At 35.1% G+C, this 140,078-nt stretch overlaps 4 protein-coding genes and 1 pseudogene across 5 annotated transcripts in view; 3 read left to right on the top strand and 2 right to left on the bottom strand.

Moving 5' to 3' along the window:
* Positions 1-51,883: 51,883 nt before the first annotated feature.
* LOC129889303 (nuclear pore complex protein NUP85) lies at positions 51,884-71,310 on the top strand. The gene is made up of 18 exons (XM_055964553.1): positions 51,884-52,400; positions 56,472-56,574; positions 56,667-56,777; positions 56,895-56,978; positions 60,274-60,345; positions 60,468-60,524; positions 61,313-61,432; positions 61,502-61,702; positions 61,882-61,992; positions 62,078-62,115; positions 62,229-62,385; positions 62,878-62,979; positions 63,117-63,173; positions 67,791-67,937; positions 68,762-68,832; positions 68,929-69,016; positions 69,320-69,376; positions 70,390-71,310. The coding sequence occupies exons 1-18, from the start codon at positions 52,012-52,014 to the stop codon at positions 70,582-70,584; spliced, it is 2,160 nt and encodes a 719-aa protein (XP_055820528.1). The 5' UTR covers positions 51,884-52,011; the 3' UTR covers positions 70,585-71,310.
* Positions 71,311-75,865: 4,555 nt separating this feature from the next.
* On the top strand, positions 75,866-79,218 carry LOC129890656 (uncharacterized; annotated as a pseudogene).
* An 8,104-nt stretch (positions 79,219-87,322) lies between these two features.
* Positions 87,323-91,346, bottom strand: LOC129889302 (ultraviolet-B receptor UVR8). Its single transcript, XM_055964552.1, is given in 6 exon segments — positions 87,323-88,626; positions 88,628-88,918; positions 88,988-89,103; positions 89,241-89,276; positions 90,931-91,098; positions 91,187-91,346. Coding segments are annotated over 6 exon segments (1,731 nt in total). The 5' UTR covers positions 91,284-91,346; the 3' UTR covers positions 87,323-87,603.
* A 24,506-nt stretch (positions 91,347-115,852) lies between these two features.
* LOC129888358 (uncharacterized) lies at positions 115,853-117,391 on the bottom strand. The gene is made up of 2 exons (XM_055963347.1): positions 116,901-117,391; positions 115,853-116,293 (listed from the first exon to the last, which is right to left on the bottom strand). Exons 1-2 carry the CDS (start codon positions 117,287-117,289, stop codon positions 115,966-115,968), a joined length of 717 nt encoding a protein of 238 aa, XP_055819322.1. The 5' UTR covers positions 117,290-117,391; the 3' UTR covers positions 115,853-115,965.
* A 21,118-nt stretch (positions 117,392-138,509) lies between these two features.
* Positions 138,510-140,078, top strand: part of LOC129889301 (uncharacterized) — a 5,768-nt gene continuing 4,199 nt past the window's right edge. The window contains exons 1-2 of one of the 2 annotated variants that reach the window (XM_055964551.1): positions 138,510-138,616; positions 138,732-138,941. In XM_055964551.1, coding sequence (XP_055820526.1) covers positions 138,578-138,616; positions 138,732-138,941 — 249 coding nt within the window. In that variant the 5' untranslated portion in view covers positions 138,510-138,577. The remainder of the gene's footprint in view (positions 138,617-138,731; positions 138,942-140,078) is intronic. The other variant, XM_055964550.1, reaches the window with a different exon arrangement.

The raw sequence follows: 140,078 nt of genomic DNA, 5'->3' as shown, positions 1-140,078 counted from the left end.
TCATTTATTTTCTCCTTTAAGCTAAGTTTTTCCATCAATCTAACACTCGTTTGATTCTTTAATCATTAGAATAATATTATATTGATCATGGTGAGGATAAAAAGTTAGCCTAGACAGAAGTTTCTTGCGTAAAGGGAACTAATAGGTTGAAAATCTCTTGAGTTTGAGTTAGTGTTGATAATTATGTACTTGGGATTAGAAATTGATCTAATCATTCCAAAATATAGAGTTTTTGAGTAAATTAGAGGGTTGAACTGGTGGGATTGAATCCAAAAGTATTTGTTGGAAGAGTAGTTTATTAATTAGTCTTATAATAGTTATTATTAGATGATTTAGCCTTTGGAAACGTGAAGAAAAGGGAAGATCATTAGCAGCACAACTTACTTGTTGCAGCAACTTGGTGCCCAGGTAGGCTAGGTTTTCTTAATTGAGTAGTTATGGACCTTTTCTCATTCATAATACATTCTAGATTGATGGAAACTTTTATGCCTATATCTTCGGGCACATAGTTTGAATGGTTAAAGGTTTTTTTATTGATGTTAAGGCGGGTAGGATGATAACTAATGGGTGATTCTCTAGTTCTTGATTATTAACCTTGTATCTTCTTGGGGTTGTTTTAGTGGTAATTGTTAGGCTAAGTATTTTGAAATCTCTAGGTTATAGCCATTTTTGGGACTTGTGGCAATCAAGGGGAACTCATGTGTACTCATAATAGGGACTAGTGCTTGGGCAATTGATATATTTATACGGTTTGTGTTGTCCAATACATGCATATATGTATATTTAATATTATTTGTCTTACTTGTGGTAATCAATGGAAACTCATAGGTACTCATAATGGAGCCTAGAATTTGAGCCATTAATATAATGATATGGTTTGTGTTGTCTAATGCATGCTTGTATTCATGTTTACTATTATTTTTCTCACTTGATGTAATCAAGGGGAACTCATGTATACTTATAATGGGGCTAGTATATAGGCCATTGATATGTAGGTGATGTTTTGTGTATTTTCAAATGGTGTATGTATACATGTCTACTTATTTGTAGTATTGCTTGTGCAATGCATGTGAAAGGAATTAAAAGGTTAATGTGAAATGACACTATGTTGATAATCTTATACAATTAATTAATTATTTATTTGTGGTTTCAAGTATGTTGTTCATTATGATTGTAATTGTGCTTGATGTTTGTGACTCATTGTTGGATCAGGTACCATGCCTAGTACGGATATCTAAAGGATTTTCTTGGTACCCACCGGTACATGATATCTATATAGTTAGCTCAGGTACCATATTGGTATAGGAATTACTAACTCTAGTTGGCTCGGGTACCACGTTGGCATAGTAATAGTTTGTGTGTGGGTTTAATATGAGAATTAGATTTGCATGTTGGTTTCATGAGTGATCCATATTTACTTTTTCATTATGTGATTATCACATGTGGTCTATGAGTGGCTAAAATTTGTAATTAAATGCTGGGATGATTCTTATATAGTTTGAGATTGCATGTTAAACATTGTATATGATGTCTTAGGGACCCTGGAATAGTACGAATTACTTGAAAGGTAAGTTGGACTCAGATATGAATTTATGTTTGATCATGTGAGACATGCTTCATGTGAATGTATGACTGGGTGAGGATTGGGAGTCTGGGCTATTTTATATTTGTGATTACAATTGTATATATCTATTTTGTTAAATTGTGGGTACTTGTTCATGTTTTGTATTACTGAAGAGTTGTTAGGTCAGGCTGATGACAGGGTCTGGTGCATAGCTAAATCCGGGGATTGGTTATTATTGATTGATGCTTAAAAAAATCTAATAGGAATTATTTAAGTCAAGATGGTTTAGTATTAGTAGTGGTCTTGTTTATAGAAAATCTCTATATGATAGAAAGGTTAGGTTATGATCTGATATGAAGATGACATAAAAAATAGGCTAGAGAAGCCTTAGGGTGGCATAAAAGGTAGGATTGAAAGCCTTAGAGTGGAAAGGGGGTTGAATGTTTAATGATAGAGTTGACAATGGAATAATGTAGAAAGCTGGGACCCAAGTGTACTAGTTTATAGGTGTTAAACCTGGGATGGTAAAATGAGGTGGATAAAGACTTAGGATGGTGTAACCTTATCATTGCATGTTTCTTATGAATTTCTATTTTATATTATATGGTAGGTTTGGGTCGACTGATGATGTCTATCAATACGTGTTATTTATATTGATACTACTCTTGCTATGCCATTTGGTCTAGTTTGGTTCTAGGGTCAGTGATATTTCATAGGTGAAGACGCTGAGAATCTCCAACAACTTTCATTTTCCTTTCCTTATTATTGGAGTTGTGTCTTATTTTCATGTATAAGTTGTTCTCTCTTAGTAACTCTTGTACCTGTTTAGACTAGTTCCTTAGGAAGGGTTTTCAGTAATTTGTAAAGGTTTCTTATTAAAGCTCGATGTTTTCATGAATACTTAAGGTATTAAAGAAATTTCATAATATTTTGTTAATTTCCGCATTGCCTATTTTAAATTTGAGTGGTAAGGATTCTCCTTTCTAGGTATTAGAGTAGGTGCCCACATGACCCGATGGATTGGATTGTGACATTCGTTCATACACAAATATCATGTTAAAATTAGCATAAATTTCAAGTGTATGTGTCAAAATAAAATTCCAAGAATATAATTATAACACCCCAAAATTTCTATCTCAGTCAAGCCTAGAAAGCCCAAATAAAAGTTAAGTTTTATCTTCAAATGACTACGAACACCACCAACGGTTTGTAGAAGCTTCCAAGAATTATTGGTGGGCTTGTGGAGTCGAGCTATAGACAGTGTTATAAGAGGTTAAAGTCCACGGACCAAGTATACAGACCGTAGATCTGACCCACATGCCAAATCCTGAGACTTGGTCAAAACCAAGTGTTTAGGATGAGGGACTCTATAATCCGTAGGAGGGTCTAAGACCGTAGAAGGTCCCATACACCAAGGTCTTGAAGACCTAGTGTAAGAACCCGGAAGTTGAAAATCAAAATGGATGTGTTAGGAGAAAATGTTTGAGAAAAGCTGCAGTGATGACCTCCGTGAGGCCCTTCATGGGCCGTTTAGAGCCCCACGATGTGAAAGGAGGCTCAGAAGTTGTGTTTAGGAGTGCCCTCCATGAGCCTCTTAACGGCTCGTGGTGACCTACACAACTCGTGAAGTGTTTCGTGCAAGTCCAGCCTCAAGAATCCATGACCAACCTCCCACCACGGGACCTGTATGGCCATGGTGCCCAATACGGGTCGTATGGGGGATCATGAAGGGGTGTCCAGTAGTTTATTCCTATGGTCATTTTGGGCATTTTCCATTTTTTTAATATTAAAGCTATATCATTTTTAGTAATTGTCTAAGTTTATAACTACCCAAATCCTCCAAATTTCCCTTATTCCCTCTCCAATCACTTAGCACAAAAATCATCTCTCTAGAATTTCTCTCAAAAGTCTATCTTCTTCTCCATGTTAAGGGTTTCAAGGATCTTCAAGTTCAAGTCTCCCAAATTCTAATTGCATTTAGGGCATTGATTAACTAGAGTATATGGGAATTTATCCATGGATCTTCTTCCATCCATGGAATTCCAAAGGTTTTCTCAATTACTTCTTTTATGAAATTCTCCAAAACCTAAGCTTGATGATTTGCATCAGGTCAATTCGATTATGTTGTTACTGAATTTCAATTATCTATTCATGCATGATTTAATCTCAATTGTATGTTTTCAATAAGTTTTACAAGAACCCATACATTATGCTATGAATTTTAAGTATAAGCTATGGATTTATGATCATGGATTTTATGAAGTCTTATGTATGATTATTGAAAGATATGAATTATGATTCAAGTATATTTTCAAGCAAGTAACTATGAATTGTGAAAGATTTTCTCACAATATAAAAGAAATCATGATTTAGATGATTAAAAAGGTAAGTGTTTATATGTTTATGTTATGATCATGGTTTTCAAAAAGTTATTCTTATGATGTATTTTATGATGTGGATTGGTTGATGATTGCCTTTCCTAAAACTTAGCACCGAGAGAATTTTGTGGAGGGGACTTGGTAAGTGAGTCCCTTGTATCAACATTAGTTCCAAACTATGTGCCCCTGTAGGTGCCATAATGGCCTGGCTAGTGGATCCACATATAGCGCATGTTCATATTTATATATAGTCTACCTTAGCAAGTAGCCTCTCTCTTTTCGGTGTGGATGTTACATCAGATTCCATATTATATCTCACATGGTCTTAAATATCGGTTAAGGTTAATATCCCACAAAGTAAGTTATGTTTTACTACAAGCTCTTCCTTATGTCTTTTAAATGATGCTTTGAGCATATCATATGATTTTACGATTCTCTCATGGTTTAAAGAATGTTGGTCATGCATCTTATGTTCATACTTATGATGGTGTCCTATTCTCGTTTATATATGTTTCTCACATACTTAATGCATTTTATGTACTAACGCATACTTTTTGCCTACATTATATTATAATGTAGGATCTGACAATCATCCTATGCATCCCACTTGTGGCTAGATTTTGGAGTTTGCTATCTATTTGTTGGTGAGTCCTCATGCTTCGAGGACACAATATTTAAGATTTTTCTTCATGTTATTTTAAATTTCATTTTTTATATTTTGGAGAGCTAGGGCCTGTCCTATGCCTCGTCTAGACTAGTAGAGGCATGTTAGATTGTTATGTCTATATTGTACCATTTATTTGAAGATTTAGCTTGATTTCTCTTATATCAAGATTTCTATGTTGAGACTTATATTCCACATTCAGGATTATCTCTTGACGTTGTATTACTTGCCGTATGTATGCTTATGTATGATATTCTAAGAGTGTAACATCCTCTGTTATCCTAGCCTAAACTAGGCTCGATGACTAGGAGAAAATTTGAGGAAAAGAACTGAACCTAAGGACCACGAGTGTCCTCCATGATTCGTAGAGAATTCTACGAGTCGTTGGGATGATTGATGTCCTTTCCTACACTTAGAGAAATTATTAGTATTGAGATTCACTCCAATGATAGACATTATAAGTCGTAATGATTTCTACGAATCGTAGAAACAACTCATAGAAGCACCTGAAACTTAAACCAAATTTAAGAGCTCGAATGTCACTCCTACGAGTCACATTGACAATTTGTCAAGGAGTATGTGAGTCATAATAATGACTCATATGAAAAGTTCAGAGACTCATTATTTCCAACTTATGAGAAACTTGCATGGCGAGTTATATCTACGACTCATCGAGTGGCCTATGACTAGTAATCTTGAGTCGTAGACCCTTACCTTTTCCAACCCAATTCCATGATTGAAAATGATGACTCGTGGAAGTGTCTACTAGTCATAGAAATATTTCGTAGAAGTCAATTTTCAAGTTTTAATGAAGGGTATTCGTGTCTTTTCCCACCCTTCCTAAACAAAAACACTGATGTTTTGGGACTAAATTGAGTTCCTTATCAGTAACCTAAACACCAAAAGCTTTTGTTAAAACATAGATTAATTGAAAGCGAGGATTGGAGAAGAGGAGAAATGCTAGGGTTCAAGCTATTCGAGTAAGGTCTTCGAATCTTTGATTGTTCTTTGAGTCCAGGTATGTAAGGTTGAACTACAATATGGATTTTTTTCCTCCATGTACCCATGATTTTTATAGGTTGATTGTGAATAGATTGAGTCCCAATTAATGTGTTTCTTGAGAATTTATTTTCTAAAATTTACACGTTTTACTGATTATTAATAAGTCCATGCCTTTCTACGAATGAATTCCTTAAACATATAACTTGAACTACTTGTTTCACAAACCCTAATAGCATGTTGATTGATATTGAATTGTATATATTTAAAGATTGAGTCTAGAGTCTTGAATTTATGAATGTATGATTGTGACAGTGATATGAGCATGATGATAGTGTTGATGAACTGATAGTCCTTTATACTTTCATAATTGAACCTAAGTGAGTTATGTCAACTGAATATTGTTATAAATGATTGTCTAAAACTTCTCTTAAAATAAATGAATGGGAAGGATTGGGAAATTGATTTGTTGAGAGTGTCGATTTGATGGAATTGATGAATCGAAAAGAGTCCAATAGATACTTATTGATTTGGTTTAATCTGGATTCATTTTCTTATGAGCTTTGAATCTTGAGAGGAGTATCGAGCATCGAATTGGGTAAGAGTAAGTAATAACTTAAATTCAATAATTACGTCACCAAATGTAGAAGAGGATTGAATCGTTAAGTCAGATGTTTCCTAAATTATTATCCTGACCTGATAGGACTTGATTGGTTGATTTATTCTTAACCTGGCAAGATATTAAATGGACATAGCAGCAACGTCGGCTTGTTGTACTATTATTGTCTCATAAGGTGATGGTTGTGGAATAAAAGAAACTCTCATATAGGTCTTGATTGTACTCTGATTGGACTGGATTGGATTGGAACAAATTGGATTAGAATTTATATGATTGGTTTTAGTCTAAACCTTAACCTTGTTTAAACTTAGACCTCTTGATTGAGTTGTTCACATTCTCGATTTGAGATCTCTGAGTTGATTTGATTCTACCTTGATGCATATTTCATTTTGTTATATTACATACTCATACATTCCATGTATTAATATCCATTTGGGCTTGCCTCATTTCATAATGCAGAGACAGGTACTAGGGATCATCAACAGGTGCATCATTGAGGATCTAATCATATTCAACTTAATTGGTGAGTCCTCCTTACTTTACCAGGATACCACATTTACCTTTATAGCTTTGAGTTAGTTTTCTTCTTTTGATTTGAGGTAGACATGAACCTATCATTGGCACCAGCTAGACAGTTGATAAATGCTTCATAGACTATTTGTTGATGTTGTCGATTGGTTTTATTATTGGCTAGTTTTATTCGTACTGGTCATGTTGATTTGATTGATTAGAAATATTGTTGGCCTTTGGCCTTATTTATGAGTAGAATTCTTAATGTGTTGAGTCTTCTACTCATAAAATATGATTGAATGTCGTGTGATTAGACTAAGTGGTTTACTTGAGGACCAACAATAGTTTACGAGTGCCGACCACGTCTAGGGTACCCTCCCGGGTTGTGACAAACTTGGTATCAGAGCATAAATTTGAAGAGTACTAAGGTGTATATAAGGTCGTGTCTAGTAAAGTCTTGCTTATATGTGTATTTTGCATCACATTTATAATTAGGATGCTATATGACATTAGGAATTATTTCACTTCTTCACATTTTGAGTTCGTGCGAAAAAGTTTAACTCTCTAAGTTCCTTCCTAATTATACGTTTGCAAATAATGCCTCATAAATACACCACTATCCAAAGGAATGTCGTCAATATTGGGATTCCATAATCTGAGATGCCCCCACCATATGAAGTGACAACTAGGGGCCGACCTATAAGGTCTATTGAGGCACCCCAAGAGCCTACTATTCAGTCAGCTCCTAAATCAGAAACTGAGTTTAGAGGTGTCATCACTATGCTCACCCAAAAAACTGATAGCTGGCTAGAGGTGTAATTAGAGTTCACCAACTCCCAACTCTAGCTCTCAAGAGCTATCAACATCGGTGAAGATCTGAGACTTTTAGAGGATGTACCCACCTGTTTTTACGGGTTCTAAAATTGAGGAGGACCCCCAGAATTTTATTGATAAGATGTGGAAGATACGGAAGGCAATGCATTCCACTAATATGGAAAGGATTAAATTGGTTTCTTACTAGCTCAAAGATGTGGCGAATGTATGGTATAACCAGTGGAAAGAAGGTAGAGCTAGGGATTTTGAGCCTGCTATTTGGGATGAGTTCGAGTGAGCATTCCTCAATTATTTCTTTCCTGGAGAATTGAGGAAAGCAAAAGTGGAAGAGTTCGTAAATTTAAAGTAAGAGGGTTTGACAGTGAAGGAATATAGTCTGAAGTTCATTAAACTTTCTAGATATGCTCCGAAGATGGTCCCAGTTATATGGTCTAAGATGAGGAAGTTTGTCTCCGAATTGGGGAGATAGGTAAAGAACGAGTTGAAAGCATCACTGTTGATTTCTGACATGTATATTTTTAGGGTAATGGTGTGTGCTTAGAAGGCAGAGGATGATAAGAGGAAAGACAAGAAAGAGCACTTTAGCAAGAAAGCAAACTTGGCTGGGCATGAGAATACGCAAAGGTAGAGTAAGGGCAACAAGTCCTTATTACAGAAGAGGTCTTCCAACTATGCTCCATCAGCGGCTAATACACCTGCACCATATAGCAGGTATGATCAATAGGTTCAGAGTCACCAGAATTCCAAAAAGTAGGATTCCCAGTCCCAGTCTAGTGTGGCTCAAGGTTTGAAGGGAAAACCACTTTGTGGCAAGTGCGGTAAGATTTATTTAGGAGAGTGCAAAAAGAGATAGAATGGTTGTTATAAGTGTGGCCAAGTGGGTCACTTTCAAAGAGAGTGTCCGACCTGGGGCAACAGAAGCCAATTTTCTACCACAGCACCACTCATTAGAGGTATCCAGAGGGGTACTACCTCAGGTATGGGTAGAAGTACAAATTGTCTATATACCATGGGTAGTCACCAAGATCGGGAGAACTTCCCAGATGTTCGAGTCTTTACTCTTGATTGTTATGTTTTGATGGATCCTGGTGCCACGTTAACCTTTGTATCTCCTTGTGTGGCAAATATATTTGATAAAATTCTCGAGTGTCTTCTTGAATCTTTCAGTGTATCTACTTCTATTGGTGAGTCTATCTTAGCTGAGAAGGTCTATAGAGATTGTGATATGTTTATCTATCACAAGGATATCATGGCTGACTTAGTTGAGTTGGACATGTTTGATTTTGATGTGATTCTTGGCGTGGACTGGCTATATGTTTTTTATACCACTATGGATTGTAGAATTCGAATTCTTAAGTTCAGTTTCCCCAATGAGCCTGTCGTAGAGTGGAAATGTAGTCTTGTTATGCCTAAGGGTAAGTTTATCTCCTACCTTAGGGCCAGAAAGTTGATCTTTAAAGGGTGTATTTATCACATCATTAGAGTAAAAGATGATAGTGTTGAGTTTGCTATTATTGAGTCTGTTCCAATTGTAAATGAGTTTCCTTATGTGTTTTCTGAAGATCTACCCGGAGTCCCTCCTGATAGGGAGATTGAATTTGGGATTGACGTCCTTCCTGATATGCAAGCTATCTCTACTCCGCTATATAGAATAGCCCTGTCAAGTTGAAAGAGTTGAAAGAGCAGCTGAAAGATCTCTTAGATAAAGAATTTATTAAGCCGAGTGTCTCACCTTGATAAAGAATCTATTCGTGCGAAAGAAGGATAGGTTATTAAGAATGTGCATTGACTATCGTCAACTAGATAAGGTCATTATAAAGAAAAAGTATCCCCTTCCTAGGATAGATGATTTGTTTGACCAACTTTAGGGTGCCAATTGCTTCTCAAAGATAGACCTTTAGTTAGGCTACCACCAATTGAAAATAAGAGAATGCGACATCTAAAAAACTGCTTTGCGAACCCGGTATGGTCACTTCGAGTTTTTTGTTATGTCCTTATGCCTGACTAATGCTCCTGCAGCATTTATGGACTTGATGAATAGAGTGTTCAAACAATATTTTGACATATTTGTGATTGTTTATAGATGATATACTAATCTATTTGAGGAGTGAGGAGTACCATAATAATGAAATTTATGAAAACATATACATAAACATCATTTAGGAAATACAATAATAGATATCAATCCTCATCATAAGAAAATCATAGGAATAGCTCATTAACATGATTGATTTATAAGAATCTATAAGTTAGTGAGAACTACCTTATCACCTCTTTAACATAATTGTGTGATAACTACCTTATCACACCATAACTTCTTGCTTAAAACATCATTGAAACATTATTCATAGTCTTTTATGAGTCATTCATAACCTTGATAGTCATTCATAGAAATTTTATTGAAATTATTTGAATTTCATGATCATAGTTCATTGAAATCATACTTGAAACTAGCATATATCATGACTCATTTAAATTCACCTTAAAATCATGTAATATGATGTGAAGTATGCATACTTTAATCAATAATCACGAGTAAGAAGACCCAATGCAAATTCATGTAATTAGGGCTTTTAGAAGAAGAATTCATAAGAGATTTTTAGAGAAAACTTGGGATTCAATGCCTGAAAGGGTCCATGGATGAATTCCCACATACCTTAGATTTTAAAAGCCCTAATTATGCTTTTGATTAGAGACTTGACTTGAATTCTCTTGAAATTAGCTTGAATAAGAAGAAGGATCTTGAGAGAATACTTTGGAGAGAAGATTTTGGGTTTTGAGTGTTTGGGTGAGAATGAGATGGTTAGAAGGAATTAGGGTAGTTATTATAATAGAATAAACCCTTAAAATGGTCCATATTCATTAATGAAAATATAGTGAGAGACCAAAATATCTCTAACTTAAAACTAGGTCGGGTACCTAGATGGGGGGCCTACCATGGCCCGTGGTGGTGGTCGTGACGAGGGAACTTAAACTTGATCTAGGGATGTGACTTCCATAGAGGCCACTAAGGGTCGTGTTCCCTCCCGTGGTACTCACCCTAAACTGAAGTTTAAGAAGTTGGTTTCACGGACATCATCACAGCTCGTAGTTCGCATCACGGGCCGTGGAGCCACTCGTGGTCCTTTCACCAACATTTTCCATTTCACCAGTGCACCTTCATGATTTCCCTCCATAGATCATGAAGTGCACCACAGCCTGTGAAGGACCACTTGGTGCTAAAAGCTGAGATTTTTCTGGGAAACTTCTTTTAAACTCCATTTTTCGACTTTCCAACTTCTGGAGTCTTACAAACTGTTAGTTAAGATGAGTTAGAGTACACTCGAACTAGAAAGGAGTTTATGTTGAGGTGTTATTGTGTTAGTAAATATCAATTATAGGTGTTGAACAAAAGGGTTGAGTGGTTATGAGTTAGTAGATCTAAGTTAGGCTTACGATTTTGAAGGTAGAGCCCAGGATAATCTTAGAGTAACGAGCCTAACTAGGAAAAGAAGTATAATGAGTGGATGAATAGTATTTAGGTTGTGAAAGGGAACGTGATGGTAGATTTTAACTAGACCATTTGTGATGTAAAGATCGATTACTTATCATAAGGTCTTAGTAGGCGAGTGTTTCTTAATTTTGCCTAGTAGTTGTAAGATAGTATAGTATGTGAGAAGTATGTGAATATATATATATATATATATATATATATATATATATATATATATATATATATCAGTACTAGACCCTAAGTTTGAATTTAGATGTAGCATTGTGAAGAAAAAATGATAGCATTATGATAGTGATAGTGTTAGTTTTGAGATTTGACCTAATATGTTTGACATAAAGTATGTAACGAATTAAGATGCTAGCTTGCAATAAATATGAGTGTTACAAGTGTGGCATTGTGATGCTTAGATGAGAGTAATATAGTGTGGCTAAGTTATTAGATAAACAAGGGCATTAAGAGGTGTACCCAAGTTCGTATATAGTCAAATGAGGTTCTAAGCAAGTTTATAATTTTCTATATGTGCTTAGATAGTATATTGGAGTTGTCAATATGAAGTAGACGAATATATCATCCTTTATTACCCTTAAATGTTTGGTCGAAAGAACCATACATAGAAAATGATGATCCTCTTAAATATAGTTCAAGTGTCCTCTAGTGAGGTAGCTATGAACTTAAAAGAGTGGTATTTGTCGGTTAAGAAGGAGATGTCAGACTAGTAAGAGTTAAGTGGATTTATAAGACAATGCGAGTAACGATTATAAAAAGATTTCTATAAAAGCAGGATGAAGTTAAGAGAAACATCTCAAAAAAAATCCTTAAAAGGAATCTTAGTACCTGTACTTAGAGAATCCAGTAGACATGAGATTAGAATCTTTACGAGTATTAGAGTCAAGAAAATATAGAAAAGTTTAGAGAATGTGGAATAGCTCCATGCCCTTAGAGTGTTGGCTTCAAACCTATAAGGGAGATGATAAGGTGAGGAACCAAGTTAAGTTATGAGAGTCAGTTAGTGATGGGTTTGAAATTCATTCATACTCTAGCACATTCCTTAAATTTGAATCATTATAACACCCTATTGATGCCTCGCATATCAACATTATGTCCACGACTTATGCTCATACACTTCAGACAGATTCACATCTATGCTCAGTTCCCAAAATAAGAGATGAAACTTTAGCTCTTTTATACCTTACTCTGTAAAGTTTCAAATATCAGCTTTATGCTATGAATCTACTCATATAAGCACTCAGGCCTCATAGTATGCTCAGTATTGTGGGTTCATGATTTACTCTAGGTGGCTTGCAAAGTAATGTTATGACATGCATATTCTTGTATCTAAATTTGTCAAATGAATCATGCTCTGATTCTCTTTTTGTCAAAGCCTTCCACTGATCCTTTTTTCAGTTTTGATGGTGATACATATGGTAGTAGTTAGGTATTGATAGACAGGAGAAGGTTGATATTTCTTGATGTGATAGTGGTGGGGTGAAATTCCATTTAAGGTAAGATTATGAATGCGAAGGAAAAGAAAGATAAGGTTTTGTTATAAGTAATAGTCAGGTGAGGACATTTGGTTTGTCTCCTAGTAGTGATATGTGATATCTTTGCGGAAAAAAAATAAGAAGGCAGGAAATTCCTAAAAGAGTTGGTTACTTAGAGTCCATGGAGTGGTTATAGTACTAGGCTTGAATATGGTGTTGATAGAATATGGAGGAATGCACGGTGCATTAGGTGCCTCCTGATTAGGATTCGAGGTTTGTTTAAAGTGGTGGTAAGGAATAGTACTTTTGGTTTACATTAGCATAATCATATTGTGTGTAGCATCATATGACTTAGAGTCAGGCTTGAACACAGTAAAAGTATGTCGTTAGTCATAGACCTTGATAAGAGTAGTCATATATATCTGCTGGGACTTATGAGTTGCAATTGATGAAGTGTTGTATGAATAAAGAAGAGTGTAGTCGAGAAGTATGTTAGACTTAAAGGTTCTCAGCCATATCATTCAAAGCACCATAGTCCTATCCTTACTCCAAGCCTAAGGCCCACATGTTTCATGTTGAATAGATTTGTATAGAGTATGACTTATGTTCAACCCCATATCGTTCGTTCCTTAAATGACAATTCCAAACTCTTAGTATGAACCGGTCCTATCTATGTTAGTAGATAAGTTCAGAAGTCAAAAGAACAAAAAGAGTAATTATTTTCCCATCTCAAATTTGGTGTTTATTCATGCGCTCGAGTGTTTCAGTCATGCATTGTGTTTGTGCCTTGTGTAATTTTCTAAATTGGTCATCATTCAAGGATAAATAATCCCAAGACGGAGATATTGTAACACCCTAACAATTTCTACCTTAGTCCAGTCCAGAAAGCTCAGAGAAAAGTTAAGTTTTAGCTTTAAATGATTTCTATGGATGTCACTTACGGCCTATAGAAGCTTCCACAGACTGTGTATGGGCTCGTGGAATTGAGATTTAGACACCTTTCCATGAGGTCAAAGTCCACGGACCAAGTATACAGATCGTAAAAGTATCTACGAATCGTAGACCTAAACCATAGACCAACTCCTGAGACTTGGTCTACGTATCATAGAAGGTCTCGTAGACCAAGGTCCTAAAGACTAAGATCCTTTCCACAATCAAGGTTTATGACCCATATAAAAGTCTACGACCCATAAAAAGGTCCGTAGACCCAACCCTTAAAGGCCTAGTCAGTACTCACCTACGAAAAGGATCTATGACCTGTAGAAAGGTTCGTAGACCCAAACCTTAGAGATCTAGTACCTTCAGTTAGTTTCCATGATTGGTCATCTATGGCTCATAGAATTTTTTACAATAGATAGGCAGCCCAGTCAGCTTTTAGTAAAGGGTATTTTCATCTTTTTCCACCCTTTCTTCGTCAAAATCTTGACATTTTGGGACCAAAATAAATTTTTTATCAGTATCATTCAACCCTATCCTCTCATAATTATTTCCAAGATTTAGAGTGAGATTTCAAGAGAAGAAAAACTAAGGATTTAAGAGTATTCATCAAGTTCTTCATATTTCTCCAAGAACATTGTTCTTCCAGGTATGTAAGGCTAATCACAGTGTTGGACTGAGTTTGTCCTTGCTCCCTATATCTTAATTCCATTGTTAAAGAGTTCAAGTTTGAGTTTTAATCCAAATTGTATTGAGTTTTGAATGAGTTATAATTTTCTTTCGTTGAGTTCTATGTATATTTATTGAGATTTTAAATATTTATATGATTCAAATTCTGGAAGTTGTTATTCATTCTTACTTCCACATGAACCCGAATTGAGTTACTACATTGCTTATTATTATGCATTATTATAGAATAAAAAGAGATTATTTTCATGATTTGAGAAAGAGAAGAGTTTTTGAGGGAACATGAGTGTCCCAAGTGCATTACATTACTTGAGTTTATGAAGTTTTATATTATTTATTTTATGCATGATTTTCATAGTTTAAATGAGTTAGAGTATTATGAATGATTGATATTTTGGTAACGAGTTTTAAGGAACACAAATAGTCCTAATTGCATGTTGATTTTAAAAAGAGGAAGCATAAAGAGTTTGAAGAAGAGTTGAGCTAATTAAAGTAAAGTTCAATGAGACTAAATGAGATGTATTTTGAGTATCTTACTCACTTTATTATATGAGCATTATTGCATAATTTTGAGAGTAGTATTGAGAACTGATTTGAGTAATAGTTCAGATAACTCAAACTCATAAACTAAGTAGCCAGCATAGAATAGGATCATATTATTGGTTCGGGCGACTCCTCACTCAGTCCCTGATACATAATTTTATATGGATCTATGAGTTAAGTTTGCGTCCCTTACCCTAGCAAGGTACTGGATAACTCTATCAACGTTAGTAGTATGTTGTATCATCACGAGGCACATAGTGATGGTTGTCGGTTAGAGAAACTCTCCAAGAAAAGAAAAAAACTATTATTTTAAAGAGTTGCATTTATTGCTTTATTTCATTTGTAAAGTTTGATGTTTCATTACACATGAATACCTTATATCAGTTGAGTTATTTTCCAGTGTTCCTTTTAGCCTGAGTACTTTAGTTTAGTTATTTATTTCATTCAGCTTTATTACATAATGTACACATGTACTAACGTTTTTTTGGCATTGCATCATTTTATGATGCAGATTCAGGTGCTCACGACTGCATACACTTCTGTAAAATATATTTTCATCAACAGTTGGTGACACCTTCTCGCTTTCGGAGGGCCTCAATATAGTTAGTTCAGATTATTTTATTTTCAATCATTGTTACTAGAATAGTCAGATAGTCGTGGATCTTTTCTCAACACCCATCTCAGTTTAGTAGAGGCTTCATACATAGTCAAAGTTAGTAAGTCAGTTTAGACTTCGGTATTCAGAAGTTTTAAATTTTTTTACTATTAATAATAATATTTAGATTTAGATTTATTCAATCTTTTGCATGAGATTGACTTTAATGTTTTTAGAGGTTCACTTTACAAAGCTTCCGCACATATGTTTAGTCTTCCATTCAAGTAGCCAGCTAGGCCAAGGGTTCACTTAGGAAAAACAATGATTTTCAAGTGTTGGTCACGTCTAGGATGTAGGCTCGAGGTGTGACACTAATTATTTTATTTTAAAATTTAACACCAAATCTACTCTAAATAAACTTAAATTAGAAATATAAGTTTCATGTATCATGGAGAATGAATTTCAATTATCAATTTGTCAAGTAACAACAAATCTTATAAACTTATTTAGCACTCTTTTAATTTTTATTTATGACTATGCTCAGTCATATATGACTAAAATATATGTTAAAATTAACTAAAATTTTAGGCATGTGCGTCTAAATGCAGAAAAAAAGAAGCAAAAAGAAGTATGTGCTTTTACCTAAGAAATTTCCTAATATTGGATATTCATGCAAAAATAACTATGACAGATATTAGTTAAATTGAAAAGAAAAAATAGGATACCCCATAATTTTTACTAGTGTATTAATACAAATGGGATGGACTACCCATTTGTGGATCGATATTCAAGTATTAATTTTCGTTTAAAATGTAGTTGAAAAATAATAATTTTTAATGAATAATAAATTTGAACAAAACCACCCTTAGCAAAAATACAAAAAAAAACCTCAAATGATCAAGAGATATAGTAGAATCATCAACTGAATAACTTAAATTTTCTCCCGCGAGCCCCTCCTTACTAAAAATGACAAAAGCAAAATTTCAACATTTGTCAATATTTTATTTAAACTTGGAAAAAACTAATCATGTGTTATATGTCATGCATCACTTGCCTACACATAGAACAATATTTCTTGTGCTTTGGGGCATGTGGCACAATGCATGGGCCAAAGTTTTACCTTGTGCTTTGGGTAGTAGAGCTCATTCACAAAAGCACGAGTCTACAATTTTTCTTTTTTCACTTAAGTTTTAAATTTTGATAAAATCCACCCAAGTCCTTTGGGTCCCATTCAAAATTATTCTGACAAGTCCAAAATTGTTATACAAAGTCATACTCATGCTCAAAATTCAATTAAAGCTTAAATACTAAAAATTAACGGCCTTTCCACTTAACTCTCATTCAACCTCGAACAAAGTAAGAAAACATATCCAAGTTCTTGAATATGTATTGATCATCTACTATGCATGTCCTACTCAATCTCTCAAGTTTCCTCTTTGTGTAGATGATTTCTCCACAAGATTTTTACCAAAAATAGCTCTTTTGACCTTAGCTTGCGAATCTTCCTATCCAAAATCAACAACATAACTTCCTCATAGGATAAATCCTTATCCAACTAGGTTGTACTAGCTGGTATAACATGAATGTTATATCATATATAATTTGAAGCATTAATTTATGAAAATTTGAATGCTTGTCATCTCGGGGAAAGAAAGCATGTATACAATTGTGCCAATCCACTTTAAGGTCTCATGTGGCCCAATGGATGTTAGATTGAACTTTCCTTTCTATTCTAATCATATTACACCTCTATAAGTGATACTTTCAATAATTTATAATCTGTAATCATATACCAAATCAATCTCTAGGTGGTTGTATATGTTTGTTGCCTACACTAAGCTGTTTAAAATTGCTCTTTAATTTCTTTAGCCTTTTGCAAGGCATGCGTAACCTAATTTGGACCCAATAGTTATATCCTGATTGGTTCAAACAAATCAACTAGTGAACGACATTGGTGACCACATAATGCCTTGAATGAATTTATCTATATGCTTGAATTGTTATAATTATTGTACGCAAATTTTGTCAAAGACAATAAATCATCTCAATGACCTCTAAAGTCAATGACATAATTTGTCATGCCCCGGGAGGGTATCCTAGGTGTGGCCGGCACTCAGAGACTATTGCTAGTCCCCAAGAGAACCACTTAGCTCATTCACATATTCATTTAATCACATTTTAGCAGCGGACGACTTAACTCATCAAGAAAATAATTCATAAGATAAGTCCAATGGCCAATATTATTTCTAATTAGTCAAATCGAGACAAAAGTAGTATGAATAAAACTAGCAAAAATACAAAACCAATCGACAACATCAACAATTTTAGTCTATGAAGTCTCTATCAACTATCTAAATGGTGCGAATAACAGGTTCATGGCTACCACAAATCAAATGAAGAAAACTAAACTCAGAGACTAAAAAGATAAATGTGATATCATCTGGAAGCAGGGAAGACTCACCATCAGCTGAATACAAAAAGATCCTCAACGATGCACATGTTGATGATCTTTAGTGCCTGCCTCTGCATCATAAAATATTGTAGACCCAAATAAACGTCAGTACATGGAATGTGTGAGTATGTAATATAGCATAATAAAACATATATCAAGGTAGAATCAAATCAGTTAAGAGACCACAAATCGGGAAGGTGAACACCTCAATCAAGATATCCTAAGTCTAAACAAGAATAACATTTAGACAGAGACTAATCATATACAATCTAATTCAATCCAATAATAGTACTATCAAAACCTATATGAGAGTTTCTCTTATCCGAAAACTATCACTTATGAGCCAGTGACAGTACAACAAGCCAATGTTATTGCCATGTCTGTTTAATAGATTGCTAGTTTAAGAACGAATCAACCAATTATGGATCCAAATCCAATCAAGTCCTATCATGTTTGGATAATAAATTAGGAAACATTCGACTAAACGGTTTAATCCTCTCCTACGTTTGGCGACGTAGTTATTGGGTTCGAGTTATTACTTACTCTTACCCAATTTGATGCTTGATACTTTTCCCAAGACACAAAGCTCATAATACAATCAATCCAATCAAACCAAATCAATAAGTTTCATATGGACTCTTATCAGTTCATCAGTTCTATCAAGTCAATCGTTTCAACTAATCAATTTCCCAATCATTCCCAATCATTTATTTAAGAGAAATTTAGATAATCATTTATGATAATATTCAGTTGAGACTATTACTTGGGTTCACTTATGAAAATACAAAGGACTATCAAGTTCATCATCACTATCATCATCCTCACACCCCAATCACAATCATGCATTCATAATTTCAAGGCTCTAGATTCAATACTTAAGCATATATATTCAACACATATCTAATGTTATTAGGGTTTATGAAGCAAGTATTTCAAATCATTTGTTCAAGAAACTAATTCGTAGAAAAGTATGAATTTATCAATAATAAGTAAAAACATGTAAATTTTAAGAAAGAAATTCTCAAGAAAACACAATCATGGGAGCAAGCAACAACCGCATCTAGATCTGATCTATTTACTCGACAATTCATTCAATCCATTTACTATCAATCTATCACAATCATGGATACATGGAGGAATAAATTCCGTATTTTATTTTAGCCTTACATACCTGAACTCAAAGAAAAATTGAGAATTTGAACACCTAACTTGAAGAACTCAAACCCTACCCCTCTTTCTCTTCTCCAATTCTTGCTCTGAAATAATCTAAGTGTTGAGAGATTTTGGCGTATAGGGTACTATTAAGGGACTCAAAATAGTCCCAAAATGTTGAGGTTTTGACTTTAAAAGGGTGGGAAAAGACATGAATACCCTTCATAAAATTGAGTTTGGCCGTCTATGGGTCAGTTCAATGACTCTTAGAAACTACTACGAGTCATAGAAGACTAGTCGTAGACATAGGCAGTAATCTATACACTATTCTACAAGTCGTGTATACGACTCGTAGAAAATTTTACAGGTCGTAGACCCTTCTCATCCTGACAACTTTTCCCTAACCCTACATCTTTGAGTCTCTGAATGTTTTCTACAAGTCATTTATACGACTCTTAGACACTTTGACAAGTCGTCAACTCCACTTGTAGAAGTGACTTCGAGTTCTAAATTTTGGTGAAGTGTCAATGGATTCTATGAGTCCCTTCTACGACTCGTAGAAACCCTTACATATCATAAGGTCAATCTTGGTGTGGCTTCTTAGAATCTAAAATTTTCACTAACGGTCAGAGGGTACGACTCGTAGAACTATCTATAAATCATAGGTGGCGCTCGTGGTCTACCTGTCAGTCCATTTCATTAATTTTTTTCACATGGTTTTCGCACTCCGTCTATGCTAGAATAACACGAGATGTTATAATATCTCTCCCTTGGGATTATTAATCCTTGAATGAATACCAAGCTAAGGTTTTTATCAAGGCACGAACACAATACTAAATCAATCAAACAATCACTACTTGTATTCAAGAATACGAAAATACTTAAACTCAGAAAAAATAACAACTCAAGGATAAGAGAAAGAAACATTACCCTCAATATCATCATTTGGAGGCATAAATAGATGCGGGTATCTAGCTTACATCTCCTTTTCACCTTTCCATGTAGCCTCTTTAACAAACTTATTTCGCCATAAAACTTTAATAGATGCTACTTTCTTGGTTCTCAATTTTTGAACTTGCCGATCAAGAATCTGAATCGGAATCTCTTCATAACTCAAACTCTCATTTACCCAATGCTCTCAATTGGGATAACAAGTGAAGGATCTCTCAAACATTTCTTAAGCATAGAGATGTGAAATACGGGATGAATAACTGCTAATTCTGATGGCAACTCCAATTTATAAGCTAAATTACCAATCATCTTCACAATATGATAGGGACCAATGTAGTGGAGACTAAGCTTCAGTTTCTTCCCAAATCTCATTACACCCTTTATTGGTGAAACCTTCAGGTATACCCAATCCTAAACTTCAAACTTCAAATCTTTTTTCCTAACATCAGTGTAATATTCTGTCGACTATGAGCAGTCCTAAACCTCTCTTGGATGGACTTCACCTTCTCCATGGATTGGTGAACTAAGTCTAGCCCAATCAACTCAGCTTTACCAACTTTGAACCAACCAATTGGTGATCTACATCTCCTTCCATACAGAGCTTCATATGGAGCCATTTAGATACTCAAATGGAAGTTGTTATTATATGCAAACTTAATAAGAGGTAAATGATTATCCCAATTACCTTTGAAGTTGATGACACAAGATCTCAATATATCCTCCAAAGTCTGTATCGTACGCTCTGCTTGGCCGTCTATTTGAGGATGAAAAGTAGTACTAAGGTTCACTCTTGAACCCAAACCTTTTTGGAATGACTTTCAAAATTGAGTGGTGAACCGAGCTCCCTTATCTAAGATAATAGACAAAGGACTCCATGCAGTCTAATATTCTCTTGAAGGTACAATTTGACATAATCCTCTGTGATGTATGTAGTCTTAACTGGCAAGAAATGAGATTGTTTGGACATCCTATCCACAATCACCCAAATAGAGTCATGTTTTCTGTGGAATCGCAGTAAATCTACTATGAAGTCCATATTTATCATCTCTTACTAATATTCTGGAATTTCTATATTCTGAGCCACTCCAAAAGGCCTTTAGTGCTCAACTTTAACTTGTTGGTAGTTCGGGCACTTGGACATAAACTCTATTATATTCATCTTCATTCCACTCCATCAATATACTTTTCTTAAGTTGTGGTACATATTTGAATCTGGATGGATAGAGTACTTGAAGTTATGGGCCACTACCATTATCCTCTCTTGAATAACATTAACACTTAGAACACAAAATCTTCCTTGATACCTTACCACTCCATATCCCCCTTTGGCAAAAGCCATTACCTTCTTCTTGTGAACATCATCTTTCAGTTGGAGGAGGATGGATCTTGATCTTGCTTTTCTTTCACCTCTATAACTAGAGATGATTCAGCCTCATTCTGAACGATAGTACCACCCTCATTCGAGTCAATAAGCTTAACTCCCAAGCTTAAAAGCCTATGCACCTCTTTAGCTAATTCTTTCTTTTCCCTCTTTTATATGGGCAGTGCTCCCCATAGATAACCTGATAAGAGCATCACAACAACATTAGCTTTACTTAGATGGTAGAGAATACTCATATCATAATATTTGAGAAACTCAAGACATCTCCTCTGTCTCAAGTTTAACTCTTTCTGAGTAAACACATATTGTAGGCTCTTGTGATATGTGAACACATCGACATGCACTCCATAAAGATAGTGATGCTAAATTTTGAGAGCGAATACTACTACTTCCAACTCAAGGTCGCCAGTTGGTTAGTTCCTCTCACGAATCTTAAACTGTCTAAAAGCATAAGCAATAACTTGGCCCTTCTGCATTAATACACAACCTAATCCCACTCTGGATGCATCACAATAGATAACAAAACCATCATTTCCCTCGGGTAGGGATAGCATTGGAGCAGTAGTCATTCTTGTTTTTAACTCTTGAAAACTCTTCTCACAGGCATCTGACTATTAAAACTTAGACTTCTTTTGCGTTAGCTTAGACAATGGTGAAGATATGGATGAGAAACCTTTAACAAATCTACGATAGTAGCCGCCCAAACCCAAGAAACTTCTTATGTCAGTAGGGGATGTGGGCCTTGGCTAGTTCTTAAGCGCTTAAATCTTTTGCAAATCAACTTGTATACCCTCTCCAAATACAACATGGAATAGGAATGCCACAGAAGCAAGCCAAAATTCACATTTTGAAAACTTAGCATACAACTCCCTATACTTGAGAATCTGTAGAACAATTCATAGATGATTAGCATGCTCTTCCTCACTACTCGAATAGATTAGTATATCGTCTATAAATAAATTCACAAACATGTCTGCATACTATTCAAACACTCTATTCATCAGGTCTATAAATGATGTAGGATCATTGGTCAAACCAAAAGACATAATAAGAAACTCAAAGTGACCATACTAGGTCCAAAAGACGGTTTTTGAGATATCATATTCTCTAACTCTTAACTGATGATAGCCCGACCGGAGGTCTATCTTGGAGAAATAAGTAGCACCCTAAACCTGGTCAAACAAATCATCTATTTTGGGAAGGGAATACTTTTTATTTATGGTGACATTGTTCAGTTGATGATAGTCAATGCAAATTCTCAATGATCTATATTTCTGTCGCATGAATAGGATTGGAGAGCTCCAAGGTGAGACACTAGGCCTAATGAATCCCTTATCTAGGAGATCTTTCAACTGTTCTTTCAATTCTTTCAAAATAGCAGGAGTCATTCTATATGATGGAATAGAAATGGGTTGCGTATTAGAAATGACATCAATCTCAAAGTCAATCTCCCTATCAAGAGGGACTCTGGTAGATCTTCAAAAAACACATCAAGCAACTCATTTACAATCGGGACTGACTTGAGAGTAGGGGACTCAACACTATCATCTTTGACTCTAATGATATGGTAGACACACCCTTTAGAGATCAACGTTATGGCCCTAAGGTAGGAGATAAACTTGCCTTTAGGCACAAAAGACTACCATTCCATTCCAAGACAGGCTTATTCGGGAAACTGAACTTAATAATCTGAGTCCTATAATACACAGAGGCATAATAAGCATATAGCCAGTCCAGGCCAAGAATCACATCAAAATCAACCATGTCCAACTCAACTAAGTCAGTCATGGTATGCTTGTGATAAATAGACATATTACAATATCTATAGACCTTCTCAGCTAAGATAGATATACTGAAAGGTTCAAGCAGACACTCAGGAGATCTATAAAATCTACTAGCCACATAAGGAGACACAAATGATAATGTGGCACTCGAGTCCATCATAATATTATAATCAAGAGTAAAGACTCAAATCATACCTGTTACAACATCTGGAGAGTTCTCCTGATCTTGGATACTACTCATGGCATAAAGATAGTTTGTACCTCTGCCCATACCTGAAGTGATACCTCTCTGATTACCTCTAGTTGGTGGTATCATGGTAGAAGACTAGACTCTACTTCCTATGTTAGAAACTCTCTTTGAAAATGGCCTACTTGGCCATATTTGTAAAATTCATTCCTTCCCTATCTGCACTCTCCTAGATGGAGCTTACCGTACTTGCCACAAGGTGGCTTTCCCTTCAAACCTTGAGATACACTAGCCTAGGATTGAGAACCCTAGGCTCTAGAATTCTGGTGACTTTGTACCTGTTAATTATACTTGTTATGTGGCACAGGTGAACTTGTAGTTGATGGAGTATAGTTGGAAGACCTCTTCTGAAAAAAGGACCTATTGTCCTTACTCTGCCTCTGTTTATTCTCATGCCCAGCTGATTTCGCCTTCTTGCTCAAGTGATCTTCCTTGTCTTTCCTCTTATCATCCTCTACTTGTTGAGCATACACCATCAACCTAGAAATATCCATGTCAAAAATCAATAGTGATGTTTTGCAATCCTTCTTCACATGTCTTCCCAATCCGGAGACAAACTTCCTTATCTTAGACCACATATTAGGGACCATTTCTAGAGCATATCTAGGCAGTTTGATGAACTTCAAACTGTATTTCTTTACGGCCACCACCACCCCCTCTCTTGTTTAATATTCACGAACTCCTCTACTTTTATTTCCCTCAATTCTCTGAGAAAGAAGTGATCAAGGAAAGCATCCTCGAACTCATCCCAAATAGCAGGCTCGACATCCTCATCTCTACCTTCCTCCCACTGATTGTACCACACGTTCCCCATATCCTTAAGCCGATAAGACACCAACTCAACACCCTTAATCTTTGTGGCATGCATCGCTTTCAGGATCTTCCATATCTCATAGATGAAATTCTGGGGGTCGTCCTCAACCTTAGAACCTGTGAAAATAGGTAGATTCATTCTCAAAAAAATCCCGAATCCTCGTGGAAGTAGATGGATCTTAAGAACTAGAGCTAAGAGCTGGTGAACTCTGGCTATCGTTTCGGGTAGCTACCAACTAAGTGAGCATACCAATCGCTCCTTGAAACTCTACTTCTGAAAATGGTGCAGGCTAAGTAGTAGGCTCTTGTGGTGCCTCATTAGACCTTGCCGATCGGTCCTTAGTTCTCACTCCAGAAGGTCGAGCATCTCAGACTGTGGAACCTCAGTAATGATGCATTTCTCTGACTAGTGGTGCATTTTGGAGGCATTTTCTACAAACGTGTAACGCATGAATTAGGAAAGAACTTTTAGAGTTAAACTCTTTAGCACGAACTCGGAGTGTGAAGAAGTGAAACAATTCCTAATGTCCTATAGCCCCCTGATTATAAGTGTGATGCACAACACGCCCATAAGAAAAACTCTACTAAATACTACTTCATAGACTCGCTAGGACTCTTGAATCTTGTGCTCTAATTCCAAGTTTGTCCCCCTCCCTCAAAAGGGTACCATTGGCGTGGCTGGCACTCAGAGAATATTGCTAGTCCCCAAGAGAACCACTTGTGATCTGATGCCAAGTTTGTCCCCCTCTCCCCAAAAGGGTACCGTAGGTGTGGCCGATACTCAAAGACTATTGCTAGTCCCCAAGAGAACCACTTGGACTATTCACACATTAATTTAATCACATTCTATCAGCAGATGACTTAAATCATCAAGAAAACAACTCATAAGATAAGTTCAAAGTCCAACATTCTTCCTAATCAATCAAATCAACAAAACCAGTGTGAATGAAACTAGCCAAAAGACAAAATCAATCAACAACATCAATAATTCTAATCTATAAAGCCTCTATTAATTGTCTAAATGGTGCCAATAATAGGTTCATGGCTACCTCAAATCAAATGAAGACAATAAATTCAAAGTCTAAAAAGACAAATGTGGTATCCTCGAGAAGTATGAAGGACTTATCAATCAGATGAATATGAATAGATCCTCAATGATATGCCTATTGATAATCTCTAGTACATGTCTCTGTATCATAAAACAATGCATGCCAAATAAACGTCAATACATGGAATGTACGAGTATGAAATAGAGAATAATGAAACATATATCAAGGTAGAATCAAATTAGTTCAGAGACCTCAAATCGGGAAGGTGACAACTCAATCAAGATGTCCTAAGTTTAAATAATAATAAGATTTAGACAAAGACCAATCATGTACAATCCAATCAAATCAAAGTACTATCAAGACTTATAGGGGTGTTTCTCTTATCTAACAATCATCTCTTATAAGCCAGTGACAGTATAACAAGTTGACGTTGTTGCCACATCTGTTCAATACCTTGCCAAGGTAAGAACGAATCAACCAATCATGGATCCAAAACCAATTAAGTCCTATCATGTCAGCACAATAAATTAGGAAATATCCGACTTAATGGTTCAATCTTTTTCTACATTTGGCGACGTAGTTATTGGGTTAGGTGCTCGACACTAATCTCAAGACTCAAAACTCATAAGACAATCAATTCAATCAAAACCAAATCAATAAGTCACATATGGACTCTTATCAGTTAATATGTTCTATCAAATCAATCCTTTCAACTAATCAATTTACCAATCATTTATTTAAGAGAAATTTAGACAATCATTTATGAAAACATTCAGTTGAGACCATTTACTTGGGTTCGTTATGAAAATATAAAGGACTATCAAGTTCATCATCACTATCTCCATGCTCACACCCCAATCACAATAATGCATTCACAATTTCAAGGCTCTGGACTCAATCCTTAAGCATATACATTCAACACCCATTAATATGCTATTAGGATTTATGAAGCAAGTAGTTCAAATCATTTGTTCAAGAAACTAATTCGTAGAAAAGCATGAATTTATTAATAATCAGTAAAAACATGTAAATTTTTAGAAAGGAATTCTCAAGAAACACAATCATGGGAGCTCAATCCGTTCACTATCAATCTATCAGAATCATGGGCACATGGATGAACAATGTCCATATTTTAGTTCAGCCTTACATGCCTGGACTCGAAGAACAATCGAGAATTTGAAGACCTCACTTAAAGGACTCAAACTTTAGTCCTCTTTCTCTTCTCCAATTCTTGCTCTCAAATAATCTAAGTGTTAATGAGAGTTTTTGGCGTATAGGTTACTATTAAGGGACTAAAAATAGTCCCAAAATATTGAGGTTTTGACTTTAAAAAGGTGGGAATAAACACGAATACCCTTCAGAAAAATTGACTCTGGCCGTCTACGGGTTAGTTCTATGACTCGTAGAAACTTTTATCGGTCATAGAAGACTAGTCGTAGATCTGGGTGTAATCTATACACTATTCTCCGGTTCGTCTATACGACTTGTAGAAAATGTTATGGATCGTAGACCCTTCTCGTCCTGGCAACTTTTCCCAAACCCTGCATCTCTGAGTCTCTGAACCGCTTCTGTGAGTTATTTGTATCACTCGTAGACACTTTGATGAGACATCGACTTCACTCATAGAAGTGACTTCGAGTTCTGAATTTCGATTAAGTGTCAAGGGATTCTACAAGTCCCTTCTAAGACTCGTAGAAACCCTTACGAATAGTAGGGTCAATCGTGGTGTGGCTTTCCAGAATCCAAAATTTTCACTAAGGGTTGGAAGGGTCTCCGAGTTGTCCCTACGACTCGTAGAACTATCTACAAATCGTAGGTGGCCCTCGAGGTCTACTAGTCAATCCATTTCATCAAATTTTTTCCTCATGATTTTCGGACTCCGTTTAGGATAGAATAACACGGGGTGTTACGTATGTTATGTCAGAAATAGACGATTTAAAATTAATTTTAATTTTTTAAGAAAAAAATAATTTTAGAAAGAAAGAGTTGTCACTTAATTTTTTAAAGAAATTAAGAAAACTTAATTTAAAAGACTCTAAAAGATTTAAGTATTAAACATTCAGAGAAAAAGGTACGAGGTTTTTATTTCTAGTTTGAAAAGATGTTAAGCATTCAAAGTGGTCGCTAACGCGCATTATCCGGCGAATTGAAAAACTCTGGTTTTGACTAAGTTTGAATTATTATTTTTTTGAAATAAATAAATACATTAAAATCATTTTAAAGAAATTAACTTGAGACAATTGAATTATTAAAATAAAATGAATAAATACCATAGGTTTGAGATCATTCATTTTTTATTGTTTCTTAGAAGAAGAAAAAAAGATCTTACTCAAATGAAATATAAATTTTTAAAGACAAGTAAAATTTGACCAATATTTTTTGATTATGTAAATAAAATAAAATTAAAAAAATGTAAAGAGTTGATAAAATGAAATTTGTTAAAATAAACCAACACAAAGAAAATAGTTCATCATTTAGGGAATTTGACTAAGTTATTTAATATTTAAAGTTAGAGTTAACTATAATTAGTCAAATATTTATAATCAAATAATTAAAAGAACAAAGAGTTAATTAATTTGGGCCCCTTTTTGGGCCAAATTCGTTGTTGCTTTTGGGCTTTATCCCAATTCTCGTCCTGTGTATTAGTTGTATATTACTGTATATCATCCCCTTTTGGGCTTTTGCGATCTATATACTTGCTTCTCTAATCCTGTATCAGCTTCTCAGTAATTCGAACAAGATGGATTGGCTCGAAACTCAATGATATGTAATAGTAGAGTCCAAAAAATGGACTCGGATTGATGTCATATGAAAAAAATAAAAATGATAAGGATTAGAGAAAAGCACACAATGACACATTATTGGCAGTTGATACATATATAAAATACAAATATAAATGTCATGACTTGTTAATTCATCAAACAAATATAAATTGCAGTCCAACCTAATCTAAATTTGCTAGTGCATTTTTATCCTCGACTTATTCAACAAAGATATGTGTCAAAGGTGTAACCAACATTCTAACAATATTTTTGAATAAAGACTGAATTTAAATTGGTATGACAGTCAATCATAAAACATGCATTAAAACTAGAGTTAAGGAAGATACTTGAAACAAAGAGAAACTCATTAGAAAGAGGATCAATACCCCAAAAATTAAATATAACATGCTTCAATAAAAGAAAACAATTTATAAGTTAGTTGGTGAAATGATATTAAATTCTTTCACATATTAGATAATTATGGATAAAGAACTCGGACAAAGCCATTTTAACAAAAAAAAATTGGAGTGACAAACTTTACATACATCAAACATGTGCAATAATTAATATTGAGTCATAAATAAAAATAAATAAAAATAAAAATAAAATAAAGTAGAATAAAATGAACCAAAGAACTAGACTAACAACAGGGATTCCCATAATATACAATTTTATTCAAATGATATGCATTCACTATATATAATATCAAGTCATTGTCTAACACAAAATCTTTGTCCCAAACTTTCCTTTAACAAATAATACATAAAATAAACAAGAACAAAAATAGATAATAAAGTTTAAACAATAATTTTCATTTACCGCATAATTTGAAGGTTTCACTCGAATGCTCATTTTAAGCTCATTTTATATAGTTCTCAAACATATGGTTGTGAGGATATGGGCAAACCAATTCACGATAATGCTTATTAATCTTATCATGATTTAAACAATAAACAGAAATAAAAAAAAATCAATTCAAAGAGACAAAGCTAATAAAATGAAAAATAGAATTTTTTAAAAATGAACCAAGCAAGAACACGCACATAGAAATTACGGAATAAACGTTTAGGATCAAAGCTTCGCATCTTAGACAAGTAATTAATTATGAAATTATTTTTCAAAGAAACATAACAACAAATATTTGAATCTAGGAACCAATTAATGTACAAACAGAGACACCAAATTGCCAAGAGAAATAATAAGACATCTTCCAGCAACCAAAATCATATCCTTACTATGAAATCTTAAACACGAACAACACTACTATATTGAGAGATTCAACTCTACAATCGAAAAATAAAAATATACAGAACTAAAAGGAGGAGATATTACCTGTTCCAGAGCAGTGAACTGAAGACGACGAGCGGATAGTGATTTCACTTGAAACTCACCAAAAAATGATAAAAAGAACTTGAAAGAAAAATATAAAATCTGAGTCTCAAATCTTCGTGAGTTTGATCTCTAAGAATACTATTCTCCGACCTTTAAATTCCAACTCTCTGTCCATTTTTTCTCCCCCCACCCCGTAATGACTACTAAATATCCTTTATTTATAGAAAAAAATAACAATTTGAATCATAATATAGCAATTGAGTGGAAAATCTAAGATTGATTAGAAAGAAGGAAGGAGAAGTCAAGTAAGAGTAAAACATACCCCTAAAAATTCGGATTCGATCTTGAAATTTTCAAATTCGGATTAGATTTGAGGAATATTTTTTTACGCCAAAGTCAATAATTGAGAGCTCAAGAGGAAGAGATTACCGTTTGGACTGCAGATTTAAAATGTCGTCGGGGTTTGGTGTTCCTGTCAAGGAAGAAGATGGAATAATGTGCGAGTACGTGTGGTTTTGTTCATGGGTGTGTATGCTGAAGGAGTATATGTTGAGGTCTTTTCTTGGGAATGAATTAAGTGGGAATTGTGATAATGGGTTAATGCATGGAAAAATTATCAAATTACACTCCTTATATTTTTATATTTTTAATTATTTTCTATAATTTGTAAAAAATTTAAAAATTTCTCTTTTGATACATAGAAATAATTTTGATACATCGCTATTTGATATATAAGTCATTTTCATAATACATCGTTAGTTGATACAAACCAAACACAAAATGTATCAGTAAAACATAAGTTTTACTGTTATTTTTGTTATGTTCATGATATATTAGGTGTTATAAGTTGATTCATAAGTTTTATTGATATTACAATATTTGGTTTGTATCAACTAGCGATGTATCATGAAAAGAACTTATGTATCAAATCACGATGTATCAGCGTCATTCGTATGTATCAAAAATTTGAAAAAAAAAAAAGATTCGAATAATTACCAAAAAAATCGAGATAAATTATAATTGGAATTTTTTATTATAGAATTTAAGTAAAATACCCCTAATGTATTGGTGGGCGTTGGAATTATTGAAATTGGAATTGGGGTATGTGTATTGCATGTTAACACGTGGAATGGTGTGCTGTAGGTTAGAGAATTGGGAATTTGGGTTATAATGGAATTGGGCTTTAGGGACGATGGGCCGCTGGAGAAGTGTAGATATTGGAAATTGTTGTTGTATGAATATTGTAGTGGGTTAGTTGGGTTGTTATTGTGGGTTTTGGGAATTGACACGTTATTGTAAGAAATTATAGGTGTCAATTGTATAGTTGAGTAGGTTGGTATATATGTTGTTGTGGGATTGGGCAGTGGGTTAAAATTTTGGGAGAAATTGTAGGGTAGTAGAAATTGAGTAGGAAAAAATTAGCTAAGATTACAAATTAGAAAAATGACCATATGAATTTTAATTATATCCAATTGAATTAGGGAATTAGTCAAAATGAATTTAAATAGGGATTTCGGGTAAAGCTTAAATAGGACGAATTAACATTAATTAATTAATGAGCTTTTTAATCTTGATAAAGTAAATTAATTACTTAAAATATAAATCTATTAATTAAGTCTAACTAACAAAATATTTAACTAAAAATAAAATCTTTTTGAGACAATTTTCGAATAATAATAAAAGGTAACAGTTATATAAATAATTATATAAAATATATATATTGTTCAAGAATTATAAAATGTCAAAAATACTTTAAAATAGCTTTAAAATAACTTTTAAATATTTTGAATTTTCACAAGTAAATTATTTTAAAATTGTTTAAAATTAAAGAAGCTCGATAACTAATATACGTTTGTGGATGGTCGAAATTGGGTGTCAATAACATGTCCCTTTCTTTGGATAGGGTAGATGAAAGAGATCCGAGACAAAAAAATTGAAAATCCAATTTTGGCCGACTACACTTCATCTTTCTGAAAGTGAATTTGGTACGGATTTGTACAGACTTTGAAAAATGGCTGGACCTCGGTATCCGATTTCCTACATATCTCAGGCTACATTAGAATTCAGGCCACTTTTAGTTCAAAACATTTGATTTGACACACGAATTTTGAAAGAATTCAAAAGCGATCCCGATATCAAAATATGGAGAGATCGGGGTGCTCGGGGATGAGATTAAGAATGATTGTTGGAATACAGTCGAGTTTTCAATGTCAAGTTCGCCTACATATCCCTAAACTTGGGAATCAGACTGCTTGTAGTTCGATTCAATCGGTTGAAAAGGATATCTCTTATGCTAAGACAACCTTCAGTTGGGAGGAGTGACAAATAAATCGACTATAAAAAAACAAGGTTGGCAACCTCTTAGCCATAAATGTTGCGCGCTTCACACCCATAATTAAGAACTTACACGGACATAATTTTCCAAAGCTCTTGGTGTATTATCACTCAGATTGAAAAGTTGCTTCTGGTGACAATTAAAATTTTTCATATGCAAAATTGCAATTGATGAACTTAAAGAAATACCCATATGCCTTTTGATAGGGGTATGGTTTGATTATGGTGGAAGTCACTCTACAACTTGTGTCTTAAGAGTTTGATACTCCTCTTCAGACTATGTCCCAGTTCGCTGCTAAGAAAAGGTTTCACGTTGTGCTGCATCATATTTGATGTCATCCGCACCTTTGGTTTTCTTGAGAATTCATCCTCTTGGATGCTCTCGACAAAGACTGAGACAAAACTTATTAGTATAAAATAGAATTCAAATAAAGAGGTAGTGTTGTTACTATATCGGCACGTATTCATCTTTTGGAATATTTGACGTAATTTTCTTTGATTTTTATATTGTAGATGATGGATAGATATGATGCAATATAATGATGATGATGTTCCATCAATAGGATGATAATGCTCCATCAATATGATGATGTATTCCATTGATAGGAATAATGATGCTCCATTGATAGGATGATAATTCTCCATTGATCAGATGATGATGCTTCATTGAAAGGATGATGATCTATTGATAGGATATATATGTTGGTCCATCGGTAAGACGATATTGTTCCATTGATAGGATGTAAATTAATCCATTGGTAGGATATATGTTATCCATCGGTAGGACATTTGTTGTTCTATCGGTAGGATAATAGTATCCCATCGATAGGATGTATGTTGCTCTATTGATAGGATATAGATTGATGTTCCATTGATTGGATATAAATATGTGTGTCCATCGATAGGACGAATGGAGATCCATTGGTAGGATGATGATATTCCATTAGTAGAATAATGATATTCCATCAATAGGATGTACGTTACTCCATTGATAGGTTATAGATTTGATGTTCCATCGATAGGATATAAATGTGTGTGTCCATCGGCAGGACAATGGAGATTTATAGGTAGGATATAAATATGTGTGTCCATTGGTAGGACGAATGGAGATCCATTTGTAGGATGGTGATATTCCATCGGTAGGATAATGATATTCCATCGGTATGATGTATGTTACTCCATTGGTTGGATATAAATATGTGTGTCCATCGATAGAACGAATGGAAATCCATTGGTAGGATGATGATATTCCATCGATAGAATATATGTTACTCCATTTGTAGGATAATGATGTTCCTTTGATTGGATGACGATAAATATCCTTAAGATACCGATCCTAGATTGATTTTTGGCATGATAGTAGATATTTTGACAAGTTGAACTTCAAATCCACTTCAGTATTTGATGTGTTTTATGTGTGCCTATCATACATTTTGATGCTAGAAAATGCAATTTGACGTCATTATAGACACTTACTTGCATGTCTTGAAAGTGACTTTTTCGCATGTTCTTCGACATTAGGTGTGAATATCATCCGCATTTTCGAACACTTTATATTTGTTGTGGTTCATGATTTACTGGGGATTTGAACGAGACATTATTGCTCGTATTTTTTTTTGTCTAATGAACCTGAGGACTTTCCTCCTTTCAAAGAAAAAATTATCAGTTTTTGGCGCTCTTTGTTCTTTTGATTTCTCCGTATTTGTTGAGCAGAGGAATAGGATGATCTTTGACATCTTTATAAACCTGCATCCACAGAAAATTTATTAGTTTTGACAAAACTAATCTTTGTTGACTTCTTCAGTGGCTTCCTCCTTGACTTGCTATCTTCGACTGATCGCTCCAACTTCTCATTTCTTGATAGAAAAAAGATAAAATTATTCTTTACGCGAAATATTTTGACACATATAGAAAGCCTTTTATAGAAAATAAACATTTGAAAAAAGTTTGAAAAATATCACTGCCAAATGTCATATCACATAAAGCTTGAATGGGCATCTCTGGTTCGAGGCTTTGACGTGTTCGATAGCTTGTTCGGAAAATTCTGAAAATCTTCAAGGTTGGGAATTTTGATATGGTCCTCTCGAAATCTGTTCTAGCTGAGAAGTTTCACAGTTGAATTTAAACTCTGACGGTATTGGATATCGTTGAGGTTGACTTTGAACTTCTCAAAATTCTAGGGATTATTTGAAGTTAACTTTGAACTTTCGAAGTTGACTAAGATCTTTCGATGATGATGGGGATCATTCAAAATTAGTTTTAAAATTTGATCAAGTTGGGGACCATTTGAAGTTAATCTTGAACCATTGATTATACTTGATGTTATTTTTGAGGTCGTCTTCAAAAATTTATGTCCAAGTTAATAGGTCTAAGTGAATCTCGAACTATTGATGGGAGACTTATGGAATTTTTGAGACCCTCTCAAAATTTTTGTCCTAGTTGCTTTTTCTAATGCATCTTCAGTCGTGATTTGTAGGAGAAAGATCCCCCTCTTTAGAATTTTTGAGACCTTCTCAAAAATTCTATCCAGTATCCATTATTAAGAGAAATGAAAATCTTACGAAAAATGTGATTGAGCCATTGTGGTACCTACGTATCCCATTGAGCCAGAAATCAGATCAAACGTAGTTCCCTACTGAGGAGATAAATGAGAAATAGAAGATTTTAATACGATAATGACCAAGACCGACATAGGCCGCCTACGTATCTCATTCTTGAAAATTCAGGTCAGACGTAGTTCAAACACCAAAGGAATATTGAAAATAGATAGAGGGGTGACCGAAGCCGACATAGGCCGCCTACTTATCTCATTCCTGAGAATTCAGTTCAGACGTAGTTCATTACAAAAAGGGTTATTAAAATAAACAAGCATAGAAACGATTACAAGCAAATGATGCAATTATAGGAAAAAATACAAAAAAATTCTAAATCTTCAAACAAAGTATCTCTTGACAAAATTTAAGTTGATAGACAGCTTGTGAGAGAAAGGTCGATGTGTAACCGTTGTATATCATCATATGAATGTATCAATGTATTGTCTAAGCAAATTGATGCATCTTCTGAGCCTTTGTCAAATGGAAATTAATTTTGATTTCTTTGACACATTTATCATCTGCCAGATTAATGATTTCAATCTCATCACATTCTTCGAACCCATCATTCACTTTACTTTGATCATTCAGCTTGTGATATGACATGATATTGACAGGTTTTAAATTATTTTAACTGAAATCATCAATAAAGATCGTTAGATAGCAAAATTAAAGTATTTAAAGCAAATTTTTGCAATAAAAGATCCTTTAATTTTAGATAAAGAAATGAAACTTTGGCAATGTTTATGAACCAATTTGCCTTTTTCAAAACATTACGAAGGGAATTAAAGCATAACAAGGTAAAAATGACATAAAAGGTGGGTATTAAGCCTTTTCGGACTACCACCAGCTTTTTATAAAACTCGTCTTTATCTATCAAGATGAGCGAAGAACCAAGAGCGGATTGGATGTCCAATTAGGCACTTTCTCTTTTGACTCGGCATCTCATATGCGTGATGTCTCAATCATCACAACATCACTTTATTCAAACAGATTTCTGACTCCTTTCCCTAGACCAACATTATTATCACACTTTCGCACTGAAAAAGACAAGAACATGTGAAGAAAACTCTTTGACTGAGCACAATCAACTATCTTCATGTTTTGACCCTTCTTTAGCTCTAAAGCAACATCTTGATAGGGTGCCATGATTACAGATTCAGATCTCTCTTTTTTTCTTAGTAAAGCTATGTCATTTTTATGACTGTCAGGTTTGACTGGGACTATCGCCTTATCTATATACCAACCTTTTCCAACTTCAATCTTGTTTTCACCCCTCCATAATTCGGTGAGGAGTTATTATTGATATTAGGAGCGGTAGTTTGGAAAGTGACAACCTTTTGATCTATCAGGTCTTAAATTTTATGTTTCAAGTTGATATAGTCCTCGATGGTAAGTCCATCACCTCCTAAATGATAAGCACAATAAAGATATGGTCTATAAAGTTTGGAATTGATATTAATGCTCTATGATCGATTGTTTGTATCATGCCAGCCATTTTTAATCTCTCAAAAAATTATGTTCGGCTCTCAATCAAAGGAGTAAAGACTCAATAGGGTTTATTCTCAAAGTTTGGGTGAGGAAAGTTGTAATTATTTTGCAGGGGTGGACATACTTGATGGTAGTTCAGAGGATTTTGACGAGTAGGTGCTGGCATTCAAAATTTGGGTATTGTGGAGTTTGGTAGTCAAGATGAGCATTTTGATAGTCTAGAGGAGGGTAATTAGGAGGCAGTTTGATAACTTGGTTGGACATAGAAAATTGGGTAGGTATTTTGTAGGGATGAGGGATAGGTTTTGGAGGGTGAGGCTTTTCTAGAGCTAAAATTCAACGATCTGTGCACCCTTCTATCTGGAGCATATGAAATAAAGGACATATCTTCTTTTTTCTTTTTGAAAAAAACTGATGACCCAGCTTGGACAGCCACACGGGTAATCCTTCGGGTCTTAAGACCGTCTTCGATAGTCTCACCAATTTTGACCATCTCAGCAAATTTTGCTCTTACGAGCAACTACATCCTAGCATAGTATTTAGTCTCTTGAATGCGTACAAAAACTTCGATAATCTATTTCTCAGTCATGGAAGGTCAAACTCTGGCAGCCTCTTTTCTCCAACAGTAGGCATACTCTCGATAGCTTTAAGTAGACTTTTGTTTGATTTTCTCCAAAGATTAACGATTGGGAATGTTCTCCACATTGTAAGCAAATATTTCGATGAAATCTTTAGCCAAAGCATTCCAACTTGACCACTATTTTATCTATTGAGAAGTAAACCATTCTAAGGCCTCTCCACTTAAGTTTCGGCTAAGGAGCCGCATTAATAAGGCCTCATTCTTTCCAACTCCTACGAGTTGATCACAATATGCTCTCAAATAAGCCAAATGATTTTTGGTTCCTCTGAAAATATCAAATTTCGATACGTTGAACCCTTTTAAAAGGTCCAAATATGGATGGATACACAGATCTTCATAATTCAACCCAACAACATCTGGGGTATAGTGAAACACTTTTATAGCTTCTACAATTTCCTCTTTCATACTCTGCTTAGTCATTTCCTCTTTGGTCCTCCACTCCTTCTTCTTCTCCTCATTATGATCAGGCTCGGGATATATAGTGTAAGGAGGATTGACTCTAGTAGTGTTGGAATATAGAAAGTGGTTTTTAAAGGTATAGGTTGAGTGGTAGGTGGATTTTGAGCATTTTTTGATAAAGAGTCTAGTACATGGGAGGGAATGTTTGAGAATTGTTGGCATTTAGCCTTGAAAGGGAGGCAAAGCCTGGGAGCTATTCACATTCGATCCTTGAAATGGGCGGAATATCTAAGAATTATTGGTATTTAGGTTTTGGGAGAGCGGTGGTGCTTGGTATGATGAGCTAGCGTGCTATGGGTTAGAAGTGGTTAAATCGATGGCTGGTGATCTCTAAGTTGGAACGACATGAGGATTATTTGGCATGTTTTCTAGAGGATTTTCTAGATGAGGATGGAGCAGAGGTCTTCCTTAGCCTGGAACCGACGTGTTGGCGGCGATAGCCAAGTTTGACAAATCTCGATTCTTCTATATCTCAACTCTCATCTCGGTGATCTATTATACCAATTGTGTAATCAACTCATTCTATTCAGCGATGACAAGGTTTGTCACAACAATATCAGTCAAACTAGTGTCCTCATTATTTCCAGTTATTTTCCTTTTTCCTATTATTGAATTTCGATCGGGGAAGGAATCTTTAGGCACTTTAGACCTCGTGAAGTATGGATGCTCTGCCAGATTATCAACACAGATCAATTCTAACTACCTATATAGAAAATAACTCAAAAGGCAAACATGACTGAGAATTGTTGGCATTTAGCCTTGAAAGGGAGGCAAAGCCTAGGAGCTATTCACATTCGATCCTTAAAATGGGCGGAATATCTAAGAATTATTGGTATTTAGGTTTTGGGAGGGCGGTGGTGCTTGGTATGATGAGCTAGCGTGCTATGGGTTAGAAGTGGTTAAATCGATGGCTGGTGATCTCTAAGTTGGAACGACATGAGGATTATTTGGCATGTTTTCTAGAGGATTTTCTGGATGAAGATGGAGCAGAGGTCTTCCTTAGCCTGGAACCGACGTGTTGGCGGCGATAGCCAAGTTTGACAAATCTCGATTCTTCTATATCTCAACTCTCATCTCGGTGATCTATTATGCCAATTGTGTAATCAACTCATTCTATTCAGCGATGACAAGGTTTGTCACAACAATATCAGTCAAACTAGTGTCCTCATTATTTCCAGTCATTTTCCTTTTTCCTATTATTGAATTTCGATTGGGGAAGGAATCTTTAGGCACTTTAGACCTCGTGAAGTATGGATGCTCTGCCAGATTATCAACACAGATCAATTCTAACTACCTATACAGAAATTAACTCAAAAGGCAAACATGCCAGTCTGTATTCATAACAGATAATGCAAATATCACACAAGGAAAAGATAAATACATAAGAGTTGTTTTGTTTGAAGACAAGATAACCCACAAGTATTGAAAAATGACAAAATAAACAGAAATTTGCCTATTGAATTTAGGATTTAGTATATCAAGAAAGATGATTTGCGTTGAATCAAGATCTTCTTGCATCTTTTACAGTTGTATCTCGACATCTATTGATGTGATATTGGTATCCCTTTGTAAAATATGAAGGGGAAAAGCAAGCTTTTAAAAGATAGAGTTCAAACCTTGAAAGGCTGTCTACGTATCTCACGAAGGAGATGCCAGGCCCTACGTAGTTTGAATAGCTTGAAACTTTTCTGACTTCAAATGACAAATCAACCCTTTTTTGAAAAGAGAGAGTAATATTTAGGACTTCAAAGTGAAATTCAAATTTTAAAAGGAAACTAAACACTCTAGGAGCATTTGGTCACACTTTCGATAGGGACTTGATATTTGTGCTTTGGAGGATTTAAAAAAAAATAATTCAAAAAAGTAGGGTTGAATGTCTTCAAGTAAGAGAAACACATTCACTCAAACAATTATGACATAAAGTAGATAAACAGTTATTGTGCGTTCTAAATAAATATGTGATCATTTTTATGCCAAGGGTAGGCCTAACGATTTGAAGGATGTATAACGTCATTTGAAATGTTTCATTACCCCAAAACTTATATTTATAAAAATATTATGAATAAACTCAATGAGGATACATAATAGGGGAAAAGGGATACAAATAACCAGTCCCACATAGGGGTACAATCCTAAACTAAGCCTTCATGAAAAATCCTTCATTCTTGACTTTTTGTCATCTTCGGACATCAACCTCTTTTAGATAGAATAAAAACTTGTGAAGATTCTTTTTTTTATACTAGACTAAACTATTAAAATAAGCTCCCAACCCCAAGGAACAATGGTTGGCCCAACATCGTATACATCCTTCAAATTAAGCACGTAAGTATGAGCGTCCAATTGGGTCGTGGGCCTTTTGGACTCAAGGTGGTCTTTCTAATGGCCCAAACATGTAGAACCTCCTTTGGGAGGATGCCACTTAGTAAGCAAAAGATAGTTTTTTTTTAATAATCTCAAATAGTCAATACATTTAGAAAACTTATTTTAAAATTCTATTTTCAATTCAACACCATTGCTGGTCTATAAAATACACAAAACTCAAACTAGTAATTATCTTTCTTTGTGCGTAATGACAAGTTAAAGTATAAACCCAGTACATAGCATCAATTGAATTAAAAGCACACTCCAAAAATAGCAAAACTAGTCACCCAATTCAAGTTACAAGCATATGGTTTGTATTCACAAGCCTTCAAAATTTTATATATGAGTGCCATATTTATCCTGTACAAATTCCTAAAATATTTATAAAACTAGATGCATATGCAGATGTGATCTTCACAAGGGCTCCAAATGGCCATCTTCACATCTTGTCCCGTACATTACCTAGGATAGAAAATAACTACCGCTAAGCATAAAGCTTAGTGGTGTATAAACTTTGGGCTTGAAGTCATTAAACTCTTTAATTCCCTTGTTCGTCGCAGGTGGCTCAATAAGGTAAAAGTTAGCCTAAGAGAACAATTATATCAAAGTATCGAATACAAACCTTGAAGAGTTTCAAAATATCAATATTAATATTTGAAGGCTCAAGTATCAAGAAAACTTATAATTCAATTCAAAATAATTGTCAAATAATCAATTTCGCCCAATATATACGTCATGCCTTCAAACTAAGCACAATCAATACCAAGACAAACCAAATTTCCAAAATCAAGAAGGACCGAAGCCCATATCAAGAAGGGTCGTCACCCAATATCAAAAGAATCAAAAACCATGTTGAAAGTGGCTTTTCACTCGTACTCGAAAATGGACGAAAATCCATCATCAAGAAGAAATGTAGATTCAAAGTCAAGATGGGCAAGATCCGAATCGAGAGGCATGCCAATATCGAGGACAAGTCACCATAACAAGAAGGACAAAGTCCCAATAAGAATGCAAAATGATCAAGCAATTTGTACAAGTGGCGATTTAGCGAAAGTTTTGCAATATTTGAGATAATAATCATACTACGATATAAGACAAAGAGTAAGAAAACAATCCACCAAGATACTTTAAATTTCAGAAAGTAAAATATTTCAAGTTCATGTTTATACACAAACCTTTGTGTTTTAGCACATAACAAATTCCACCACAACTCAGGGAGTTTAATTTAACTACGTCATAGACCAACCAAAATCCACTTCGTCAAACAATTCCCCTTAGATTGTATAAGAGCATATACACCTTAAATACACAATCAAATACCTACTTAAGTTTAACAGTCTAATCATATCAAAACTAAATATGAAATCAATGAAAATCAACCCAAACTATCAAAACAAGAGTTCTGGATAGCCTACTATCTTGTATTGTTGCTCAGTTTCGAAGGGGTAAATGGGGGAAGTAGGCTTTGTGGCCTCAATAAAAGTTATACACATGTGTCTTAGAGTCGCATATAATTTTGAATCACCCCAACAGAAATTCTGTACAAAAAGATATGTCCAAAATACCAACAGCAGTCCATGTAGGATTTCCAAAATAAAATCAAGGCATCACCTCCCCTATACTTCATCATCCTTTTTCTAGAAGATAAAAGAAAAAATGGATTTTAGAGCCTAAATAAAAGTTATATCCCTATGAAATATCTTTCCAAAATATCTTGAATCACTCGAAATGAAGTTATGCAAAAGGAGTCATACTAATATTACTAACGGTAGTCCCATCCAAAAATAGGTTTGCTAACAAGAAAAAGAACCTTAATCTTACCTTAACAAGTGGGTCTCTCAAGTTGGCTAAAATATGTGGTGTGCACGTTAATCTCCTTTTGTCTTGCTTTCTCTCAAATTTTCTCTAAGTTTCTAAGTGTAAAAGATGAACAAATGAGAACCCTTAGTCATTAGTTGCCTTATATACTTCTCCCTTGAGAGTGACATGTGTCAGCCCCTAAGGGTGACACGTGTCTGGCTCTTAGGCCGCCACATTATTTCATGCATCAACCCCATGGCTTCCACGTGGTGGGGTGGGGTCCACCCAAGCAGGTGCATCACCTACTTGGTCCAAGTAGGTGCATCACTTACTTAGTCCAAGTAGGTGCATCACCTACTCAGTCCAAGTAGGTGCATCACCTACTCAGTCCAAGTAGGTGCATCTCCTACTCATTCCAAGTTGGTACATCATCTCCTTATTCCTCTTTCGTGGGTTCGAAATCTCGTCTTACTTTAAGAACTTATAAAATTCTTGCTACTTAAGCTCGACATGTATTTAAGTATCTTTGTTATGCAAGACATCCAAGTCGATAGCTTACGCAAGTAGGTTGATTAACATGACCCATTATTTGGCCTCCAACTCCTTCCAAATCCCTCTAGGCCTATTTCCAACCATCGCTACTCACATAGAACTTCATAGATAACATGGATCACATGGCAACCCTTTAGAAAAAACATAAAAAGAAAATTGGGGTGTTACAAAATACACCTTGGGTGTTAGGTCTACTTAGTTCAATGCGCTAATTAAAGTGATTTGGCTTCGCTCTATGTTAGATTGACTAAGAGTGGGCTTTATTTTAGTATAGCGGTGACCCAAATGGACAACTTGGGCTGGAGGAAGCTAGCGACTGTTGACCATTCAGTGACCAACTCATTTCACTAGGGTACTCCTAAGAACATTTGGATTCAATGTTTGCAACCCTCATAACTATCATTTAGGGGGGGAAATGCCAAGTGGCGGAAATATATTATGCATGCGATGACTGTTCAATATTCGTAGTTTAAACATATAAGGCACAAATAAAGAAAGTAAATTACTAATTATTACATTTCCGAATAGTTAGTCAAGTAGATTAGTCAAATCTAATGGTTAGAACCTAATTAGTCCCCAGCGGAGTCGTCATTTTTTTTATGTCAGAAATAGACGATTTAAAATTAATTTCAACTTTTAGAGAATAAATCAATTTTAGAAAGGAAGTGTTGCCCCTTTATTTTTTTTTAAAAGTTAAGAAAATTTAATTTAAAAAACTCTAACAGATTTAAGTCTTAAAAATTCAGAGAAAAAGGTATGAGGTTCTTATTTCCACTTTGAGAAGGTGTTAAGCATTCAAAGTGACCGCAAACGCACGGTTATCCGGCAATTTAAAAAACTCTGATTTTGACTAAGTTTGCATATATTTTTTTGAAATAAATAAATACATTAAAATCGTTTTAAAGGAATTAACTTGAGACAATTGAATTATTAAAACAAAATGAATAAATACGATAGGTTTGAGATCATTCATTTTTTTTATTGTTTTTTTTAATTATTTCTTAGAAGAAAAAAAAGATCTTAATCAAACGAGATTTAAATTTTTAAAGACAAGTAAAATTTGACCAATATTTTTTGATTATGTAAATAAAATAAAATTAAAAAAATGTAAAGAGTTGATAAAATGAAATTTGTTAAAATAAACCAACACAACAAAAATAGTTTATCTTTTGGAGAATTCGACTAAGTTATTTAATATTTAAAGTTAGAGTTAACTATAATTAGTCAAATATTTATAATCAAAATAATTAAAAGAACAAAGAGTAATGAATTTGGGCCCCTTTTTGGGCCAAATTCATTGTTGCTTTTGGGCTTTATCCCAATTCTCGTCCTGTGTGTTAGTTGTATATTACTATATATCATCCCCTTTTTGGCTTTTGCGATTTGTATACTTGCTTTCCTAATCCTGTATCAGCTTTTCAGTAATTCGAACAAGATGGATTGGCTCGAAACTCAATGATATGTAATAGTAGAGTCCAAAAAATGGACTCGGATTGATGTCATATGAAAAAAATAAAAATGATAAGGATTAGAGAAAAGCACACAATGACACATTATTGGCAGTTGATACATATATAAAATACAAATATAAATGTCATGACTTGTTAATTCATCAAATAAATATAAATTGCAGTCCAACCTAATCTAAATTTGCTAGAGCATTTTTTATCCTCGACTTATTCAACAAAGATATGTGTCAAAGGTGTAACCAACATTCTAACAATATTCTTGAATAAAGACTAAATTTAAAATGGTATGCCAGCCAATCATAAAACATGCATGAAAACTAGAGTTAAGGAAGATACTTGAAACAAAGAGAAACCCATTAGAAAGAGGATCAATACCCCAAAAATTAAATATAACATGTTTCAATAAAAGAAAACAATTTATAAGTTAGTTAGTGAAACGATATTAAATTCTTTCACATATTAGATAATTATGGATAAAGAACCTGGACAAAGCCATTTTTAGCAAAAAAGAGATTGGAGAGACAAACTTTACATATATCAAACATGTGCAGTAATTAATATTGAGTCATAAACAAAAATAAATAAAAATAAAATAAAGTAGAATAAAATGAACCAAAGAACTAGACTGACAATAGGGGTTCCCATAATATACCATTTTATTCAAATGACATGCATTCACCATATATAATATCAAGTCATTGTTCAACACAAAATCTTTGAACCAAACTTTCCTTTAACAGATAATATATAAGAACAAAAATAGATAATAAAGTTTAAATAATAATTTTCATTTAATGCATAATTTGAAGGTTTTACTGGAATGCTCATTTTAAGCTCATTTTATATAGTTCTCAAACATATGGCTGTGAGGATATGGGCAGAGCATTGCAAACCAATTCACGATAATGCTTAATAATCTTATCATAATTTAAATAGTAAACAGAAATAAAATAGAAAATTTCAATACAAAGAGACAAGCTAATAAAATGAAAAGTATATTTTTTAAAACATGAACCAGGCAAGAACTCACACATAGAAATTATGAAATAAACATTTAGGATCAAAGTTTGGCGTCTTAGACAAGTAATTAATTATGAAATTAGTTTTCAAAGAAACATAACAACAAATATTTGAATCTAGGAACCACTTAATGTACAAACAGAGACATCAAATTGCTAAGAGAAATAATAAGACATCTTCCAGCAACCAAATTCATATCCTTACTATGAAATCTTAAACACGAACAACACTACTATATTCAGAGATTCAACTCTACAATCGAAAAATAAAAATATACAGAACTAAAAGGAGAAGATATTACCTCTTCCGGAGCAGTGAACTGGAGACGACGAGCGGATAGTGATTTCACTTAAAACTCACCAAAAAATGATAAAAAGAACTTGAAAGAAAAATATAAAATCTGAGTCTCAAATCTTCGCTGGTTTGATTTGTAAGAATACTATTCTCCGACCTTCAAATTCCAAATCTCTGTCCATTTTTTCTCCCCCCCTTAATGACTATCAAATATCTTCTATTTATAGCAAAAAAGTAACAATTTGAATCCTAATATATCAATTGAGAGGAAGATCTGAGATTGATTCGAAAGAAGGAAGGAGAAGTCAAGTAAGAGGAAAACATACCCCTAAAAATCCGAATTTGATCTTAACATTTCCGAATTCGGATTAGATTTGAAGGAAAATTTTTTTTAAGCCAAAGCCAATACTTGAGGTTCGAAGTTTGCAAAATTTTTAAATATGGAGAGAGATGTGTCACTGCGATGAGTTGTTGTTGTTGAAATTTGTCGTTGGTTTGGTGAAGAGGATGAATATGGGTGTGTGAGCGTGAGGTGAGATGGAAAGAGATGAAAAGAAAGGAAATTAGTATTGTTGTAAGGTGTAAAGTTTGGTGGGGTGATGTGATGTAAATTAAAGGAAAAAAGGGAAGTGATGTAAAGTAAAAAGAAAAGGGGATGTGGGTCGGTTGTAATGAGGGTGTTAGAATAATGGACGTTGTGGTGTAGTATATTATTGTGGTGTAATGTTGTATGAATATTAAGTACTTGGGTCATTTAGTTAGGTAGAAATTATAAGTGGGGTCGGTGGGGGTGATATGACATTGCCATGTGTTGGCTTGTTGTAGTTGCATGATTAGGTAGGTTAGTATTATATAAGTAATGTTGCAATGTAATAGTAGAAAATTGTAGGCATTATGAATTGGGCATGGGATTTTGGGTCCTTGCTTGTTGAAGGGGCTTTGGTTTTTAACTTAGTGGGTTAAAATGAGTTTTGTAATATCGGTGTAGGTAATTAAGCCATATTTTGGGTAGAAAAAAATAATTGGTTAGGATTGTAATTTAACTAATGTTCATATGAATTTCAATTATAGTCAATTGAATTAAGAAATTAACCACATCGAATTAAAAATTTAACCATGTTGAATAGTGAATTCGGCTAAAAATTAAATAAAACGAATTAACATTAATTAATTAACGAGCTTCTTAATTCTAACAAAGTAAAATAATTACTTAAAATATAAATCTATTAATTAAGCCAAACTAATTAACAAAATATTTAACTAAAAACAAAATATTTTTAAGACAATTTTCAAATAATGATAAAAGGTAATAGTTATATAAATAATTAAATAAAAATATATATATTGTTCAAGAATTATAAAATATGAAAATTACGATAAAATATCTTTGAAATAACTTTAAAATATTTTGGATTTTCGTAAGAATTATTTTAAAATTATTTAAAATTAAAAAAGCTCGATAACTAATATACGTTTATGGATGGTCAAAATTGGGTGTCAACAACATAATCTCTCAGCATGTCTTCTAAGATTTGAATAGTCTGCTTGAACTATCTATTATGTTTGTGGATGAGATGATATATTAAGCTCAACTTGAGTACACAATTTTTTTTAAAGGACTGAAAAAATGAGTTGGTACATCGTGAACTTCAATTAGGAATAATGAACATATGTGTGTCTTGTGAACATATTTGTGTTTTGCAACTGGATAAACCTTCCTAATGTATATATTGAGTAAGTAGTAATGACTGGTATGAAGTGCATTGCTTTGATAAATATATGCACACTTACATAAACCGAATCATGCTTACACAAAGTTTATGATTGACCAACAACACAGTCCATAGTAATTTGTTCTTCGACTTGGAGGTCGATTCAAAATTTGTTATTGTTGAAACTTCATATTTAAGGCCCTTATGTTATAGGTAAATCAATTTTAGCAGCATATTTTTTATTTGTCAATTATTTAATCGTTTTAAATCGAGTTTGAATATAAAAAATGAGAATTTTGTGTCTAATGCTGAGAAATCATATTTTGAGGTTTTGAAAGTCGATTTTAACTCTATTTTAATGAAAATTTCATATTTAATATCCTTAAACTATGAATAACATGAATTTTCAATAAAAAAATATTTTTTCTTATGGCTTCATTATTGACTTTTTGGATCCAAAATAAAAGTATAGTAATATGAATGTTGATAGTTTTGTATATTTATGCAGAATACATATTTGATCAAATTGGGATCATTTAAAGGCTATTCAAAATATAAAGACTTTGATTTAATTGCTTGAACTTTATTTAAGGAAAGTTGAGACTTTTCTTACTCTTTTTAAAGTGTTTATGTATTAGTTGTCTCTAATTGGAAGTAAAGAAAAAAATGAAGGTCCTTTATATGTGAGGCGATGAGCATATATCTGAGTACTAGTATTATTGTGAAGTGTTAAAAATAACTAATTGATTGATTTACCCAATTTTCTTAATTTGGTTCTTTATTGTGAGATTCATTGGATTGAAATGAATCTTAAGTGTGTTAGAAGGTGAAATTTTACTATGAACTTGAAATGTAACTAAAATAGTTGATAAAAAAATTTTGAAATGTTAATTCTTGTAAATGGAAGTGAAATGCATAAATTAGAGAAATATGATGGAAAAGGGATTAATAGTGACTATTGTGAATGGATGTTATTGAATACATCGACTTTACATATGCATCATTTATATTTCATTCATTTGGATCAAAGTGACCCATCTGCCCAACTGTTATTTTGTATTTATATTTATGGATCAGAGTGACTCGCCTGCTCAATATTATTTATGAATTGGAATGACATGCTTGTCCAGTTTTATTTATGGATCGGAGTGACATGCCTGTCTAATTATATTTATGGATTGGAGTGACACACCTGTTTAGTTTTATATATGAATCGAAGTGGCACGCATGTCTAATTTTATTAATGGATCAGATTGGCACATTTGTTAGGTATGCAACTATGCATCATATGCATTCATTTCATCACATTGCTTGACTTGTTCTATTTCAGTGAAATATAAGACTATTTGTATGTGATTGTGATTGAATTACCTGTTGAATTGTGTTGGTGACTTCATACTTTTAGATTACTATTTTTGTTGTTTTATAATGTTTATTGTAGTTGTGAGTTACAAGTGATAATGTGAGATTCGTAACCTTACTTTATGAATTTTAGAATGTGTAGGGTGTCTCTCGCAATCATTTTAGATTAGAGTTATCCGGCGATGTTGCTGAATACATGTGATTTGATACTCATATTTGTATTTTTTCCACCCCGTTGTCATGACCCGCTACTTGATCATGAAGACGGGGGAAAGATCTAGAGTCTTGGAGAGGTTAGTGGAAGACTCTAGATTCTTGTAGAAGCTTGTAGAGAAGTCTTGAAAAACTTGGAATTCTCTAGAGTGTGTGGAGAGTTCTAGAGTAGGAACTTCTTTGTAAATATAAAAGGACTTGTATAACAATTTCTATTTACACTTGAGCCCCTTAGGAGTAGTATAAATAGAGGGGGCATTCATTTGTAGCAAATCATCAAGAAAACAAGCATTCTTCCAAGCAATACAAAAGCCTTCTTCATAAAAGCTCTCTTGTCTTTCTTACAATCTAGCATTCCCCTTAGCGATCTAGTCTTAAAGGCTTACTTGAGCTTACAAGATCATAAAAGATTCGTGAGTAAGTTGCTAAGTGTCGCATGGAGGTCTTAGTTGAATTCTAAGTCCGTGACAACGTGGTATCAGACCAAGGTTCTACTAAGGGATATGGCAAGTGAGGGAGATATCAACGCCACTACCGCCACCAACGTCAAGCAAGATGTTGGAAGGAAGCACCGCAAGGGAAAGAAAAACTCTAAGAAAAATGAGGAGGTGCCGCTGGAGCCTACATCAAGCGAGGCCCTAACATCCCACTCACCCTCGGCCACTGAGGTGAGTGACGACGAGCGAGGCGAGGAGCCCGTGGACTTTACGCTCTGCATGGAGTGGATTGCAAGGGTGGATGTTGCCCGACAAGCTGTGGAGATATTAGGCAAGCGCTTGAACAAGGTCGACGGCAAGTTCAAGTCTCTAGAGGAGTTCACCCTTGAGGAGAACGACAACATCCGGAAGGAGTTGGAGGTGCGCAAGGCTGCCGAGTACAAGGTGAAGGAGGTGATCACTTTCTTGGAGTGTCGGCTCATGGACGCGCTAAGCACGATGGAGACCATGAAGGCCGAGATAGCAGTACTCAAAGGAGACATAGATGCCGGGAGATGCATAACGTCTAGTGCGGACCGGGAGGCTAAGATTGAGGCTCCCAAGCCACCAATATTCAAAGGTGCCTATAATGCACAAGAGGTGGAGAACTTCCTTTGGCACTTGGAGAATTACTTCAAGTGTAACAAAGTGAAGAGTGACGAGACGAGGATTAACACGGCCGTGCTATACCTCTCGGAGATGGCCATGTTATGGTGGAAGCGCAAGGAGTCCGAAATCGGGAAGGGTTTATGCACCATCAACAACTGGGAACAGTTCCGAAACGAGTTCAAGAAGGCCTTCTTCCCCAACAATGTCATCTATGAGGCCAAACGCAAGTTTCGGGAATTGAAGCAAACAGGTAGCATACGGGCCTATTTAAAGGAGTTCACTACTCTCACACTTCAGATTCCCAACCCCACGGATGAAGACATGCTCTTCCACTTCATGGATGGACTATAGAGTTGGGCCAAGACAGAGTTGGAGCGTCGCCAAGTCAGCACCATCGATGAAGCCATCACACAAGCCGAAGCTTTGAAGGCATGACAAGCATGACCGAGGAAGAGGAGACGAGACGAGAGGTAGTCATGACCAAGGTAGGGGAGATTGTGAAGAGAAACAACCTCATCCCAAAAACTACAACTACCATAAGTCCAATGGTAAGAAGGCTGGACGACAAGACGATGCCGACAGAAAGGCACAGAATGCGAAGGGGAATGGATGCTACATATGCGGAGGGCCGCATGGCTATGCAAGGTGTCCTGAACTAAAGAACCTTGGTGCCATCCTACGGGAATGGAAGGGGAAAGATGCACAAGGGCAAGAGCAAGGTTCAAACACAACGCAATTGGGCCTGATTGGACTATGCAGAGCTATCACAAAGTAATCAGAAAAGCCGAAGGAGTACGGCGCACAATATGTAGACATCATGATCAATGGACGAGCCGCTCGTGCAATGGTTGACACAGGTGCAGAGGCCAACATAATGACTAAGTCAGCAGCTATGAAGTTGGGGCTAAGTTACAGTCCAAGTGACGCCTGCCTCAGGACGGTTAATGCACCCCTTACACCTGTGTGCGAAGTCGCTCAAAGAGTAGACATCACATTGGGCAAGTGGCGAGGTAAGACCAACTTTACTGTCGCTCCCTTAGATATCTTTGATATCATCATTGGGCAGGAGTTCTTTCAGCGATGCCATATGGTGATCGACCCCTACCTCCAACAACTCGTGGTTATGGAGCAAGAGGGATCATGTATGGTGCCCCTAGTCAAGGTGCCAAAGACGGAAGGACCAACCCAATTTTCGGCCATGCAGCTTGAAAAGGGCCTAAAGGAGGGAGTACCGACGTTCATAGACACCATTGCGAGTTTGAGTGAAGACAATGGTGCTAGAGAGGCATTGCCACTTTGCATGAAGAAGGGCGTGATGCCGAAGAAGTTGCCAAGACATTTGCCTCTAAAGTGCCAAAAAGAACGGAGGCCAGTGTTGACTGAACCAAGCAGGAATAGGGACAACAGGCCACTGCCATTTTCCCCGTCCACTAGAAGGGACAATCTCTGGAAGAGGCCATATAAGAATGACATGAAGACTTGTGGCAGTTTCAAGACTAAGTCCGGAGGTTTTTATAGCAGCAGTGCGCCGAGGTCGTTGCCATATCAGGTGGGGGAGAGTGTCATGACCCGCCACTTGATCATGAAGACGGGAGAAAGATCTAGAGTCTTGGAGAGGTTAATAGAAGGCTCTAGAATGTCCAAGAGAATTCTAGAAGAAGGTAGAAGAACCTAGAGTCTTGGAGAGGTTAATAGAAGGCTCTAGAATGTCCAAGAGAATTCTAGAAGAAGGTAGAAGAACCTAGAGTCTTGGAGAGGTTAGTGGAAGACTCTAGATTCTTGTAGAAGCTTGTAGAGAAGTCTTGAAAAACTTGGAATTCTCTAGAGTGTGTGGAGAGTTCTAGAGTAGAGACTTCTTTGTAAATATAGAAGGACTTGTATAACAATTTCTATTTACACTTGAGCCCCTTAGGAGTAGTATAAATAGAGGGGGCATTCATTTGTAGCAAATCATCAAGAAAACAAGCATTCTTCCAAGCAATACAAAAGCCTTCTTCATAAAAGCTCTCTTGTCTTTCTTACAATCTAGCATTCCCCTTAGCGATCTAGTCTTAAAGGCTTACTTGAGCTTACAAGATCGTGAAAGATTCGTGAGTAAGTTGCCAAGTGCCGCATGGAGGTCTTAGTTGAAGTCTAAGTCCGTGACACTGTGTATATATATTGAACCTAATATTTTCGGACACAAACATGATATCTGAGTTTGAAACCTATCATTCAGAGAATTCGAGGTAGTTGATGGCTGATCCATAGCTAATAAAGGATCTCTTCTAACTTACTTTCATTTGAACTATGTACTTTTTGTAACATTTAATTGTACTTGGTAGTGGTAAGGACTTGTACTAATGACTTTTAATTTTTGGGTAGTTGTATTATTGCCTTCTGTATCTTTTTTGGAGTTTTGATTTGAGACTTGATATTGAAATTTGGTGTTGTACTTCTTTTGTATTTTTACCTTATTTTATATTGTGCTCTATTGAGTTGGCTTACCTATCATGGAGTAAATATCATTACTTTTTTGAATTTCGGATCGTGACACATTTACACCTCTTTGAATAAACTAGGTTCTCCTCTTTGAATATCAACTGTCAAGGTGTTGACATGAGAATCAAGTGTCCAATAACATGTTCCAACCAATCCATACTAACAATGATAGTCAAGTCAATCATATTTAGTAGCATAAGATCTAAAGAGATATCTACACTAAATAGTAATCAAACAACTTTGATAGACCCTATCAACCATAATGGACTCCCTTATTAGAGTTGACACCACAAATAAATCATCTAACCAGCAAGGTGACTACTCAAATGGTGAAATCATGAAACACTTAACAAATAGACTTAGAGCCCATTTGGATTGACTTATAAGTTGCTGATATGCCGTTTTTAGTTTTTTTGAGTGTTTGACTGATCAATTTTAAATCATTTTGTGCTTAAAATAAGCTCAAAAAAATAATTGAGTCTATTTGGTTTAATTTATTTATAGCACCTTATAGGCTGAAAATAAGTTCAACAAACATACACATAAACTAAATAAATGCAAAAGCATTTGTGTTACATTTTTATTTCAAACGGATCGAAATAGTATGCAACATAAAATGATTGTGCCTCTAGTTTTGGGAATTTTTTTTATTTGCTAAAAATTGGTGAAAATGATACGAAGGACTTTTAGTATTACTTTTAAGAAAGAATTATACAAGATATACGCCTACTGTATACGAGGATATTTAATAGTATGTATTTATCTTATAAACTTTATTAGAAAATGTGAAATCTCCATGTGTTCTCTATAATGATTCCAAATTGAAATTCCCTCGTTTTGCCATAAACCCCTTCTTAAAACCCTAGATACACAGAAAAAACATTTTCGGAAACATTCATATTAGGGCGACAATCCGGCGAAATGCCAGGGATGACATCAGAATCCGATGACCTAGCAATGGTTCCAGTTTCGCCGGAGTCGGAAAATCAACCGGTGGTCATCTACCCTCTCCGTCACGGCCTCAAATCCCCAATTCATCGACTCTCCTTTTCATGGGCGTGTGGCAATACTCTCCGAGTCTCAGTTTTCCAGAAGCCTCAGTCGGAGACGGCGGACGGAGACAGCGAGGCTGGCGGAAGAGTGGTGGAACTCAAGCTTAGTAACAGTGCTGATGAGGAAGTTGATGCTGCAAGATGGAGGAGAATGGCCTACAGTTCAGTGACTCCTTTCGCTCTTCTTCAGAGCCGGAAACATTCTTTTTCTGCAGCATCCAGAATGTCGTTGGATACTCCTCCTTACAAGGCAGAGTGGTAAGTTTTTCTGTTCTTTCCGGATAAGTAAAATGCCGGAGTGGTAAAACTGTAACTTGATTTAGCGGAAGTAGACCTGAAATAACCTCAAGAATTGTTCATCTATGGGTGTGTTTAGTATGATGATAACATTCACGAGCTTAAACCACATCAAAGCAATTCTCAGTTCAGGGAATGTGAATGAGCAAATTCATTGTCTTGTGTTTGAGATTGAAGGATTCTTGGTTGCTTTGAAGATATTTTCTCGAGGTACTTCCTCAAAAGGTAAAAAGAATGGTTTTCCAAAAACAAAAAATTCCTCAATGTGATCGTCCTATAGTGTTAGTCCAAAAGGGAGAAAATATCTGTAAATTTCTTTCAATCACTCTGATTTATTCAACCATACAACATCACATATTTACACTTCCAATGGGAAATGTTTGCTTTGTAGTGAGACTGATACCTACCGTTTGTCCATGAAAATAATTCACTTTTTTCCAGAATGACTTTTCACTTTATTTCAAAATTAGTGTTTGGTTATAAAATTTCCAAATCTAACTTGGAGTTGGATTCTGAATTTGAGATAGTGCTCCAAACCTGTTTGCCTCTGCCCCACAAAGGTAGAGGTAAGGATGCATACATCTTGCCCTCTCCAGACCCCACATGTGGGATTGCGGTGAGTATGTTGTTGTTGGAGTTGTAAAAAGTGCCCTCTTCTCTCTTTCACAAAAAGTATAACCAAACACAACTCCATCTTCAACTCCCCAACTTCATAAATTTCAAATAAAGTGAAAAATATTTGGAATCTATGACCAAACACCTAAATCTATCTAGCTCTCAGCCTTATCTAACTTTAGACTCAATATGATATTTGATCTAATCATACTAGCTACATAAACCTGTAATTTTGCTGTAAACAGTATCTCTTGGGGATACAGGAAATTTGATAGATCTAATAGGCAATTGTAATGACACAGCCGACTAGATTAGAATAGCTTTTGACAGTTTCCTCATGGCTCCTTGGTGAGCTTGTAATTATTTTCAGCACCTTTTGATGCTGCTTTTGCTATATATACAGCATGTTACCGTTATCCAAAAAAAAAAGAATCTGTAATTTGGTATTTGCATTTATGCACAACTGATAGATATTGACATCCGAATACTCCCCTCAAGTTGGAGCATATGCATTTTAAATGTCCACCTTGCTCTGGTAACTCGGCAAATTGTCATTGTCCTAACACCTTTGTAAGAATGTCTTTTTTGCTTCCGAGTTGGTACATAATTAGTGGTTAGGCAAATTTCAAAGAGGGAGTCAATTGGAGATGGAAGGGGGGGACAAGGGTATATGATTTAATAGGGATTGGTTGGAGAGGGTGATCAAGGAAGAGGAGGTGAAGAAGGCGGTGGACTATTGTGTGGGAGATAAAGCTATGCGACCGGATGTATTCACGTTGGCTTTTCACCAACAATGTTGGATCAAAGGTGAGGTGATGGAGACCATAAGGAATTTCAAGAAAGGGAGACTTTGAGAAACGTAACGATGTATCTTTCATTGTCATCATTTCAAAAAAGGAGGGAGCATGGAGCATAAAAACTTATACACCCATAGTCTAGTGGGAAGTATTTATAAGATTATTTCTAATATGCTTTCAATAGATTATAGAGGGTACTAGATGATACATTGTCTACATCACAGAACACTTTTGTGGAGGGAAGACATATTTTTGATGCAACGTTGGTGGCAAATGAAGTTGATGACTCTAAAAGAAAGCAAGTCTAGGAATTCTAGGTAAGCTAGACCTCGAGAAGGCGTGTAACCATGTACACTGGAGTTCTTGGACTAAATAATGTTAAGATGAGTTTCAGCTATGGATAACTTGGATCAAGCATTGCATTTCCACTGGTCTTGTGAATGGAAACTTGTTCGATTTCTTTGGTTGTTTGAGGGTTGAGACAGGGAGATCCCTTATCAATCATACTACTCATTTTAGTTATGGAGGTGTTGAGAATGATGATGGGTAGCGCAGTGGTGGGTGGTTACTTGAGGGACTTCACTGTTGTGGTTGGGGAAATAGTACCGTGTAGGTCTCACATCTGTTGTTTGCAAATGACACTGTTTTTTTGTGATGTTGAGGACCCATGTTCTATGTTGTTTGGACATTTAAAAAATGTCAACAAGTTTGTGTTGGGTTCTCTAAAAGTAGTGCATTTTGGAGGATCTGACACTAGTGCAACAACATTTTTGGAGAGTCCGAGCAACATAGGTATGTTGATAAAACCTCTGTAACATAGGATCGGACTTGTCGCGTTTTGTCACCTTGCACCTTCCAAAACACTGAATAGGACTCAATTGGAGCATCTGGGATATGTGTTAACATGGTTTCAGGTGGTGTCCTTAAGATTAGCCTTAGAAAGTGTCCGGTTGGAGATGTGGAGAATATTGCAACTTTGGCATAGTTGTGGAAGAGTAAGGTTATGGCTCTTCCTACTACCTATCTTGGCTTGCCATTTGGTGCCTCAAATAAAGATCAAACAACTTGGAACCCGGATCAACAACATTGAGAGGAGGCTTGCAAGATGGTGGAAAAGATATCTATTCAAAGGAAGAAACGAAGGATCTGTTTGTCCATGAGAATTTTTCACCTTTTTTCGGATTTCCCCCACTTTATTTAAAAATCAATGCTTGGCCATGAAAATTCCAAATACAACTTGAAGTTGTATTTGGGATGTATTTGGAATTTGGAAAACGCACAAAACCTTGTTCACTTTCACTATGTTTTCCTTTTTTCAAATTTATTACTTTTATAAAAATAACCCCATTTTAATTATATTTCATATTTTTTTGGAAAAGTACATTCAAACAACCAAATATTATTTGCCAAAGCTATAACCAAACATAACTCCAACTTCAACTCCAACTTCAAAATTCCAAATAAAGTGGAAAAATATTTGTAATAGCATGTAGTAGCTCGTATATGAGATCTAATCTATGAAATTATGTGACTATCTATTTTGATATATTACTCTTTTAAAGCAAATTTAATTGTATGTTTGAGGTAAAAAAGTCAAGTTGGGTGAATTTGTAGTTCTTAGAAATTGGGGGTTGTGAGCCATATTTAGGAAAAATACATTCAAATTTTAAAGTATTGTTTGCAAAAAGTATGGTCAAACACTACAACTCCAAGCGCTTTTTTTTTGTTCTCATGGCCAAACGCCCATAAAATTTTCATTTAGAGATCTAGCATCTTCACATACTTTGTCTTTATTTTAGGCCCCAACTTGCATCACAAGAAAGTTTGGAAGGCTTCGAAAAAACTTTCTATGTGACTCAGTAGAGGGGGCAATTAAGTTCCATTTGGTGAGGTGGGAGACAGTCATAACTATGAAGTGTTGGGGTGATTTCGAAGTTAAAGATCTAGGGGCATTTAATGAGGCTTTGTTAGGAAAAAAATGCGGAGATTTGGGATCAAGGACATGCTTTTCGAGAATAGGTGATAGTGGATGAAGAAATAGAAGAGTTTTTGAAGGTGTAGGGATGTATTTTGTATAGTTGAGGAGTATGTCTTATCCTTCGTTTCTTTTGGGTGCACCCATGAACTTCCTTTATGTAAAGAAGGTTGGGTTTCTTTCACAGAAAACCATATAATTTTGGTTTCCGCTTTTTCAGTCTACATCTGGTAATACCAACACTTTTTAAATAAATTTTGAAGATATCTGACTGTTTTACCTTGCAAACCTAAGATAAGGTGCTGCTGCAATCTTAGTTCCTCTTGTTCATTTGTGTATACTTGCTAACTTCCTGGATTTTTCCAATCCAATTGCTCGTGATGCATTTGGAAAAGATTGATGGTGGAAATCCAGAGGACATTTTTTTCCATTTCTACAGGAGTTCGAAGTCGCATAAACTTGTCAGAAAAAAGAGTTCTAAGTCCAGAAGCTTGAAGTGAAAAAAGAGTTCTAAGTCCAGAAGCTTGAAGTTTCTTTCTCCATTAGAGACCTGAGAGAGTTTTAATCCACACTATAGCAGCCTGGGTGACTATGTCCTTCCATTGGGTCACTATTTGACAGTTGCTGTATTTTACATGTAATCAGGTGGGAGCATGTCATAGAGTACAGCAAAGAGATAAGTTCTCTTCTCAGTGATCGAAAAACGCCTCCTAAATCAATTATCGAAGATCCCAAGTCGGTAGTAAATGTGAGTAATTGTCATCTCACTTTTGTTTGGCTGTATCCAGACTCTGACCTTTGCTATTTAGTATTTATCTGGTGGCTGTGTGTGCCTGTTAGGAAATTGCAGCGCCAATGTGTCTGAAAGCTGCGTGGGAGCTATTGGAGATATTTTACGTAGACAAGCAATCTCAATCTTGGATTCCTGAACGGTTGCTAGATTGGTTAGCTGTATGTTCTTTTTCTATTTTGCATAAGTTTCCTTGATTTTCTCCACTGGATGTCACAGATCTTATACTCCGTGAAAGTGTACTATTCTTCTAACTTAATGCATGTTTCATTCAACAGGACTACAATTCCTTATTCTCGGGATCTCTACCAACTATTCACTCAAAGCTTGTGGATTTTCAGCAGGAACTTGTTGGACTACAGGTTTAGCTCTCAATTGATATCCCTGTGAACTTTACATTTGTGGGCCTATTGATTGATAATTATTAGTCAAAATTATTCATGGATACATTATTAGTCACAATCAAGTTTTCTAATTTGACCGGGGATAGATATAAACGTAAAAATTAAAATTTCGTTGTATTTAAGCTCGTGTGAGTTCAAAAGTAGAGTGAATATCAACATTTTGAAGAAAATTAACTTTCTTCAATGAAACAATGGGTCAATACTTCTTTCAGGGTACAACGATAGTATACCCCAGTGTAATCCCATAAGTGGGGGTATGAAGACCCCCCCACCTTAAGAGGTAGAGAGACTGTTTCCGATTGACCCTCAGCTCAAGAAAAAACATAACAAAGCAGTTGGGGAAAAGAAATAAAAGAAGAAAGAAGCCATGACAAAATGCCAAAGATTTCTGAAAAAAAGAACAATATCCACGACAAAATAATACAATAATTAAAGTTCAACAAATAACATATAGTTATAGAAATCGAAGAACAAGAAATTATAAGAGTATTGCTGCAACTACTAGTATGTAAGGATAAGTGAGATAACAATTCAATTACCTACTAACCTTCTAACCTAATTTGTGTCCTTCATAGCCTCCTATCTAAGGTTATGTAATTAGTAAGCTGAAGCTTTGCCATGTCCCCTCTAATCACCCCTCCCCAATACTTCTTCGGCCTACCTCTACCTCTCCTGAAACCATCAATAGTCAACCCCTCACACCTCCGCACTAGGGCATTCGTGATCTCCTCGTCACATGTCTAACCATCTTAGTTTCGCTTCCCGCATCTTGTCCTCCACCAAGGCCACTCCCACCTTGACCCGGATACTATCATTTCTAATCTTATTTCTCCTAGTAAACCGACACATTTATCTCAGCATGCTCACTATTTCTTTCAAGTAGGATATTCAAAAGATAATCATTGGTGTAACGACAAAGTTCCCTTCTAGGAAGTGGATTTTGGTACAATATGTAGTACAAATAAGGTGTTTATTTTCTTTCAAGAGTACAAACTGGAGGGGGACATCTCAACTCATGTGAAGGAATTATGGGCAATAGAGGGGTCAAATATGTACAACATGAGGCTAGTGGAACTAGAGGAGGAATAATTTTCATGTGGGATGGTACAATTTGGGAAGGGGAAATCAGCAGTGTAGGCGCTTTTTCAATCTCTTGTAGCTTTACTGGTTTGGACTACCAAAAAAGTGAACACCCCCTATGGTGTCAGTATGGAGAACCATTAGGTATCTTTGGCCAATTATTCATAGTAGATCCAACTTCAAAGTTTGAAACAGAGAGAAAATTCCAATGCTGGTTAGGTCACTTACCTTTAAAACAATCTTTTCCTGATATTTATAACCCCTGTCAACAGCAAAAGCTACTTTGGAAGAACTGTGGTCAGACCAACGGTGGAATTTAGCTTTAGAAGACACCTAAATGACTGGGAGATTGGCAGAATGACAGAATTTATGAATATCCTAGAGCAGTTCAATGGGTTTTCTACCAGTGAAGATGGCATGGTATGGTTAAAAGATACTCCCTTTGTCCCAATTTATGTGACACTATTTGTCTTGACACAAAATTTAAGAAACAAAAGAAGACTTCTGAAATTTGTGGACTAAAACACTCCTTGACCATTTGTGTGTCTAGAAATCGATTTACTAAGGGTAAAAGAGGAATTTTTAAGTTTAAATTGTTTCCAATGGTAGAAAGGTGACATTCTTTTGGGGACGGACTAAACAGGAAAATGTGCCACATAAATTGGGATAAAGGGAGTAGTAAAGGTATATTCTCAGTCAAGTCAGTCTATAGAGCTCAACAAGCCAAATGTGTTGGTGGAATTTTGGTCATGGAAATTGATATGGAAAGTGAAGATACCCTATAAAGTAGCTTGTTTTGTTTGGTTGCTGGCAAATAACAAGGCCCTTAATCAGGGACAACTTAGCAAGGAGGGGTTTCCATTTATGTTCCAAATACTTCATATGTGGAGAGCAAGCGGAGACAATCAGTCATCTCTTTATACTCTGTAAATAGGCAGATCAACTCTGGAAAATATTCATCAACCTGAGAGGCAATTAGAAGGTTGATGTCAGTAGAATTAACTAATGTTCTAATTAGCTGGAATAGAGCAGGAAGGCTATCCAGTCAGAAAGAGAGATGGAGAATTGTCCCAACCTGTATTTGGTGGACCCTATGAAAAGAAAGGAACCAAAGTTGCTTTGAAACAAAGGAAACTCTATGCAGAATTTAAAGATGAAGTGTTTAGTGCTTTACTATTTTTGGTGTAAACAAGAATGTCTAGACAATATAGAATCTATCTTTGATGTCCTAGATTACATTTATAAAGTTCCTTTTTTTCTCTTATTGTAATCCCTTCTGATATGGGCACCCCTCACAGCTTGTGTAAGTATCCTTGATGAATATACTCTTAACCATTAAAAAAAACAAAGTACACGAAGGATAATTAAAGACACATATGCTTAAAGTTGGCACGAAATTTCACTTATACACCTTAACTAAGATTTGTACCTTTAAACACATGTACTAGGGTCCAACTGTGCCATTTTAACACTTTTCACTGACTTGGCAAATTGCATGAATTTCACAGTTAACAGGCACATGACAAGGCCCAAAGAACAGATTTTTTGTCCTTTTTAATCAGATTTTTTCCATTAAAGCTTAAAGCTGCAAAAACAATTCCAGAATTTTTTTTCTCAAATTTTTTCTAGATCTTTTGTTTTTGTTTTTTCAGAAGCTGCAGTTTTTTTGAGTTTCATTTTAAGTTTTTCTTTATCTTTTTGAGAATGTTATTTTTATTTTTGGTTATTAAATATACTTTAAAATAGTTTTTCCTTTTCTTTTCCAGATTTTTTGTTTTTATTTTTCATAAGCTGTGATTTTTTTCCTGATCGGGTGTATTTTTTTTGAGAATATTATTTTTATTTTGTTTATTAAATTGATTCTAAAATAGTTTTTCCTTTTTTGAAAACTTAAAATGTCGCATGTAATCAGTTAATTCGCTGTTTTGCCACATCAACAACAAGTGTATTACACTCTCCTTATTTTTTTCTGATTGTCAAAATAGTGTCTAATAGGACAGTTTTTGAATAGTTCGAACTGTTCAATTGAAACATGTCTTAGTTGATGTGTCTAAGTGAAAACTTTTGTCAACTTTGGGCGTCTCCATATGTGTTCATCCATAACTAAACTATGATGGAAGGAGTAGCCATTACATCTTTCTGTGTTCATTTCCAATTTATTTGCGCATTTCAGGTTGTTGAAGAAGATCCTAACTACTGGGATGCAATGTCATCGGCATTGGCCGTTGGCTGGCTGGAAACTGTGGTAAGCATATTAAATGTGAATATTGACCATAATAACTGTGCATTCAAGTTTCTCTGCTTGTGTGATTTATATCAGGATTTTATTTAAGGAGCATGCATAAGTCTATGATTGCCAATTTGCAGGTAAAATTGTTGCGCTTGCATGGCTCTTACCGGTTTGATCAATTATCTAGTCGAGAGGTATGAATTTTGAACTTAACCTTGCAAAAGAAAAAAAAGAAGAGGCAAGAATTTTGAACTTGTGATCAGTGGCAGTCTTGCATAGCTTAACTAATCCTAGATAATTCACGTAACATCATATTCTGTACTTACTTTTCTCTCGTAAACGACCTGTACATCAGTTAACTTGGGAACAGTTATTGCCTCTTCCTTATATTGATATACTTAATCATGGTTTTAATGAGTTATCTTTTCAGAGCTTTGACACCTTATTAGGCCTTATACCTTTTCTATCAAGTTCCAAAATTTATCACTCTCTGCGTGTTTTGCCTGAGAGATCTAACCACAGGATGCAGTGCCATGTTGGATGATAAAGTGGATTTTCTTGTTCTTTTTGTATCACATTGTTCTTTCCTTAGCTTCTAGTTGGCTATGCTACCTCTTAACAGCTTGAGAGATCACTTTATATCCTCCTTTCCATCGCTAATCTTTAGCATTAATGACATTATAATTTCTTTTTGTAACTAGTCAAGTTAAGCAGATTTCAAGTAATGAGTCTCTCTGGGTAGAGTACTCTCTTTATGATTGTGCAAGTGGCAGTAGTATCATCAGATTAAGTCTAGGCAACTGGTCACCTGCTGACTGGGAGCTGGTGACTGAAGCCCTGGGGAACTAGAGCAATGAGAATTTTATTTGATTGCTCTCAGATAGTTTCTGGAGTATCCCTGTCTCCCTGAAAAGGGTCTCTGAACTATGATTACAGATTTCCTGTTTCCTTTTTTAACCTGTTTGATACTTGCTCTTAAAAGACAGAGAATGGACTGGTCGAAGCAGTTGCTGTTCTTATATCCAAGATGCCTAGAATGCGTTCTAGTCTGAGAGAAGACAATTTGGGCGAGTGTTATAAAACCAAGCCTGACTTCCTGAAGGTAATTTAGGCCTTTGCTAATGATCAATGGCCTTTACTGGGCAACATTTGATACATTTTTCTCTGTTAGGCTTGGGAGAAGTGGAGGACACAAATAAGTAAACTGGACTGCAGTTCCTACTGGCTTGAATGTGATCACCGGCAGACTAAAGAAGGGCTGAAAAATTTGATCCAGATCATGTTGGGAAATCCTACTGTTCTATCAAATGCAACTTTCAACTGGATGGAGCTTTTTATATCCCATTTCTTATACATTAGGCCATTTACTGCGGTCAGTTCCTCTTTCAAATTGATCTAAACATCTAAGGTCACTTGGGTCGAATCGCTTTGTTGCACAATCATCCAAAAGTTGAGTCACGTTGTCGCACAATCATCCACAAGTGGAGAGCAAGAAGATTCTTTTGCTGTTACATTTGTGCTTAAAATACACATTCTGTTTTTGTGGTGTAGGGTCTTGAGAGCATGCACAATTCAGCTCAGAAGTGCATGCAAGTAAAGCCAGTTTCCAGCCCCCATAAGCTGTTTGGTCTTTTAATTGGAATTCTTGGAGAAAATACTGAGGTGAACCACTCTAAAGATTTGATTTGTAACCTTTAATTGATGTTTTATGTAGTCAAGAACTCATGAACATATCCTATATGTTCAGGTTGTTCTAGCAGAGTGCTCAAGATCATTTGGCCCCTGGTTTGTTAATCTTCTCTCTCTGCTTACTTTTTGTTTGGGTGGCTTGAGTACTTTTAGCATTTTTTTTCTCCGTTTATTTGTCTGATGCGCGTCTTTTTTTTTCATCTCTCAAGGATGATGGTGCATGCTGTAGAGTTGTTGACAGGTGGGAGCACTCATGCAGAAATTCTTTTACATGAAGAGCATTCCAAACTGGGTGGAGTTAGCATAGAAGAGCTGCATAGACTTGTATATGCACAAGTTCTGTCTTCTCATGCATTAACATGGCAAGTATGTGTGGATGCAAACTTGGGTAAATGAATGCCTGGTTTACATGTACTTGCACTATTACTTGAAACTTATTTCTCAAAAAAACGAACAAACTATTACTTAAAACTCTTCATTTATCTTCATGTACGTGTGTACGGTTCAGCTTTCACCCTAATTAAAGAAAACCAAAAAACATGATTGAGATTCACCATGGGTACATCACATGTCCCCCAAAATGTATGGGAAAATTGATGTTTCTGGATTGGAGACAACCTATAACTTAGAACTACAATTGAACTATGAAACAATATCCAAATGCTGGAGAGCTTTTAGATATTAACTCCCTTCCACAGTTTGGATACATCTTGGAATTTTATAAGCTGCTTTTGCTGAACCTGTATACTGGAAGCTCAAACTGTGGAGAAAAGTACTACACCGGTGTGTGAAAACTTAGTTCAGATTTTGGTTCTTCTACTCATATATTTTGGATCTTTGTTTTTCACTTCCCTTCAGATTGCACCAATATACTTGACTTCATGCATAAAACAAGGGATTGGATTATTGGAGAATTTGCTGTACAAGCAGCCTGTACAGCATAGCCAAATTCTGTTAAAGGTACAGCTTCCAGGGTGACTTTTCTTTTGATTCCTCACCCTCGTGGTTTTGCTCTAAAATATCTTGCTCTACAGCCTCATTTCAATCTAGTAGTTGCTTAATCATTCTTGCTTGGTTAATTTTGCTTTTCTATGCAGAGTATAGAGATCTGCCGCCTGTATGAACTTGACACCATAAGTTCAAACATTATGAGGGTATGTCATGATATTATTCATATTGGCTTCTTTAATCTCCAAGGTGTTGTTACTTTCTTAAGCGCAATAAAGGTTGTCTGATGTGATTTCCCTGTAATGGCATGTAGTATTTGAATTTTTGTGATTACTTCGAACATACAAGTGCTTCACTTTCAACTTGTTCTTTTCAAAAAACATGATGCAACAAAAAGGTTGAATATATTGATTGAAAATGTCTCACAATAATTTTATAAACATAAAAGGGCTTTAAATAGCCAACTTAAACAAACAATCATCATAATGTAAAATTCAAAAAATTAAAATATCTCAACAAACTAATCTATCCAAAAGAAATTTGAAATTCAAAAAAGAACTGAAAGCAATTTTCAACACTTCTCCTTTGCTTCAAATTTAAAAATTTGCCCCTCTTGAGGGATAATCATAGGAGTGCTTCCAGGACAAATCCTTCATTCTGCACAATGGGAGGAGGAATTTACTCGCGTCAAAATAGCCTTCTCCCTAGAGTAGGATCAGATCACAATCTTATTTTGTCAACTTGTGGAGATTGGGAGCTGAAGAAATACTTTAAATTTGAATGTTGGTGGATGGAAGTGGAGGGTTTCAAAGACAAGCTGAATGAATGGTGGGGTTCCTTCATTGTTAATGGCCCACCTGGACATGTCTCAGCTGAGAAGCTGAAACTGCTAAAAACAAAGCTAAAAGAGTGGAGCAAGAACAACAGAGAAAATTGGAAGCAGAGAAAGGAGGACATTCTTAATCAGGTTTCTAGTTTTGAAGCTATTCAAGATCAGAAAGCCCTTACTGATGACGAATTACTTCAAAAGACAAATTTGGCCATGGTGTTTGAGGAGGTGGCAAAAAATGAAGAGATATCACGGAAGTAGAGATCCAGGATACAATGGCTGAAATATGGTGATAAGAACACCAATTTGTTTTCCACAGAATTGCTACTGCTCACAAGAGATTAATTCCATTAATACTTTAGAAGTAGATGGGGTCATCGCTACTGATCCTGAGGAAATTAAGGACTCTGCTCAGAATTTTTACCAAGACCTGTACAAGGAGACTGAGCCCCTGAGCTTGCAGTTACATGAAACGTCAATGATCTCTAGTGCAGAACAAGTATGGCTACAAAGACAGTTCGAGGAGGAGGAGATTTTGAGTTGTATCAAATTGTGTGCTATGGAAAAGCCTCCTGGACCAGATGATTTTCCAATGATTTTCTTTCTTTCTTTTTGTGGAATATTGAAGGAAGATATCATATGAACTGTACAGCTCTTCCATTCCAACCAGTTTTTTTAAAAAAAGCTGTAATGCCACCTTCATAACTTTGATCCCTAAGAAAACACGTGCAACTGATTTGAAAGACCACAGACCAATGAGTTTGGTAGGTGGAGTGTACAAGATCATTGCAAAACTACTAGCAGAAAAGTTGTAGAAGCTGGTGAGCATAACTGGTCGACAAGCAGCAGATGACTTCCATCAAAGGGAGACAGATTATGGATGCATAGCTAGTGAATGTGTATATTTTAGAGTGAGAGGAGTGACACCTGGTGTAATGTGCAAACTTGATATTCAGAAAGTCTGACCATGTAAACTGGAAATTCTTATTAAATACTATCAGACAAATGGGATTTTGCAGTAAATGGCTGAGTCGGATATACGAGTATTGTATTAAAATTGTAAGGTTTTCTATTCTTGTAAATGGAGAACAATATTATCAAAAGCAAAAAGCGCTAAAAAGCTCTAAATGTGCATTGGGGCTTTAAGCGTAAATAAAGCATGGGCTTTAATGAAAAAGGCCCAAAGGGAAAAAAAATACAAGTATATATTTTTAGTCCAAGACTAATAAAAATAAGCTTGACTGACAAATATATGAACAAACAAATTGAATTTTTTTTTACGATAAAGTGAAATATCAATTGTTTAGTGTCGCTAAAGAGGTTCTTTGGCAAGGAAAAGTATACCTTAGAACCTTGATAACGACATTGACGCGCACATCAAGCGAGACAAAGTGCTCAACACGTTTTGAGCCCGTTTCAGGACTTAAGCGCGCTTTAAATGCGGCTTCAACAACACTGATGGAGAACCTATGGTTTTTTTTTTCATCTGAGAGGGGGTTGAGACAGGTTACCCTCTATCCTCTTTCCTGTTTATTTTTGCAATGGAAGGTTATGATAACATGATGAGAATTGTACTATGCAATAGATGGATCAAGGGATTTCAAATTGGTGGAAGAGGTGGGGAGGAAATGGGGATCTGCCATCTACTTTATGCAGATAACACTGTCATCTTTTGTGAACCAAAGGCTGAACAGATCTCTGCTATATTAAATTAATGTTGATAGTCTTTAAGCTGTAGTTGGGTTGAGGATCAACCGGAGCAAAATCAGTTTATTCCCTGTCAAAGAAGTTGATTAGATTCAAGAATTGGCAAGCAACTAGGCTTCAAAGTGGAGGATTTCAACAACATATCTTGGTATGCCACTGGGCAGCAAGCATAAGGCACCGGGGATCTGAGATGGTATTTTAGAAAAATTGAGAAGAAGCTAGCAAGGTGGAAGGCCCAATAGCTCTTACTTGGGGGAAGACTAACCCTGATTAACTCTGTGCTAGTTTCTCTTCCTACAAATGTGATGTCCTTCTTTGCTATCCCATCCATAATTGTTAAAAAATTAGACAAGCTGAGGAGGATATTTCTATGTCAAGGCTGCAAAGATGGGAAGGACTTTTGTTTGGTGAAATGGGATACAGTAATACTTAGCAAAGTAAGGGTGGATTGGGAATCAGAAATCTAAGACTACAAAACAATAGTCTTCTGATGAAGTGGCTATGGAGATATAATGAGGAGGAAATTGCCCTCTAGAAGGAGGTGATCGTGGTAAAGTTTGGTGAACTTAACCCTTGGTGCACAGAAATAGTCACTGAACCTTTTGGGGTTGGAGTATGGAGAAAAATTAGGGCTTTGTGGCCAGCGATGGAAGCAAATCTGAAATTCGAGGTGGTGGGTAATGGGGACAAAATTAAATTCTGGAAAGGAGGATGGATTGAACATATTCCTCTTATGGAATCATTTCCAGATTTGTTTTTTAATTTGTAACAATCTTGATGCAAGAGTATGTGAGTGGTGGACACCTCAGGGATGAGATCTTTCCTTTAGAAGATGATAAATGACTGGGACGTGGAGAGAGTGGCATCATTGCTTGAGAAATTAGGAGGCTCCAGTAGTATTACAACAGAACCAAACTTTATTTGGAAAAGCTTGGCACCTTAAGATGAAATGCTTCACATGGTCAGTGGTTAAGAAAGCTTGTCTCACTCAAGAAGTATTACAAAAGAAAGGGATGCAGATAGTGCCCAGATGTTTCCTTTGCAACAAAACAAGGGAAACTATTAAACATTTGTTTCTTCATTGTGAGTTCATTGGCTATCTTTGGGAAGTTCTCCTCAACCAAACTGACACTAGATGGACCATGCCAGAGCACACCTCAGATCTTCTTAGCTGCTGGATTAGAATGGGAGGAAGCAAAAGTCAGAAAAGGTGGTGGAGGATAATACCAGCTTGCATCTGGTGGACTGTGTGGAGAGAAAGAAATGGGAGATGTTATGAAGATAGATCCAATTCTATTGAAAAAGTTAAATGAAATTGTATTATATCTTTGGTTTTTTGGTGTAAACAAAGTTGTATAGAGGAAACAGATTGAATTGAGGATTTATTAGGCTTTTTGTAGGTTGTTTTTTCTTCTCTCTTGATTACTCACTTTTTGGAGGCAGGCATACCCTTATTGCGGAGGAATACAACAAAAATAAAATAAAAATTGCTTCTGTTCAAATTTTGCTTTGGCAGTTTGTGCTTGCTACTCTTTTGAGTCTTGTTAAACTTGCACCTTTGGTAACATGACTTTTCCTTCTCCCTTTTCTTCTTCTTTTGGTTTTGCGCATAACAAACACCTTCAACAACCTTCTTGTCTAGAAGCTCTTTTGAAAGTGCTTTATCTGGACAATTGTAGGATTTGCAAAAAGTTGTTGTAAGGACTTCTCTTCCATCACAACATCCCATAAAACATATGTTTCAAAAGTATGATTTCATTTTCACTAACTAATTCTTATAGTTTTCACCCATGAATTTATAGGGCATTCAAAGAGAGACTATTGCTTGCCATGTTTGAAAATAGGTTAAAAATTGATATTGGTTCTAAGTTGGTATTGGTTGAAAATAGCCCCGCACGTTGAAAATAAGCACGAGTTAAAAATAGTTCTTTAGAAGAACTCACAGATCCCATAAAATCAATGAGGCTCTTGATACCACATTTGTTTTTTTTAAAAAGATGGTGGAACAACAAAATATTAAAAGTGATTGAAATGTCTCTCAATAATTTTATTAAGCATAGGAGAGCTTTAAATAGTCAACTTAAAAAAAATCTGCATAATTTGAAATTCATAAAACTAAACTATTTCAACAAACTAATCTATCCTATAAAAATTTAAAATTCAAAAAAGTAGTTTAATTAACCTTAGGAATTTATTATGCTTAAAGGAAAAACTGCAGTAGCTTAAAGAAATAACTGCTGTAGCTGAAAGCAAATTTCAACAACTTGTATTTCATATTTTTCATTAGATTGCTGGTGTGTATCACTGGAAACATGGGAGAAAAGGGTCTGGTGTCTTCTGGCTGCAGCAAGCTCGAGATGAATTTCGTTTAAACAGAATTGCCAAGCAATTATTTGATTTCGTGGGGAAGTCTGTTTCTGATGAAGGATTCAAGGTTAGTGTTACTCGGATATAGAGGTTGAATGCCTTGTATATTTTCTTAATATTTGTATAACTGTGTTAACTCTTCTGTCTATAACACTTCATGTTTATACCCATTCTCTAAATTGAATTTTTTTTTGTATGTTATGTGTGCTGAGCGTGTTCCTTAGTTCTTTTCTCCAAAAGGAATACATTCTTTAGAATGTTGGTTTGGTAGATGGTTCAACTGTTTTAACTTTTAAGTACTTCACAGGCATTTTATGTATCCATGTAGTCCCAGTTATCCAAGTATGTGCATTGTGAAAAACATGCTATCTCTGATGGGTGAGATTGAAGTCTAGAAGAAATTTAGAACCTTTCATATGTCAAATATGGGTACACTACATGTGGACGTATAGATGGTGGTGGGCAAGCTTGACCAGGTCCTTGATTAAGGAGCTTAAGCAATGTGGGTAGTGGATCATCATGGTGAAGCCCTTGACTATTGTTCAGATGTGATTTATATAATGTTAGAAACCTCAAAATGCTAGAAGTCCAATCTTGCTAAGCTTGTATTTCTTTGGATCTGGGTTAAAGTGAATCCAGCCTCAGCAAAGAGAAGAAGAAGAGAAATAGTAAAGTAGAAGGAAGATGGCCAAAAAATGGCTTGTCGATCTAGCTAATTTGGTAGAATTGGTTCACCACTAGAGTTATCTGTTTTGATTATCATGAATCTGATTGCACTCTGAGATATTAGTTCTAAGTCAAAGTCTAGTAGTTTGTCTCTGAAGCAGAATCTCTTTTCTCATAGAATTTGTTAGCTTATTCTCTCTGATCTCTATTGTTCTTTCCCTGCAGCAATGGGAAGGTCTCATAGAGTTGCTGGGTTCTGAGTCTAGAACTGTTGGCGGGCTTGAGTTTCTGAACAAGTAATTGCTTAATACTTTGAATTAGTGGTTGTCACCTGTAAACACGGAGTCAAAGCATTTCAAATCATTGAAGTTTTTATGTTTACTACTGCACAGGTACAGGGCCTTTAGGAGATCCCTACTGCAGGTTCATGGTGATACACCCGCTGATGCTGCTCGTAATGCAGCTGAAGCTCTCGTCTCTGTACGTCTGACACCTCTTATAGTAATGAAGAATAACATTAGATTGATGTAAAATTTCATTTGTGGGTGTATAAGATTTTGCATTTGGTATCTAGGCCTTGTTGATTTATAAGATTTAAACTTAAGCGGCTACCTTAAGAAAGAGAAAATAAATTAACATAAGATTTGTTATTGAAACCTGGCAGCCGGAATGTTGTGTAGGTTCCGATTGAAATAGTTGTTAGCATGCTTTTATCTATTACCTAAGAAAAAAAGCCTTCTGTTTTGCCTCCTCTGAGTCAATTTATTTTTGTTTACTCTGCAGCTCATGAAAAATCCTTCTACGCCGCAACGCTTTTGGTTACCTCTTCTATATGATTCAGTGAGTACATCTCTGACTATATTGATTTAGTTCTTTGGTCAACTTGCCAGGTCAATTCTGTTTTTCTTTTCAAAATCATAGTGCCAAACAGGTCATAGCAACGTAATGTAGGAAGCTCAGTACTAAAGATATAAGATTCAATATCCCATCTTTATGCAGAGGTTTAAAAAACTAAAAGATATAACAATCACCAGCATTACCAGACCAAACATTTGCATAAAGATAGGATATTGATGTTATATCTTTTAGTTTTTTAAACCTCTGCATAAAGATGGGATATTGAATCACTCTTTTCTTTAGTTTTTGTTTTTGTTTTCAGTTATGGGTTTGATGTAGCTTGCTCCCCCCCCTTCCCCCCCACTTGTGGGATTTCACTGGGTATGTTGTTGTTGTTGGTGTTTTTTTCTTTTTAGTTTTGAATAATGCTTCATTCGGGTTTTATATTAGTTCGCTCCTGCTCAGGTGCTAAATTCTTGCCTAAGTAAGAAAAGAAAGAGAAGCTAGTCAGTGGGTATCTGCTCTACCATTTGGTTGGGTAGATAATACACTTATGGGTTGTTTGGTTGGGAAAAAGTTATTCTGGGATTAGCTATTCTGGGATAATTTATCCGCCATGTATATGGGATAACTTATCCCATCACTATGGTATAAATGGTGGAAATAGTTATTCCAAACTTGGCAACCAAACAAGATATCAACATTTTATCCTTGGATTATTTTTTTATCCCATGACTATTTATTTTTATCCATCACACCAAACGACCCCTAATTACTTGTGGCTTAATACATGAATCTTAGTTCATATCAAATTGAAACTGATATATTGTGTGGGGCATTTATGCTCAAGTCTTTCAAACGACAGTATACTCAGATGGTGGTGGATGGGTTGGCAATCTATTTATTTAATTCAGGCTGAAAAGTTCACCATGCTTTCAGATTTATATGTTTATTAATAGCTGATGCATGTTTCATCTTTGACCTCATTTCCTTTTCTTCTTTTTCTTCCTGGGCAGTTGAAATTGTTAATGTGGCAGACGCGACCATTGCTTAATGTTTCTCAAACTCAGCTTCTCTTGAATAAACTGCAAGAGTTGTCCATGGCAAGATTGAGGCCAGACTTTATTGAAGCTGACTTGCCATCTGATGCCTTAAGCTCTGTCAGGCTGGCACTTGCCACTAACCTGGGTCGTGCAATCCTCGAAGAGTAACTTTGTTACCCCTGTTTTCTTGGTTGAGAGGTCACTGGTTGCATCTTTCCAACACGCCTAAAGTCCCCTCTTTCCTTTTTAGTTGTGTGTTTCGGGAGTGGGTAAATGGTACAGAGCTTTACCATTTCTTGCAGCAGAAAACGGAATCCGCACTGCCCGTTTGTTATTGGTTTCTTTCCTTTAACTGGTGAACTTGAAAAGCTACATATGTGAAGTTGGCACTGCATAATGAATGGTCTGACCCACTTCTGTCACCTACATGCTGCAGAGCTAGACAGAGAGCTAATCCGCCATAAGCATTCGGATGAGAGCTTTGGGCTATGGAAGACTAACCGTAGCGTGACAAGAGTGAAGATGACTATAAGAATAAGGTTTCTTGTGCTGCTCCTACTTAGAGATCCTTTTATTTATTTTTTCTTTTTTACATGGGGGTGGGAGGGGTACCCTACTATGTATATGCCTTTGTAAACGACCACAAAAGCCCCTGCCCGTTGCCTGTTTAAAGTGTTGAGATAGAACTCTGTAAAATGTTTGTGTTATTGTACCTGGTTGGGCTAGTTTTTATAAGATCAAAATAACTGAAACACACTAAGTGAAGGCTGCGATAGTCTGCCTCACATGTTGGGACTGCAACTGATTTTCAACCCATCTTTGTGCCTAAAATGAGACCATATATTTAGAGGGTTGCCTAATTGTAATAATCATGTTCTACATTTGTTTTGGCCATTTTTATCATATGCCTTATCAGTATTTTAAAGGGTCATTTGGTCGTGGTATTAAAACAATAATTCCAACATAAAATCCTGCATAAGTTCATACAGTATTTAGTTGGACGTAAGGTAAAAAATAGTCGCAATATAACTAACATAACATTTGGTTGGCTGTACTAAATAATGTATGTATTATATCATTTGGGAACTAAATAATGTATGTATTATATCATTTGGGAACTTTATATTATTAAATGCAATGTAGAATATGAAATAAGAATGTGTATTACTGTAGAGATTAAAACATTTACAACGCTTAACGTGAAATAAGTTAGGGTCATTCTCATTGATCATGTCTACTCAATTATTCATTTCAGACGAATAAATTATTGAAGGCAAAAATTCTCTTTTAAAGTAAGTATGATCATTGCATTATAATCCTAGCGAACCAAATGATCCCCTACTGTATAGGACCTTGAAGTTTTGTGGAACAATATTTTTAGACAATACGCATTTATTGAGGAATATTTTTATCAGTGCATTTTATAGTCTTAGGAGATTGAGATAGCACTTCTTACACCCAAAAACATATTATTTATTAGTTTCTCAAATTTATGCCTTTTCCTTTCATTAAGACCCAAAATGTCTAATACAATTATTGGAGATTAGTGTTATTTATCAAAAACATTTAAAACCGAAAAGGAAGCCAGATGACTCGTGTCATAAAATTTCGATAAATTTTGTTTTTTGCTTTCCCAATTGCGTGGACAGAACCTAAATGATAAAAAAAAAGGACCAAATGAGCTTTAAACAATAAACAAAACAAAAAAATGGCTACAAAAACTAAGATAAATTCATGCGCTATATGACTTAAAACCTTAATGGCCATTAGCCATTTAGTTCATATATTCCTACGTTATACATCTCAATAATTCACCTGCATTTTTCTGAATTGATTATACGCTTAAGTCATCTGTAGTCCCTTAAATTTGTCTGCATTAGTCACTTAGACATTTTAACTCGATTTTGTACCTATTGAACATATGTACACTCCGGAATTTGAACCATTTAAACATTTTTTGCCTACATGGCACATTGTTTGTGATTCACATTCATTAAGTGCGTGAGAGGTATTAAATTAGGCATTTTTCATTACAAATAAAAATATTTCTTCTTTCTCACGTCTTTGCCATTACTTCCTCCACCACACCACCAGTTTGCTGCCGTCGCCGTCATACACTGTTCTTCTTCCTCTCTTTTCTCAGTACACTTCACTTCCTTATCTCTGTCATTGCTTTTTTTTGTTGGCTGATGTACCGTGGATTTACGGTACTTTTAGTGCTTTAAACTTAAGAATGTGTATGTCTTCTAAGTATTTGTTAGCATATTTGATGTTAGTTGCGCTTATTTTGCAAGAAAACAAGTCAAAGAGATGGTTGAGGAATCACAACATTGAAGGAAGGAATTTTTGGTGTCTACAAGATCATCCTACGACTCATCGTTATTTATACGGGTCGTAGGTATCAATCGTCAAAAGGTAGAAGAGAAAAATATAAGTTAATTTGAAGACCACGAGTGAAGTAAATGACTCGTTTTCAACCTTACGGGTTGTCAAGAAGTCGTCAAAGCAGAAGTGAAAGAATGAGGGCAAAGTGAAGAAGACGAGTAAGTTCTACGGCTCATCTAAATCCCTACGAGTTGTAGAACACTCTCGTGGCTTGAAGTTGCAGGTGATGAAGAAAGGACAGTGTCTACGACCCCATTTGGCGAGTCGTCCTTAGATTTACAAGCCGTAGAAAGTGGTCGTGAAAAAGAAAAATTCCTCAGTACAATGTGAAAGATTACGAGCTGGGACTTAGGTGAAATTAACTTACCGATTCTACAAGTAACATACTAGGAAAAAATTACTAATAAAAAAAGTCTACTTAGTTAAGGATTAATGGAGAACACATAAAACCTTAGTTTCACTTCATATTGATTTTAAACTACATTAAAACGATATTTGTATTCGTTGATGTTTGATTTGATAGTTTGTTTTATAAAAATCCCCCTTTCTCTTTACAGAAATAAATTGATTACTGAAGCAAATAATAAATGATTGATCTGAAGTCTAAATCATATTCCTCATGGGATCAACCTTAACAGTCGTTAGATTTTTTTTAATCAACGATCGCTTTATACTTCTTTAGGGAGGTGTAATTTGAGCATATCAAATTTTGGCGCCGTTGCCCGAGAATTTGGCTTTTAGATTAGATTAATTCTTATTATTTGATTTGAAGTCATTATTTCCTTATTTTACGTTATTTTTCTTTTTATTTATGCTGAAAAAGATTTTGATTCCTAGTGTATGCCAAATACGAGAAGTCAAGGAATTCCCTTAATTTCATTCAACCCCGAAATTGACAAAGCACTACGTAGAATGGTGAAAAACAATAATAACAACGATAGAAATGAACTTGGTGATGGCACAAAACATTTTAGGGAGCAATACGACAACGCACCGTAACATCCTCCACAACATCAACCACAAAACGTTCCTAAAAATCCACAAATAGCAAGACAACGTTCTCCACCCAGACGACGCCCTCAACTAGACATATGGAACAACTATGGGGTCAATCCTGACACCATCAGAAATACGGGTGCTATTGTGTTACCTTCATTGCCACCGGAAACCAAGTTTAGCATCACAAACGGGCTGATTTAAATGCTTCATAATAGAGGACTGTTTGCTGGATTGTCATCTGAATATCCGCACATTTATCTCTAGAATGTGGCGTACATTTGTCAAAGCAGTGACGACGATCCAGGCCTAAATATGGATGTCATAGGACTGCAATGAGGCTTCAATTTGGTTGTCTGAACTCCCATACAACTCTATCACAACTTGGGATGAATTACACAAGGCATTCATGGAGAAGTACTTTTCACTGTAAAAAAAAGATGAAACTAATATACAAAATCAATAATTTCCAACAGTTGCCTGGAGAGTCAATTTGTGGAGCTTGAGAGAGATTTGTAAAGTATCTACGAAGCGTGCCAAATCATAGAATAGTAGACAAGTCACTTCTTAAGCTATTTTACCGCGCACTTGATGACAATAGAAAATCTATCGCAGACACCATCACCGGCGGAACATTTTTGGCCTACACCTTCCAAGAGGCCGCACAGGGACTTGATCGTGTTACAAAGACCAACCGAGCTTGAAGCACTAGGGATACAGAAACTTCAAAAATCTCCTTCTCTGTTCGCACAAATCAAGGTCTCAACATACAAAACGAAGAGATACTACAAGAGCTCGCTCAATTAAAAACTGAATTCAAGCTGGCATTCAAAAGCATGGGAGTAGAAAAAATCAATGCAATCAACCATCAAGGTAGGGCATCAAGTTATGACAATTACAGATATGAGAAAGATGCTTTCTATGTGAATGATCAAGTGGGTTTTTTTGGACTAACGCCCAAGCATCTAACTAGGATTCTTGGCGCCAAGGTCAAGGAAATCAAGGTCAAAACTATAACAACTTCAATCAAGAGGGCCATTACAACCGCGACAACAACTACAATCGTGGCGGAAACTACAATTGCGAGAACAATTACAATCGAAATGGATACAGTGATCGTAACCGCGGGCAAGACAGAGAAGGTGATTGGAGAAAGAGAGATAACAACGATAGTGGTACATACATCCCTCCCGAAAATCGAGATGGGGGATCCTAAATTGCAAGAATCGAAGACATGTCAAAGGTGATGAAAAAGTATGAAACAACAGAGGATAATCTTAAAGAGATACGCAATGATCTTTCCGGAATGAATCAAAAAGTTGAGTCACACTCTACATCCATTAAGCTTATTAAGCAACAATTAGGGCAGATCTCGTCATCGTTGAATCCACATCGGAAAGGAACTCTCCCAAGTAATACAATGCAAAATCTAAAGAACGACGGGCAATGGATGACTGTGACCACTCGAAACAGCATTCAAACAATAGATCTACCTATGTCGGAACTTAAGGATGATGCACACGATGTGACTGTTAGTGAGGATGAAACAAAAAGAAAAAGCAAGGAAGAAGCAGTAGGTGAAGAGCTAAGCACCAAACAGCCTGAAAAAAGAGATGCAAAGCATAGTGAGAAAGAAGGCAATGAAAAAGAAGCTACTCTAACTCCAATTCCAATACCAAGACCTCCTCCTTCTTTTCCAGAAAGATTGAAGAAGAAGGCCTTAAATGGAAAGTTCCTTAAGTTTATCTCTATGTTGAACCAACTTTTGGTGAATGTTCCTTTGATAGAGGCACTAGAACAAATGCCAGGTTATGCCAAGTTTATGAAGGAGCTTGTCACAAAGAAGAAAGTGGTAAGCTTTGAACTGAATGATAACTTGTATCATTATAGTGCAATCACCGCTCACTCTCTTGTGTAGAAGAAAGAAGACCCAGGCAGATTCACCATACCATGCACCATTAGGGTATTCAACTTTGCAAAAGCGTTATGCAACTTGGGTGCTAGCACTAATTTGATGCCACTATCAGTGTTCTGACAATTGGGATTAGGAGCCCCTAAATCGACGTCAATGCGACTCTTGATGGCATATTATACTGTGAAGAAGCTCGTGGGCATTATTTATGATGTTCTACTAAAGGTCGAATCATTCATATTCCCTGCCGAATTCGTCATTCTTGACTGCGAGGTAGACTTTGATGTTTCTATCATTTTGAATAGACCATTCTTGGCAACCGGATTTGGTTTGGTAGACATAAAAACTGGCCAACTAAAATTTCGACTAAACAATAAAAAGGTGATCTTTGATTTATGCCAAGCAATGAAGCATCATAATGATATACGAGTTATTTTCGTAATTGATGTTGTCGACAATTTGCAACCAGAAATACCTATTGAAGAGAGGTTGGGTTTTGAAGCTCTAGCTGTTGTCATCATGAATTTTGATAAAGATCACATTGGAGAGTATGATGAGATTTTTTGTGCACTAAATGGACTTGGGTCTTTCAATCACGCACCAAAGAGACTAGACTTAGACTTGAAGAATATAGCAACTCGGCCCGCGAAGCCATCTATCGAGGAACCTCCAACTTTGGAACTCAAAGAGCTGCTATCTCACTTGAAATATGCATTCTTGGGACCCAATAACATGTTGCCAGTCATAATAACTTCCGATCTTCACTAAAATCAAGTCAAAGCTCTTAAATCTGTCTTGAGGCATTTCAAAAGATCAATAGGATGGTCCATAGCCGACATCATAGGCATACCACTGGGAATATGTACTCACAAAATCCAACTCATACTGAATTTCAAACCAAGCATTGAACATCTACGACGTCTCAACCCACCTATGCAAAAGGTAGTCAAAAAGGAGATCATCAAGTGGTTAGATGCTATAGTTATTTATCCAAACACGGATAGTAATTGGATAAGTCCTGTCCAATATGTACCAAAGAGGGTGGTATTACTGTGGTGCCAAACGCAAAGAATGAACTCATTTCAATGAGGCCTGTCACCGGTTGGAGAGTATGCATAGATTATCGCAAGCTCAACTCATGGACTGAAAAAGATTATTTTTAATGCCTTTTATGGATCAAATGCTAGAATGTCTTGCTGGCAAAGGATGGTACTATTTTCTTGATGGATAGTCGGGCTACAATCAGATCTCTATAGCACCCGAAGACCAAGAGAAAACCACTTTCACATGTCCATATGGGACATTCGCTTTCAAAAGGATTCCATTCAGATTGTGTAATACGCCGGCGACTTTCCAACATTGGATGATGTCTATATTTCCAGACATGGTGGAAGATACAATTGAAGTTTTCATGGATGATTTTTTAGTGGTGGGTGACTCATTCGATAATTGCTTGACTCATCTCCAAGATGTACTAAAAAGGTGTGAAGAGTGTAACCTCATTCTCAATTGGGAGAAGTTTCAGTTTATAGTGACAGAGGGATAATGATGGGTTACAAGATTTTAAACAAAGGCATTGAAGTAGATCGAGCAAAGATTGAGGTAATCGCAAAGTTACCCCCTTCCATCTCCGTCAAAGGAATTCGAAGCTTTTTGGGACACACCAGATTTTATCGCCGTTTCATCAAAGACTTCTTCAAAATAGTTCATACTTTATGTAAACTATTAGAAAATGAGACAACGTTTTTTTTTGATGAGGCCTATCTAAAATCGTTCGAAAAGTTGAAGAAAAGGTTAGTATCGACTCCAATTATCATTACACCAAATTGGGAGCAACCGTTTGAGATCATGTATGCTGTAAGTGGAGTAGCACTTGGCGTAGTATTAGGACAAAGGTGCGATAAGATTCTACATCCCATATACTATGCTAGCAAAACCTTTAATGGTGCTCAAAGAAATTACACCGTGATTGAACAAGAGTTGCTTGCCGTAGTGTTCGCTTTCGAGAAGTTTAGATCTTACTTGTTGGGCACCAAAGTCATTGTGCACACAGACCATGCAACATGGAGATATCTCATGGAAAAGAAGGATGCCAAGCCGAGACTTATTCGCTGGGTGTTACTGTTACAAGAGTTTGACTTCGAAGTAAAAGACCGAAAAGGAACGAAAAACCAAGTTGCAGACCATCTTTCTAGACTTGAAGAAGAGGCTATGTTAAAGTTGGAAGATGGAGTTGAGATAGTTGACACCTTTCCGGATGAACAAGTGTTGGCAGTATCACATGACTTAATTCCATGGTTTGCAGATGTTGCTAACCATTTGGTAAGTGATATAGTGCCATTCAATTTGAATGTTCACCAACACCGCAAGTTCATATCCGATGTGAAAAAGTTCTTTTGGGATGAACCATACTTGTTTCGGGTTTGTGTCGATGGGATTATTCATCGCTGTGTACCCGAAGTAGAGATGATGAGTATTTTGGAAGCATGCCATTCATCGCCCATTAGAGCCATCATAGTAGTATCCGAACAGCCTATAAGATTTTACAATGTGGGTAATAATGGCCAATAATTCATCAAGATGCTCATGATTTCGCCAAATCTTGTGATCATTGTCAAAGGGAAGGAGGAATTTCAAGAAAGCACTAGCTCCTACTCGCTCCTATTCTAGTCATTGAATTGTTCGACGTACAAAGAATTGACTTCATGGGGCCTTTTGTTAGTTCGAGTGGAATAAAATACATCTTCGTTGCGGTTGACTACGTGTCTAAATGGGTAGAAGCTGTCACACTTCCCAATAATAAAGCAAGAAGTGTCATCGCCTTCCTCAAGAAAAATATGTTCTCAAGATTTGGTACACCAAGGACAATAATCAGCAATGGAGGTTCCCACTTTTGCAATCGATTGTTCAAAGCATTACTTGAAAAGTATGGGGTTCGACATAGTGTAGCAACTCCTTATCATCCACAAACTAGTGGACAAGTTGAAGTCTCCAATCGCGAAATCAAGCAAATACTTGCAAAGACGGTGAGCGCAAATAGAAAAGATTGGTTAAGGAAGCTTAATGAAGCTCTATGGTCTTACCGCACTGCATTCAAGACTCCCATAGGTATGTCGCCTTATCAATTTGTCTTTGGAAAATCTTTTCATCTGCCCATATAGTTGGAACACAAAGCTATATGGGCATTGAAGAAATTGAACATTGATTGTGATGCTGCATCTAAACAAAGGATGAATCAAATAAATGAGCTTGACGAGTTTCGCCTAAATACATATAAAAGCGCAGCCTTGTACAAAGAGCAAATAAAGAAATACCATAATCAAAAGATTGAAAAACGAACATTTACACCCAAAGACTTGGTCCTTCTTTTCAACTCAAAGATGCATTTATTTTCTAGCAAACTCAAGTCAAAATGGTTAGGACCACTTATAGTGAGTCAAGTCTTTCCACATGGTGCGGTCGAGCTAGAAAAGATAGATGGTATGAAGTTCAAAGTAAATGGACAATAAATCAAAGAATACATGGGCACAGAGGATGAAATCAAAACCATGAAAGCATTGAAGCTTAGTGAAGTCTGAGTAACTAAGCATATCTACTTCATGCCGCAATGTTAAATCAAGCGCTACTTGGGAGGCAACCCAATTTACTTTGTTATTCATTTAGTCTATTTTATGTTTATCTTTTTCTATTCTTACTTGTTAGTTTTTAGATATCATAGACTTTGTTAGGGTCCGTGTTAAATTAGAGTCACAAAAAGCATAAAAAAATAGGCCAAAGGTTGAGTACGTGCTTTTGTCGAATTTAAAATAGTGGAAACTGAAAAGGACTCAGAGTGACACACGAGCCATTTATAACGGCAGTAGACAATTCTACGACTCATAAACTTGACTTAACAACATCCAAATTCAAAACATGACGTAGCTTTAAGTCTACGATTGTACTCCATGATCCATAGAAATTTCTACGACTCATAGCCTACACTCGTGGACTCCAGGTATGTTTCATTTCCTCTAAGACAATTTACGATGCAAGTCTACGACCTGTAATAATTATTACGAGTCGTAACTTGCCTATTTTGCGGACTTCGTAAGCTAAAACACCTGACCCGACCCATGTTAAATTAAATATAAGCAACGAAGTTCAAACATCACCTCCACCTTTACTTACACCAAATGACCCTGTTTTTGCACCTCCTACACCAAACTCTCTAATTTCCACCTTCTTCAAACACCAATTCACAGTAATATCCTTTACCATTGGAGCCTAACGAAGTCTCACTCCTAAATATCCTAGTTCAAAGTCCAGTAATATCATGCTAGTTTTTGCTCCTCATTTGTGGTAAGTTCATCTTCCCATGCTATCTTATTTTCAACCATATCATACTTGATTATAGTGTAGTGGGACTATGAGAAACAGTTGTTGCCTAGTTAGGGTTTTTGAGATTTCAAAATTCATTTATTGCATTGATGTGAGACTTGGGGTTCTGTATTTTTAATGAAATTATGGTTAAACAAATTGATTGATACATTATGGGGTAATTTAATTTTTTATTGTTGTACCGTCGCTGTAATTTCACCCTATGAACTTGAAATTTCCTTTAGACGGGGGTTTTCTACGAGTCGTACGTAACTCTACTAGGCATAGTTACCCTTCATCAAGGAGATTTCAAGTTCAGTTGTGGAGACTTCATATGTAATGACCTATATGAGTCTACTTACGACTTGTAGATTCTTCTACATCTCGTTGGTTAGACTCGTCAATAGAATTGGCCAATGTCTAGATTTTGGGTGTTTTGAGGGTGTAGTTTTGATTCGTTGAAATAATATGTCAATTGGGACACTGGGACTGTGGTGCATGTGTTCTTTAAAATCGAACGATTGAATAAAAAAGGGTCATTAAGCTTGTTTTGTTATGCTTTAAATTGTGATGTTCACTGACCTTGAAGTTTCTTAATTCGGGAGTTTTCTACGAGTTGTAGAAAAGTTTACCTGTCGTAGTTACCCCTCGTTAATGAAGACTTCAAGATCAGTTCTTCAATATTCTCACCAACAAGTGTAACGAGTCTAATTACGGGTCGTAGAATCTTCTATGGATCATAAATTGGACTTGTCAAATTAAAATGATAAAGTTCTAGTGGCTAAGTGTTTGGACACTCAACTTGCACGAGTAAATCCTATGATACGACTTGTCTACGATCCGTAGGGTTGACTCGTATAATTCAAGTACCCAAACCCAATGGCATAACACTGAGTCTATGACTGAACCTTATGATCCTTAGAAACTTCTACGGGTCGTAAGGTCCTCTCACAAACAAACTTCAGATACTGAAAACCTACAAGTATAATTCTAGTTGAGTCTACGGGCCGTAGACTTTACTGCGACCCATAGATTCTCCCTTATAGAACCAAAAACAGCTACTTTCTATTTTGTTTCTTTTTTTTTACTTGTTATGTTTGTGTCCTAACTCTCCCTTTATAGGTACAATTCCTCCGAAATAAATACTGAAGAAAGGTGGTGGAAAGAACCTAATTTCGCAAAAAGAAGCTGTAGAGATTCTAAAGAAACAAATACGGGATGAACCAACAGACGTCGATAATACGGGATCTGAGGAGGAACACTCAAAATGAATCTAAGACACTGCTTGTTCGACGTCTCAAATCAAAGCACTCCACGCAAGTTGACTCATTACCAGAACCAAGCAGAGACTCCTCCCCTCCCTACACATCTGCAGCACCCACACCCTCCTTTTCTAACGAGAGAGATTCAGTAAAGGCGGATGAGAGTGATGACGACTCCGTACCCCTATCCGCTTCAGGATCTGTGTCCCCCAAGGGCAAGTCGACTCCCAAGTATCCCTCCATACCAGTCCACATAAGAGGAAAACCAAAGAAGTGGTGTGTTCCAGGGCTACTAGACTTTTACAGAATGGGGCAAGAGAGAAATGATCGTCAGAATCGAAGGAGACCCATTTCTGAGGAGCCGCGTATGATCAAAACCAGGCTAGAGGTAGTCCTTGAGATTCATGACTTGTTCCATGTTGAGCACCCTGGGAGTTAAAACAATAACATGGTCTGCGAGTTCTATCTTTATATGCGACTACAATCAAATAGTTGGCTCCTTCCAAAGCAAAGGAGCTAGAGCAGCCAGTACTTTTGACCACACTGGTCTGGGAGATCCTAATTAGTTGATTAGAGGAGATAGTCTGAAGGGTCTTCTAGGTCCCAAACTCTCCACCGGCAACCTCAACGGTAGAGTTCGATCAGAAAATGAAGGTGGTTTGAGATAAAAATATGATGAAGGACCCGATGCAATGAAGAGAGATACTTAGATGTGTAGTAGGTTACATAGCTGTGCAGGTCATAGCAGTAGATTGGGTATCACACCTAATTTCGATCAAGAAAGCATCTTTGAATTTTGCTGTAAAATTTTAGTGGGCCATTATCCGCCATCGTCTCTGCCCGACAAATGCAGACAATCATTTGACTCCGGATTGAGCTATGATTATTGCTAGTTTAATGGCTGGGTATGAGACTGATTGTGTGAAGATCATCATCTATGAGATCCATGAGAAGGCTATTCGGCGAAACACCACAATACCTTTCCCCTACCTTGTGTTTGTGTTGTGTCGAGATGCTATAGTTTTATTGATTGCAGGGGTCGACTGACTGATTAGAGTGAACAGGACTACCTACCTGGGGCTCATTAAAGATAATACAAAACCAGTGGGATAACAACGTTCCCCCTTCCCACAATGTAGCTACTTGAGTTTGAGCATGTTCAGCCGCCTGTGCAAGCGGACTTGGCAGCTGCCCCAAACCTTGAGACATCTCCCATGGAGCTATTAGAGGTTGCCTAGACTGCCTCAACAGTCCCGTTTACTAGTATGCCGCATCCACTGCACACAGACTTGGTCACCATCTCGGTTGAAGCCTTACATACTTTGATGCAGCGACAGGCACAGACTGAGGCCCAATTGGAGTACTAAGTGCGAAGGTCACGTCCTTGGCTACACCAGCCCCTATACCATTTTCTTTGCCTGTTATTTAGCCACCACAATTGTTTGATTTGTTTGCAGATGATGAACCCGAGGTAGTCCGATACAAACGGCCCCATACTGAGGATGAAACTTTAGATAAGGATGAGGAAAGGAAAATAAAAATGAAGGAGTACCATGATATTGAGGAGGCCACTCGAGCATCTAGAGTAACCGAGGAGATACAACAAGAGGAGGAGAGGCAGCGTGCTATTAGAGCTTCGAGCTCACGCGTTGACACTCATGATGATGCACAGACTTCCATAGTGCCATATACTACAGCACCAGGATCCACAACTATGGACCCCGATGATACCATATAGAATTTGGCACTTATACGCCACAAGTTTTTTTTTCTTATCCCTCGTACTTTTTACTTTTTGTTGTATTACATTAAGGACAATACAAGGCTTTTTAATTAAGGGTGGGGTGGTTATGAATGAATGCACGAGTATTTAGGTAAAGTTTGTGTACCCTAGACACTCGATTTAATCCTTGGAGTTTTCTTGTCTGTGTTCTTTTTCCCCATAAGATCTTTTTAATTTATGTTGAACCGACATGTTTAGGATGTGAATGTGAAATAAAAGTAGGGATCTATGGCATGATGGCTACAAGGTTTAAACAAAAACAAATACACCCCTCCAAACTTTATTTGGAATGTTGTGACTATTTCTTTGATAAATTGACTATATAGGATCTTTGTGTGACATGATGTAAACTGGTATGTTAACACACGACTTAGACTGAAACATGAACTCAAGATTGATGATTGACCATAAAACTTGATACCAAGTGTGTGTGAAGTATTTGTGTGTTCGGACTATTTGTATCAATCTAGAACTTGCCCGTTGATCGTACTGTGATAATTGAATTGTTGATTAGGAAAGGATAATAGGCTATTTTTGAATCAGTCCACTTAGCCTTAAAAGAACCAATCAAACATTGTTTTACCCTTTGAACTAAAGATATGAGCTTTTAAAAGACCTTTTTGATCAAATAAACACGTGTTTCAAAATGCCCCTAATCCTAATTGTAATCTCTCATTTTGGCCCTAGTCCCTCCTTAGATAATGTGCACCGCAACTCAGGCCAAAAGCCTACATTAAGGGTGGATATTAGGAGAGGAAAGCAAGAAGAGAAGGGGTATGAGAAAAGAGAACCAAAGAAAGAAAAGGTTTGAAAAGAGATGTGTGAAAAGAAAGAAAAAGGTGTTTTGGATAATAAGAATAAATGGTCTACCAAGATTTAGAATTGAAAAGAACAAAGCATTAGAAAAATATTATGAAAATAACAAAAAAAGCCTCACCTAAGGCAAAAGCAAAAAGAGAAGAAAAAGAGTGAAATGAATTGTGGGTTGTAAGATGTGAACTCAAGGCTAATGTAGTGTTTAAGGAGGTCCGAAAGTCACTAAAATCTAAATATACCACACCTGTCCCCGAGCCTACGTTACAATCCAAAAAAGTCCTATAGTGATCCTAATTCAATGGTTCAAGTATTGAAAATAAGGGCAAGCCTTTGGTATTGTGCATAAAAATCTGAATTTCTTTCATGATCGTGAGTGTCTTCCACGTTCCTGATTTTTAAAGAATATTTGCAAATTACGAGTGAAAAAGGGATTTCTTTTTAGTGAGGGCACAAGTGGCATTGTTTTAATAGTCATGAAAATGGTGAATGTTGCTTTTGGCATGCTAATTTGTCTATTGATGTTGAAGTGTCTAGCGTTGATCCACATAAGTTAGTTTGATTTGAAATAATGGTTGCAATAGTATCATAGATGGAAATTGGAAAGGGACAGGAGTTAATAAGCCTATGATTGTTGTACATCCTTAATCTTGTTTTGCATTGTGTCGTTGTAGTATAGTAGTGTCGCTTGAGGACAAGCAACCATTTTAAGTTGAGGGTGTTGATGTACTATGGATTTATGACACTTTTAATGCTTTAAACTTAAAAAATGTGTATGTCTTCTAAGTATTTGTTAGCATATTTGATGTTAGTTGTGCTTATTTTGCAGGAAAATAAGTCAAAGAGATGGTTGAGGAATCACAGCATTGAAGGAAGGAATTTTTGGTATCTACGGGCTCATCCTATGACTCGTCGTTATCTATACGGGTCGTAAGTATCAATCGTCAAAAGGCTGAAGAGAAAAATAAAAGTTCGATTGAAGATTACGAGTGAAATAAACGACTCGTTTTCAACCTTATGAGTCATCAAGAGAAGTCTTCAAAGAAGAAATGAAAGAATGAGGGCAAAGTGAAGAAGATGAGTAAGTTCTACGGCTCATCTAAATTCCTACGAGTCATAGAACACTCTCGTGGCTTGAAGTTTCAGGTGATGAAGAAAGGACAGTGTGTACGACCCCATTTGACGAGTCGTCCTCAGAGTTAAGAGTCATAGAGAGTGGTCATGAAAAAGAAGAATTCCTCAGTGTAATGTGAAATATTACGAGCTTGGTTTACAACTCGTCTAAGTTGTTACGATCCGTAGAAATGAGCCGTAGACCCAAAACGACTTTAGGTTTCCTATGTTTTCTAAATTCATATTTATTTAGGATTGTTTGTCTATAAATACACTCCTTAGGTTTAGTTTACTTTATGCACGTTTTTGGGTTTGAGAATATAGCTTAAACTATTTTTGAGCTTTTATTCTTGAATTCGGGTTTTTGTTATCTATATTTTATGTTTGGATTCTATTGAAGATTTTGGATTCTCAAAGTTACTTTGTAAGTTCATGATTGCTCTTAACATAAATATTATTGATTGTGATTACGTAGTTATGAGTAGCTAACTTTACAACTAGGGTTGTGGGAACCATGAGGAATTAACGACGTAGAACTTAATAAAAACTAATTCTTGAATAGTGTGTATGCATGTATTATTTTCCCCTTTGTTTTGATTGCTTTTTAATGGTGGCCAATGTTAGAACTCGCCTTATCCTTACTTGCCGGATCAAGGAGGTAATGGATGGAAAAAAAGGGTTAAACAACGATATTTGGGGCTAATCATCCTTATCTAATTAGCTTGAATGGATCAAGGGATAGCTAAATATGGGATTATTGGTAAGAACTAGTAAAACATACACTCGTAGACGAATCAAGTTGCGTAGTGAAATTCACTTATTTACTTGATCAAGGGCTAAGGGAAAATTAACTTACCGATTCTACATGTAACATACTAGGAAAAGATTACTAATAAAAAAAGTCTACTTAGTTAAGGATTAATGGAGAACACATAAAATCCCAGTTTCACTTCATATTGATTTTAAACTACATTAAAACCGTATTTGTGTTCGTTGATGTTTGATTTGATAGTTTTTTTTATAAAAATCCCCCCTTTCTCTTTACGAAAATAAATTGATTACTAAAGCAAATAATAAATGATTGATCTAAAGTCTAAACCATATTCCTCGTGGGATCGACCCTAACCTTCGTTAGATTCTATATTTGATCAACGACCGCTTTATACTTCTTTAGGGAGGTATAATTTGAGCGTATCATTGGCTCCATTGCCATTTATACCAGAATTGTCAGCAACGTCATAATCGTTCTTGTTTTGGCCACCACAACAATTTGATTGCCCTCTACCTTCTTGCCACCCTTTTGAGCGGATCTCCAACTTGACTTTGATTTCTACATTAAATTGATGTACATTTCTGTTAATTTTGTGGGAGAATTTTTATGTTCATTTTTTGCTCTGCTCAATTTTTTTATAGTATTTTGATTGCTATGAATATATTGTTTTGACTTTAAATTGATCTTTATTTGTGGAAGGATTTTCATGTATATATTTGATTGTTGTGTATAAAGGGAAAAATTGGGGGGAAAAGATGGTGGGGCTGCCAACGGGATAGAGGGGGAAATGAGGGGGTGGGGAGTTACAAATTTTTTATTTTTTTTTACTTAAAAATAATTTCCTTTTTCATTTATTCTATAATATATTTTTTAATAATTTTCTTGACTTAAACAACACGTGTCATTATTTAATTTGTCAAATTACCATGTCACCGCGAGTGCATTTCACACGTCTTACACTTCTAGTTGATTGTCAAAATAATGTTTAGATGGTTCAAATTTGAGAGGGTAGAGGTATTCGATAGATACAAAATCGAGTTGAGGTGTCTAGGTGAATAATGCGGACAAATTTAATTGTCAATATGTACATATAGTACTTGATTTGATTTAAAAGTGCATAGTGTAGAAATTTCATGCGCTGTATACTACTTTTTTATCAATTTTTTTTGGTCCAAAATCTATTTAAACCGAACTTTGGATGAGAGAAAAAATCATCCAACTTCTAAGCTTGATAGAACACTGCTTTTAATATACTCCGGAGTTCTTTCTACACTGAAATGTGAAAAGAACCAATACATTATAATTATACCAATAAAACCACAACATTTTCAATATTATTTCTTCAAAACTAACTACTAATTACAATCATCAAGAGGTTCATCTATAACAGGGAACTACTTTCCATCTCTCTGTTTTACATATCATTATTTGGATGAGTAATAAATATATGAAAGTGTTATAAAACAAACTAACTTTAGCAAATTAACAAGAAAGTAGCAAATTAACAAGAAAGCAAGACAGAGAAAGAGAGATAATTGTTTTTGTGTAGAGAGAATTGTGTATTTTTCTTAACATTTACATTGTCTTTTATAGCCACAAATAAGGGCAACACATTCCTTGTACAAGGGAATATTGCAATAGTAATATATTCTTTGGACAAGGGAATATTGCTACAATGGGCATCCATGTGGCCTATATTATTTACAACAGAAAGTATTTTATATGACACGCACAACCAAAGAAATACCTGATTCAAGGTAAGGCAAGCTTAAATTTGACATCCAAGCGTTTTGCATTACTTGTTTTGTTGAGTGGATTCTGAAGGCAAAGAACTTTGAGACTCCAGTAAAATCTCCTGAATCCGTTTCTTCAACAGTTTATCTTTGACACCTGCTAGCATACCACGATAAAACATCTCCAGTCGGACAAGCTTTCCACGATCCAAGGACTCCAACATGTTTTCCCACTCCTTTGCAATGTCAAATGAACCTCCACCGCGTAATGAGGCTGGTATATCTCGCTCTTCAAAAGGTTTCCCAAAGGTGGCACCATGAAGAATGCTAGCATACCTTTCCATTAGAGAGAGTTTCGACTGAAGAACTTTTACATCCTCTGCTGCCATTGACAATTTCCTCTCCAATTCAACCACATCTTCAGGTTTCTTTTCTGTACCACTTTTATCGCCACCATCATTCACACTTTGTTCTCTAAAATCTGCATCTAGAGGTGGCCACAGTGTCATAGTTGGAGAGTAGCAATCAATCATCTTACCATTTCCAAGGACACCACTCCATCCTCTACCCCAAGACCACATCTTATATCCAGCATCTGCCAGAAGAATAGTATGGGCAGCACCACAGGCAACTTGAACAGGTTCTGGAAATTTATGCCCATATAGCCCAGCACAGGGAATCAACAGAGGAAGAACTGCATCACCTGCATCAGCTCCACTATAACTTGCTTCAGGACATAGGCCATGGCCTTTCTCCATTCCCCAGGACCACACATCACCAGCAGAAGAGGCAACACTTGTGTGAAATAAACCACAGTCAACAGAAATGAGAAACGCATTCGTCGGTAACGCTTTCACTGGTTCAGGAGATAACATACTTTGGGTTGTCCCCTGACCTAATTGCCCATTATCTCCCCGGCCAAATGTCCAGCATACACTTTCTAATATGTCACTTGCACTTTTCTGAGCTAGTAAAGCAGTGTGAAAAGCTCCACAGGCTACCTCATACACTGTCCAAGGGGCATCTGAATTGAAGGGCTCAATAACTTCAGGATACTGTCTGCTCTGCCTGTCTCCCAACTCCCAAGCCTAACTGGCCGTGGCTGTTGCCACCCCAAGAATAACAAACAAGATCACTCCCTTTGTAACCTTCACCAGCAGTGACTAATGCCACAACATGCTCATTTCCACATGCCACCTTAACAACTGTGTGTCCATGGAAATTCCAGACAGGTATTGGGTTGCAACTGCTAGTAAGAGAGAATTCACTCTCAATAGACTTGTTTTTCTGTGGTTCAGGAAAGTTACCCCATATCCATAGAGATCCAAGACTATCAATTGCTGCTGACATCATTCCACCACCTTTAACCGAGGAAATCTACAGGAGAAAACAGAATTAGCCATTGATATCAACCTATTTCCTCATTAATTTCATCTTGTTTCGTACCATCAGTTTCTTTCTCTCTGAATCACTAGCTGATGAATTAGGGGAACCTAACTCAAGGAATCCCTCCAACAAATGAGGAACCAAGGAATTTTCTCCATTAAAACCAAGTTGTCCATCCACAAGGTAGTCAAGGAAAAGAATGATTAACAGCACATGCACAAGACAGCTGCAAATTCAATAAGTTCAAGCAAATAATACTGAAAGTTCACCATATAAAGCATGTATTAAAATCAAAGGAATATCTCAAGGATACAGACATTGTATCCCCAGCCCCATACTGATCCATCATCTGCAAAAACAAAGAAAAGTCAAATAAAAGAAGAAGGAAGGAAAACAGTGTCAGGGAGTTCAAGATAATTAACATTGTTCCTTGTAAACAGCATTGTTGAGCTTCTTAGTATCAATATTCTTAATAAGCCAAAAATTGTAACTACCTGAATGTTATTGTTACACCTTCACATATTAGCACAAATTTCATAGTTCCATAATTTTAGCAGCTTGAATAAAGTAAACAAATAATCAGAAGATGAGGGCATAGTGTAATGAGAAAATTGTCTAAAAATATAAATGCTCTCAATCCCCCACTGTATTACTGCTGAACGTTCACAGAGATCTTACCTGCCTGTAGCTGTTGAAAAGAAAAGTGAATCACTGGAAACAGTAATACCCTTGAGAGCCAAAACTTCTGTTTCCTGATTTCTTTTCCCTTAACTGTTCCAGTCATTCTAAACATGACAGAAAACACCCTTTGGTGTTACTCCAATTAAGATCACCTTATCTTCAAAATGACATGACATCATTTTGAATCACCCACTCTTCGTTTGACTAGAAAACACTTGGCCCATTTGAGTCTTAAAAGAAGAGTGAACTCTATTGAATCCTCCAATAGGGATTAGATAGATAGATTAAACCCATAGGCCATGTCAACTTACCTAATATGTAGATCTTTTCAGTTTGTGGAACATGAGTGATTTAGCAGCTATCTGCCTAATTCATGGTAGAAACCTTGAGAACTATAGTACTTCTCCTGTTGTCTCAATTTATGTTATGGTGTTCCACCAGACACAGAGTTTAAAAAACTAAATAAGACTTTTGACATGATAAATATAAGCCAAGAATATCATTTTAAATGAGTGGCGGTGAGAGTTCTTTATGTCTTTTCATTTTCTGGTGGTAAGGGTTTCAATATGACATCTCATAAATGATAAAATGTGGATACTAAGATTAAGTAGTTTCAGAAAAGAGAGATGTCATTCTTTTTGGGACAAATTAAAAAGGTAAGTGTCACATTAAATGAGCCATAGGGAGTAATATTTTTCCTAACATACAAAGAACTCGAAAAGCTTACAATAATAAATAACAAAAAAGAAAATCATTGGAATTACAATATGCTTTCATAAAGAAGGACTCTGAGACAAAATGTGCCACTAAATGGTTCTGTGAAAGATAAAGCACAATGTTTTCATCTATAAGATCTAGTCTTCCAAACTGCTATATTATTTATGGAAGAGTGCCATCTCTGATCCACTAATGGATTATTGAGTTGTGGTAAATGGTAACATGGGGTCATAGTTATGGCCTCGTGTTTGGTAGAACTCACAACTATCCGCTCAATCCTCTATACTCTTAATCCACAACCAACATCTCGTCTAAATTTTAGATCCGCCACTGCACATTTCATAGAGCAAATGAACTACTATTGTGAAAGAAAACACAATAAACAAATTGTCGAAGACGGGCCTTGACAATCCAATCCCATGGCTTTCTTTATATCCTAGAAGCAACAAGAAAATTTAAAATTTTCAATCCAGCGAGAGAAGAAATTGGGATAGCCAGCCCTAAGTAACATTTCCACATAGATAAACTTCAAGATTTCATTTCCACAGAGATAATAAGTAATATTTAGAGAAAGCAAAAGTTAGAAATGATAGAAAAAGGGTGACCTGAAACGGCAAGACTGTGATAAGCACCCGTTGCAATAGCAACAATGTTAACCCTTTTCTCTCCATCAAAATCAAAATTGATTCGGACCGGGAATAAGTGGTCAGCTTCAGAAGCGGTACCAAGCCGACCGAATGTTCCTCTTCCCCAAGAATAGACATCCCCATTTGCTACCATTTGCAAAAATTAATTATTCAGATAGTAAGTAATATTGGTGTAAGAGCAAAAAAGGGTAAGTTGAAAGATGTTTGTTTTTACCAGTGAGAGCAAGAGTATGAGCTTCGCCGGCGGCAACTGCTATGATTTTGTTAAACAACTTGCCGGATTCTGATTCTGATTCTTGTTGTTCCGTCATTTGTTCTCCTCACAGATATCACTGTTTTTACCTTTGAATTGCTTTGTGCAATGATTTGTTACTACTTCCAAATATTTATACGTACTCTGTATCAAAATATGATCTAATTTCGTGATTTTAAATTTTTTACGTAAAAATTATAAATTAAATATATATATATTAAACAAATTAAAAAGCAAGTAAAATAAATAAAATTGAAATGAAAATAGTATTTAATAGATGTGTAAAACCTTTGATATTTCTAAACTTGTTTTCTCAAAGTATTGGCATAACATATGTTATGTCTTTTTAGCTTGATCCCAACTTATATTTATATTTTTAAATTTTGAGTGTGCACAAGTAAATATTTAAATTTATATAAAATTGAACGATTAGACTTATGCGTTCTACATAATGTCTCACACGAATTGCCACATAAGACTCCACATAGAATATGCGTGTCTCATATAAATTGCTACAAAGGACGTTATGTAAGACTTGTGTCTACTTATTCAATTTTATACAAATTCAAATATTAATCTGTACACACATAAAGTTAAAAGGCATAATGTTACTTAAGATTGAGTTAAAAAATATGTTTATATATTATGTTTAAAGTATTTCAGTTCAAGCTTTTTATGTCTTATTTCCTTTTATATTATTGTTATGTTAAACACCTGTCAAGAAAGGTCATGGTCGTTGGAGTCACGAGAATTTATCCAATTAAATTTTCTTTTACATTAATAAGGTGTTGTTGACTATTGTTAAAAGATTGAGGACCCAAAATGGATATTTTTGATAAAAGAATAATAACACTGAGAATTAAGGATCATGTAATTTTCTGGAATACATGAGAGTGACATTTGAAGGATTTTAGAATATAATTTAATTGGTGTGTAAATATGGGATAGGGACACGAAGAAGTATACTTGATTAGATTCAATTATTAATTAATCATTTTTAGACCGACAGGATTGGGTAACAAGTGTTCCAATATTTTAAAATTGATTGAATTTAGAATTTTAGACCGACAAGATTAGGTAACAAGTGTCCCAATATTTTAAAATTGATTGAATTTAGGATTTTAGACCGACAAAATTGGGTAACAAGTGTCCCAATATTTTAAAATTGATTGAATTTAGGATTTTAGGTAAGATGAGTCAAACTTAGATACTAGGGGATTTTCCTTCTATCTTTTTAAATAGGTGAAATGGTATTGTAAATCCTTCTACTTATTTATTTGTCATTTGAATTTTTGAAGCTCACGAAATATAATATTTTAAATACTATTTTTGACTTGACATTCTATGTGGCATGACCAAACAAGAAGCGTGTAAATCACATTTTATAAAAGCGTGAGACAACTTAAAAAGGATGTAATGGTCCTTTTTTCTCATTAAATCAACCATCTTCTTCATTCTTTCCTCCTTCATCATTGTTGAATATTTTCTTGAGCATTTTCTTGCCTCTTTCTTGATCTTCTCTCTCCAAATTTCTCTTCATTATTTTTTTCTTCATTTTATTCGTCTCTCCTTTTCGTGCATTTTAGTTTGTTGATTTTGTTGGTTTGATTATTTTTGTCTTCACTATGAAAGGTCGTTTCTCTACTGTGGACTCTATGCTGAACTTAAGATGTCAAGAACATCAACTAATCCTGAAAGAATGTTTTGGGGTTGTCAAAACTATGCATCTGGTAATGGTTGTGGATTCTTTCGATGGGCTGAGGCAAATGATTCAACACGCCAATAACAATACTACACGAAGAACCCATCAACAAATTCAGAGCAAGAAAGACAAGGGAGACACAAAAGGCAAGGAAGACAAGGACAAAGAAGGCATGTAAGGCATGGAAAATCAAGCACTAATATTGATATCACTGTTGTTGTGATTGTTGTGACTTGGTTTCTAGCTATTACTTTTAAGGTGTATTGACATAATATTTTCAAGATCATATCACTGTTATCTTTCGAAGTTTATTATGTTGTTTTAATGTACAATGATAATGAAATATAACGACATGATGAATACAAGTTTAAGAAAACACAAATCTTGAAATTATGTCTTAGAATTACTGGGAAATGCACCACAAATTCATCAACAAAAACAAACAAAATATTCAAAATAGCACCTTAACAATAGCTGAAACTGAAAGTTAAAACCAAAACACTTTGGGATCAAGTACTAAGCTACAAAAATCTACTGTGTACCATGAGTGCTTGGTGCGAAATGAGTCTTGATGGAAGGAGTGTTTATTGTGGCTTGAGTGTTTGTAGAAGAGTTTGATCTTTTGTAATGCTTTTCTTGTAGCTGACTTTGAGTAACTACAGCTCTTCCCTTCCACCTTAGTCCATTGGGTGTGTAACCAAGATCAATATTGGTAGGAACTGAACTTGTTAATGTAGGACTATGTAACACTCTATCAGTAGTTTCAGACTGAAAAAAAATATTTTAGTTAAAGATACACTAATATCAATTAAATATCTTTAAATAATATAATACTTACCCTCTCTATTACACTGCCACTTGATCTAAATAGCACACCAAAATCAGCTGATTTTGCCTTTTTTTGTCTTGATCTTTTATATTCAAGAGTTGCACCACTTCTCAAAGTTGTGCTACTCTTCCTTTTTTTAGAACCAACATTAAAAGTTGATTGTTGAGTACCTAATGGAGTTGTTGGTTGAATAGCATTTCCAGATACTGCAGAATCAATTGCAGGCCTCACACTACCTGAAGTAGCAATAACAGGCCTTTTGCCAGCTGCAGGCATCACACCAGTTGATGTAGTACTAGTGGGTCTTTGCCCAGCTGCTAAGGTATTGCAAACCTCACATGAGCTGAGGGAGAAGTGGTAGGTGTCACACTTGGACCTGTATTTACACTTGGTTGATTCTACAAACATACATTAAAGTAAAAAATCAAACTAAACAGAGTAGAATTCAGTAATAGAAAGACATTAAATCACAATTTATCAGAGTTGGACATCCTTTCTTATTATGTCCAAAAGTCTTGCACATAGAACATTTCATTTTTTCTCTCTTCCTTGTAGCCTTTCCAAACTTCTTCTTAACAGGTTCATCATCATCTTTACTCCTATTTTTACTTGATCTTCCTGGCATGACAGTAATTACAAGTGGCTCAATAGCTGGTCTTGTGCTTTTTGGCCACATCTTGATATTTGTCATAGGTTGAATAAACTTATTATATGCTTTCAAGTATATTTCCTTCTTATACCAGTCATCAACAAATTTCTCAACAGTACAATCCTTAAAAAGAATTGCAGTAAGCATGAGCACAAGAAATTTTCTTTAGTTGCCATGATCTACAACTACACATCTTCTTTTAGATATCAACAACATGTTTATATGGTGGATCATGAATCTCAGAGCCAAGATTACCATTAAACTTCACCTCACAATTAGTTGCATGTTCAACATTTTCTCTAAGAACTTTCATGTCATTGGTGATACATCACTAATCTATTTTTGTGAAAACTCTCTCACTCGATTCATCCTTTTCATGAATTTGACTCTTATTTCATTTAGTATTGTGATGATTGATTTAAACCTAGCACCTAAAATTCAACTGTTGAAAGTCTAACACATGCTATTATCAACTACATCACACTTGTTATGTTCTTTAAAAATGCTCTACACCATGCTTCTTTGTTATACTTTAACAATTCTTTCACAATGCCTTGTCCTAACTGACTCATTTCATCAAGTTTTAGTTTTAAAAATACCTCAAATGATGCCCTGGCAACCTGGCAGAATTTTCTTCTCATTTCTTCACCCCTCCACACCTTCTTTTAGTTAGCCCATATATATCTAGCATACCATCTAAGCTTAGCATTTGGTAATAATTCAGTAAGTGCTAAATGAAGACCCTGTCAAATAAAGAAAATTAGAGAGACAACAATGTTAAATATCAATTACTACAGAAAATTAAAGCCTAAATGAATTGAACAAAAAATTGAGTAATACCTTCTGCATATCATACATCACTGTTAGCCCTTCACCTTCAGTTTCTGTAAGCTCCAAATCATATTTGATGCACTTGAGAAATCAAGACCATGTGTCCTTGGTTTCTATATTAACCACAACCCATGCTACAGGGTACATCTGATTATTTCCATCTTTGAAAATGCAAGATAATAGTTAACCTTTACATATACTTTTGAGAAATGCACTATCTAAATCAATTATCCTTCTATACCCTTCTATCCATCTACTTTTTAGGGATCCAAGACAAATATAGATGTCAATAAACACCTTTTTGCTGGAATTGTATTCTTGGATTTCCTAATAGATTCAATAGTTCTAGGATTAGTGGTTTTAATTACTCAGCATAATCATACAGCCTAGCAAACACCTCTTTGAAATCACCCATATGTTCATTCATAACTCTCAGTTTTGCCTTTCTACAGCTTGTTTACTAACATACAAACCATACTCCTTCTGTATAAAAGCCTGAATCTGTTGTAGTTTGATGGTAGGATAACTCATAATCCTCTCTTTGTATTTTTTGCTAATTCAAATTGGGTTGCACAATCTGTTTCTTGTCCTTTTAAAACAGTTGTGGATAGGAAAGTATGTTTTCACTCAAGTTTTCAGTGTTACCATCAAGACTTTCAAGAATATGCCATGGACAACCCTTTTTCTTACATTTTGTTCTTATCCTTTTCTTCTCATTAGATTTCAACTTAATATTTACACTCTTCTGAATAGAGTAAGCTTGCAGTGCCTCCCTAAACTCAATATGATTCAAAAAAAACATATATAACTGAAATAAAATCTTTTTGATAGTTGGGGTAAAAATAGATCTTGGTACCTGAATTTTTAGGTGGTGGATGTACCACTTCATCATTCTTAATAGGATCCCCTTCATCTTCACTAATGTCACTATCAAGATCTGAGCTATCAAAATAAAGGTCATCACCACCACCCAATTTACCTTCAAACTTTCCCCTCTTACTCTTATAAATGTCTTTAAAACCTGCATCTATACCTACATGTCTAGATGGTATCTCATCTACATTTAACCTATCATACTTCTCTTTAACCTGTTCTTGGATGTTAGATTGTATAGCTTAAAGCAACTCCTTATCCAGATCACTTAAATCATCAATGCTTTCCTCAACATCATAGAGTGAATCTGAATCTGAATGTGAATGTAGGTTATCTACATTTACTCTAGGGGACTGATCTTGGTTTAAATTCATAAAATCATTTACATTAAGTGGTTCAGATGAAGACATATCAACCCTATTTTTTGGTGGTGGGGGGGGGGAGTACACATCAGCCCTATCTTTTGGTGAGGTGAAGTACACATCAGTCCTATTCTTTGGTGAGGTGGAGTACACATCAATACTATATTTTGGTGAGGTGGAGTACACATCACCACTATCTTTTGGTGGGGAAGAGGACATATAATCACTAGAAAATAAAGGTGTCTCCTCAATAACTAAAGGTATACTAATTTGATGTACAATAAATACATCAACAAAGTCTCCATCATTCAAAGTATTAAGAAATAATAAAATATCACAATCAGTATTTAACATGTGATAACCACCCTTGTTGTTGACTCTACATCCTAAAGTTTCAACTTTTTCAACACTCAATTCTAGTGCTAATTTATGAAACAACATGATATGCATCTTATCTACATTTATTTTAATCGTTTCAAGTTCATTGATTCCATTTGTATACCTTAGCTCAGGATCAGATACAAAACAACCTCCTTAGTGCAATTGAAGTGTCACTATTGTTGAAGCTATTTAATTATCATGCTTGTTAAGTGATTAAAAAATAATATTTTCAGTAGCCATTTACTTACCATGACTATAAAGTGATGTGAGCTTCAAAAAGCCCTAATTTTTTAATGTAAAAATATGTCAAGATTCTTATACATACACGTCTAATATATATCACTAGACCACCATCAGATTCAATACCCAAGACAATTGAAGAAAAAAAGGGACAAATTTCAGTCAAAATTGTGATTTTATGAATAAATCCTAGAATCTAATTGAATTCACAAAATATGCCATTGAAGTCAGGCGAAGTCATAACACTACTACAATAGCATATTACACTAACATTAGGCATGAAACAAAGCAAATTCCCTAAAAAAATATGAAGCTATCCTAAAAATAAATAAAAACATAAGTAAATACACGTACTAACAAACAGAATTACAAGTAAAAATGACAATAAGTTAGAAATCTTACCCAGATAACTTAAAAATCGAAGAAAATAATAACAAAATGGACAAAATCCATCGGAGAAGTCGCCGGAGAAAGGGGAAAAGGAAGAAGAAAGTTGAGGGGTCTATAGGACCCTCAATATATGACCCTTTTGTTTGTTTGTATACACATCATTTTTAATGTGTATTAATTATTTATTTGGCATGTAAGAGTTTGTGATACACGCACAATTTCAAGTTAAAAATAGTGTTTAAAATATTGTGTTTCATGGGCTTCAGAAGACAAATAGGTAAATAGAAGGGTTCACAATATGAACTCATACAAGTACAAGGGTCCACAAGACCATTTCACCTTTTAAATATTAGAAATAGAATGATTAGAATAACAGAAAAGATACTATGGAAAATGACTAAATAAATTCATTTACCATAAAAATGTTTAAATATATACATCTATTATATTTTGACAAAATACATAAATAGGTCTCTGAATTTATTTGGTTTTTCCTCTTAGATACCTCAACTACGCCATCTTTCTAATGAACTCCTGAACCCTCCAAATTTGTAATTTTTAAACCCACTTGGCTGACATGGCACAAAATATGTTCACACGTTCCTTGAGCGCGTGAAGACGTTTTAAAGGTGCTGATGTGGAATTCACAATTGTGTACAATGGTCTTCTTCCCCTTTTAGCCCTAATTTTCCCCCTCTTTCTCTTATCTCTCTTCTCTTTTCTTTCTCTTCTTTCTTACAATCATTTTTAAGTTAGAGATGCTCATCAAAGAATCTCTCTTCTTCAATGATTTTTTCTTCATCATCAAGTACCACTATTGAAGTTATCTTCCTCATCGATTTCTTTTTGTTCAACTGCAAATGTGTTATGTCAATGTGGTGGTGTTGTGGAAATGAAGACCCCATGGATGCAATCCAACACTGGACGTAGGTTCCTTTATTGTAAAATTTCAAAGGTAATTCATTTTTGTTGTCCAATATAGTAAAGAAACCCTTTTTTGTAATTCAATTTTTTCATTAATTTTATAAGCATGAGGTGGATAATTTCGATGGTACGATGATGAAATATCGACTCAAGCTAAGAAGGTGATATGGGATTTTTGAAAGGAATCAAAATATATGAACTAGAGAGGAATCGATAAACAAAAGTAGGGATGATATGTATTGTTGTAGAGGTGATATTGGCTACTTAGATCTATGTACAAAAATGATCGCCTAGTATTTTTTTCATTTGTCTTCTACTTGACTTTCCTTCATTACAATATATATGCTAGATTGTAGTCTACTCTATGAGGGCAATTTTGATTTGGATTTTCTATTGTAATTGCCTTCAATTGTGTTTTTATTGAACTAATTTTGATGGAAGGATTGAAGACAAACTATGTGTTAGTCTCCTTTGTTTTCTTATGTATTCAAATTATTTTGATGATCAGTTATTCTCGAACACTTCTACATAAAATGGAGTAAAGCATAATTATAACTGTTCACACGCTTTCACATTCAATTGGCCTAATGAAAACACAAACATAACTAAACAATCATACCATTAATTTTCTCTAATGAGCTACAAACAAACATACCAAGCCATGACAACTATTAAAAATAGTACCCTACTATCACCACAAATTAGTTAATGTACTTAAAAGACACCAAAAGACATTCAAAACAGTCAATACAAGTTTTTGTTGCTGATTACACATCCAAAAAATAAACTTGGTACTGAAATTAAGCATCCCTTGGTGCAGTAGATGATCCACATTGATTTTTTCTTGACTGAATCATACGCTGCAACTGTGAAGTTGTAACAACTCTACCATTCTACTTTAGTCCTCGAGGCTTATAACCAATATCAATATTTGTTGGAGATGTATCCTTATAAGCTCTTGGAGTGATAACTCTTTCACCTAACGTACCAGACTGCATAGAAATATACTAAAATGAGACTTTATATAGTAGAGTGAGAAATGAATAAAGTTCTATATACATTTTTATTAAGACAACCCCAAAAGTCAAAAAGTTAGAATCAAGGAGAAATTCTCAATTTTTGGATTGGCCTCATATTTACGAATCACTCTACGACTCGTAGAGCTTTCTACAACTCGTAAGAGTGAGTTGTAGAGTGAACCTCGGAGACTTTTCAAGACCATACTCAGGAGAGGTCCTATAACTCAACAAGACGAGTTGAGGTCTTGTGACGAGTCGTAAGGATGAGTCATTTCAAAACATCAGAAACCTTACATTAGCTGGTCTTTAAGACCTGCAGGACGAGTGGACATTACGATTATAGACATGAGAACGAGTCGTAATATGAAGTTTAAAGATGATTTTCATGAGTTGATCATGAGTTCAATGATCTTTAAAGAATTTTTTGATGAATGAAGTTGAGATTTGATTTAATGATGAAAGTTATTGTTATATTCCATATTTTTGCACATTGGACTATTTGTAAGCTAATGGACATAAATTCAAGGACTTTTAATTTTGAATTTTAAAATGACATGATTCATTTGTAAATGACAAGTTATATGGATAATATATGTGAAGTTAAAGGCAACTCAAAAAGGACCCTTGAGCCAAATAAAAGTGGAAGCCATCAAAAATATGTTTTGTAAGTCACATTTTTGGGTGAGCTGACTTTGGGAGACCATAAACCCTTTATAAATTGGGAATTTTGGAAATCTCTCAAAATGAAAGTTGTATAAAATTGAAATAGCTTTCCAACCATAGTCTTGGGTTTGGAGGTGACATCAGGAGAAGGAGATATGGGCATTTTAAGGCAGAAGGGTAGAACTAAATAGTGGATTCGGCCCAACCCAATTCCAACTCGGGTTAGGCCCAATACCCACACCATTTAAGGAGATTTTTTAGTCTTCTTCTTTATTTTTAAGACCCAAAGTATCCAGAAAATTCTAGAGAGAGAGTGAGAGAACTCCTAGGCTAAGAAAATCCATTTTGACAAAAATCTGAATCTCGAATTTCGAAGCTCGTGAAGAGAAAAGTATTGTACGTTACATTGCCTTCAATTTGAGCTAAAAATTAGCCAAGTGTTAATGTGGTTGATGCATACCTAAGGTAATATTAAATTTCCTTTTTCATTGTTAACAAGTTTATTTAGAGTTTTAACGGATTAGAATGGAGAAAATAGAGTTATCAACTCATTTGTTGTTTTGTTGAGATTTTGGAATAAGAGGCTATTTTGGGTGGATTAAATAGATGGAATTAGATGAGTTATGATGTATAATAAGTTTTGATATTGTTTTGATATTTTTGATGAGTTGTTATTCTTGAATTTGGAAGAATAAAGCGTATAAAGATATTGTATATATTTTAGAGTTGTTTGGTATGATATTTGTGGTTGTTTTGCAATGACATTTTAGAAACTATTTCGTGGTTGTTACGAACGGTTTTGTGGTCTGGAATGTTGGTGCTTTGGATGTAGTTTTTGTGGTTGTTATACTATGGATATACGGAAATAAAGAGGTGAATACAAGTATTGACATCCGAATGTATATTGGGCTATTTTGGAAGTAACTTAAGGATGGATTTAATTCTATATTGATATGGAATTGTTTGTATTATTTTTGTTGATATTTTAATTGGTGTTTGGCTAAATTAGAATTTCGAGGATTATTACGTTTGCAGGGGAAATGCTACCCGAATTTTGTTAAGTTTCATTTGTACTTGGCTTAGTTAATAAGTGATGTGGATATCTAACTGTGACGTATGATATCTTAATTTTAGACCCACAAGCTTGAAAAGTAGACGTTGGACATTTAGATAGAGTTCAAGGTATGTAAAGTTGTTCCTTCTTTCTTTTGGCATGTCGCGGACCATACTATCTCGGTCTTGAATTCTTGATTTCGCTTGGTTTATTCTTCATGACCAAGTCCAGGACGTAGACCTATCACGGAATACACTGTCTTGGCCAATAAATTCCATACTTTAACCATTCGAGTGTTAGTTATTCCACTCATTCTATTGAGTCACAAATGATGATCTAGTTATACATGGTTGCTCATGATATTCCACTCATGCATACTGTTATTGTATTATTCATCGAGTCTCAGGCTAGATTTGTTGTCGTGCACAGTTTTACTATATTATTCACCGAATCCCTTACTAGAGGGCTGGGTACGATATATGTATATGATGATATGATTATGACATCGAGTCTCATAATAGGCCGGGTATGGTATACGTGTACACGAACGATATGATGATATAATTATGACACTGAGTCCCATAATGGGTCGGATATGGTATATGATAATGATATGCATGACTTTATTTCATAAAATGCAGGTATAGTGAATTATTGATTACTATACTTGTCTCTGGAATCTTTATTTCAGATATGATCTTCTTTATGGTACTTTATGCTTTATATACTCAGTACGTATTTCGTACTGACCCCTCTCTTTGGAGGGCTGCACTTCATGCTCACAGGTATACATACTCATTTTAGAAATCCGTTAGCTTAGGATTTCTACTCAGTTATTTTGGAGTGCTCCCTTATTCTGAAGTCTAGATTTTTGGTATCGATCCTCTTAATGTATATATTTATTTATCCAGGAGTACGACAGAGCCCTGTCCCGTCATATGATACCGTTGATACTCTTAGAGGTCTGCAGACATATATGTGGGTTATGTATAAGTTTGTTTAGCTGTGTCTATACAATATGTTGTGGATATTGATATATAATGGTAGCCTTGTCGGTTTGCATGTTCTTTCATGATATGATTAATGGTGGCTCCTCAGAAGATAAATGATAGGGATATATTTTCATGAAGATGTTATGAAACCATTGGAGTTCTTATGTAAGTTATCATATTATTCATAGTTTAGCTTGACTGCATCTAATGGGTATGTATATGAGTGTCCAGGTAGGGCCTCAGTCACGACCTACGGGATTGGGTCGTGATAGTTATGATGATGAATTATAATCCAAGATAGTTATTATGGTGTGATAAGTATAATTCTCACACAATCATGTTTAAAGATGGTGATAAGGACAATTCTTACTGAAGTTATGGATTTCTATGAATCACTAAAGTCAACGAGCTACTCTTAATATGTTTTATAAAGATTAATTGATAGGTAGCTACTATATTTTTCTCTAATGTTTATGATCATGTTTTAATGAATTCCGTTGGGATATTGACTAAGCATCGAGAGGACTTGTAGGTCGGTTTTGTTTTGATAAAGCAGTTAGTTACCCAAGGGAATCCTCGTAGCAACCTAAAGTCTCAAACTACATTGTCCATATAGCTTGCCTTCATGGCTTAGCTAGTGGATCCACATGTAGATTATAAAGTTAAAGTTATTTCTCACGGAGTCTACCTTAAAAAATTAGTCTCTCTCTTCTCGATGTAGGAGTTACATCAGATTCCATCTTATAGATCGCATGGTCTTAAGATATCGGTTAAAGGTTTATCCCATATAAGTTGAATGTAAATATATGAGATTTACTATAAAGTTTTTATGATGCATTGATCATAAGTTTTCATACGTTTTCACATACTTTTAAGCTTTGCTCATGTTCATTATGTTGGTCATGAATCTTATGTCATATTGCTCATGTCCCTTTACTTATTCATGCATAATTCACATACATAGTACCTTATATGTACTAACACATATTTTGCCTACATTGTCTCATAATGTAGGAGCGAACATCGACCATCCTATTTGTGGCTAGAGTTGTTTAGTTCTCTAAGAAGTTGGTGAGTCCTTATATTATTGAGGACATGAATTTTCTTTTATATTGCTACTTTGACTTTCTCTTATGTTTTGGGTGATTTAGGAACTTGTCTTAAGCCCTCATCAAAGTCTAGAATAGAGGCATGTTTAGACGTTATCTTGATGTTGTCCATTTGGACATTGATTGAGTTTTCCATCCCTTAGACTTACACTTTTGAGCTGTTACTTTCTCTTATGTTGTTGAGTTTCTTCACTTATCCCTCATTACTGAATGGCTCTAGTGAAACTAAATGAGTTAAAGGATCAATTGAAAGACTTGTTAGACAAAGTTTTCATTAGACCAAGTATATCCCCATAGGGTGCTCCCATTTTATTTGTTAGGAAAAAGGATGGTTTGCTACATATGTGTATTGACTACCAATAATTAAACAAAGTAACCATCAAGAATAAATATCCAATTCCGAGGATAGATGATTTGTTTGACCAATTACAAGGGGCAAGTTATTTCTCTAAGATTGATCTCCATTTTGGTTATCACCAATTAAGGGTGAGGGAGTGTAATATTCCCAAGACGACATTTCGAACAAGGTATGACCATTATGAGTTCTTAGTTATGTCATTTGGTTTGACCAATGTCCCTGCGCTATTCATGGATTTGATGAATAGGGTGTTCAAATAATATTTGGACATGTTTGTAATTGTGTTTATTGATGACATATTGATTTACTATCGGAATGAGGAGAAACATGTTAATCACTTGAGAATTGTATTCCAAACTCTAAGGGACAAGCAATCATTTATCAAGTTCAATAAATGTGAGTTTTGGTTAAGGGAGTGGCTTTTCTTGATCACATTATGTCTAATGAAGGGATTATGGTTGATCTTAAAAAATCTAGGCGGTTAAGAATTGGCCTAGACCATTGTCCCATTAGAATATTAAAAGTTTCTTAGGCCTAGCCGGATATTATAGAAGATTTGTGGAAGGTTTTTCATTGATCTCCTCACCATTGACTAAGTTGACTCAAAAGAAAGTAAAGTTTTAATGGTTGGAAGCTTATGAGAAGAGTTTCCAAGAGTTGAAGGATTGTCTTACTACCGCTCCTATTTTGACCTTGCCAGAAGGGTCCGTTGTTTTTATTGTGTATTGTGATGCTTTAAGGATTGGATTTGGTTGTGTTTTGATGCAACATGGTAAGGTGATAGCCTATGCTTCAAAGCAACTTAAGGTGCATGAAAAGAATTATCCGACTCATGACTTGGAGCTAGCGTCGATTGTGTTTGCTTTGAAGATTTGGAGATAATATCTTTATGGTATCCATGTAGATGTGTTCACCGACCATAAGAGTTTACAATATGTGTTTAAGAAAAAATACTTGAACCATAAGCAAAGAAGATGGCTTGAATTATTAAAGGACTATGATATGAGTGTGTTATATCATCCGGGCAAAGCTAATATGGTTGTCGATGCACTAAGTAGATTATCTATGAGCAATGTTTCACATGTTAAAGAGGGTAAAAAGGAGTTGATCAAATATGTTCATAGATTGGCACGTTTAGGTGTGTGTTTGGTTTATTCTAATGATGGAGGTATTCTTATGCATAATGGTTCATAATTGTCTTTTGTGGCGGATGTTAAGGCTAAACAAGACCATGATCTAGTGTTGGTTGAGCTAAAGAAGTCGGTTGCCAAAAAATCTATTGAGTCTTTCTCCCAAAGGGGAGATGGTGTACTTCATTACCAAGGTTGTTTGTGTGTTCCAAATGTTGATGGTTTAAGAGAGTTGATATTGAATGAGGTCCATAGTTCTCGATATTCAATTCACCTGGGATCCACCAAGATATATCGTGATTTGAGGGAAGTGTATTGGTAGAATGACATGAAGAAGGACATAGTGGAGTTTGTGGCTAAGTGTCCAAATTGCCAACAAGTTAAAGTTGAGCATAAAAAATTGGGCTAGCCCAAGACATTGAAATTCCTACTTGGAAGTAGGAAGATGTGAACATGGATTTTGTAACGAGTTTGCCTCGTACTAAGAAGAACTATGATTTTATTTGGTTGTCGTAGATTGGAGGACTAAGTCGGCTCATTTTCTACCGGTTAAGACTTCTTATGGTGTCGAAGATTATGTTGAGTTGTATGTTCATGAGTTGGTAAGACTTCATGGAGTTCCCTTGTCCATTATATTGGATCGGGGTACTCAATTCACTTCATACTTTTGGAAGTCGTTCCAAAAGGGTCTTGGTATAAAGATTAAGTTAAGTACCGCTTTTCATTCTCAAATTGACGGTCAAGCTGAAAGAACAATCTAAACCTTAGAGGATATGTTGAGGGCATGCATTATTGATTTTAAAGGAAGTTGGGATGAACACCTACTGTTGATTGAGTTTTTCTACAATAATAGTTATCACTCTAGCATCCTAATGGCTCATTTTGAAGCATTGTATGGGAAAAGATATAGGTCCCCGATGGGATGGTTTGAAGTAGGAGAAATGGCCTTGATTGGTCCAAATTTGGTAATAGATGCTATCTAGAAGGTGAAACTCATAAGGGAGAGGTTAAAGATGGCTCAAAGTTGTCAAAAATCCTATTCTGATGTTAGGAAAAGAGAGTTTGAATTTAAGGTAGATGATTGGATCTACTTGAAGGTTTCACCCATGAAATACAATTTGGTAAGAAAGAAAAAATGAGTCCTAGATACGTTGGACCTTACTAGATATTGAGACGTATTGACAAGGTGGCTTATGAGTTAGATTTGCCATTTGAATTAGCCATGGTTCACCAGTGTCTCATGTATCTATGTTGAGAAAGTTCGTAGGTGATCCAAACTCCATTGTGCCATTGGAAGATGTAAGTGTTGAAGAGAATTTGACTTAAGAGGAGATTTCGGTGGAAATCTTAGACCAGTAAGTTAAGAAGCTAAGGAACAAAGAAGTTGTGTCTGTCAAAGTATTATGGAGGAATCAACAGGTAGAAAGTGCTACTTGGGAAGCGGAGGCGGATATGATGAAATGATACCTGTATCTCTTTCCCTCTACTCAAGCCTAATGTATTAAGTTGTTCTTATTCAGGTTAATTGAACTTTTACATATTTAGTTCTTCCTATGTCATTAATATGCATGCATGTTCATGAAAGATGATTTTAAGCCATGTTTTATGTTAAGTTGAAATTTTTATGTTCTATGCATTTTAAGGACGAGTGTTTCCAAGGGGGGATATTATAAGACCTCGAAAGTCAGAAAGTTGGAACCAAGGAGAAATTCTCAATTTTTGGACTGACCGCAGCTTTCTACAATTATAAGAGTGAGTCGTAGAGTGACCTTCAGAGACTTTTCAAGACCATACTCAAGAGAGGTCCGATGACTAAATAGAATGAGTCATAGACCTATTGACGAGTCATAAAGATGAGTCATTTCAAAACTTTAGAGACCTAAAATTTGCAAGTTTTCAAGACCTGCAAGATGAGTGGACATTACAATTCCTAGGCTCGAGAACGAGTCGTAAACATGACTCGTTGGCAAACTTTAGAGATCCAATTTTTTAGGCCTTTTCCAAAACCTGTAGGATGACTCGTCACTACTTCTACGAGTTGTAGAAGACCTTCCGTAGGTCCAAATTTTAGAATTTAATGAAGGTTATTTGTGTCATTTCCCATGTTCGGTTCAATGTATCTAGACACTTTTATGGTCAAGTTCAAAGTCTATATATACCTAATTCTTCAAAATTCCCTCTTATTCAATTCATTCAGCTAAATTCTCCTAAGGAAAGACTCCAAGTCCTCTCAAGCTCTACTTCAAGTTTTAAGCTAAGGTTTCAGATTTTTATCAAGGTTTGTTCTCCAATTCTAAGTAAATACAATCAAGGTATGTGGAAATTGATCTATGGGTTCCTTTTACCCATGGAGTCCCAAATTTCCTCAAAGCTTCATTCAATTTTCAATTGTTTATGAATCCTAGTTTTGATGAATTGCATTGGGCTATTTTAATTTTATTTTAAATTATTATAAATGATTATTCTAACCATGTTTCTACATGAATTGTATAATTTCAAGTTCAATTATGAATGCCCATGCATAAAGTTATTTTCAATCATGATTATGAAGTTTAAAGATGATTTTCATGAGTTGATCATGAGTTCAATGATGTTTAAAGAAAGTTTTCATGAATGAAGTTGAAATTTGATTTAGTGATGAAAGTTAAGATGATGATCAATTATGATCCAAGATAGTTATTATGGTGTGACAAGTACAATTCTCACACAATCATGTTTAAAGATGGTGATAAGGAAAATTCTCACTGAAGTTATGGATTCCTATGAATCACTAAAGTTAATGAGATATTCTTAATATGTTTTATAAAGATGGATTGATAGGCAGTTACTATTTTTCTCTATAATTTTTAAGATCATATTTTAATAAATTCCGTTGGGATATTGACTAAGCACCGAGAGGACTTATAGGTAGGGTTTGGTCCGGTAACGTATTTAGTTACCCAAAGGAATTGTAGTAGCAACTTAAAGTTCCAAACTATGTTTCTCACTTAGGTCTCCTTCATGGCTTAGCTAGTGGATCTATATATAGCTCACAAAGTTAAAGTTGTTTCTCACGGAGTCTATCTTGACAAAGTAGCCTCTCTTTTCTCAATGTGGGAGTTACATCGGATTCCATGTTATAACTTGCATTGTCTCAAGATGTCAGTTAAAGGTCTAATCTCACATAAGTTGAATGTAAAGATATGAGATTTACTATGAAGTTTTTATGATGCATTGCCATAAGTTTTCATACGTTTTCAAATGCTTTTACGCTTTTCACATGTTCATTATGTTGGTCATGCATCTTATGTCATATTGCGCACGTCCCTTTACTTGTCATGCATAACTCATATACTTAGTAAGTGTTATGTACTAACGCATATTTTGCCTATATTTTCTCAAAATGTAGGGGTGGACATCGACCATCATATTCGTGACTAGAGTTATTTAGTTCTCGAAGAAGTTGGTGAGTCCTCATATCATCGAGGACATGAATTACCTTTTATGTTGCTACTTTGACTTTCTCTTATGTTATGGGTGAGCTAGGAGCTTGTCCTAAGCCGCCATCAAAGTCTAGAATAGAGGCATGTTTAGACGTTATCTTGATGTAGTCCGTTTGGACATTGATTGAGTTTTCCATCCCTTAGACTTACACTTTTGAGTTGTTACTTCCGCTTATCTTGTTGAGTTTCTTTATCTTATGTATGCAATGTATTCTAAAATGGATTGGTTGAGATCCCTCATAATTCCGATCGTCGTGTCACGGCTTGATCCTAGTTTAAATCGTGACACTTTCATTTAAGGTTTGATTGCTACTTACATTAGTGTAGATGCCAATTCCTATTGTCTTGGTCCCCTTTTTTCTTCCTGTTGATGTTGAATCTCCTATGTCCTTTTGTTTACCAGGCTACTGACTTGATACACTTCCTCTTCCTATACTAGTACCTCTACTAGTGCAACTAACATTGCCTCTACTATTTTCTCTAGCAGGTTGTTTCTCTCTTCTAATAACTAAAGTATCAAACACATGGAACTACCTTATTGGCTAAACATTGGTAACTGGCTTGAGCTTGATTGTGGCTAGACATTGGTGGTTGTCTTGAGTTTGATAGGTTGCTAGACATTGATGGCTGGCTTGAGCTTGGTTACCTGCTTATATTTGGTACTTGACTAAAGCTTCCATGTTGTCCCATCCCAACTTATTAATAGAGTAATAGTAATTGGTTAATGTAAATAATTGAAGCTAATTATAAATGAATTAGAATAGAAGAATAACTTACCATGATTTGACAGGCTTTTTCATTGTGTCCTACTTGATGACACTTTGAGCAAGTCAGTTTTACTCCTTTCTTGGACAACTTTTCATACTTTTTTTGGCTCATTCTTTCCTTTTCTTCTGCACTTTAGTGGCCTACCAATCATGACTTTTGATTTAGGAGGATCAATCACTATACCACTAGTGTGAGGCCATATTTCATGTTAGGTATTAGTTGGAGAAAGTTGTCAAAAGTCTTCAAGAAAGTCTCTTTCCTATACCAATGTACTACTTGATGTTCAGGTTTTATGCCTTTGTGCTAATACGCAAGCACAACATATTGACATGGTATGCCCCTCAATTGCCATATTGTACATATACAGATCTTCCTTCTTATATCAACAATATGCTTGTATTCATCATCTTTGATTTCATATCCAATATCACCATTGAATCTAACCTCACAAAATCTAGCAAGATCTTTGTTCTCTTCAAGTACTAGGATAGCCATAAGAGAGATATGTGATATTTAAGTATCAACAAATTTCCTCATTGCAATATGTTTTATCCATTATCTTATGCCTAATATCCTCTAACATAGTTATGATTGCCTTATGTCTAATAGCTAGTATTCAAGAATTAAATATCTCACAAATATTGTTTTCAACAATATCACACTTAGAATGCTCTTTAAAATTAGAATGCTCCTTAAAATATGCCCTGCACCAAGTGATTTTTCATAATGCAACATGTTTTCACAAATGTTCTTACCTAGTTTGTTGAGTTATCCATCTCATCTTGAAATTTCACTTCAAAATTTGACTTTGTACATATTCAGAATTGGTTTCTTCTTTTTTCACCTATCCATTTGTGTTTCAATTAGAATAGATATGTCTAGCACATCTCCTTTGCTCACAATCTAGTAGCAACTAACACAAAGCTGGTACAAGGCCCTATTTAAACAGTCATAGCACAACAAAATTTGAAAAGTATTAACATCAAGAAAATGAAAAATAAAAGATCAAACTAAAATATAGAAGTTATCTAACCTTCTGCATATCTAACATTACAGTCAGTCCATGTTCAGTGCCTAAGTTCAAATCTTGTATTGATTTGTTGAGAAAAAAACTCCAACTATTTTTTGTCTCTGTGCCAACAACAACCCATGGAATTGGAAACATCTGTTAATTTTCATTTCAACCATAAACAACTAACAATTCTCCTTTGCAAGCCCCCTTCAGAAAGCATCCATCAAAATCAATAATTTTCTTGCATCTTTCCAACCAACCTCTTTTTAATGCATCAAAGAAAACATAGAAGTAAACAAATAAATTTTTTCCTAGCTAAGACTCTTTATCTATCCTCACTAAATATGAACTGTCAGGATTAGTATGTTTAATCATGCCTACATAATCACACATTCTTGAAACTTTCATCTTCCAATCACCTAATAAGTCCTTAATAACCTTCCTCTGTCCTATGACAAACAATTCTTCCAGCATACACTCCAAAAAAAATTCTCACCAATTACTGAATTTCGCACAATCTTATAAATGGTTGGTTTATATTTTATCTCATCCTTGAACTTATCTGCAACAAACTTAGATGTACACAACCTGTTATTTATTGAAGTAGGACATACATGAATATACTAATAACTTTTTACAATAAAATCATCAGAATATTTATATATACTAGCAAATGATAATCATTTTCACTTCTTGTCCTCACAATTGACTCTAACTCTATGCTTTTCAATAGGATTCAATTTTAACCTAGCTTTCGCAATAATTTTTCTAATTTGCCAAGCTCAAAAATAGCTAAAACACAATCAGGATCAAATCTACCTTTTTACTTTTTCTTCTTGCTGGTAAATCAACACCACTCACAACATCTGAATCTAATTCATTCCTACTGTCATCACTATCCAATTCTGAGCTATCTATATATTGTTAATCACCCCTAATCTTCCAGCGTATCTAGCGGTTTTATTTCTTTCTATGTCTTTAAATTCTCTATCAATACCTGCAGTTCCAAGTCTTATTTCCTTAGTTTGAAGATATTTTTTTTCTTTCTTTTCACTTTGTTTCTCCATTCATTTTAAAGAGATCTCAACTCTTCATCAATCTTAGATTCATACTCATCAGGAATAACATCCTCCTAAGAGTCAGTACTGTTTTCTTGATTTGATTCAGCCTCTTCCCTTTCTATATCTGATATATCACCTGATACAACTTCCACATTAATATTTTTAGATTCAGTCCCTTCCCTTTCTAGATCTGATATATCACTTGACCCAACTTCAACATTAACATTTTCAGATTCAGCCTTATGAAACAACTCTTCTCTTTCATTCACATTTATATCTTGTAAGCCTTCTTCACCAACCACATTACTATTTTCTTCGACTTTAAGCCCACAAAGAAAATCAGTTAAGATCCCTTCTGACACTTCTACTTCATCCACCGCATGCTTCACATAAAGGTCTAAAAAGTCACCATCATTTAGGTCTTTCACAAGATTCACTAACTTGAAGTCACTGTCCATCTCAATAAAGTCATATTTTGCAGGGTCTTTAACGTAGAACCCACCAATGGTAATATACCCAAATTCTTTAGTGTAATAAAGTAATTCGATATGAACTGGTTCCACCTCATTTTCTCCAATATACGTTTCCCCATTTTTGCCTTGAATAAATTCATCACCATGATAAAAATGAGTTATAATAATACAATCTATAAGATTCTCTGAAAATCAACTAACACGAGAAAATCCTAACTTTTTTCAGTTATTAACAAGATACTATCACATTAATATAATACTAAAAATAAACTATATATCATGTTAAAATAAGGCATGCATTAAAATAATAAAAAAAATGGCATAGAAATTAGGAAATGAACTTACCTCAATAGATTAAACTCCAAAATCATCTGCAATCTTAGATGATATCTTTGACAAAACATTCAAAATCCCTTCAAAATTTCACTTGAATCACTGAAATAAGATCAATTTGTTAGGATTTTCTCGTCACCATCAGTGAACATGAAATGTGTTTGTGAGGAAAATGAATTGTTTTTAGCTTTTTAGAGTTTATTTAGATTTTATCTTAGGTTGCTGATGTGTAAATTATTAAAGTGGTTGAGAGTTTTGATTGATTGCACTTTCCACGTGGAAAAGGTGGATTTCAGGCTAACAATCAAACAAAAAATTTGCTGAAGTTTTGTGCCATGTCAACCAAGTGGGTTTAAAAGTTATAAATTATTGATGGTTCAGGGGTTCAATAGAAAGATGGTGTAGTTGAGATGCCTGAGAGAAAAAATTGAACAAGTTCAGGGGCCTGTTTGTGTATTCTGCCTTATATTTTTAGTTTACATATATCCTTCCAGTATATGTTGGCACAATATCTTTAATTTTGAAGGAGAAACATGTGGCAAATTCAAAATTCTCCAATTTCAAATATCTAATTTCTTTAAAAAATTACATCTTTAATCCATTCCCGACACATTTCCTCCCCTTTGAGTTCTTACCTTTTTCTTTCATCAATCAAAAATATTTCATCATCAAGGAGAAAAACACACACATATCTTTTAGATATTCACCATGTTATTTTATTCTGTTTCTTCAAAAAAAAAATTTGGGGGTGGGTGGGTAGGGGATTTATTCACCTAAAATTCAAAGAGATTTGACCAGTGTATTGCTCAGAAATACTTTTTTATCTCTCTCTAATTTGAGGAGAATAAGTTGATTTTTTTTTAAATTTACGATATTTAAATTTGAGGACCGATGCCTCACTTGGCCGAGCGAGTTAATTGAAATTGACTTAAATAATATTAGTTGGTCGTTAAGGTCAAACCAAACAAAAAAGAAACACCACAAAAAAATTAAAATATAATGAAAGTATTTTCTAAAAATTATGACTAACAACACAATCAACATGGCCATAACTAACTACAATACCACAACAGACGTCTACAAGTTTTTAAGATTAAAACAACTGCTAGCACTTAGTTGGGATAGGGACCCCACATATCCATTAACTATACAAAGCAAAAGAATACTCCAGATTCAACAACTCTTGAAGGAACAACGTGTACCAACTATCAGTCAAACTCAATCACACACAACGAGGATCCCATGTCTACTTGATAACCTATAGGCATCAATGAGATGCTCTTAGGCAATGGGGATGTTAATACGAAATAATGTACCAAACACACAAAGTGATAGAATAACAAAAATATCATAGACGGAACTAAAACCACAATACAACAGCCGATGTAATCTGCATATAACATCAACAACTTACTAGAACCACACTATCGACATAGTCCGTACCCGTTTTCCCTATTCCTGACTCAACCACACAAATAACAAACAGTTCAATCATTAAACAACAACCTATTCGGCCCCCCATAAGTTCGACAGGTGCCAACCACAATCATATGATAATGAATACAATGCCATTAGAACAATACAAACTGCAACCTCAAACAATCTCACCTGCCTTACTTCAGTACCTAACCATAGCAATTACAACACGAATAATCTGTTGCCAACAACTTGTAACTAAATCTACTTATCCTTAGCTAATCTTATATCACCATAGGAATAATAACATACCAAGCCTTAGAGGTTCCGTACTCAGCTGACAATAACATCTCAAAGCAATACGCATCAATTATGAAATGCAATGAAGGATAGGCGAGGACCAAATATCCCGATCTCTAGACTCAAAGATATAAAATGCATATAGTGTAGGCGGACACCCTTATTCCTAACCTCAAAGACATAAAATGCACATTGTGCAGACGAACATTTCGATCCATGCTAGCCTCATCAAGTAGCCACTCTTTTAGGTGTGTGGGGATAAAGATATTTAAAAAGTTAACTGATCCCAAATAGGCTACTTTTAACCGTTAATCCCCTCATAGTCATATATAATAATTTCCTTTGATTTGAATAAAGGGAAAATAACACTTATAACCCAAAAAGTAAAGTATTTACCCTTAAATGGCTTTTTACTTTCATACATTCTTTTTATTTTAAAATGACATAAATTTATTTTAAAATTCGTGAGCTGACTTAATGTTGACATCAGCACCCACCCTACATAATATCGATAGGTTACCAAAAATGGAAAGTATTTACCCTTACATGGCTCATTACTTTCATACATCCTTTTTATTTTAAAATAATATAATTTTTTAAAAAATTCGTGAGATGACTTAATGTTGACATCAGCGCCCACCCTACATGATACAGATAGGGTATCAATATACTGACGGAGTATTACAAAGGATTAAGCTCAGACCTATGTTTCTCTTAAGACTAAAACGTCCGATTACAGTCACAAAGGGTTTCCACCCCCTACGTCATCATTTTCATGCTTTTTTGTTAAGTAACATGAGCACCTGGGGAGATTGGAGAGCTGTTGGCGGGGCAGATGCACTCTTAACTGGAGGAAATGCTTTCTATTCAGCCTATATGATACCGATGGTATCAATATACCGACGGAGTATAACAAAGAATATATTTTCTACTAATTTAGAGTTTAATAATAAGATTGTGATTTTAATAATTTTCTCTTAATTATTTTTATTTTTATTTCTTAAAAAAACATTCAATCCTATCTGATACCGATAGGGTATCAATATACCGATGGAGTATCACAGAGAATTAAGCTCAATCCTATATGATACCGATATTGTATCAATATACCGATGGAGTATCAAAGAGGATTATTTCATAGCAGTGATGCTAACGTCAACATGATGTCATGCGTGAATAAAAAAGGAGAAAGTGGGGTAACAAGGTAAATAGTTTGGATCACGAGTCTATTAAGGGTAAATAGTTTGGGTTGGATCTAATAGGATAAATAGTTTCACAATTAGGTCTATTTTGTGTGATTTGTCCTTGAATAAAATGAGGTCTACGGGCCTCCCTTTAAATTAAAAAAAAAGTCATATATAATAATTTATTTATTTTAATTGTGTTTTATTCTTGCTCAATTTGATATATAATGTAAATTTTATCTGAACTTTACATTTTAAAAATTTATTCTTTAAATGCAATGACAATTTATTTCAATTGTGTATTTATTTTTCGGCCAATTTGGAAAGAAAAAACAACTTGACTCAAACTTCACTGTTTTAGCCAAATAAAATTAGTTTTATAAAAAAAATAATGAAATATCAAATGTGTATTTCTTTTTTTAGATACAATGACAATATTTTTAATTGTGTATTTTCCTTTTAGGCCAAAATCAGTTAAAAGAAACTTTAGAGTTTCATTATTCTTAGTGAAATTAAAACAAATTTAACCAAAATAATGGAGTTGCAATTAGGTGAATATTTTTTATTTATTTTTATTTAGATGCAATGACTATTTATAGTTTCAACTTTTAATTTTTTGGGCTAAATCTATAGATATTCTTAAAAAGACTTGGTTAGCGCTCCTATATTTTAAGTGAAATAATATTTTTATACGAATAATGAAGTTTCAGCTGTATTATTCTTATTATATATCTTAGATGTACCAACTATTTGTTTCAATAATGTATTTTTTTTTTCCGTGCAATATGTATAACAAACAAATTGGCTAAAATTTCATTATTTTTAGCCAATTAATCATTACTTTTTCCTAAAAAAGTGAAGGTCTATTAATTTGACCCCAAAGAGAAAATTAAAATCTAGTGAACTTTAAATTAATAGTAAAAAACCCTTTTTATTTTTAAAAATTGTCACATGGACAAAAAATCTACGTGACGGACAAATGTATTTCACTCTTTTAAGATGAAATCTTACAGAGATAAAGACTATTAAATAATTAATTTCAAGATATAATTAATGAGAATTCGAATAAATTAAGCACAACCAGTTTAAGAGGTCTTTAGATACCCTGCCCTTGAATATACATACTTCTGGAGTTATATAATTACAATTAGTACAACATTAATTACAACTGATCAAACTCTACAATAGTACAATTATGGAAAGGCCTAACCCCCACAATGGCTCAGTCGATCTTCCACTTGCATGTTATCATCATAAGCAGACAAATTCAAATACTTGTCTTGTTGCTCAGAATTAGCCCTCACATCCCTCCATCTTGCCCTGCATATCACACATCTAATCCATCTTCTTCTGTTACTTCTCTTCCATGCCATCAAACATTCTTCATGTAATGGATTCCTACAACTACCACAAGCTGCCACTCTTTCTTCCTTGTTCATTTCTTCCAAACACACTGGACATGTTACAGCATTCTCTATTTCTATTTTCGACGGTGAACATTTTGACCGTTCTTGAAAAAATAACTGGTGGAATCTGTTGAGACATAATATAATTAAATAATTAGAATTATGTTATTTTGATGGTTTAAATTTTTTGATGATACGATCACATATTGTAATTTAATATGATATTAGAGCAAATAATAGAAGGGAAATCTTAGAGTAATTGTAAAGTTGTACATGTGACCTATAATAAGTTACGTCATAATCACTACTAATCGATGGACGTTTCCCTCGAAACAAAGTCGCAAAATATGAGATTTTTGATGGAAAGTCTATTGAAAATGTTATTGATGATACAATTTCAAATGAAAATTGAGATGTTTTTGGTACGTAGTGCAGGTTTGAGTTGTGAAATTAGGCACTAATTTTTGGGTTAGGACACAAATTGCTTGCATTGCACCCCCTTAGTGTGCGATCATCCCCCAAAACCCCATATGAACACGAAATGCATATTTTGTACATTCAACTGCCCTTTTTATTAAAGCATACAATATAATAGGTCCTAAGTTGATCAAATCTCAAATCCAAAAACACACTCACATATTTGGTCCATGAAAAAGAAACATGCCTAGACATCATGATAGACACGTTGAGACATAATATAATTAAATAATTAAAATTGTGCTCTCATCTCTAACCTTTCACGAACATTAGGGTTTGCTAATGATTCAGTTGAGATGGGTAAGTTGAGAAGGCGTTGGAGCTCACATGGATGGAGAGTTCGCCGGAGAAGACAGATGTCATCAAGGGAGACACCCAATACACGGATGAACACGAATAGGATGTGTTTACATGGGGTGGTTCGATCAGGGCAGCTGCATGATGGGGTGGTGGAGAGGTTAACAGTGTATACATTTCCGGTTGCGCCTAAGATAAAGAAAGTGGTGTCGTAATGATGGAGGAGGCGGAGATGGTGGCTGACTGCACGGATGATTCTATCGGCTAGTGGTTGAGTTGGCATCAAATGGTGGCGATGACGATGGTGGTGGTTGTCAGAAGGGGTGGAACTAGATCCAATGGATTCCATTTTTGGAAATTGGCCAAATATTTTTGGGAAGTTAGAGAGAGGTAATTATGGAATTTGGTTTTGGTATGTTTTGTAGGAAAAGGAAAAGTGTGATAAAGAAATATTCTTTGTAGAGTTGTGGGGAATACGTAGTTGTAAGGGTTATAAGTTAAGTTAGGTTATAAGTATCAGATTCCTTTGACTTGATTCTTTCTATTACTGTTAAGTATATTAGGTTAACCTTAAATTAAAGACACGTCATGTATGTAACAAATTCCAAAAAGAAAACATGACTGGTAACTTTTCTTGTAGTGAAATTAATAGTGGATTAAGGAAGTAGAAATTGGAAATGTACCAAAATGTCTGTTAATATTATGATTTTAAAGATGTTATGTGAAAAATTGAGATTAAAAAGTTGTAAAGAAAAAAGAGACATTTTTTTTAAAATAGATTAAAATAAAAAATTCGACAAATAAATTGAAACAAGAAAATAATATTATATTACAATCAAACCTTTTTTCTTGTTGCAATCAATCTCTCAATCCTGATCATATATATTAGAATGATTGTACTAGACGAGGCTGAGGAAATGCTTTCAGAGGGAGTTGATGTCCAGGTACATAGTTTATTTCTACAATTGTATTTTAGACTAAGTTTTTGATGATATATGCTTTTTGAACATGTTTAGGTCTAAGTTTGTGATATGTTCAGCAGCCCACCAACTCATTTTAGAAGTTGCACATCATTGTTTAAGCCATTAGTCACCATCCTTGAAACTTCCATTGTTGAATGGAAAATTAGCCACCAACCACATTTTTAAGGTTATAAATAGAGCTTTATGTTTTACTTGCAAATAAACATACAAAATATAATTCAGGAAGAGATATTGAGAAAAAAAGAGTGTTTGGTGAGGTTTTGTAGAGAGAAATTATTGATGTAAATTCTCTGTAATTATATTCTTGTGAAATAAAGTTGTTTTTCCTCCTAAATATTCTTCATAGTGATCAGAGAATCACAATAAGTGGTATTAGAGCCTTCAATTCTGTGTTCGCCGAGAGATATTGAAACACGAAAATTTCAAGTCGGAGCTGTAATTCTTTGAAAATGTGATCGTCGGTGTGTTTTGATCACTTCATTAGATTTCTTGCGTCAATACGAATTCAACGCAACTTTCCAGAGCTAAAACGGAGCTAAAACAAAGAAGTTACGTCCGTTTAAAGTTTGTTTTTTGTTTTCGTCGAGAGGAAGAAGACAGTGAATAGTACCTGCCACATCAGCGCCTAGTCAGCGTCACATTAGTGCCAAGTCACCTTGCCAAGCAGACTCCACTTCATGCTCAGTCAGCGCCACATCAGCGCCCAGTCATCATAAATTTTTTTAAATCTATGAAAAAAACTCTGGAGTTACTGAAGTTATAATTCTGCCCCAAAAATTCAATATATTTTTAATTTAACCCAATAGTTTGGTGTAAATTTAAATTTCAAAGCCTCGATTTTGACCCAAGAAGAGTCAATCCTATCATTTTCACCATTCTAGACGCGTTAGTGAGTTCCGTTTGGTGATATTCTACTCCAAAGATTTGATCAAGTCATTTTAAAGATATAATGAAAGAGTCATCATCATCTGGAGCTAGAATAAAGCTTACTACCACAAATTACACATTATAGAGACATCGGATAGAAGATCTCCTCAGTTATAAAGATATGTATGATCCCATAGAAGCAAAAGGAAAGAACGTCAATTCCACCAAAAAGCAGAGTGGAAGAAATTAAACAGAAAAACTATCGGTCAAATTCGACAATGGATGAATGATAGAGTTTTTTATCATATTGCACAAGAAACAAATGTGTATGCCCTATGGATAAAGTTAGAAGGGATGTATCAAGCCAAGACTACTTAGAATGAAGCTCTATTGATGAGGCATTTGGTAAATTTGAAGTTAAAGCATGAAACTTCATTTGCCTAGCATATCAGTGAGTTTCAGAGCTTGATAAATTAATTATCGTCTGTTGACATGCTGCTCGGGGATGAGATACAAGCCCTACTACTTCTTAGTTCTCTTCCTGATAGTTGGGAGACGCTGGTAGTTTCTCTCAGTAATTCATCTCCTGGTGGAAATCTGATCATGTCTATGATCAAAGATGCCTTATTTAATGAAGAAAGGACATCGATCATGGTGAGTCGCATGCCCTTATTATAGAAAGAGGAAGACAACAAGGAAGAAGTCAAGATAAGAAGAGAGACAAAAGCAAGAGTAAGGGAAAATCCACAGACGGTAGGCAGCCATCATATGAGTGCTACCACCACTGTGGAATAAAGGTCCATTTAAATAAGAACTATAGAAAATTGCAGAAGGAGAAGGGGCAGTTGAATGAGAAGGATGGAGATGCATTAGTCACTATCCATGGAGAGGTAGTCATTTATTCCATCCAAGAAGAGATATGCCTTCATGTCTCAAGTTAAGAAGATAATGAATGAGTTGTAGATACTGCAACATCATATCACGCCACATCTCGAAAAGATTTCTTCACAACATACAAAGTAGGAGAGTTTGGAGTAGTGAAGATGGGGAACACTTCTTCTTGTGAGATAATTGGAAATACAAACAAATGTCGGGATTACAATGATATTGAAGGATGTCCGCCATGTGCCAGATCTTCGGCTAAATCTAATATCAGGTATAGCTCTTGACAAACATGGCTATGAAAGTCATTTCGGAAAAGGCACATGGAAATTGCTGAAAGGAGTTATGGTTCTCTCTCGAGGATATATTTGTGGCAACCTATATAAAACTCATATGAAGGTATGCTCAGAAAACCTCAATGTTATGAAAAAAAAGGCATCTCAAAACCTGTGGAACCAGAGACCCGAACACATGAGTGAAAAAGGAATATTAATTCTAACAAAAAAAACTTATCAGAATGAACAAGAATGTTGCTTTAGACCCTGGTAAACATTGCTTATTCGGAAAGTAACACAGAGTCTCATTTACATTTTCTTCAACTAGAAGATCAGAGTTAGTCAGTCTGGTACACTCTGATATTTGCGGTTCCATAGAGGAGAAATCATTTGGCGGTAATGGGTATTTTTTTACTTTTATTGATGATGCTTCTGAAAGGTATGGGTGTACTTTTTAAATACAAAGGACTAGCCTTTTGACTATTTCAAGATATTTCATGCCATGGTAGCGTGAAATAGGAAAGAAATTAAAATGCCTTCACTTAGATAATGGAGTGAGTATACTTCTAAGGAGTTTGATTCCTATTGCAAAAGACAAGGGATTCGACATGAGAAGATGGTCCCACGCACCCCACAACACAATGGAGTAGCCGAGAAAATGAACCGAACAATCATGGAAAGAGTTAGTATGATTAGTATGGCAAAGATACCTAAGCCATTCTGGGGAGAAGCTGTTCGCGCCGCCTGCTACCTAATCAACTGGTCACCATCAGCCTCATTGAATTTTGAGGTTCTAGAGAAAATATGGTCTGATAAGAATCCCTCATATTCTCACTTAAGGGTATTCAGTTGTTTAGCACATGCACATGTATCCAAGGAGATCAAAAAGAAGCTTGATGGTAGAACTATACCATGTATCTTTATGGGCTATGAAGATGAAGAATTTTGATATAGATTATGGGATACAATACAGAAGACGATGATCAGAAGTAGGGATGTTGTATTCTATGAAAATTAGACAATAGAAGACTTTGAAAAGCCCACAATGTCTCATGAAAGAAATTCAAGTGCCTAGAAAATTGGTCTAGATCCACTACCATTGTAGTTTGCCACAAATAGCATGGGGGAGCATGAGGCAATACCAAAAGCAGAACAAAAAGATGTTCGGAAGGGGGAGACACAAACCTCTTTAGAAGCTACAGAACCATCACAGGGGAATGATGATGGTACACCTCCTGAAGCCAATAATCAATAATTTTTTCGATCTGAATGAGGTCGAATTCTATAAACTCAATACTCAGAATCCGAGCATTTTCTACTTACTGAAGATGGAGAACCAGAGAGTTTTCATGAAGCTATATCTCATAAGAATAAAGAAAAATGGTTGCAATTAATGACCGAAGAAATAAACTCTTTACTGAAAAACAACACTTATGAGATGTGAAACTTCCATAAGGAAAGAAGGCACTAAAGAGAAAATGGGTATTCAAGCTCAAGAAATATGGCAGCGGAAAGGTGGTGAAACATAAAGCTCGGTTAGTAGTCAAAGGATTCCTATAGAAAAAGGGAATTGACTTTGAGGAAATATTTTCACCAGTTGTAAAATTGACTTCAATTCGTATCATCCTTGGATTGGTAGCCAGTTTGAATTTGGAGCTTGAACAAATGAATGTCAAGACAACATTTCTTCATGGTGATCTAAATGAAGAAATCTATATGGAGCAGCTGGAAGGTTTTGAGGTTTCAGGAAAAGAAAACCTTGTCTATAAGCTTACAAAAAGCTTATATGGCCTGAAGCAAGCACTAAGGTATTGATACAAGAAGTTTGACTCATTCATGGTTAGTCGAGGATATAAAAAGACTACTGTAAATCAATGTGTTTACATTCAGAGATTTTGGATGGCAATTTTGTTGTACTTCTATTTTATGTGGATGACATATTGATTGTCGGACAAGATGTAACAAATATTAGACAGTTGAAGAAAGAAATCTCTAAGTCCTTTGGAATGAAAGACTTAGGTATAGCTTAATAAATTATGGGATTATAGATAACTCGAGATAAGAGAAACATAAAGTTATAGCCATCTCAAGAAAATTATACTGAACGGGTGATAAAATCGTTCAAAATGAGTAATGCCAAAACGGTAGGTGTCCTTTGGAGAATCACTTCAAGTTGAGCAAGAGTTCGTGCCCCTCATCCAAGAAAGAGATTGAGGAGATGTCTAAAATTTCATATTCTTCAGCAGTTGGAAGTCTGATGTATGCCATGGTTTGCACGATGCCAGATTTCGCACATGCGGTAGGTATGGTAAGTTTTTTTCTTTCTAACCCTAAAAAGAAATATTGGGAGGCAGTTACGTGGATTCTCAGGTATCTTAAGGGTACTTCAAAATCAAGTTTGTGCTTTGGGTGAGCTGATCCAATATTGGAAGGCTATACAGATTCAGATATGGCTGGAGATCTTGATGGTAGAAAATTAACTTTAGGATATCTTTATACTTTTACAAGGGGAGTTGTGTCATGGCAATCAAGATTGCAGAAGTGTGTTGCACTATCCACAATTGAAGCAAAGTATATTGCTATAGAGGAAGCTGGTAAAGAAATATTGTGGTTAAATATCATGACCTTGACCCACTGTGACTGGCACCAACACTAACCCTCTGGTAGGAGAAACATTTTTACATTCCAATCTGACAATACTTGCAAAATATAAACAACTTAAAGATGTGGAAGCAGATTAATTCATTATGAAACATTCAGTTCCCATAAACTCAGGAAACTATCTAGTCAACGAACTTAATATGCGAAAATATCCTAAGAACTGAAAATCATCATACCAAAAATCTAAACAAAGAACAAGTCTAGAAAGAAAGTGCAACTCCCAACAAAAAATATTTACAAATAAAATATTGTCTGAACATCTAAATCCAAGAAGAAAGACTAGGAATAAGAGAGTCCACGATAGTTTGAAAGAAACAGCTCACCCTTGAACTCGAATAATTATCATTCCTCTAAATAAGGTCTCTTCGCAACCGGCTGAATATGACATGTACTCAATAAAAGATACAGCAAGTCTAGTATCAGTTCATAAAATCAACCGTGTGCTGGTAGGATCACGTGGCTTGCCAGTAAGCAGATCATGGACAAGTAAACTCAACATAATAAGCATATATATATATATATATATATATATATATATATATATATATATATATAGAATAACTTAACCAGTGTCATCTCAAACAATATTCAACAAGATCACAGTTCAACAACCTCAAAATCATATAACTTCACATAAGGGTCCTCTCATGGGACCTACAAACACTCAACTTATGTCAGAACATGACACTCGATCCAAGGTTTGTGTCGAAACGTGATACCCGATCTAATTATGTGTTGGAATATGACACCCAATCCAATTTATGTGTCAGAACGTGACACCCTATACCAACATACAAAATAGCCACAATTATATTCAGTATTCAACGTTATGTCACCAAGAACAGATTCATCACAAAACAGGCCAGCAAGTGATAATTTGACATAAAATCTAGTATGCTTACCTATTCATATACACATATGCATATCATGAAGTAATTTAGCAAGTATATGAAACACATATGGGAAACAAAACCACCACCTATCTCGAATTCAAGCGCTTTCCCTTTCCGAATTCGATCCGCTTTTTCTTGGTCTAAAAACAGCAAATACATACAAAGGATCAATACAATGGTCTACCTTGGTCAAGTTATAGTAAAATTCCCCTTTTAGACCAATCCATGATCCTAAACCCCACCTAGGGCTAATTTTCACCATTCCACAGGCCAAAAATCTCTCACAATGACCACCCATTCTAGTTTATGGGTTCTAGGAATCGAATGATGGATTTAGGGAGTAGAATCCTTACATTAAGCATGGAAATCTTTGGAAAATGATGAAAATCTCCCTAGATCACCTCCAATCGTTTTAAGAATTGTATTTGCAGAATAAATCTGTTTTGCAGTTTTTTCCCTTCTTTAAATCACGACTGTCCCGCCATAATGGGACCATCCCATTCTAGCAGAAATAATCCCACTCTAACGGGATAGGATGAGACAATGAGCTCGGGACTTGAGCTCTAAACTCCCATTTTACAACACACTCCTATCCCATGGCATTTTATCGTCTTGGATATCAGCTAACTAAATCAGATTATCGACTCAATCCTCCAACTATCACAAGGTCACCCTAGACTTCACCTGACTCAGAATTCGTCTAAATATGGCCTAGGATAAAAAAATTCAAAGTTACTACTCAAAGTTTTCTGGCCCAAAATCCTTCCTCATTGGCCTATCCATAACGACGGAGATAGATCGTTACATTAAAGTAGTTTCTCCAAGAACTAGGGATGAATCAAACAAAGTATAAGATACATTGTGATAGTCAAAGTGCTATTGATTTAAGCAAAAACTCAATGTATCATTCCTGAACAAAGCATATCAACATCCGCTATCACTGGATACGCGAGGTGATGGATCAAGTACTGTTGAAACTAGTGAAGATCCATACGAAGGAGAATTCCGCAGACATGTTGACAAAGGTGGCCACTCAAGAAAAGTTAGAATTATGCAGAAATATAGTTGGAATAACTTTGAGATAGTAGTTGTGTTGGAATGCAGCTGAAGGGGGAGAATTGATATGTTCAATAGCCCATCAACCCTATCTAGAAGCTACACACCATTGTTGAAGCCACTAGCCACCATCCTTGAAGCCTCCGTTGTTGAATGGAAAATTCATCCACCAACCACATTTTTAAGGCTATAAATAGAGCATTATGTTTCACTTGTAAATAAACACACAAAATACAATTCAGGAAGAGATTGTGAGAAGAAAAGAGTGTTTGGTGAGTTTTTTATAGAGATAAATTCTTGATGTAAATTCTCTGTAATTCTATTCTTGTTAAATAGAGTTGTTTTTCCTCCTAAATATTCTTCATAGTGATTAGATAATCACAACAGGTTGGTTATGTAATAATTCGTGGTGGACTTGTACGTGACACACCATGATAATAAGTCTCAAGTTTTTTTTATGGATAGTCTTAGTATGACTGATTTTTCACACGTGCATTGCATATATGTTCCAAATCAAATGATATACTTCATCCGTCCCAATTTATATGAGTTAGTTTGACTCAATACGGTGCTTAAGAAAAATAGAAAGACTTTAAAATATTTTTAAAATACCCTTATTAATAAGGTAAATTGTTGTATAAAAAAATATTAGTACTTCTAACATGGAATAGAAAAATTTATGACCTTTCTCTCTCGTAATAAATTGTTATCAAATCAGTCATTAATGTAAAGTAAAAGAGTCTAGTATACTCATTTATCTCGCTTTTTTTACACGGCTTTCTCCACTCTCTCTCCCTTAATCTCTCAATGAAAAGATATACTTCAAATTGATGGAGTTTTTGCCATTGCAGGTAAAAGTAGTTCTTTTATCTTGATTTTAATTATAGTTCCAAGAAATTGAGAACTTCGAACATCTGCCAAAAAAAATTTGTGAGGCAAACCTCAAAAAATTTATTTTGTAGTGCCATTTTCCCCCTAACTTTTAAAATTTTAGCTAATGGACTGCATATAAATTCTATACCTCCTCTTTAATTTTTCAATTCTTTATTTCACATTTTTTCAGTACTGAATTAGTGATTTAAAAAATAAATATATATATATATATATATATTAAAATGAGTATTGTGTTTTCATAAGACTCAATTGCCAAAAAGAAACGATTAAATTTGAAAGAGCGTCAAGAAATTGCAGAGTGGCTTTCGAAAGAGAGTAAGGATGAAAAAATTAAACATGGTTCTATAAAGCAAGCAATTATTTTGTTCAACAATTACGAAGTACCATTGATCATATTTGGAGACAAGCTAGATTATTTATTGCTAATGGTGATGCGTTAATAATGTCTCTACTAATCTTGTAGGTAGAGTTGGGAGATGATGCATACAAGTCGATATCAACCAATTTAATTAAAGAATTCCCTTATGACGTCGTAATTAATGTCTCTATTAATAAATGTCTAATGGAGTCCTAGTAAAAGCTAAGTGATCTAAAAAATTATTTAATTGGAAGAGAATAAATATGTCAACTTCAAATATTGTCCTTCCACCGGTATATTTCAAAACTGTCACGATCCCGACCCGTCGTGACTGGAACCCACACTAACTCTCCAGTGGGAGAATCATTTTTACAGTCCAAATTATCAAATTTATGAGGTAAAACAATTAAAGACTTGCGGAAGCAGGAATAAAATCAGAATAAGACTGAGTTTTCATAAACTCAGCAAAATAATTTAAATATCAAACGAAATGCGGAAACATCCTAGGAACTGAAAGTCATCCGTATTAAAACTCTAACCAAATGTCAATATAAAGAAAGGGAAACACTCTCAAAAGAAGTCATAATATTAAACGATTGTCTGAACATTTGAGTCCCGGATGAAGGACTTAGACAATGAGAAAGTTCACGGCAACATGACAAGATAACTCACCCTTGGACTTTGAACAAGCTTCTACTCTTTTAAATGAGGTCTCTCCGCAACCGGCTGAATATGTCATATACTTAACAAAAGGCAGAGCAAGAGTAGTATCAATACACAAAAACAATAATGTACTGGTAGGATCACGCGGTTAGCCAGTAAGCGGATCATAGCAAGTAAATTCACCATAATAGGCATATACATATACATAATAAGTCAACTAATCTCAGGTTTAACTATATTCAGCAATATCACAACTCAATATCTTTCACATGCTATAACTTCACACAAGGGTCCTCTCAAAGGACCTACAAACAATCAACTTTGTGTCAAAACGTGATTTTCGATCCAAATATGTGTTGGAACGTGACATCTGATCCAAATATGTGCCATGACACCCGATTCAGTTTATAGGTCGGAACATGATATCCAATCCAAACATACCACAATCACGAATACATTCAGTATGACACCCGATTCAGTTTATGGGTCGGAACGTGACATCCAATCTAAGCATACCACAATCACGAATACATTCAGTATTTACAGCATTATATCACCAAGAACATGTACATCACAAAAACAGGCCAGCAAGTGATCATATCACATATAATCTAGCATGTTTCTCTATTCAATTACACATTTGCATGTCATAAATTTTTTTAACAAGCATATGAAACACATACGAGAAACTAGACCATCACTTACCCTAAATTCAAGCTCCAACAATTATACAATGCAAGAGCCTTCCCTTTCCAAGTTCGCTCTTCTCGTTCTTGGTCTAGAAATAGTAAATACATATAAAGGATCAACACAATGACCTAACTATCATGAAAAATAACGCAATTCTCATCCTAGGCCAACCCATGATCCTAACCCCACTCTAGGGCTATTTCCCACAATTAGTTTTTAGTTCAAACCCTCCCCAATGATTACCAACCATAGTTTCTAGGTTCTAGGAATCAAAAAATGAATTTAGGGAGTAAAATACTTACCTTAAGCGTGAAAATATGTGGAAAATTGATAAAAAAAAATTGCCTTAGGTCGCCTCTTGAAGTCTTAGGAACTGTTTTTGCAGAAAAAAGCCGTTCTGAGATTTTTTTCTCCGACTTAAGTCACGTCTGCCCCGCTCTGGCGGGACCATGGCAGGAAAATCCCACTCTGGCGGGTTACAAGGAAACAGAGAGATTGAAGTTTGAGCTCAAAGGCCCCATTTCACAACATACCCTCTTCCCAACACGTATTAAAATATACCCTTCACGCTAAATTCAATTTCGGGAGTTTTACTTGCCTGAATGCGATTCTGCGAAGTTGTAAATGCTCTGTATCATCTTTTCTATAAGCCTATCCAATCAAATTATAGATTTGACCTCCTATCATTCACATGATCACCCTAGACTTCACCTGACTCAGAATTCGTCCAAGTCTAGCCTAGGCTAAGTTTTTTCGAAGTTACTACCCGAAGTTTTCTGGCCCAAAATCCTTCCTTATTGGCCTATTCCTAACAAGGGACATGTCGTTACAAAAACCAACTATTTTGATAGGGGGTGTCACATCACTCTGTGGTCTCGATTGAAAATCTGTATATATATGTATATTTGTGTATATATTTATAAGGAAAGTATAAATATTAAAGGTGACACTGTTAGAAATAATGAGTCATGTGATGCTAGTGGTTAAAGTTCAAGTTTAACACCATAGGGATGCAAGTTCGAGTCTTGCTGTGGGGTGTATTTTCTTAAAACTTTTTTTATTATTCAAGACATCATTAACTAATTTATTGTAAAAACAATTATGAATAAGTAGATTAGAAATCTAGACCTCTCGTAAGTAAAATCTTAACTAAACCAATAAAATAAGTCAAAGTTTTGTATGCAATTTTTTTAATAATTATTAAGTATTATCTTACTTTACGCTAGAGTTTTTGCCATAAATTACTATTCAAAGAAGCATGACACCCAGAGATTCTAAATACTGGATCCGCCTCTGCCAACGAGGCATAAATTTTATTGTTAAAGGGTAAAATTATTAGACAATTCAAATAGTGAAATATGCAGTTTTATGTAATTGCTTCATTAGTATCCAAAAGAACAAAAATAGTGCCAATATCAAAATATTCTTATGTGAAATTTTTTATATGTATTTGTAACCGTTAAATTTCCAACAGGAAATAGCGGTTTAGTTCCTGTGCTATTACATAATTTTAGTTTTAGTCTCTGTGTTATTTGACTATGCACATTTAACCTTCAATAATTTAAAGTCTACGATTCTGGTTCTTGGAGTAAGCAAAAGTTAATTATTTAACAAAATGATTATTTTGAAATATATAAAACAAAATAAATTGAAAGATTGGTGATTTTAAATGTTTGAAAATTATGTGGGTAAAAAATTAAATTTAATAAAAATTAAATGTTAAATTTTTTAAAGATTGACCATTGATAGCCTTAAGGAGTCTGTCCACCTATTAAACTCTCAAATGTAATCGTATTTGACCTTGATTAGAAACCATTGAAATAGAGAGGAAGATCGAGTCGCTAAGGAATAAAAAATAGAGCATAGAACATTTGAATAAAATGAAGTTAATGAATAAAATATAATTTTAATTTTATATACATAATTCTTCTAGCATTTAAAATCACCAATCCTTTATTTTATTTTATTTTATATATTATCAAATAATAATTTTGTTAAATAGTAAATTTTTGTTAACTTTAAGGACTAAAACCGCACACTTCAAATAATTGAATGTTAAACGTGCTAATCAAATAACACAAAGACTAATATTAAAATTATGCAATAACACATGAACCAAAACCGTTATTTCCCTCCATTCCCAAAGAAGTTGCATAATCATATAAAATCGCATACACCTCATTTGTGTTCACAGTAATAAAAGACAATGGATTACCACAAGTTCGATGCTATATATCATCCAACTTATTCATGAATTTTCTCATGATTTCAAGGGCATCTTTCGGCATGGTTTCATAAAGCGCTACTACTACAACTTTCGCGAGCAAAAGCGGCAAAATCTTATGTATCTGTCAATATCATTTAAATAATCATTGTCTATTTCATTTAAACAATTGTTGTTGCCTATATCATTTAATTAGATAATCGTTGCCTATTTGTACTTTTGGAGGATAGCAATTTTTATTTATCTACTAAACTTGAAAAAGAATATTTATCAATATTAGAGGAGTAATTTGTGTTTGACAAAGGTTCTAAAAGTATTTCTAGGAAGAGATTATCTTTTTCAGTTTATGAAAAAATAAAACAGCCAAAATCAAAAAGAAATAAAATAATACAGATAATAAAATTTTTGGATGTTAAATAATGCTGAAGAAGTAAAATGCTGAGCTGGAAAGTTAGTTGGAGTGATGAGTTGGAAGTTAGTTACAAATTAGACTTTGGGTTTGTTAGTTTGTTATAACAGAATTCAGTTACAAAGTTAGCTTGAAAGATAAGCTAACAATGCTCTATATAAGGGCATGTGTAATGCATTGTTTACATACACAAAAATGAAATCACTGTTGTCTCTTCTCTTCTTCATCTTCTTTCTTTACTTGTTAGATAGTTGATTCTAGATTGATAAAACTTAACATGGTATCAGAGCGTCGATCGCTGTAGTTAAAGCTCAACAGTTGAAGCCATGGGTAGCTCAGAGGAGTCACAGGAAGAAACCACTCAGATTTCACAAATAGACTACACTCATCCCCTGTTTTTACAGCCTTCAGATACACCAGGGGCTACATTGATTAGTTTAAAGTTGACAGGGCCAGAAAATTATACATTGTGGAGTAGATCAATGGCACTAGCTTTGTTGGGGAAGAATAAGATAGGTCTGATTGACGAAAGCTGCACTCGAAGCATGTACAAGGGAGAATTGGCAAAACAATGGGATAGATGTAATGCTCTAGTCCTCTCACGGATCAGTGGAGTAGTTGCGCCAGAGTTAATCTCTAGTATAGTACTTGCCTCGACTGCAAAGAAAGTGTGGGATGAATTTAAAGAGAGATTTCACAAATCAAACCTCACTAGGATATATCAATTGTGGAAAGAAATTATCATGATGACACAAGGTACAGATTCAATCACTGTCTATTATTCTAAGTTGAAGGATTGCTGGGATGAACTGGAGCTATTAGCACCTCAGCCTTCTATCTGTGAGGGTACAGAATCAGGTGAATACCTATTGCATTTGAATAATCAAAGATTGCTACAATTCCTAATGGGATTAAATGAGACTTACAGCCATGTAAGGAGTGATATTCTTCTTAGAACACCAATTTTAAGTGTGAATCAAGCATACTCTGTAGTAGTACAGGAAGAGAGTCAAAGGAAACTAGGAGTAGTTGATCTCACTCGAGATTCCCTAAGTTTGCTGGCTGCGAGTAGAGATGGTAATTTTAGATCTAAAAGGCCTATGAATGGTGGAACTATAGGTACTGTTCCTGGTACTGTATGTGATCACTGTGGATATAAAGGTCATTTGAAGAAGAATTGTTATAGGTTGGTTGGCTATCCTCCTGATTTTAAAAGTAAGAAGCATCTAGCAACACAAGAAGGAAATAGTACAGGACCAAGTAATCCAGGAAGGAACTATCCACAAGCACATCATGCTGCTATAACTGAAGCTGTTGTAACTGAAGCTGGAGGTGAAATAAACTTTAGATCATCAAGTGTAGGTCATTATCTTTCAGAGGAGCAATATCAGCACTACATGAACTTAAAAGGAAAAACACAGGAACAACAGTCACAAGGTTACAAGGTGAATATCATTGCAATTTTGCAGGTATATCATCTTTGTTATCACAAGTACAGCAGTGTAAGTGGATTGTAGACTCAGGAGCTTCTCATCATATAACACCACTTAGGAGAGTGTTGAATAATCTTAAAGCTGCTGACAGACAACAAAATAATGGAGTTCAGGTTCCTACAGGAGATAAGTGTAATATAACACACACAGGAGAAACAATTATTTTTAAAAATCACAAACTTAAAGATGTCTTATATGTGCCTGATTTCAAGTTCAACTTGTTATCAGTATCTAAGATAACTAAGGAGCTTTGTTGTTCAGTCAACTTTTATCCAGAATTCTGCATATTTTAGGATCTCTATAGTGGCAAGGTGTTGGGGATTGGTAGAGAATATGATGGATTATACTGGCTGAAGGAGGAAGAATCAATCACAGCAGGAGCAGTAATAAAAGATCAGTCAAAGTCAGCCTTATGGCATAACAGACTTGGCCATCCTTCTATGGAGGTATTCAATAGCATTGGTGACTTAGAAATAAAAATGTGTAAAGAACAGCAACAGCTTTGCATAGTATGTCCTATGGCTAAACAAAGTAGGCTCAAGTTTCCCTTCAGTACATCTAAAACTACTGGTTGTTTCCATCTATTACATGTTGATGTATGGGGACCTTTCAAGGTTCCCACCTATGATAGGAAGCACTATTTTGTGACTATTGTAGATGACTTCAGTAGATACACTTGGATTTGTTTAATACAATCTAAATGTGAAGTGATTGTTGTGTTGAAAGATTTCTTGTATAAAGTAAAAAATCAGTATGTTGTCAATGTCAAAATTCTGAGATCTGATAATGGGAAAGAGTTCATCAATTCCAGTTGTCATGAATTATTCTCCTCTTTAGGGATTGTGCATCAAAGTAGTTGTCCCTATACCCTCCAGCAAAATGGACTTGTGGAGAGAAAACACAGACACATTTTGGAGGTTGCAAGAGCCTTAAAGTTTCAAAGTGGGATCCCCCATAGGTTTTGGGGTGATTGTGTACAAACAGCTGTTTATCTTATTAATAAGTTACCATCCAATGTCCTGCAAGGGAAGTCACCATTTGAGGTCCTGCATGGTAAACCTGCAATCTTAGATCATCTCAGGGTCTTTGGTTGTCTTTGTTTTGCTACAATGTTGCCTAGAGGGAACAAGTTTGATTCTAGAGTAAGAAAGACTGTCCTACTTGGCTATGAAGAAACACAAAAAAGGTTATAGACTTTTTGACATGGAAGCTGGTGTTTTTCTGGTTAGTAGGGATGTCAGATCTATATTTCCTTTTAAGGGGGCTAAAACAGATCTTGATGATATCTTTTGTCGTGCCCCTGCACAAGATATACATGAGCATGCTTTGCCAATTGCAATTGATAGAGAACAGGCTATGCAGGAAGAAACTAATAAGACTTTGCCAGTAGAAGATGTAAATATTGGTGAATCTTCAGTAGCAGAGCTACCTGAAGCTGTGATAGAAAGGTCAGACAATGCAGAAAATATGATAAATGATACCACATGTCCAGAAGAGGTTGTAGGAGCAGGTCCTCTTCATGGCATACCAGCAGAACCAGAAGTAAGAAGAATCAGTACTAGGACAACCAAACCTCCCATATGGATGCAGGATTTTGTAGTATCTAAGAAGACAGCCAGTTAGGCATCTGTGTTTCCCATTTCTGATTACATTTCCTATACCAATCTATCTCCTAACTATCAAGCATACTTAAGTGCATTTTCAACTGCACTTGAACCTCAATTATTCCAAGAGGCTTCTAAAGATCAGAGGTGGGTTGAAGCAATGAAGCAAGAGATACAGGCCTTGAAAGAGAATAATACTTGGAATATTGTTGATCTTCCAGCTGACAAACATGCTATAGGTTCAAAATGGGTATACAAAATTAAGTACAAGTCTAATGGTGAAATTGAGAGGTTTAAAGCTAGACTTGTGGCCAAAGGATACAATCAAAAGGAAGGGTTGGATTTCCATGATACTTTCTCACGAGTGGCAAAGATGGTATCTGTTAGAACTGTGATAAGTTTGGCTGCATCTAAGCATTGGCTTATATCACAAATGGATGTTAGCAATGCATTCTTACAAGGGGACTTATATGAAGATGTCTATATGCATATGCCACAAGGATTCTGTAAAAAGGGAGACAAGAAGGTCTGCAAGCTTGTCAAATCTCTATATGGCTTGAAATAAGCCTCAAGGCAGTGGAATATCAAACTTACAGATGCATTGGTCAATGAAGGGTACTCACAAAGTGCATATGACCATTCTCTGTTTACAAAGAAGGTAGGGGTGGACATTGCTATTATACTAGTGTATGTGGATGATTTGTTGATAACAGGTAGCACACCTGAACTGATAGAAGATGCTAAAAGGACCTTGCATACTCACTTCAAGGTTAAGGACTTAGGGACTTTGAGATACTTTCTTGGCATTGAAGTTATAAGGTCTGAGAAGGGAATACTCCTAAACCAAAGGAAGTATAGCTTGGAGTTAATTTCAGAAGTAGGACTCAGTGGTGCAAGGCCAACTTCTACACCATTAGAAGCAAATCACAAGCTCACAACAGTGGATTATGATGTTCATGTGGGAAACAAAGCTGATCCTGAAGTAGAAGACTTGGTTGGGTATCAAAAATTGATTGGAAAATTAATCTACCTCACCATCACTAGGCCAGACATTTATTTTGCTGTCCAGGTACTTAGTCAGTTCATGCAAAGGCCTAAACAGTCTCATTTGGATGCAGCTATGAGGGTGGTGAGATATTTGAAAGGATCACCAGGTCTTGGTCTATTCTTCCCATCCAATACAACATCAGAGTTAGCTATATATTGTGACTCTGACTGGTCAGCCTGTCCTAGCACTAGAAGGTCAGTCACAGGATATGTAGTGAAGTTAGGGGGTGCTCTTTTGTCCTGGAAATCAAAGAAGCAGCAGACAGTCAGTAGAAGCTCAACTGAAGCTGAGTATAGGAGCATGGCGATGGCAGTAGCTGAACTGACTTGGGTGTATGGGCTGCTGCAAGAGTTAAACTGCAATGTTCCTACTCCTGTCACATTGTACTGTGACAATCAAGCAGCCATACAGATAGCCTCTAATCCTATATTCCATGAAAGAACCAAACACATAGAGATTGATTGCCATTTTGTTAGAGAAAAGATCAAGAGTGGGCTGGTCCAACCACAGTTTATTCCCACAGCCTCACAGATTGCAGATGTGTTAACTAAGAGTTTGGGTGTTGCTCAGCATAAGTTGCTGGTTTTCAAGCTTGGTATGTTCAATGCTTTCCACACACCAGCTTGAGGGGGTGTGTTAAATAATGCTGAAGAAGTAAAATGCTGAGCTGGAAAGTTAGTTGGAGTGATGAGTTGGAAGTTAGTTACAAATTAGACTTCGGGTTTGTTAGTTTGTTATAACAGAATTCAGTTACAAAGTTAGCTTGAAAGATAAGCTAACAATGCTCTATATAAGGGCATGTGTAATGCATTGTTTACATACACAAAAATGAAATCACTGCTGTCTCTTCTCTTCTTCATCTTCTTTCTTTACTTGTTAGATAGTTGATTCTAGATTGATAAAACTTAACATTGGACTTTGTCGATGCCTCCTAAAGAATGGTTATGAGAGTGATTTGAATTCCTTACAGTCAAGCTCGTTCCATCAATAGAAAAAATAGTACTGTTATTCAAGCAGAATTGTGAGTGATACAAATAGTAGCATTGGGTGTGTGCGTTTGATATTCGAGTAGTAAGGTTATATTAAATTTCGGATAATGAGGTTGTCTTAAATCTTGTGTATTGAAAAAGATACTCATGCATGGAGTGAAAAGATGGTCGAAAAAGTGGGTGAGATTTTTTAAATATTAAACAATGATATAAAGATAATGGTCAACTAGTTTCTTAAATTAATGGATATTAGTCGAGATTGTTATCTATTTATTATTGAAAAATGTCCTTTTAAAAATGATTTTCTACGGATGATTTTAATGTAACTTATTTCTCGTTACGTACGTCGCACGTATACGTAAAATCAAATGATGTATGATTTTTAGAATAATATTACTAATAAATGTCTGACAGTGTCATAGTGGTCTAAAAATTCATCTAATTGAAAGAGGATAAATATGTATGCTCAAGTATTGTCGCTTCATCCATATATTCCAAAATCAACTGCTTTTTGTTTTCCCTAATCTCTTTCATTTATAGTATTCTTTTAAAGAATTTATGTCCCACGAGGTATACATTCAATTATTTATGGACAAAATATCTCACACACGCCAATTCAAATAGCAGAAGCGTAATTTTATGTAATTGCTTCTTTAGTATCCAAAAGAAAAGAAAAAAATAGTGTCAATAACAAAATATTCTTATGTAAATTTTTTATAGGTATTTGTCATCATTGAATACCCAAAAAACTTGCATCATCATACAAAAGCGCAGACACCTCATTTGTGTTCACAATAATCAAAAGACTACAGACTATCACAAGTACATTGTTGTCACCGGCGTATTCATGAATTTCCTCGTGATTAGGGCATATTTTGGTATGGTTGCATAAATCACCACTACTTCAACTTAAGCGTGCAGAAGCAATTTTTTTTTTAATGTATTTGCTAATATCATTTAAATAATTATTGTCCATTTCATTTAAATAAGTGTTGCCTATATTGTTTAAATTTATTGTTGCCTATTTCATTGTACTTTTAAAGGGTAACAAATTTCATTTGTCTAATCAACATGAAAAAAATCCATTTATCAATATTAAAGGAGTAATTTTTATTTGGCCATGGTTCCAAAAGAGTTATCTGGAAGAGGCTATGTTTTTCAGCTTTTGAAAAATAATACTGTCAAAATCAAAAAGGAATGAAACAATCTAGACAAACAATAAACCTTTTGGACCTTCAAAAAATAGAAAAGTTGAACACCTGCAATTCTCGTGCTTCCTAAAGAATGGTTAAGGGAGTTATTTGAATTTCTTATAGTCAAGCTCATCCCGCCGAAAGAAAAAATAGTACTGATATTCAATCAGAACTGTGGGTGATACTAATAGTAGCATCAGTAGTGTATGTATGATATTCGGATAATAAGTTTGTCTTAAACTTAGGGTAATGGGGTTGTCTTAAATCTTGTGTATTGAAGAACATAAGAATGAAAGGAGTGAAAATATGGTCAAATCTCAAATAGTGATAAAAAGATAAAGGTAAAATAGTTTCTTACATTGATGAATATTTATTATCGAGATTGTTTTTTATTTTTATTAGAAAATGTTTTTTTTTAAAACGGTTTTCTATGAATAATCTTAATATAACTAGTTTCTCGGCACGTGCATTGCACGCATATGCTGAGTCAAATAATATCAGATTTTATAGGATAATATTAGTAATAATTTATAATGGCCCTCTTGGTCATTTTTTTTTCTATTTTTTGGTATTTTTAGCGTTTATAATTTTTCTATAGTGGCCCAAGTCATGTGCTGAAAGTGATAGTTCGATCACCAAGTCATTCGTTTGATTTTTTCATTTGTTTGCATATGCATGGAATTCCAAACGAATCCCGAACCCGGTTGGGGCATTGTACCAACTCCAAGTTAAGCTAGTGCAACCCTTGCTGGTGTACCCAGTTTTGTTCTTCGTATCCGCACACTTGGAGCTGCATTTGAGAAGACCATTTTCCTTGTTCTTCGCATTCGTGGGCGTTGACCCATGCGATTGCAGTGAAGGGTCAGTAGACCCAGTCCATGCTTGAACATCGCGATGCATGGGTTCTGCAATCGTGATGTGTTAGTGAGTGACAGTTATATCAGTTTTTAGTGAATTCAGCACTTTATTTCCTTATTTTCAAAATAAATTGATTTTAAAAATTTAGCCAAACAGACTAAACCCTTCTTTATTCCTTCTGAAAAACAGTTCATATTAAAATTATGTCACTTAATATCAATTACGGAGATTGATTTTCTTTAATTTGAGGTTAGATATTTTAATCTATTTTTTAATTTAATTTTTTTAATAACCGCGCAAAGTAAAAACAAATTTACTAGTAATACAAATAAATAAGAATAAAAAAAACAAAAAGCAATTGGTTTTGGAATTCAAGAGTGGAGAGATAATATTTGAAGTGGATATATTTATCCTCTCCTAATTAAGTGAATACTCATTTAATGAACAAAACATGTTCAAAAATTATTAGAAATGGTTTAGAAATATCCTCCTTTCATCTATTGGATAAAAGATGTCCTTAAAATATAAAAATGGTTCAAAAATGTCCTCCTTCCACCTATAGCATCAAAAATGCCTTTAACCTATTAAAAATGGTTCAAATTTACCTCCTTCTACCTAAAAGTATGTTTATCAACTATTAAAAATTTATTTAATATGCCCGCAATTCGTGCGATCTTAATATATTTTATCAATAAATATAATATTTTTAGAACATCAAAATATTTTTAAAAATTCGGTATTAAAACTCATCTTTTTAATTCATTTTACTTCTATTAGCATCTTAGTTATATATTTTTTCCATTGTCTAACAATTTTAGTCTTTTAAAAGCTACTGAAATTTTTGTATAAATTATGTTAATACACTTGAAAAAAATTCAAATTATCTTTTTATGGGCATACATAATGAAATTCTTCTTCTGCGTGACTAAGACAATATTTTTATACAACATACATTCGGATTAATTCACACGTTAGTTCATAAATTTTATTTAAAGCAAATACCTCTATTAGGTAAGACAAACACGCAAGTTTTTTTTTTTTTTAAAATACAAATAAAAAACTAAATAATTGTCAAATTATTATTAAAAAAATTATTGACATATATAATTAGAATTAGTAAATTTTTGAGTCATTTCTAATATGTTAAGGGAATATTTTATTTAATAGGTAGAGAAAGGATAAATTTGAACAATTTCTAATAGGTTAAGGGCATTTTGATCCAATAAGTGGAAGAAGAACATTTTTGAAATATTTCTAAGACGTTAAGAGCATTTTTGACCCAAAAGGCGAAAAGAAAAACAAATTTGATCCACTATATGAAATGAGAACATTTCTAAATCATTTCTAATACATTAAAGAGCATTTTTGAACATTTTTTCTTTAATGAAACAATCGTTAATCATTCTTAATTATTTATTGTTATAGTTTGTTTATTAATATTTTTTGAGTCTAAAAAGTTGGATAATATCTTTATTTTTAATTTTTATTTTATCCTTGAAAAAAATGGATAAAAACGACATGGTCATACTTTAATGCTCCAGTAAATTTCTCGCCCCTCACTCATTCCTTCTCTTTTCTCTCAAACAACCAAAGCTCAATGCGTATCTTCGATAGCACTTCCAACTCTTCCAAGAAGGTATGATAGTAACTTTTCTATATTGGGGTTTAATCATTAATATAATATACTTAATAGCATATGGGTATGTTTTCTTTTGCTTGTGTTTGTAATTTAATGTAAAACAAAATGGCAGCAGCAGAAGGAGGAAAAAGAATGGTTAGGAGCAAGTTTCAAGCCAGAGAATTTTATTCCAGGAATTGTAATTGGTTTCATTATTGGGTTGTTGTTGGATTTGTCAAAACCCTCCAAAAGTAACACTTTAAAGAAGACAAGTAATTTGTTGAGCAGAAATCAACATGAAAAGATTTTAGCCCCAGCTAAGGCTGATGAAGAGATCAAAATGGTTTGTTTTATTACTTTTCTTTTTGGTCTTATCAGTAATTTCCTGTCAATTTCTTTTTGTGACAAATTGTTGGAATTAGTGTAACTTTGATTTGTTTAATTTTGTAACATTTTATTTGTTCAGTTCAGATGGAAGGGTATTTTTTCAGAGTTGATAGTTATTATTTGATAAAGTCACTTTCTTTGTTGGAGAAAAAAAAAATCAAGAAAGAAAACTTTCTTAGATGATTAGTATTAGTTGAGTGTCCATTTGAGAAATCAACAGTATTATTCTCTTTTATCTATGCAATTTTTTAATTACTATTGCGGTTTTGTAGTAATACTTAAACCGCACCGAAGGGTGTGACTTATGGTCAATGAAGTGATTTAAGAACCATGAGGTCTCAACTTCAAGTTCCAGTGGAGACATAAAACACTAGAGGATTTCTTCCTATCTGTCATAGCCTTGGTGGACAAAGTTACCTTCTACCTGTTGCTGGTGTGAGTTGATTGGTATTCCGTGGAATTAGTCGAGGTGTGCGAAAGTTGGCCTGGTGGTTATAAAAAAAGTACCGATACTTATACTGAAAGGGCATACAACTGAACAAGGGACTGCAAAGTGAATTCTCTGATAAATACGTTATGATAATAAAATAGGCAGATGAAAGGGTTAATTGGAAACTAGTTTCAAGAGAATTAGTCACTCCCTTAAAGTAAAAAAGAAGAGCATTTAGTTCTAAAGTTTGTAACTTTTGTAGCATATTCTGGTAACTCTTGCTTTGGCCCTGAGAATGCAAAAGCTAACTAGATATGTAAAAATTATTGGGTGATACTAGTGAGTGGAAATCCCTGCACATTCAAAATATTGTTTCACTGAATTATATTATTAACTTTTGACTAGGATATAAATGTCCAGGCAAAATCTTTCTACAGCAATGGATTCTCAGGCTTAGGAAATATGTTAACTATCAGATACTCCTATATAAGTTTTTAAAACTATATTGCTGTAGCCACGGTGGGCAAATCTTCGATTTTTGATACCTATCACTAGAGATACTTCCTTTTAGTGTCAATGGTGTTGCTAGGCTTCTTGAAAATTAATACAGAGCATGTACATTTTTGAGGGATTGAAAATTGACGTCTTCACCAAACACTTTGC

Source organism: Solanum dulcamara, chromosome 5, assembly GCF_947179165.1.
Source record: "Solanum dulcamara chromosome 5, daSolDulc1.2, whole genome shotgun sequence".
NCBI classification, from domain to species: Eukaryota; Viridiplantae; Streptophyta; class Magnoliopsida; order Solanales; family Solanaceae; genus Solanum; species Solanum dulcamara.
Note: the sequence above shows the minus strand (reverse complement) of the source record. Positions and strands in the feature narration are given on the sequence as shown.

Excerpts from the sequence above, each read along its gene's own strand:
- LOC129889303 (XM_055964553.1), top strand. The coding sequence starts at position 52,012 with ATGCCAGGGATGACATCAGAATCCGATGACCTAGCAATGGTTCCAGTT. Across the intron at positions 60,346-60,467 it reads TTGGCTGGCTGGAAACTGTG|GTAAAATTGTTGCGCTTGCA; the intron begins GTAAGCATATTA and ends GCCAATTTGCAG. Across the intron at positions 62,980-63,116 it reads ATAGCCAAATTCTGTTAAAG|AGTATAGAGATCTGCCGCCT; the intron begins GTACAGCTTCCA and ends TTTTCTATGCAG.
- LOC129888358 (XM_055963347.1), bottom strand. The coding sequence starts at position 117,289 with ATGGAATCCATTGGATCTAGTTCCACCCCTTCTGACAACCACCACCAT. Across the intron at positions 116,294-116,900 it reads AACCCTAATGTTCGTGAAAG|ATTCCACCAGTTATTTTTTC; the intron begins GTTAGAGATGAG and ends ATGTCTCAACAG.